The following is a 116,656-nucleotide window of genomic DNA, read 5'->3' on the forward strand; positions in this document are numbered from 1 at the left end:
ACAAATACACTATCAATACATCATTTCATTTGATATTCACAGGTATGTGATATACGACTTTTACTTTTTAACTAGTGCAAAATTAAGATAAGAACTGTCAAAAAAGATAGGTATATAAAGCAATACATTAAATACATTAATCAACATTTGGTATTTTTAAAAAATCATCGTTTAATTAGGCTGGGCGGTCAACAAATTAACCTTGATAATCACATTATCTTAAATGTGATATTTTTTGCCGTAAACTGTTATTAAGTATATAAAAAATATCCAAATATCAAAATTTTATAATTTGAATATGTTCCTATATATTTATACAAAGTTTTTCGTCTCAATTGAAATTGAGTTGGATAGAAATTGGGTAGGAAATATACAATACTTCTGTGTTAATTACTTTATATAAACATGAAGTTAATCAAAGAAAGATAAATAGTTGTATTTTGATTAATGTAATGCTATCTCATTTTGAAATATGCCTTGTATTATCATCATTTTAGAAATTCAACCTAAGTAACTCAAATTATTTTGGAATAAATTATCTAATTATATTCGAAATGAAGTTTGTATATCATAATTATAAACCTTAATTAACACTATTCTAGAATACGTGAGGATTCTAATTGAGCAACCTTTGATCCTTGATAAAATCGCTATCCTGAAGTAGAACGCAGAATGTTATTAATATCATAACCTTAAATTATTGGAATATGGGTCATGAACCGTTTACTTATTTTTTGAAATGATTGACATGCATTGGAATTGGAGACTCAAAAGTACTATCTCTGAAATCATAAGACATATTTTTCAACACTTCCTGATATTCAAAGTCTCGACATAATGATTTACTGTCAATGGTTTGAATTGGTTTTCAGAAAACAAATGTATAATATTTTGTAAACTAAGTAAACTTGTATTGGCATTTACCAAAGTTATCATTGCGATATATAAAGATATATTTTTTTAACCAACAGACACCTGTACACAACAGAAGCGAATCAATTCATATATGTATATTCAATACATTTAAATGATTTAGTTACTTACAGATTAATTTCTCATGTCGCGGTGTTTTTTATGTGTGAAATTGTGAAATTTCTTTTTTCGTAAGTAAAATATGTTTATCACAGATATAAGACACAAAGTAAAAATTTGGGTGGGATTTATTTTAATGTAATTGGCTTATTTGGTCGCGGTGACATAAGGAACAAAATTTGGGAGCGGCCGCAGGGTCGTCTCCCCAACAACAAACAATCAAGTGTGGCGACCCCAAAATGGGCTGAATTGTGCACTGGGTAGGTCACAAATGCACAACGCCACTCAAAATGCAATATGGTCAAAGTTCAATCAGAGTTCAAAGTTCAATCAGAGTTCAAAGTTCAATCAAAGCTGCATTAAAGTGCAATAAGGTTAAATGGGTCAATATCCCATTTAATACACAATTGTATAATTAAACATAATAATTTGCATGAATCAAAGTTGCAATGATGAAAAGCGCTATTTGCGCCACAAAAATGATACACGGTTTAGAAAACACTGTTCCATTTGAGGTGGGGTTTGACGAAAGCGCCACATGCATGAACATGCATCCGCCACCAAAGGTCCTACATATTGGTGACGGCGTCACGTCCCCACCTCAAATAGATACCGCCGACCAATGCCAATGAGGATGGGATGGTTTTACTTGGTTTTGACCCCCATTATGTGTTCGATAGCCCCTTGTTAATTGTTGAGAAAAAGGTCGTTCCCCAACTTGGATAGGTGGGTACCGTCACTATGAAAAAGTTGGGTATGACTGATTTTAATTTGAGGATGCTTGATGTAGGCCCCTCCCAGGCTCACCATGGTTTTAATTGCTTGGCGGTCAACTCGGGTTCGGGTTTGGTTCATGGCTTTTGTGTTTGTTGAATAGCGCCATGTTATCCTGGGGAGGGTAGAGGACCACACAAATTTGGTTTTTGGGAATAATGTTTTACATTGAGACAGAATGTCATGTACCATGGTCAACAGCCGGTCAAGACGAGTTTTGCCAACATTATTGGCTCCGCAATGAACGACAATAATGTGAGGAGGACTTTGCAATTTGAGGCCTTTGAGGTACTTGAGTTTAGGGACAAGGTCCAAAAGTTTCATGCCACTGTACCCCTGCCACCATATGTTGGCATTTGGAATGGATAGGTTGGTTCCTCCGATTCTTTGTGAGGCTGCTATTGTAGCATGTTTGATAATGGAAGATCCCAAAATCCACACATTAACTGGATCTGCAACCACTTGGATTAAATTGGTTAAGGAATGCAAATATTTTGTTAAAATAATGACAGATACAAATAGGGAATTAAAATGAAGATCCTAAGGGAGGGAACATGATAATTAATCGCCAACTGCCGGTGGTTAGTTGAGTGAAGGGGAATGCTGAATATGCATTACCTAATGTAAGACCTATAGGCTTGTGAATGCCATCGCCCAGAGGCTTGTATGGCTTGTTCTGATAGGCCCTGCTGTGCCAGCATGGTAGCTGCCCCTATCCTGAATGAATGAGATTTGTAATACTTGCTGTTGATTCCCAAAACTTGTAGGGCTTTTGCCAGTACTGATGAGAACTGATAGCGGGTTAGTGGTTGGCCGGAGTAGTGGCAAAACAGGGGGCCTGTAACATTTGGCCGAACTTGTAAATATTTGTTCATAATTTTGACCGGACAAAATTGGGTGTCAGTGGCATTGATGCGCAAGTGGGTTCCTTTGCCTAGTTGATCCGTCTTGGAGTATTTAATAAGGAGATTGATAATAGAGTGTTGAATTGAAATATGCTGAACCTGGATGATTCTATCGGGTGAGTTACCCTTAGATAATGCCAATTCCCCCACCCTTAATAATGCATAATATGCTAAGGTAAACGCAGCAGCAAACAGTGAAGTTTCATAGGTATCCTGGCATACCACAGGCAACTTATGAAGGATTTGATTCAAAATCTCTAGGGTTATGGGCATGCGCACATCCCTGTTGTTATTTTGCCTTTTCATGCCTTCTAACACTTTACCAACAAGGAAATGTTTTGTAGGGTCACCATTCCCTAATACTTTACATTTAAATGCAATTGCAGATGTATAGGCCCTAGCAGTGGTTTGTTTGCAGCCTTGTATGGACAGGTGAGCTATGAACATTAAAATGTGATTTGAAGGTGGTGGCCAAAGGATGGACAACTGTTGATTTAATCTAAACTGGTCGAAAGCTTGCAGACCCACAGCGTAAGCTTTGGTAGTGTTACTGGCTAGTGATGACATGAGAAGGCGGTTCATTTCATCTTCAAGAGCACGTTGTGGAAGGATGTTGGTATGGGTTGGGGTAGCTGGTCTGCTGCTGGAGCCAGTTCCCTGAATCTGCCCCACTGTTGACGAGATATTGCATCTGCTATACCATTTTGATTGCCAGGAATATGCTGGGCTTTGAACTGAATGTTGTTTTTTATAGTGACAAGCATGAGTGGCCTAATGAGAAACATGACTCTATCAGATGAGGATGATTGTTTGTTAATGATGTGTACAAGAGCTAGGTTGTCTATATGTAGGATTATTTTTTGTTTCGGAGTGCTTTAGCCCAAATGGTGAATGCCAAAACAATGGGGACTAATTCTAAAAATGTAATGTCATGAATGATTGGTTTGTTTGCCCATGACGATGGCCACTGGAGATAGGCCCACTGCCCTTGAAAATATGAACCGCATCCTAATGAAGCTGTCCCACAGCTATCTGTAAAAAGGTTAAGTGTTTCTTGAGAACTCCATTCGGAATCCAGGAAATATACAACCCCATTGAAATTGGTCAGGAGGTCGAGCCACATTTGCATGTCTAATTTCATTGCAGAGGTAATGTTAACATGGTGATAGGGTTGAACCTTACCAATCATAGCATTATAAAAACGTCTGTTGAATGCTCGACTACCTGGTATAGCCCTGGCAAAGAAATTAAGTTTACCTACAATGCTTTGCAGTGAATTTATGGTAATTGTTCTTTTCTGAATATGATGTGTGAGAATTGACAATATTTCTTGAATCTTTGGTGGTGGTATGCGAATTTGCATTTGAATTGTATCTATGACCAGACCCAAGAACACAAGTGATGTTGTAGGCCCCTGTGCTTTGTCCTTATTAAGTGGAATCCCCATATCTGTACATAGGCTATGAAAGGTGTCGACTAGCATACGACAATGGTTAGTATCAGACCGACCGGCAAAAATAAAATCATCTAGGTAATGGTGGGTGGTTTCTAAACCAGATTGCCTTCTGACCAACCATTCGATGAATGTAGAAAATGTTTCAAAAATTTTGCACGAAATTGAGCAGCCAAAGGGCAACATTTTATCGAAATAGTAAGCACCCCTAAAGAAAAGTCCTAGCAGTTCAAAGTCCCCAGGGTATACGGGTATTAGCCTAAAAGCACTTTTTATATCCTCTTTTGCCAACAAGGCCCCCCTTCCCAATTTGCTAATGGTATTTACGACTGTGTCGAAGGAAGTGTAGGTTACTGTTGTATCTTTAGGGTCTATGTATGTATTTATGCTGGACGACGGTGGGTAAGATAAATGTGTTATCATTCTCCAACCGCCGTCGCTTTTGGGAACTAAACCGATTGGTGAGACATGAATGTTGGGCATTGGTGGTTGTAGGAAGGGGCCAGCCATGCGTCCCTCATCCACCTCCTTAGAGATTTTTGTTTGCAAAATATCTGGGTATTGATTGGCTGATACTAAGTTGTGAGAAAAAATAGGAAGTCTAGGTCCTGCATACAACAATTTAAATCCTTCCTTAAAACCAGTATCTAAAGTTTTTGCGGCATGCCTATCTGGGTAATGTTGTAAATACTGTGAAATGGACTTAATAAGGATTGGGGTGCTTCCCAGGGACCAAAGGGTATTATTGTTTGGGGTGTCGAGGGAATTTGGCTGAGGGGTTGTTGTTGTATTGGTAGGGGGGGTGACCTTGGTTTGGTGTGTTGAAGCGAAATGGCCTGTTAACTTTGGTTGCTTGTGTAGGCGTAGCCAAAGAGCAGGTGTTAGAGGAGTGTGCATTATTGCACCTAAGGCATCTGTGTACATACTGGCAGTTTGGTCTGGTGCATGCACCTTTGAAGTTGTAGTCAAAGCATTTGTCGCTGTTTACCCTTTTGTTTGAGGTGTGAGTCTGGTTGTATGTGTGGGTCTGGGGTGCAGTGGGTGTCATGTAAATCATCCATAACTCAGGATCAACTACACCCCAATCTGTGTTTTGGTTAATGGAAGCCCTAAGGCGGTACTGTTCGTCATATGTGAGCCAGCCCTGTGATCTCTGGCTTCCTAGCCTAATGTCATGCATGTACTTTAAGAACTGTTGTATTTTTTCAGGATGTGCTGCTGTGTAAATGCTCATGAAGATAATGAATGCATCTGTCCAACGATCAATGTTTTGAATTTTGTGGTGAGATTTAGGTTGGGCAATTAATTGGCCGGTTGCATCTATTGCAAGAGTGGAGGAAACATGAGATTGGTTTGGGTCCCTAACGAGCAATGTCCCCAAGTTAATGTATTTACCAGATATGATCTTATCCCTAGTGCTAGGGTCAACATAGTATCCCAACGAAAATTGAGTAGACCCTACAGGTAAGGGCAGGATGGTGTGGTTGGAGTCAAGAGGAACAAGAGTTAAATTACCTGTGGGCACAGGTGGCTCAGTGACCGGTATTGTGCAAACGCTGGTTGTCGGCGCCTGTGGCGCTGACTGTTCAACTGGGCTTGAACGTGCCTGTGGGGTTGCCGCCTGCACTACTGACTGGGGCTCATCCCTAGCCGCGGCGTGGAGTCGAGGTCGCCTGGACGTCCGCTCCGTGGGGGCTGGCCTTGCTGGCCTTGACTTAGTCTTCGGCATAATTAGCGTTGGGTATTACCATAAAAATATAGAAACAATTGTTAAATTATTTAAAATGAAAAAAAAAAAAAAAAAAAAAAAAAAAAATGTCTAACTAAGCAACTAGAAAAAAAAAAAAAAAAAAAAAAAAAAAATAAACTAATGACACGTAATCAAAAAGAAGCGTGGCCCGATAGCCCACGTTGTACCAATGAATATGGCGTGTGTACAGGTCACAGTAAAATAAGTCTGGTGAAAGACTACAATCCGATAAAAATAACTGCCATCTGCAAATCCCAACAACGAATAATAGTGTAAAGTTAGCGTATACAAAGAGATGTAAAACTTTTGAATGTTATTTTTAAGAAATAGTTAGGCAAATAATGATAATTCAACAGAGAAAATTTTAACCTACCAGTTTGTATGACGTGAAGATTGAAAAGAAGGATATGACGTAATATAGAAAAGCACTTAGTAAAAAACTATTTTGGAACTCAGCATGCGCAACCCGGATAAATCCGGAATGAGCATGGAAAGTAAACTGAGATAAATGCGCATATTCTGAGACTGCGCTTTAATATGCGCTATTATTTTCCAAGATTACATTATTCTATTGTACTCGATTAATCATCCGAAAACCACTTGGATATAAACATGAGGACCTGTAATGTTCAATTATTTTATTTGTGACCCATGTCATATGCCATTTTTTTTTAAATATAGGTCTCCAAAAAGAAATAATAATCTTCCTGAAATTTGTGCTAAAAGTTGACGTAGAAATTGATAATTTGAAGAAATCAAACAAATATCTTTAGTTTGAACTATTATTTAATTATGATTTTAATACAGTATGAAATTGAACACATGTAGTTACATGTACTATTATAGTAAAAATGTAGGTCAAATTTTAAAAATTCTTGCTTTACTGGTAGCTTCAAAATTTTGGAGTAATCAAATTATAATGCATATCAATTTTTTTTTTATTAATATCATCTTTCCAAAACTTTGCATAAAAATAGACATACATTTAATGTCTCATTTAAAAGTAAAACAAGTAGGGGTCACATCTTAAAAATATGAGATAAAGCATGAAATCAGCTTATTTAAGGCCAAAATTGGAGTTATTTTTTTCTTAATTTCTATGAAATATAACCTAAATAGACCAAAATATATCAAAATAGTGTTTTAATTTGTATATAATCACGAAAATATCGTAATACACAAACTATCTAGAACTTTGTTCTGCACTGAAAATAAGGAAGCTAAAGTAACAGTACTCTAAAACTAGTGAGTTATAAAATTGTTAATTTCCTTCTTGAAAACCTTCGGCAACAAAATATAGTTCCTTACTAAACTCTGTAAAAATGTAATCCTTTAAGAATAATTTTATTCAAAATATTTTTTTTGGCATTGTAAAATATAAATATACTACTAGAATTAATGTGTGATTCAGAATTTTCAGACTATATGTGACCCAAAATGGCTACCCAAAACTTATGGAGCGAACGTCTTTAAAGAACAGTCGAATCAATCTTATCACAAAAAAGTAGCACTTTTAAAACGTAGTTACATTCAATATGCATTTCGTCTAAATTTGCGTAATTTGGACGTTAAGGATAAATGAATTTCTCCAGTGGTGCAATTTCTAACACATGTACATGATGTGGAAATCGTTGTAAATATTATAGATACCTCTTTCAAATTCAAAAGCATGTGCTATAATTCTTTTGGCGTGTATTATTGTACACAAGTGTAACCAAAATTAATTATCTACCAAATGTTTTACAAACCATCCTACAGTCTGTTTGAAAAATCCATTTTAATAGTACCAGCTGTTATAGTCCACCACTGCGGTTATATGGAGGAACAAACTTTTTCCATAATCTGTATATGTAGAATGGCGATAACAAATCACAAGTATCAATATTTTTTACCTCTAAAAATACTAACAGCGACACCCCATTGATTGATTGAATACGTCTTCTTTTTTTTTACTCACACAGTGTATTGAATGTTTTTACTGTGCAATATTTTAATATTTTGATTCAGAGATGGGTTAACGTTTCAATTCTTGTTAAGCAGAGGTAGCAATAATGATTATGTTGTTAGCTTATCCACAGGCGTTATTTATTCAATCTTTCAGATAAAATGTTGAATATGGAAGGTACCTAGATGTTTTCCCTATAAAAATACATGTAAATATTTGCACTTTTAATCACTATTTACCAGTTAAAATCATATTCATTTTCTGTACCTTTGACCTAATGCATATGTACATTGTAAATCTGCCCCGCATTGTAACATATATATAGCATATCTTTAAATGTTGTTAAAAGAGTAAATAAACTTGAACTTGTTTTTAAAAAAGCACACATTCTTTTATTGAATAAATCCATACAGACTTCATGCTTAAACTGGAGCTACCAAAAGTATCTCGTAGCTTATAATACTATTTCAGTTGTAATAAGTTGAATTAACTTACATTTATTTCCGATAGCAGAAAGAATGATAACATTTTTGTGATATTAATATGTGGTAGGATTTTGTTTGGTGGTTATTCCGTCTAAGATGCACCTTATTTCATTTACTAAATAGTTTTATTTGTCTGGAAATAATAATGATAAAATACAAATAAAGGAACATAAAAAGTGTTAAAACATTACATAAACTACATTCTTTTCACCTCATCATTTGGTGTGGTGGTATTTCCGTCTACGATGCATCTTATTTCATTTACTTAATAGTTTTTTATTCGTCTAGAAATGATGGTAAATACAAATAAAGGAACATAAAATGTGTTAAAGCATTACATAAACTTACACCAAAATGCCAGATCTTTTGAACTCATCATCATTTCATTACGTAATGCATTCAACAAACGAGAATTATATTTTAGCCCAATAGGGCTACATTAATATTAAATTATTTTTATTGTCTAGTGACACTTTTGTATTCATTCAGTACAACTTATAATTCTACATAAAGAAAAACATTCAAATATTTTGTGACAAAGTTGAGTGTAATCTTTTTTTATACAGGACACAGTTTCATCAATTATTGATATCAATTGCACGCAATTGGCATTTGATTACAAAAAATGCATAAATGTCATTTACATTTAAGACAAGTGTTGTCCTGGCGTCTTAAACACATATTTAGGAAATAGCTTTATACATTACGTCTCCAATGTTTGAATTTATAATGGGACATATGTAGAAGTTCTTTTCGGTCAAAAACAGAAAGGAAGTCCCTACAAAACACAATTTGCGGATACAGCCTTTTTTGGGGGCTCTAAAAATATTTGCACCATTAACATTAGATCGTAAAAGATGTGAAATTTGAAATTATGGTAATAAATTTAGGGCCTGGACAAAATGTCTTGTAACAGGGGTTACTGAGTAAAAGACTGACGAGAAATAGAAGTTAATAGTTACATCAGACAACTAGCTCTAGGCAATGACGACTGGATTCTTGGTGTTTGCAGAATACCGATTCCGTCAAGTCAGGGAATATTTGTACATGTGTGTTTAAAGATTGCATTAATCTCTTGCCCTTAACACCGACAACACTTCAAGATCCCATATCTTGTACTACTAAGAATTCTAGCAAAAATATATTTATGAAATTTTACAATCGTGAGAGGAACATCTCTAAAACCCCCAAAACACGTCTAGGCTGCGTTCAAGATCGTAGCAGCTAGTCTAGCTGCTAGGTCGTAAATATCTAGTCTATTGAAATTATTTAGATTTAGTTCTCTGATTTGAAGTTTGAATAATCAACTAAAGAGTTATTACATCGGCAAAATTGTTAATTTTAAGTGGAAATATACATGTTAAAATTCATAATAACTTATATGATGAATAAAATATCCCTAAATAAGATAAATTCCATGTTTGATAAAAAGTGGTAACTAAGGTAGTCATCTTGACGTTAATGTCTAGCACTAAAAATTTAGGCTACAAATATCTATGTATCGGTTAGGCTAGCTTACAGTTCAACAGCCGTAGGTAGCCCTACGAAGCAGCTATGATATTGAATGCATCCCTGTTGTCACTGATCTGTACGGTATAATATGTACGAGCAGTATGTATGACATAATTTATGCACCCAGGAGATTTCAAACTTTACTGCAGTATAGTATACTTATTAGGCCAAATTAACATGAGGATTTTGTATTTTCAGACTTAATCTTATTTTTCCGGTTTGGATTATTTTGAAATTTTGCTGTTAGGTCATATATCAGACTAATGATATATCGAGTATGCAAAAGCATAAGGGAGAAAACTCTAGCTTCTTTGAAAATGTTGATATCTTTGTAAATCTTTATTTTATTTCATTGGTACATGTAGTAAATATAATTCTCATATCGGTGTTTTAAAGGGACCTAGACACGATCAAAGATTAAAATTTATTTTCTTATTTTTTATGTATAAAATTTTTTTCTTATCCTATTTGAATGATTGACAGAAATTTGAATGTTAGAATTTTTAAAGTTATAAGAGAGATACAGATGTAAGAATTTATTGTTATGTAAACTAAGCTCGAGTCTGTTATTTGTTTACAAATAATGTAAAGTAAGGTATTACAATTTCTTTGACAAACTGACTCATGGCAAACAAAATTAACTGATTCAATGTGTTCTTAAATAATTAATATTATCAACAGAAAAAAACCCAACATCAATTCAAAATTATGGCAATAAGACACATATGTAAAAAATAAGAAAACTCGAGCTTTGTTTAAAAAAAGAAGAATTTCAAACTCAGTTTCTTGCTTGTTACTCAATATTTGACTTTCAAATTTTGACAAGGCATTCAAAATACCCATATCAACCATTCTAAACATTAAAAACAGAAAAAAAATAATAAATTTTGAACTCAAATCGTCTTAGTCCCTTTAAAGAATTTATTAGTCAAACTCTCTTCCTTGATCTATCTATGGGTCTATTGTTCACTTTTTTCAAGTAATTTTTTTTCATATGTCAATGTGCAAGCTGATTTTTAACTTGCTTACTAATCATAAATCAAAAATAGTTGAATTTTTAAAAAAGAAAGGTGGGTCATTTTCTTTTTGTTATTACTGCTCAGCTGGATGCGCAATTTATATAAAAAATTGTTTTACCTCAGTCAGAACGATTCCATCATCTGTTTCATTGTGTCACGTGACTGTAGGTTGTCATGACAACAGCAACATGTTTCTCGTGGAATTTCTATTTTTATATATAATGAAATACATAATGAACTGGGTTTGGACAAAGCCAAGGTTCTTACCTTAAAAAGTGGCCTTATATCACGTCTAGTTTTACCAAGTAAAGCTCATTATCACCTTTCAAATACTCTTTGAAAATCTTCGCTGCACCCTTACTCGCGCTTAATGTTTTGGTGCTATTTAAATTTTAACGTTTTCTCTCTTTTGTCTGCAGAGGTTTGAGCATATCTCGACGCTGCCATTTTTTCTGCGCAAGACACAAAAAAGTGACGTAACTTCAAAGGGCAACTACTCATTTCAAGAATAAAGGGAACTTATACGGAACGCGGTTTATGCGTAAATTTTTGTGAATTGTCGAGATAAGTAGGCGAAGCGTCGGCAATGTTGCCGAATACAAATCCCACCATTCGGACATAGAAACATATCAGGCTGTCACATGCCATGTTTAAGGCAGTAAAAGTGTGACATTTCAGACCGGATGCAAAGTTCTGCTACCACTTGTCAGATAACAATTTTGAATTGTGTATTTCTATAAAAATAAACGAGTCGAAGGATCAGATCTTTATCTCAACTTGTCAAATCTTTATGTTCACTTGTCAGATGATAGCCATCATACTAAGAAACTTTTAAATATTTTGTTAATAAAACGTGTTTTGCCACTTCCTGTCATCTGTCCTACTTTCTAGCATTAGTACCTGCAAGACAACGTAACGATGTTACGAGTCCACGTAAGTGTTCAACAAGTAAAATTAATAACTGACATATAAAATCGGACATAGCCATTTGGTAATTTGACTTGCATATTATTAAGGTCTTCCGTTTCCAACGGAAGACCTTTCTATTATTGTGCGGGAAAGATTATTTTTCTTTTTTTTTTTTTTCTTCCTAGACGCGAACTTTGATGCTTCATATCTTGCTTATTTCTGAACGGTTTTTGCTCAAATTTTCAGGGCTAATGTACTTTACAAAACACTATCTTAAGCAATTCATAAAATTTAGAATTCCCTTTCCGTTAAAGAGTTATTCCCCTTTTAAATTTTTTTAGGGCCTTTTGTTTCCAGACAAAGGCTCCGAGACTATGATAGCAGGGAATGGGAATCCAACGAATTTGAATAACAGAGACATTGTAGTTGTGCACATCTGTTTTTGTTTTTAGATTACGTTTTTTATTTAGGAAAAGGTAGGGGGTCAAAAAACAGGATTCAAAAAAGTGCGAAAATTTAGACATATTTTCCTTTATATCTTTTAAACGAAAAATATTTTGTTAAGACATGTAGAATAAAAGTTGTGCAAAATATCAAGGGCTTTCATTTGACACCAATAAAAAAGGGCTGGCCCCTTAAATTAAGGGCCAATGGCCCCTAAAAAAGTTTGCTTAATAACTCAAAAACGGTTAGGATTTTGATATGGCTGTTGCTGGAAAAGTTGTTTGTTGGGATCTCATAAAGGTCGCTACAATGTTATTTTGTATGTGATTTGTGTAGTATGAGTGTAAAAAGCTTTACATGTTAACATGTACCTGTTTTCATTTGACAAGTTAACGAAAGTCTTTGCGCGTACAACTGGCATAAAGTCACCGCAGAAAGTATGCTGGTTTATACAAACGGCATTAATTCATAAGAATTGTTTTTTTAGATTATACGTGCTTTTTTTAGGAGTTTAAGTCATTGTTGTTAAGTTCTTATAATGCTCAACCCTTAAAAACGGGATTTGGAAAACAAATCATTGTTTTTCTTTTCTAGTAAACCACAAAATATGGAATTAAAAAAAATCTATGCATTACATTTTAGTTATTAACTCCATACATTTAAAATCTACCTTGAATCAGAGCTGGTGTGTACCATTACGTAAGCTCTCCCTCGCCCGCGGCCGAGAAAATCGGTCACCATGCTCGCGGCTGGACTACCTAGCGGTCAGGGGTTATCTAATACACGAGAGTTGCGTCTCTCATATATGATTTTATTTATCCGCAAACCCAAGAATTGTTTTTGTTTTGATTACACATGTTTTTTTATGGATTAAACGATTGGGTGTCAATTAAGAAATCGTTCAGTTAATTAATAAAAGCAATGTCATTCTCAATCTAAAGCAATAATAGATATAGATAAATTGTGGGTTTTAAGTTTAAAATAAATAACTTCTATTTGATAGAGTAAGGTCATTATACTGCAATTTTCAAGGCTTACTGGGTTCTGAGCTGTGTGGGTCTGTGCGTTGTACCTTTACGTAATCTATCGTTCGCCCACGGCCGAGGATCTCAGCCACGGCTGCACTACATAGCGGTTATTTATACACAAGATTCGCACACCGAGACGCACACTTCCATGCATATGAACGTGTTTGAGTTAATATAGTCGTAAATACAAGAACTGTTTTAATTTTATGTTATAAAAGTTTGTCCATTTTGTATTTATTTAATTAAATTTGAGTGTAAATGAATATTAATGAACGATATTAACCCAAATCGGAAACATCGTCAGACATAAATTAATGGTTGGTTTGTTTATATAAAATATTTTATAAACTGTACAAATAATGTTTTAAATCAACAACAACAACCCCCCCTAAATATTAAACATTTAAATGATGATCATCCATCGCCCATGGCTGAGGAGATCCGGCACGATTGGACAAGTGATCCGCGGTCGGTTCGTGATCTTGTACCTTATCACGCGTTCATGTTTCATATTTTGGCATTTTGCACGGACACAACTATATTTTATTATGTTTTCAACTATTATTTTGGTTTAAGATGAAAAGATAAATTTATTTTACTTGTACAGTTGATTAAGCATTGGTGTATACGATAGCGTACAAGGTAGTTTAAAAATCAAATCAAATTATAATCAAAGTTCCATGTTACATGTTTGCGGTAGGTGCTAGCACGATAAAAGAATGTCCTGAGTTGAGGCATTCGATGATTATTTAAAAGAATATTCACATGAGTTTTAAACAACTTTAGATTAGATTCTGTCGGTCACATATTAATCACTTCTGTAGTTTTTCTACATGTTCGCTTCATTATGGAAGCGAACTCATTGCTGCCCCCCGCCCCCCTCCTCCCGCCCCGCTGACAGGAGCTCGCGCTGTATTTTTTTTGGGGGGGGGGGGCGAAACGATATCAGGATCTGTCGAAAATCATTTTTGGTGGCTTCTTCTTATGTGTAACATTTTGTTTCACTTTCCCAACCGTTTGTTTATTCGGTCAGTCTGTGTTAATTCAATCGCCACGTGCGACCGAGAATCTTGTGTCGCTTCAGCGCACACAGCTCAGAACATATATAGCCCCGGGTCATCAATTGTTATGTAATTGAGTAACAGTTGGAATGGTGCTTTTACTACATAAAATACAAATAAAAAAATCATCCAGAAAAAATGTTACCGTAACTCAATAGTCAATACCAAAAATAAAAATCCGTATGATTACAAACTGAAATCGGTTTTTCAGTATTCGGCGGGATTTGATTTTTTCTTCTAACATTAGTATTTTTATTGGTTTCAGAGAATACGATGTAAAAATACAAACAGGAAATAAATCTGATATTATTTACATTGATAATGTTGAAAAATATTTAAAATTAAATTAGTCACATTCGTTAGAAAACAATGTTATACAAACATCCGATAATTTTTTTCCTATGTCGTATCATTCGCGTAAATAAATATGTTCTGTACATATCCATGTACCTCAGAAAAAATTCAAATGATTAAACAAAAAAGAAAGTTGTAATTACTATTTCGGATTTTTTTCAAAGTAATTTAACATTGTATTGAAAAGAACAAGAAATAAAAATGATTTAAATTTTTGACTCAATCTTCGTATATATTACCGGCGCTCCTTACATGTATAACGGCGTACAGCGTATATAGATTATCATAATCTATTTGAATTAAGTTCCATTCGTAAAGATTCCCTTAATAATTTATTGCATGACTGTGTACATTGTAGGCAAATCCCTGTGCGTTAATTACGTCTTGTTTTCCGTTAACAGTGGTTTAAGTAATTAAAATATATCTATAATCGGGATTCCAAAGAACTTACTTCCCGCAATTCATAGAAATGATCAGTATGTTTTCTTTCTATGTTTACATTTAATTTTGTTCAAATAATTAATAAATTTTCTATCATTTAAATTGTGTGCTTCATCAAATACTGATTCCAATTACCTTGAAGTCATTAATTTTTCCATTGGCTATTGACAAAAAAAGAGATGCTTGACCATCCAATGAAAACAAATACACAGAGTTTGATTGACAGGTTCAGCCAGGTGCAGGTCTCACCCGATGTCCGAGGTTATGTGTGCCGCGAGTGGTCTCAATAAGAGTTATCGATGTAAATAAATTTAAAAAAGATACATGCTTATCAAAACATGCTCGTGTAAGTTAAAGTTGATTAAGGCTTGTTCCAACAGAAATCATGTTTTGCTAACTGTATTTAATATTTTTTATGTATAGCGAATTCTAATATTGTACAGTCATTTTACCGGTAACGAATCAGTATGCGGTTTCTCGTGCATGCAACTATTATTATCAAAATTCCAAATGTTTTTATTTTTTGTTTAAATCGCGTTTCTTTGTCCTTCTAAACTGTATCAAACTTCCGAAAATATAAAGGATTAATTACGGAGACAGTAATTTCAACACCCCCTCCAGTTTCCTAGTTTCGAATTCGTTTCCCAGTATCGAATTAAGCGCCCTTTATCACTTCTGACCGAATATTTTGAGGCGAATTAATTTCAAAAATATTCTAGAGGTACATGTTAATGGACTTATAAATGAACAAGGAAAAACGATTGTGGGAATATGTCATTTAAACAAATTATATGATCGTTATTTTTATCATACCGTTTTCCGGTCAAATTGAAACTGGACTTGAACAGTTTTCATTTCCGTTACTTTATAATATTGAATTTTCATAAAAACACTTTATAATAGTAATTGATGATAAGTAGTTGTCATTTTCCTTTGTTTTTCCCGTATATCTATCAATTTTTGCAGCCAAATAATACTGCTGTCGCAATGAACCGTAACTAGGAAAACTACACGTGGTTCTATTTGAAGTCGTAATTTCATTCAAAGCTCCATTATTATTTGATATGATGTATTATCTTTTTAAATGAATTATATTTACTAATTATTCACTAAATATGGATCAATAACAATCTTATTTTCATAGTTAGGCTTAATTGTTTTCACACTTTCGTTTTTTTCTGCTTTGAACATCCGGTAGCTCATATCTGGGGCACATTTTTAATTTGTAAACAATTCGGTAAATAATCGTGCAAATGGCAAACAACTTCACGTACTGATATAATATTTATTTCTGTGTTATAATCACCTAGCTAGAATTTTTTAAAACCTCAACTTTGTCTTCCACCAATAATTTTTCTAAAAATTTTTCGATACTGGCAAATATTCGTTACCGGTAAAACTGTACCAGTACTGAAACATCGTATAAAAACGTTATATATACATGTACTCTGTAACTAGTCGTCTTTTAATACATATACCTTTCTTTTGTTTGTTAAAAATAAATTCAATTTTGTTAAAAGATAAGTATATCATTTCTTCTAGATTTTTTTTTCATGAAAATACCTACAAGAGAGTTTTGCCAATCACAAACAGTTTAAAGTACATGTAATGTAAAACACGGGCTCCATTTTGAAACAAATTGTCAGAGAGTTCCGAATGAAATCTGATAAACGTTTCACATGGTTCTCGCACGCTTTGCTCGAAATGATTTAAACGCATTGTCCGAAATTCTGCACGCTTTGTCCGAAACGCTAAACGGTTTACACGAAACGCTTCACGATTCACACGAAACGCTAAACGGTTATTACGAAACGTTTTTCGCACGTAAGTCGCACGCTTTTTTGTTGTTGTATAGTAGTACGTTTCAGGGTCTGTAAATTTTGTCAGCACGCAACAATTCTAAATTGCACATTGTCTTCAAAAATTTACAAATATTTAAATAAAGAAGTTATCTTAGAGAAAAGGTTACGTGTTTTGTAAACGGGTTCGGTTTAAAAAAAAAAAACCCCACAATTCCTGACATGACACATGAGTACATACTGTTTATTACAATGCTTGCTACCCTCTGAAAATTTAACTCGCCATTAAATATCTAATTTTTTAAATAGTGTTTGTTACGATTACATAAACTGTGTGCGACAAATAGTTTTCCTAAAACATTTTCTTATTTTCTTTTTCAAAACACGTTTTATATGCAGGCTTTCAATCACAACACGTTTTTATAACAAAAGCAGAACTGAAAGTTTAGTAATTATAATCGTTTGACACCATATCACATATATTTTCAACTCGCAGCAACAACGGAAGACCTACTCGTGGCTTTGCCACGAGCTCTGCTCTAGTTTTGACGAAATTATCAAGAAAATAATATGATCAGATCTTCATGTTGCCTTGTAATCTTATCGACTTTGCAGGAAAAACTTATGATAACTGAGTGGCAAAAATTTATCATGTACAATTTACATTTTTTAAACTTGGATAAGTGACAGGTCGACATGGATATGACGATAATTTTTTTTACAAGTGATGACAGAATTGTGTCCCCATATACCTGTTTAAGCAAGAGGTTCCTAACTTTGAATGAGATTTTTAACACATGTACATCTGCTTATTTCCAGGAGACTTCAAACCACGAAGTTTTAACAGGAAAGAGACAATTTGATGAGCTTTCATTCAAGAGGTCCCTCGTTGCTGAACGAAAATTAGGGCCGGAGCTATGAACCATAACATTAACATTACCGCCTATGGAAAATGCATTAGTGGACTATACCCATCTGTATGGTATAAAAAGTCTATACGTCCGTCCGTCCGTCTGTCCGTCCGAGATTGCATATCCAGATTTTTAACACATGTACATCTGCTTATTTCCAGGAGACTTCAAACCACGAAGTTTTAACAGGAAAGAGACAATTTGATGAGCTTTCATTCAAGAGGTCCCTCGTTGCTGAACGAAAATTAAGGCCGTAGCTATGAACCATAACATTAACATTACCGCCTATGGAAAATGCATTAGTGGACTATACCCATCTGTATGGTATAAAAAGTCTATACGTCCGTCCGTCCGTCTGTCCGTCCGAGATTGCATATCCATAGCATATCTTCTTTCCACCTTAGCCAAATTTGGCTCATACATGTACTTCAAAGACACCCACAAGGTGTCTTTGAGAGAAATGCTCGCTGTAATCCTGAACCATGTTTCTAGGTCAAAGGTTAAGGTCACAGCAGAATTATATATTAAATTCTTGTTTCTCCCCTTGAACCAATCTGGCTCATCCTTCACTCTCAGAGTGTCTATGGTCGAAGGGTGTGCACAGAAATTTTGAATAACGTTTTTGTGTCGAGAGTCAAGGTTATATCGGACTATGCAAAATATTTTTTTCAGAACATATATACTTTCCAATTAGCCCTATTTTGGTCATATTTCATATAAACGGGGCTTTTAAAGAAAGGGTAGGTAGTGACCTTGAACCAAATTTCAAGGTCACATGTGAAGGTCATAGCAGAATTATATGACAGATAATTGTCCGAAGCAGGTATTCTCCAATCTGGCTCATACGTGCCTTTGATCAAAGGGTATACAATGACCTTGAATGATGTTTGTAGGTCAAGTGTCATGATCATATTGCATCACACAAAAATCATTTTTAAGAGCATGTGTATACATTCTACTTAGCCCTATATGGCTACTACTTTACTAAAACAGAGCTTTGCAATGACCTTTAACGAAGTCAATGTGAATGTTAAAGCGGATCTCTTTATAATACGTTGTGACTTGTATGCTTTTCACCATTTGCTTAATATTGTCCAGATTGAACAAAATACCTGTATGTAAGGGTCATGAGATTGAATTAGAAGCTATATGCTAGCTAGAAAATTTTTGAGTTATAAGTCAAGGTCAAAGCAAAATTCTTTTCATCTTTTTGTCAATTATTTAAGCGGGCCTTTTTAGATAGTCACATCTCAATGTTGTCTGGTATAAATACATGTATAAGTAATTGAAAATCATTCTTTGGGTATTATAAGGTAATCATTGGGACTTGAACATGTTTATAATAATGCATCATAAAGCACTTCGGACTTTATTGATTTGAGCTCGCCGTGATTATGGTGATCACCACATAAAAATCAAAGAATAATTCCTTATACAAAAAGAAATAACCTTGAAGTTTTTAATAACAAGCCTGTTTTATGGTAACAGTCTACAAGAAGATTTCGATTCAGCTTTGTTTTGCCACGACCATCAGCGGCCCACGTGAATGAATAACACGAACCCGTGCATTATCTGGGTTATTCTCTCCATTGCGTAAACAAAACGGACAAAAATCAAAATGTGTTAATTTATACACCAATTTGCATCTAAGCGTACTAGTTTCAGAATAAGTGTCAGGATCCTTGAAAAATGTATTTATTTTTCTAAGACAGTTTTTTTATTACGGTATTTCATGTCATCATGATAATTTGTATATCATTGTATCATGATCATAAAATCATCTTGAATTTCGAGTCATTTAAGATCAAATTCACGATTCGACATTCTATCGTTACGAGGATTCGCCATTTTATCGTTACGATGCGTTTATGAAAATCATCAATCGCAATCTATCAAATGAGCAAATTCACTCGATCAGATGACGTCTGTCTTTTCTTTCAAATCACAAAATCGCCACCCTTTTATTCTATGCATATACATTGTATCAAGTTCACCGTGTTAATACCAGCTTTCTTTCCAGTTTCACATCAACTTAACGAAAGCCGTCTTCTGCCACAAAAAAAAATCGCAGTTTTCGTTCTCTTACTACTTTATAATTAGTTTAATCATAATATTTTACAAACAGATTGTTGGAGATTATTTCTAAACTGTTTATTAAATAAGACTAGTACAGCATTGTGGAACTTTCTTTGTTATCAAATTTTCATCAAAATAATTTGTTTTTAAAAGATAATAATATTAAAACCCTTTACATATTGATTGGAACTGGTTCACCCATTTTACCAGTGGTTATGATAACAATGCTGAATAATATCAAGTAAATGTGTTAACTAAGGAATTATATTTCTACTTCCGAATTGAGTCGCTCTTTGAAGCCGTCAAACTTTCTGATAAAACAATATATCCATGCCTTTAGAATCCTTATTAATCCCAACTGACACAAATCTATATTCGTATTAAATACGGTAAGTCTTATTTCGGTCGGATTTCTTTTTTAAAAATTTGGGAGAAAGTACCTTTTAAGTGGTAATACATCCCGATAAACAACAAAAATATAACCTGCTATGTGTACCTGACTGAAGTACATAAGCTAAAGTTTCAAGTGAAGACGAATTGTTTATGTTTCTTTTAAATGTGTAAGAAGTATATACAAATCAAGGCAATTGAACCGGACTGAAAACTCCAAAACAACTTCTATGACATATCAACCTTGTCTAACTCTATGAAAAAAGGTCTTAAATGCCTATAATTCCTCTATAAAAACGGACACGTTAAAAGACAGATACTGAGGCCTTCAAAGCACAGCAACTTTGTCCCTATATTTAAAAATCGAAACAATATATTAAGCTGCAACTGAATTTTGTCAAACACTGATACAAAAACGATAGCAAACGGATTTTTGTAAAACTCTCAGCAGTAGAGGTAACATTCTTTGGATGAGAGGCTATGCACATGCGCCTCCAGAGACAATGTGTGTTGTGATAGTATTTCCCTACTACATGCAGGAAAACATTCACTCGTGTACTAGGCAGTACATAAATTGAGTTATCTCTCTTTCATTAAGATAATTATGCTACGGTAATAATTCTCAAGCTAATTGATAAAATACATAATGTTGTATATACAATTTTCATACCAAATAAAGTGCGACTGATTGAATGCATGAATAAATGAATAAAGATTTTTTTTGATATAAAGTTTTATATTCATATTGTATGTATTCATAACAATAAAAATAATAAAATATTTATGTATCACAGACACTTGTTTGGACTTAAATTCTCCTTATAAAAGAGAACTTTATAAATATGACGTTTTGATTGCATGTTTTCATACTGCAAAATTTGAACGACCCCCAACAAAAAAACCCCCAACTGATTATCATGTCTTGAAAACTTGCGTAAAATTAAAACGGAACAAATAAATAAATTTATAACAATGAACGAATAAATATAATACCCAACACAGACTTGACACACTTTTAACTGACTATAATATTGTTTTTCTGTACGGAATGGTAAGGGCAATTCTCAAAAGCACAGAGAGAGTCGTGGTCATGCTTTTTGCCGTGAAAGTCCCTTTCTATTGACATCATTGTTGGAACGTCATTTAAATGGTCCCTTACGCGCTTGTGGTCGGTGTCCGCGGCCGACCGGATGCGTTCTAACTTCCGTTTCTTTTTCCTTGTCACATCCGATTTTTTACTTCTGCGCACATTTGAATTTTTCATCGAAGAACCAGATGTCTGAGAGTTTGAAATTTGAGGTAATTTTCCTGTCTTTTTCACTTCGTTTTTCACAGACCCAGATCCAAATCGAGCAGTTTTTGATTCGTTGTCAATGTCGTTTATTTTTGGCAAAAATAAATGAAGCTGCGCATGCGCGTCATCACTCACCCGGAAGTCTACTTTGAAATAAGCTTCTGAACCATTGTCCTCGTCTGAATTATAATCCTCGTCCTCATCTTGCTCGTCTTCATCTTCTTCAACATCTGCCTCAACAGTGGCTTCCTTCGGAGGGTATTCCTGGGGAATTTGCAGTGATTTTGTTATCGGTTGAATCGGTTCTACTTTAGGTGGAGAAACTTCTATAACATTGTTTCTGGCTACATTTAGTTTACTAGTGCCATTTCTACGTATTTCCCGATTGTACGAATTTTCCAACTCTGTCGAGGTATAAACTGTATGAACTTTCTCAAGTTCAGCCTTTGCCCTCAGCTCTTCTACAAACTCCTCCTTCGCGATCACTTCCAGTTTCTCGGTAGCTTCTATCAACCGTTTGAAGGTTGGCGAATGCGAACGAGGATGATAACCGTATTTTGAGGGGAAAATCACTTTTTCTTTCCTCTTGTTTAACTTGAGTCTGTATTGCATAGGTTTGACCAACTCAGCAAAGAAACGAACATCACCGAGGTGTTCCGAGTTATGAGGTCCTAAAGAAGTCGTTGTTAGATTAGCAAAACTTGCTCGTAGCTTCTCGGCGTCGTCCGAGGACTCCAGAAGGGCTTTATCACTGGCACTTAGGTGTTTCCCGAGTTCTGATGTGGCACTACTTGACAGAGTCAACCCTTGTAGTCTACAAATAAAAAATGATTTGATCAGTTGTATCCAATTTTTATTTCTAAAAATCATTTAAACCTGTTAAACCTGTCATGACAAACCCTTCATTGTAAAATAAAAAAAAAACTACAACTGGTCTCACATGTAGTAAATAACTAAATTCCTTTAAATTAATACACTTCTGTGACACTTCGGTCATAAATTTCGTTAAATACTAGTACATACACAAACAACCTTTTACTTTACTGCATATGCATATGTACATGTACTTGATTTACAAGTTTGTTGACAATATCAAATGAAAAGTATAGGGCAAAAGACTGAAGAAATCTTTAGTATTTACCTGCAAAACATGTCATTGAATTTTAAACTTGTAATTTGCATTAGATATGATTCAAATCAAATTTATGTAAATTTCATTACGGAGTTCCATTTCTATATTTTGAAGACCCGCTGAAACGCTGCTAGGGAATATGCTGTTTAAAAAGAAGTTTAAATCCTTTTTTGTCGTTACCAGCTCGGTTTACAATTAGGTCATTTAATTAAATTGTTACTTTGAAAGTAGCACGCTAGAGAATAATACACTATACTTATACTAAGACTTACTGAAATTCTTTAGAGCTAGCGCATTACATTAGTATGTGAAACATTTTAACAATGATTCACTTCATGTTTTCTCTATTTTAAGTTGCGCTATCTTAATTTTATGTAAATAGAAAATAACCGTTTTGTTATTAGACATGGAATCAAATTTCCGGTGTTTAATATTTATACAGATTGGCACTGCGTGGGAAAAGTTAAAACGTAACATATCAATATTACGACTTCGGAATCTCTCTCTCTCTCTCTCTCTCTCTCTCTCTCTCTCTCTCTCTCTCTCTCTCTCTCTCTCTCTCTCTCTCTCTCTCTCTCTCTACTTGAGACCATTACACATATTATAGCAAATTTGCTATCGTAACTATCGATCTCATTCAAACAATGATTGTTTAAATGTATAAACTTTTAGGCAAAAAACATACCTTAGCATCATGAAAGATTAAAGAAGGAATGGTTTTCCTTGCAAAGGTACATCTGATAATTCCGGGATATGTTCAGGTATTATCCGAATTTTATATAAGAGCACTGACCGCGTCATCGCAGCCAAAGTTTCATTGAAAGATGACTTTTCATTAGTAAAATTAACAATTTTAACCTGGCATCTGATGAATATATAAATCAAATGTGAACGGCAACGTAAAGGGGAACAACAAATAAAATACGCCAAACAAAAGAGAGGGAGTGATATAGCTAAAACGAAAAGCCGGATCAGCCAACACCACTCCGATGGTTAAAGCCTCTTTGAATAACACTTTTGACAGTTGATATACAGAACGTAAAATACTTTTGATAAATTATATATTCAGAAAATATTGTTGCGCAGAGTCAAAAGCCCAAAATCAATTAGCTCTAATCGGATAGGATTTCCTTAATGTGATATTTAACTTGTATTACATCTTACGGTCTGTTTATGAGCTTTAATTGAAACACAGATTGAAACGATAGAGATGAAATCGCCATTGATGCTATGAAACCTATGGCCTCCTATTATACAGACAATCGACCTCTCGTAAATTTATAGTAATAACCCGAGTAAATAATTACATCGTACCACGTGACCTACGGTTCTAAGAGACCCCAAGTCTGTAAGATCATTGTAACTCTGTGTGTTTCTTTATGGAGTCGGAAACGCCCATATATAAAAACCTAAACAGAGTTGAATTCTCAATCTCGACATGAGAAACTATACATACTCTTTCGTATTTGCCATTTTTTTGGAGGCAGCTATTCAGTCATTTCCATATAGACCAAACACATGAGACATTCTTTTTTATTTTTTAACTCAATCTAGAGTAAGCAATTACCTAAGAAAAAACAAACTATTGTGTTTACGTACTCTTTGCACCTAAATGGATTAATGTTCAGTTTGGAAGAAAAGTAGCATGACTAAACGTTACTATTGAGTATATAATTGGATCCCCTTTTTGAATTGAAGATATCCCTCAGGCTCTTAAATTCTTAAAAAGGGTAAAAAGTTATAATTACAAAGTACCTCGGTAACGGTAAATGAAGTCCATGGAAACATTGAAGTTTCCTGAAACTAGAATCCAAGCTCTTCATTGATCTCCGATTATCTCCTATATTTTCCTATATAACAAAATATATATCTGCTCAGTTTATAGAGTCTAAATAGACTTTCATGCTCAGAAAAGCCTAGCAGCACACGTTGTGAAATAGCTCGGTTGAATCCTTAAGTCATTCTAAATCACACCATGGAGGAAATTCCTGCACCAGTAGGTATCAAAGGTTCATAGAGGTCTGTTTGTAAACAAAAAAGTGCCCGGAGAACAACACTGCGTGGTCTTGCTTTTTCTCTATTATAAAAAATCTTTAAAATCCAACAAAGGTCGCTCTATCAGCCTTACTTAGGAGATATGATAGATCTTATCTTGTGATCTTGATTTAATGCGAACAGGGACATTTCGATAGCCGTGATTCTAGCTTGTTGCTATAGCCCAAAACAATGGTGAATTCCAATCAATTTCGAGGACCGTCTTTTAACAATACGAAGATGTGATGAACAGTAGGTCTTGGTATTGTTTGACCGAGGAAAAATCTTTAGCTATTGTCACGCGGCCTGAATAATTTAGATTTTTGAAGTAATAATTTCGTAATCGTTCATGGTACGTTACAGCCCCTAAACAGCTTAGAAATTGTCTATACTTCGTCAACATATACTAATTACGACCTCAAGGATACTGAAATTTCAAAAACCGAATACAACTTGCATATAAATCCCATATTTTGGATGGAGTTTTAACAAATATGTATATATTTCAGAAACATTTTGTAAAGAATATACTTGGTTTTTTCTCACATGTCCAATAGAATAAGGTTACGTCTGAACAAGAAGACACATAACTTATTTAACATTTTGTGAAAAGCAAACACGAGCAGAAAGCGTAGTCCATTTCAAAATGAGATGCATTTTGAAAATGACTTTGAATTACTTATATTAAAACTTACTAGGGGACACTTATATAAAGAAAATACACACCGAGAGGTGGACAGGAGAATAAGATTGATATGGTGTGTATAAACATGCACGGTAGTGACTGTGCATCCCTATGGGTTCATCTTTAACCATACACAGACATTTAAAGCAAATCCATCGGCTAATTCGACAGGTCCCGCTGGTAAGCCCTTGATTAATTTCCCCACACTCAGCTAAGAACATGTATCCGCAATTATAGAACTTTATAAAAATCGTTGGACTTCGGCAGCACATGTCGAGAAAAAAGGAATGGTGTGGTTTTTTTGCACCTTTTTTTTCTTAGAGAGAGAGAGAGAGAGAGAGAGAGAGAGAGAGAGAGAGAGAGAGAGAGAGAAGTTTTCCGTTTTTATCGGGTCAGAATCTCAGTGCGTGATATAACCATCCTTATTACGTCGTTAAGTAAATCAGTGTTACAAAAAACATGAATTGTGTTTTAACCCACCTACATTATTTGTTGAGAAAATCATTGGTAAATAAAATTGATTTTTTAATCTCAGGTTTGAAGCAGAGTTTGTTATTTTTGTAAACAGTATAAATAAAATCTCTAGTACTTCAAAATATCACTTTACCAAATCAAAAGTTTGGTGTTAAATTAAAACAAGCATAATCTTGTTCACCACCAATTCGAATAGTCATCCATGAATTTTAATTTAAACTCGATATTTATCACAAGAACTCAATAGAAATCGAATTATGCTCTATCTAATAAAAGTCGGAATGGAGTTCAAATTTTGTGATAGCAATAAACTTTCTTTCATATTGAATATTTACATATATTTAGTAAACTGTTAAAAACGTGAGTTGACTGATAAATTATATCGTATGATTTACGTTAATTTCCCTCTAGCGAAATAAATAACGTTACCTCGCGTGCTTTCGTGGACGTTTTATAAAGTTTGGACCGGGTTTTCGGACAAACTGCCGGGATGTCTCCGGATGGACCATCAGGAGGGACATGGTGATTCAGAATTAAAACTGTCCGCAGCGGACGATTTACATTTGAGAAAAAAATAATAACACAATATCCACAAAAGGTTACACCATGGAGACTCAAAGGAACAATCTCACGGGAATATTAAAACTTTCCTTTGTTGAAATTAGTCTTTGTAAATATAAGTGCTGGTCTATGAACACAAAGAAAAGCTCGGAATAAATACAATTGGAATAGGTGGACGGCACCTGTCATAGTTAACAAAAGAAATATCAATTCTACATTGTTTGTAGAGCAAAGATGACCCTAGTTAAAGTCCCTGTCTTTGTTCATTTGCAGTAATCTGTATTCTGAATAAACTTGAATCTCGATAGGGTCCCTAATTCCTAGCCCCGGTGTAAATCATTACGTCGAATAACTTTTAAAATTCCTCAGCAATGTTTAAACCCCTTGTTATAATGAAGAACAAGGGTAATGTAGAAGTTTACAATTAATTTGAATTACAGAGCCTCGATTGTTTGATTCCCTGTGGACACGAGTCTTCGTAATTCTACAGATTTTGAAAACACGGCACTCTGTGGGTATTTCTAACTGAGGTCGTACTTCTTAAATTTTCACAACTAAAAGCTTTAAAACAAAAACTCTCCTAACGTAACAATAACAAACTTATTATACAATTCAAACAAATTAATAAGCGTGTACCAGAATACATCAGGGTTATTGTACATTTATCATCGGCGCAAACGAAATCAGAAATGTCAGTTTTACTGCGTACATTGTCGTCTGTCTATTATTTCAAAAATTTCAAAAGTAATTATGATCGAATTCGAACACTGAATAACTGTAAAGGTAATTGTTAATCACATTTTATTTTTTTGATTAATTTGAATTGATTGAAAAATTCAAGTTTTTTTTTTAAAGATATGTCCTATAATGACTAACATTAAATTTGATTAACAGTTAAATTGTTTCATATTGGAAATAAGGCAAGAGAAATGTTGGTGGCATTGTAGGAAGAATCAATGTCTTGGATTGCTTAGTCAACATACTGATGCTTCATATAATTGGGTTCCTTTTGTCAATATGACAAGCGCAATAAAAATTGTCAATAAATGATCTACTGTATAAATAGAACGGTCTATGATATCTTATACAGATTACACTGATCTTCACTCAAAATAAGTTAATCTGCAACCCCCCCCCCCCCCCCCCCCAAAAAAAAAAAAACAAAAAAACATACAAACAAAACCCTTATGATCCATCAGAATATAGTTCACTTGTTTTATATGGCCATACATCGGTGTACGTATTTAATTTAATATCTATATATCAGCCAAATTTGAAATTCAATAATCATGCGTCATAACAATGACTATCACCTCATAATATCGTCAGCTGTGGTAGCCACATGTATTGAGTTAAATCAAGAGGGGTGAGTTATTTGGTCTAATTTGGGTACTTGTAGTCCGTTGCACTTTTTTTTAACACACACACATATATATTTCTATACCCGGTTTTGCTTAACATTATTCAGCCATAAAACCCACAAAGCTTTTTAAATTTCATGTTTTTACAAGTGGTAGCAATCTTCTTTGAAGAGGTGGGAAAATATGCAATATAATGTATATTAAGAGTACGCCAATTAGTTAAATCACCTTCTTAATCCGCTCAATGTTGAAAACATGCTACTTTCTTTTTATATAGCAACCTTAAAACGACAGTCGTTGCCAAACAGTGACTGAGTATGTAGCCATTGTATGCCGGTTTTACCGTGCATGTTTTTGCGGTTTAGTGTTGTTTTCACTTCAAATAAATTTGTACAAAGGGCGGAAGGGGGTTAAGAAGGTCTTAAAACAGACGTGGATTATATAATTTGGTTTTACCGATATAACTATTGAATGACTAATTCATTCAAGAATGAAACTTCAAAAAAGGTTCATGTTACCCCCCCCCCCTCCCCTACCCCACTTACGGCGCTAAGTAGTGTCGTAATGAACAAAATAACATAATAAGCCATAATAAACAACAAGAACTTTGTAATTGGCAACATTCTGTCGACAATATATTTATGAAAGACTGGCTTTTAAAAAATTGTTGACACGACATGCCAGTAACCCGTACATGCTCCGAAGATTACGCCGACAAGTCGACCTGTTTACTGATAAATACAAGTACTTATCTACTGTGATCTAAGAAGGGTAGTAAGACGAAGTCCTAGATTCACGTCCTCGGGAAGACGAGGGGTGCTTCTGGTCAATGAATACCTGTATATAACAGTATATACCTGTATATTTAGTCGCGACCCTTGGCATACGCGGAGTGGTTTGTTTCGCGGGATAATAGCGCAAGAAGTGCGCCATATAATAGTTTATTGCAAAAACGAGTAGGACTTACTCGAGTTTCGTGTAGAAACTTCTGTCTTGTCAATATTTACTACATGTACAATGGGATTTTCTTGAAGGCGTTTCTCTTACGGAGATTTATTATCTAGGGTAAATGCTGGGGACGAATGTCTGAACTTCATGAAAACAGAATATTAAATCGCAACATTCAATGCGATTAAGACTTCGATAAACCGTCAATGTAATCCAAAACTAAATTTGTGCCCACATGGATATTTAAAACGCTTGCTTGAAATATTTGAAAGTTAATTAAAAAGTTTCTTTTGCGATTGAAACCTGGTTTAGACAGAAACAATTTTGTAAATGTGCCCTCGCGCATAAAATTTGTAATTACAGTTATTGCTAGAGGTTTGGGATTCCATTTGTTATATCCTTGTCTTCAGGTACTTCATGTATATTTTAACATAATATCAAGCGTCACTGCGATCAAAATCAAATAAGAGTTTACGGCAAAATACATGACAGTTCACTTATACAAAAATGTTAGTCTTTACACAAGTAAAATAAAATTTCGTATGCATGGTTCACAAAATATTCAAGTTGAGAATAGATGTGACAACTGAAATACTTGTACAAATGTATAAACAATAAAACTTACTGTTTTGATTTTTGTTTGAAATAAATCTCCGCTTGCTGTCTAGTAGGTCCCAGGATCGGAAACTTTCGCGGGGACTTATATTCCGTTTTCTCATCCTCCGACGTTTTAGACCCTGGTCGACTGTTCGAATCCGGAGAACACCTCAACGCCGGGGGTAGCTTTCTTCTCTCTACCCCCATGGCGTCCAGGAACGGGTGACTTGTTGGGATCTTGTGATTTTTGGATTCCTTGGTCAACTGTAGAAGATCTAAAGAAGAGTGATGACGTCTTAGGGGGTTCAAAGAAGACTTCCCCAACAGGTCTATTGTAGTCGCCTGCCGGTTCAGACGGCTAGTTGGCCCGGCAATATCAAAGGCCAAAGACATCTTGTTGACTCAAACTTAAATCAAGTCACAATCCTTTGATTAACATAGGTGCCAATTTTTTTTCAATCCCTTTTCGTGTTTTGTATTAAGTTAATGTATGTACCACCTTTATAATAAGCCTTGCGTCACATTGTTTGATATGAAGGTTCTCAAAAATCTTAATGTTCCCAAGAATTCAGTTGCACGTTTTTTTCTTATTGACTCGAAAAGGTCAACAAAAATTGTCATTTTAGTGTAACGAGAATTCAAATTCATTATATTTTACACCTTTGATATTGGCGAGGTGCACAAGATGTCACATTAATCATCAGCCAATCATTTCCCGGGATCATTGATCGACATTTGACAGAACACAGCTACAAGAAGAATGGTTTGGAATATACCTTTGGATCTAACAAGAATGGCCAACAAACGGTTGCATTGTAGACTTCTGAATGGCGCTGAGCGGATTCCATTGTCAGGCGGCCGAACGTTTCACCAGTGTTTAATACAGCTATAATATGGCACTCAAAAGGTTCTTCAGACTTTATTTATCACTTCGGGAAATCTGTCACACAATTCAAATCCCCGCAGGATGTCCACGGATAGTTTAAATATCAAATATATAAGTATATTTACAGTGCTAACACAATCTTCTTCTCACTTTAAAAATCTTAACAATGGAATTCACTTCCCTTCCGCTTAAAAAGACACACTAAAATATACATTTCTTTTTCTGCGCTTTGTAATCAGTTAAATGCATCTCTGATGAATGCGAGTCGTAAAATCACTGTCAGTAATAACAAAGCCTGGAGGCGGATTAGAATATGGAAGATCAAGTATCAGCGGAATGCGCCTATATAGCAGATTAATTGATTTTAAATGTTCAAAACCTGCCGTGAATTTCTTCCCGTGTCTCATTGATGTAAAAAAAGATATGCCAATTAAATAGGAAAATTCTAATAATCTGTCGGGTATAATCGCAGCTTTTGTTCAGTTATTGCTCCGGATTTATTGATTGGATCAGATAGCTTTGGAATACAAAGGACCTCAATATAAATCGTAAAATTTTATGACATGAATCTCTTGGTGAATTGCTTCAAATGGCAGAATTTAAGATATTACAACAGTAAAAACTTTCTAATAGCCGCTGATTATGACAGTGTTCTGTGTACACGTCAGGTGTTTTGTAAGATTTCTATGATGACTTGAAAAAGACGTTTCGCCTCTGCATTCATAATGTTACATTTAATTCTAAATAAATACCAGTATCACTTATGATTGATTTATTAAAGTGATAACGCTTGCCGATTTTACCTTTAAAAAAGTAACCTCCCTATTATAAATAGTAATGGATTAATTTATTTTGCACAATCTCAAAATGGAGCTGAGAAGATATTAGACTTTCAACCTTCTTGTATATCAATGTATCATTGAAATATTATTCCTATTGAATTATATTGCTAAGTTAAACTCAGACAAGTGTCACGTATAATGATGAAAGTCAGAAAGACGTTTGATTAGTTAATATTGACACAATTTGTTTAAACTATGGATGCTAACGTTTGAATAAGTGTTTCTTCGATATTCTAATGTTCACAAAACAACATGAAATCATTGTCAAAATACTTGGGTATATATTTACGCAAGATTTTGTTGTGAAATAAAATGTTTCAGAAGTACATAAAACCAATTGTATTGGTACGCTTTCGTGGAAAAGTTATCGACATATATTTACATTCTACTATGTTTTTTCCATTAAATTCAGTGATGTTTAAATGCCTCTAAATCCAACACCTATTCCCTACGTATGAATTTACAAGTAATTTACATAAGTAGTTCTCAAACAGTGATTTCTATGTTATCGGTGAAAAAATATATTCTAGAAATGTCAAAACACCGTGTTTTACAGTTATTGAATAAATAAGATGACTTAATTATGAAAAGCAAAATTTTAAGAGTAATTTCTAATGGATAATATTTTCATGCTCGTCGATTTGAACCTCAACAGTCTATTAGATAACCAGTTTAAATTAAACCGGTTTTATAAACAGCTGTTCTTGCCGTTTTACTCCCTCCGTTATCTGCAATATATATCGAATTATTTAAGTAAATAATTAATTTCATCAGTAGGGGAATGTAAATATAAGCATAAATGATTTATTTTTGACGCGCGTTATTCAATTTGTCTGCTCACCTGACGGCAGTTATTGACACGACGACGCCGTCGACGTCAAAAATAAATCATTCAATGCTATAGTGTAATGTTATCTTCCATCGTAAAAACTTCCAGACTGCAGATAGTAAGTTTATGATTTGTTCAAAGTTACAATTATGTTCAACATATGTTTTGCCTATATCTATGTTCAAAATAAATTTTAGATACATTGTATATATGTTCTGCATATATTTAAAAACAATGAAAGGGGCAAGGTTAACATATTAGTCATCAGGTCTACTTTAAATTTTTAGATATGATTTTTTTAGCTTTAATCTATTGCTTATAAGGAAGTATTTACAAGACATATTTTAGCTTTGAAATTTTATTATTTTCCCATATCTTTAAACAGAGCTGTGATCAATACCGTCTAAAAATGGTCAGAATCATATCATTCAAACATCTTAACACAATATTTGATTTGCATAAAGATTAATAAATACAAATTCAATCATATGTTGAACATTTGTTAATTTCACACGTGAACATTGGACTATAAAAACGGAGTCAGCAAAGGGCCAGTAATGGATACGTATGGATAACATTTATATATTATTCTATAACCACCATTTCTCCCATAGCTATGGCCATGGACTGTGTCACGTGATATAACAATGTACTATCTATGGCCATATTGATATGTAATCATTATGAATCTTTAGAGCTCAGTATACGTGGGCATTTCCCCATACTTCTTAGCATCTTGCCAGACTAGAACAATATGTATTTTATACGACTTTTGTCTTTGCTCGTTATATTGGTGCTCTTTAGTTTTGGCAGTGTCTCTTCTGATTTGTATTTATCAGTCCACAGGTTAGAACATCTAGCCAAACATGAGCCGTTTCTGCTTGCAGGGATCAAGAAATATGTTGATGCACAGCCACTGGGAGTTCCAGCAGAAATTGTTAGGTACGTTATAGTCCTGATAAACCGAATCATTACGTTGCAAAATTCTCTAATGGCATTACTTGTATAGAAACCATCGCTAGAAAAAGTACCTATATGCCAATAATTTACTAAAATATTGTACACTTATTTGTATCTCGTCGGGGGTTAATTCAGACAATTGTCAAGAGAACTAACTGTCAAAAACACAAATGTAAAACTATAAAGAAAATGCTATTATTCATTAGAAAGATTGTCACGAAGAAATCCATCTGATCGTCATAATTTTTTCAGATTCATTAACGAGACTGAGATAAGGCTATCAAACAAGTCGGGTCTATTGCATAATATTCATCATCCCATCAACGCTTTCCATTTAGTGGAGAGATTTGTCTTCAATTGGTTGTATCTCTTTGAGAAACTATGTTGCAAGAAATGTACCAAAGTGAAGGCGGTCCAAGGTTGGTAAATGACACACTGAAACAAACGAGAGAGAGAGAGAGAGAGAGAGAGAGAGAGAGAGAGAGAGAGAGAGAGAGAGAGAGAGAGAGAGAGAGAGTCTGGAATGATATATTCCATATTTTAATGAAATGTATTTGCACGTTGTTATGAGAATAGATAATACAGAATAATGTAGGCCTATATCAAAAAAATGCTTACACCAGGCAATCAGTACTAGAATTTCAATTTTCTGGAAATATGACTGTGAATTGATTAAAATGAAAAATGATAATGATTATGATAAATGATAAATATACATCCTTTTCACTCGTATTTACACAGATTTTAAAACAGCTACTGAATATGCCTTGAATAACGTTACGCGACTTCCGGTCTTGAAGGATATGAATGGCACTATGCGAGCTATTTTCCGACTCTGGAGAACCTACAAACTGGACATCAATAAACTTCTTCAGGGAGATATTCTCGGACATAAAGCGTGGCCGATGAATCAGAAACATTTGGTACGACTGATCCTCTTTGCTGCGGGGAATCCTGAATTTTATTATGAAGAACTTGTGCTCCGGACCAAGATGGCGGAGATAACGAAAGGAACGCAGTACCAATACGGCGTAGCCTACGACCTAGCTTTAGCATATTACAAGGCAACTCTCTCTCTCTCTCTCTCTCTCTCTCTCTCTCTCTCTCTCTCTCTCTCCATTATTGACAGTCTTGTCAAAAGAAATGCATAGTCAGTTTTCTGGATTTCGATTCTGTTTGCCCAGTTTTTAAATAGATAATTTCAATTATTTGATTTCTCCTTGAACAGATTTCGTTTATTTGCTTTCATTGATAACTAATGATATCAACTTCTTTTTGATTTTAAAAATTTCAGAGGGATTAATTCTAAGATATCTATTTACTGATTTTGACATTTTTCTCATTAAATGTGACAAGTCACTAAAACACGATTTCATTTTAGATCCAATTTTAAAGTCCAAAATTTATATCGGGATTCATATCGCATCTCTTGATCAATTTTGTTGCCTTTTGTGACAGTATGTTTGTTTGTATTGTATTTAACGACTTTAGCATGGATTTATCAGCACTGCAAAGACCATCTTGGAGTCACTTCTGCCCTTAGGTAATCCCCCTGTCTTATACCAGAGCCCAGTTTTAATGATATATCTTATGGTTTTATTACTGTTTCTATTTACTAAATTCAAGAATGATAAACTTTGGATGGATGCCTGTCACTTTTTGGGTATACGAATGATAATGAAGAATTTACAAAAGCAATATTCCTGATAAACGTCTCATAAGTTTTATTCATTATTAGATATTCCTTCAGAAAATCCCATAAATAACACAAATGAAACACACGTATAAGGATTGCATCTGTAAATTAGATTCTTTAAAAAATTTAGTGTAGAGTTTGTACAAGATAACGATATTGAATTTTAATTGTTTAGCCTTTATAATTAAAGTATGTCATTCCTGACGCCATGAAAAACCATTATTTTTTAAATTTTCTATTGGCGTTGCTATCATCGCTCACATCAGTATCAAATAATATGAACCGCTGTACTTACAAAATATTTCGATATCTAGGGAACAAGGCAATGGCACAGACTTACAATGATCTGCTCAAACATCCTCTGGTCAATGTAATCAAAGAACTGACGCTCCCAGAACCCGTCCACCCCGTGCATGATGAACTATGTCAAAGGGAGATTAAGGTGAAATACAAATCACGGCAGCTCCATGGCAACGCACTGTAAAAAAAAATAATGCATTTTAAAATTCTCAAAGTTTGATGTCAAAAGGCTTGAATCGTTCCAAGTTATTTGTGCTTCTATTACTGTCGACTTAATTATAAGGTTCTTGTTATAACTTAAATAGAATGTAGTAAATCTTATCAATATGTTAAAACAATCGATCACGAATTAATAATTCTAACATTTTTCTGTGGCATACTTTACTTGACAGACTCCAAAACAATTATCAAAACTTAGATGTAGATACAGAAGAACTCAGATACCCATTTATTGGTCCAAAGAGGAAATACTTCACTATGATCCATGGATAGCTTTGTATCATGACGTCATTTCCGATCAAGAGATTAATATTGTGCTAAATAATTCAATCACACAGGTACATGTAAACACAATTGAAAACTTCAATAAGTTATCATGATGAAAGGCGAATAAATACGTAAATATGACAGTAACTAAACATCTTAAAAGAATATGAAAATATTTGATGCAAGACATGACGTAAACAAGAACGAGAGGTTCTTTGAAGTACAAACAACTCTATTGTTTGAAATCTTCTTCAAACTTTAAATACATGTAACAACATTCCCAAAATCATCGAGAAACATGTTTACCAATGACACAATGTGAATAAAAACGAGATTTTATAAATTTTGCAACATTGTGATTATACGATTACAATATTTAAAGGTTTGAATATGAAAAAACACACACAACCAATACATAGACACATACAGTAGTTTTACATTTGGTGGTAAAGCTATCCAATTCTTAAAATTACAGAAATAAAGATGCTTTGTTTACTATTTGTAGATGGCAAGGTCAGACTTGACTGGTTCAACCAACGCGACGAATGAGGACGTGATGGCAACGCAAGTCTTCTATACTCTCCATTTCAAATAATGGTTTAACATTGTCTGTTTCGCAGCAATGATAACAAACTCGTAATCCTAGAAACTGTCTTTAAATAATCAACATGCAGGGGTTTTTTTTCTTTCAATTTTCGTAGGACGTTTATCTTTTAAAGCACTGCGTTCATGTTATCAACAGCTTATTTCCTGTGCAATTCCTTTAATAAATCTCTGCGAGTGAAATTGAAACACCAAAATCGCACTTCAGAAGTTGATTTCTGTACTTCTTTCTTTTTTATTATATATGCGGGTACGTACCAAATGATTTCAAGATTTACATTGTTTCAAAATTCATGCTTAGAAATAATGAACAACAGAATACATTTGATTAACATTTGCTGTATAGAAACAAAATATCAGAGCCTACTCTAATTCTGACCTTTGTATTAACATTTAATTAAGGTATTGGTTATCAGAGCTTAGGACAAAATCACTGTTTCCGTTGACGAAGAGAATTGAGATAATAACTGGACTGTCAACTTCTGTATCCAAGCTGTTCTCCGACTCGGAAAACTACGAGGTAGGAGTGAATGTTTAGTTCTCTGTTACGTTTGAAGGTCAAACTATTTGATTGCTTTACTGTCGTTTTTGTCGCCATAAAAATTAAATTGTGATAAATGATTTAATAAATTGTATCATTTCTGTAGGCCACAGCGATAAAACTATGATACAATTGCACCATTATTTTCTGCAACAAATGAATCAAAAGAAGAAAAATATTATAACCTTAACACATGAGAAATTAAAATGAATATTTTTACTTAATGATATAAGATAACTACATGTATGTAGTCATAATCATTTACTTTCCCCTAAAAAAATAATCAATTGTTTAAAATTTAATAATTCAGCATTTAAAAAAAGAATTATTATGTATCTACTTAGTACTCTCAAGAAATGATCGATTGATTTATCACTGACATGTAAATCTTGCTGTGTAAGAAATTACTTATACACCATAAAATATTTTGCTTTAAATACTTTTAGATTAATCATTTTGGTATCGGTGGGATGATGAAACAGCATTTTGACTTTTTGGTAAGTATGTTTAATTGTATACGTATCGCATGGTCTCTTCTGACTAATCACTGTTTGTACAACTGTTGATTAGTGTCCAATTTAGTTCTACAATACTTTGTCATTCACAAACAGGACCGTTTTCATTTAACATAGAAGGAATCGTATCCTGTTAGAATCTACAGAAGAGCTTAATTGTTTAAATTTTAATGATGATTATTTGTTGTTATACAAATCAGTAAAATTATATCAACAATATGTACAAGTTGCTCTGATTTAATTGCCATTGAAATGTGAAACAATAATGTACTAAAGCATGAATGAAGAAATGTTGATAGCAGTTAAATGCTGGCAATTTTGTTTGTACATTCAGAACATTTCATTGGGAGAGTACCAGAAGAACGTAGAGAGAAGCGTCCGAATGTCTGGTGATCGCGTGGCTACTTGGATGTTTTATGTAAGTTTTCAAAAAATTTTGTCTTTTTATTTTTACACCGCCTACTTCAGATTTCCTTCGCAAAACAAAAACTGTTTAAATTGTCCCTTAATCCAACCCATCTATGTAGATGCCTTCTCTGTATAATGCTTAATATTTTTTTTTACTAAAACCAATGATTTGACGAGCTTTATAAACTGTATCCTTTCAGTATATTAATATATTTTAAAAATTTATCTTTTTGCAGTTGACAGACGTAGAAAAAGGCGGGGCAACAGTGTTTCCGGAAGCAAAAGTCCGGGTTACAGTTACCAAGGTAGGATGAACATATTCTCATAAATCATTTTCGTTCGTCTATTAAATCCAGTACATGACATCACTTTTTCCTGTCTTCCATTCTGATACATGGTATTCTCTTTATATAAAATATAATTATAAAAGGCACGAGTTTTTAATATATTATATTAACTATATCGTCTTCAATATTGGTATCATGCAGACACTTAGGGTTTAGCATAATTCAGAAAATTTCGTCACAGAGCAAACTAAAATCCAGAAAGTTTAAATAAGAGGTTATTTTCTCTTTCAGGAACAGTGTCAATTTTCTTAGCTAATTGACAGATTAATCAGCTAATTTCACCACAAAGCACAAAAACATGATTGTACAGTCTGCAATTTTTTTTTCCGTTCTCTATTTCATTTATTTTAGGGTGCCGCCTTGTTTTGGTATAACATCAAGAGAAACAGTGAGAAAGACCAAAGAAGTTTGAATGCTGATTGTCCCGTCATAATCGGATCCAAGTTTGGTATGCACATATCATATTCAACAAAATCTTAGTACATGTACATTTATATATTTTTGAATATCATGCAGACATCATTTTAAAGCAATGTCAGCTGCATATTGTTCTTAACTACTAAAATGACAAAAAATGACCATAGTTTATAAACTTCCGTTAGTCATATTTTTGTGGACAAGGTTTCTAAATATTCCTTCCGATAAAATTTAATGACTTATTCAAGTCCTACAATCAAAACAGTTTAAATAACATGCAGAATCATCATTTTAGCGGGGGGTTTTTTTGCCAGCAAAATAAAATTCTAAAAAATACAGCTCTAGCTCATATTGCTTTAAAATCATTGAACTCGGAACCATATATTAACGACTATTTTTTCACTTTCACAGTGTGCAGAAAATGGATACTAGAAGCAGGTCAAGCATTCAGGAGAAAATGTGGATTATCTCCCTTTTCCACGGAATTAGCTGATAATTGAAAATGAGGAATACTTTTTTGTTTTAATGAATCTTTAATGAATAATTATACGCTTAATATAATTCTACATCTTCTTATGTTAGGTATAAAAAAAATTATTAGTATGATTTATTAATACATTACATAATGATGACATCATAGAGATCTGTGATATGTAATTAGTAAATATATGCGCAAAAGGCTAGTAAAACACAATATTTGAAAAGTGAATTTTTTCCAAACATAAAGCCATTTTGAAAAGAGAAATAAAGCCATTGTGAAAAAAAAATCAAATAAAAACATAACCATGGAATGTTTCACAACCTGTTTGATCCCCAAATTATGAAAAGTTAACAATAAAAAAAAATACTTTTACTGATATAGTAGAATCATGTATATAAAAATCTTTGGAAATATAGTATATATTAATCTTATATCATCTGTACAATAAAAACTCAATAGAATAAATTCCCTCCAACACTGTGTGGAATGTTACAAACCCTGGAATCACAATTCATTTATAACACTAAGTTTTGATAACAATACAAAAGATGGAATTATTATGAGAGAATCTTCCAATAACCAATGAATACTGTAGTTCGGTCAAATATACACCGATCGTCTTATTCAATCATTGAAATTATTGAAATGCATCCTAAATGGTCATTTATTTGGATATACACTTGTCATGTAAAAAAAAATTAAATAATTCCAAAACAAATTAACAATATAAAGGTCAGCTGTACATTTTTTCCGAGACTTTATACGTCACGTGTGTATTATGCAGAAATTAAAGAGACAAGTTTTTTTTCGTTTCCATAGGGATGAATTACAGATCAACAAGAAATTCAAAAAATGTATAGAAAAAATATCGTAATTTTGATTATGATTATGATTTTTATACAGGTTATAAAAAGATGACAAATTGCATGAAAATAGGTCCATTGGTTGATTAAAGACCCATTAAAATAAAGGTATTCTATAATATTGGTTGGAAAATAATTAACATAATTACAAAACATTCAGAAAAAAAAAATTGGTCCGATTAGTTAAATATAATACATGTGCAATCTAGCGTATAATCAACTACAACTTAACTCTAGTTGAAATAAATGTGTTAATAATGATTTGCATATGTTGCATAATAAGATAAAAAGCCTACCACTTTGGCTTAAGGTACATGTACATGTAAAACTTATTGAACTATTTCACAACATTGAATATCTGATAAAACGAAATGTAACTTTTTTTTTCAAATGTAAGGCACTGTTTTCTTCGATATAAAAATGACAACAATTTCTTCTAACCCCCTCCCCCATGTCTTCCCAAATGAAATCATGATAGGTAGAAAATGGTAAAAAAAAAGTATATTGATTCACAATCACAAGAGCAGTAAAATAATGTTAATCACAGACTACGACATCATTGTATGATTGTAACATATACATGTAGTTCAGTTCATGAACAGAAATTCTTCAAAAATATATTTCTTTTCGTTGTGTAAACTGAAGTTGAAAGCACCCACGCTGACACTCGCAAGAGTAACGTCCCTTGCCGGGATTCTTTACAGGTCGGTTCTTTGGTTGCTGTAGTTCTGGTACAAAGATTCCTCCACGGGCTCATCATCAGCAACTACAATTAAACCCAAAATTGATTAACAAGTATTATCACAACTAAATTAAACCAAGAAACAATCGACAAAATATTTACATATGTAAAATCTAAATGCAAAATGAGAGTATTAAAGTGCATTTAAAATTATCATTTGTAATGCATGACGCCGTACAAGTGTAAAGTCGAAATCATTAAAACCCTAAGAAAACTGTACACTAGGTATGCCCTTTTTCTCTATAAATATTTAATTCATTACAATTGTCAACGGCATAATCTTATGAATCGTGGTCTTTTAACCACGATGATATTACACACGACTTCAGAGATTTGTTTAAGAAGAAAAAGCAAGGACATTTAGGAAAACATGTAAACGAACATATAATATCAGACAATTCAATATCCTATAAATGGTATTGGTAAATATACTGGGGAAAAACGAAGCAATGCTTTCCTTACACATAATGTAATACATTTGTAATAATTTTACAAAAATGACTAATATATGTGATTAGGAATGACTGAAGCCTGTGCATCAATATAATTATACACATATTGATAAAATTTTCAAATCAATAAAAATATGTAATGTCAGACCAACAAAAATAAACGAAAAATGACGAGCACTATTTTTATTTTAAAAACTAAATGTTAAAGGTACGCATTTTAAACTAATGTATTTATATTTATCATGCATGTAACTAATCTATTTGAATAAAAAGATACCAAGCATAAAAGCTTTACTGAAATAAAGCAGGCTACATGTATTGCAAGCATGGTTAAAAGAAATGATGAAAAATTTTTAAATACATTGCTTATATGCTTGAACTTTCCAGCAAAATTCTGCTTTTTAAACTTGCAAAACTTAACTCTAATGTATAATACTCAATCAGATAGCGGAAGATAACTCATGTTAAACATGCATATTACAGTTGGAGATGTCAGATAATAAATATTTTGATTTTTTTCCATTCTGTCAAAACTAAAGAATCTAGAACATATTGTAAGCGCATTCCAAGAACATGTTAGCTTTAACCTTATACTTAAGTATGATTCTTCTTATTAAAATAGGATTCAATTTAAGTGGCAATATAGGTGTAAAATAAAAGGTATCTGTCTGCAGGATTCAAGGCATGCTTTCACTTTGAAATCTCACCGAATGCCTGGTTTTCATACAAACATTCATCTTTTGCTAGTTTTTTCTCAAGATAATCCTTCAGACAATCGTGGATGAAAATGTATTGTTGCTGTAAAAACACATGTACACACAATTAATACACACTGCTTACCAAAGCCTCTGTTAACATTTTCATACAGAAGATTTCCTTGTAATTCTTTTTTCTTTCTTTCCACGTAATCTCGAACACAATCATGGATAAAAACATATTGTTGCTGTCATGAAAAATAAATACACAAATGTAAAGAAACTAAAGATAAATTCATTGGTTTGAGAAATGTTTAACAGTAGAAAATAAATTATTAATATTAACATCAATGGTGGAATATCATAGCATTTATACTTCATGTAAACAAAAGACTTTATTTTAAAAAACGATACTGAAAAAATAAACGATTAAAATTAAGAATACATATCAAGCATATCCCATAAAATTGTTTCTGTCAATTACAGAATAAAAAAAATAATAAGAATTTATTATGGAGCTCACAGTTACAATCTTAAATGATCAGATATAGTGCAGATAACCTAAAATAACAAAAACTTTATACAATTATAATTATAATTTTTATGCTGTAAAGGTTATAGAAATAAAGAGATATAAAACATGCCTCGGTTTGGACCATGAACATGCGGCGTTCTCGAAGGTTCATAACCAGGTCAAATATGTCGATGGATTCATCCAGGTCATGTTCATCAACAAATTGGAACAGGTGATCCAAGGCACAATAGGTTCCCGTTCTTCCAACCCCAGCACTAGACAGAAAAAAAATTACTTAGAATATCGGAGAATATCGTTAATTTTTTTTAAATGAAACGTATACCTATATAGAATTGCTTAAGTATCTCATAGTATGTTGTTTTAATGTTTTAAACTTCCTTGCAAATTTTACTGTGGTGTCAGAAATTTTAATTCTGCTCTTTACAATACTTTAATGTGTTCAAAACTTTATATTTGGCATCAATTAAAGGAATGAAGAGAACAATGATATTGACTCATAGACAAGAGAATAAATCCAACCTGCAGTGAACGACAACTGGTCCGTTCATGTCTGGTGGCCTAATGTGGTTCCTGACATTCTTGATGAAATCAATCATGACGTCATTCTGAACATTGGCTGAGAAATCCTTCCACTGAAGGAAGTGGAAATGTTTCACAGAACGGGTAGTATCTCCCTTTTAAATAAATGATGATCATTAAAAAAATGTTAAGGCATACAAAATATTCTGATTACATGAGAACAAATAGTCTCACAAACATTGATTCAATTACATATGCTTTTACTATCCATATAGTATCATTAGTTACCACTTTTTCTATAAGATTAATGTTAAAAGACTCAAAATACAAGAACAAGTGATACAGTACTGACCAGTTTAATCTTAAAGATTCTAAATTCATAAAAGTTGACGGTGGAGTTGGAGACAGTCTCCACCACAAGATCTCCGTACTGTTTGGGTTCATGGATGTTTTCTGGCCAGTACATTTCACACTTCACCTGTAAAGAAAATAACTTTCGATGTAACATTACAAAAACCATGCTTATCTAATCTCTCATAACCTGTGATTGGATATCAGTTTTATTCACATATCACTCTATGCAGTGACTTTTGACAACTCTTCTTGTAAGACTAAAGTCTTGTAAAATAAACACATTTAACCAAAGTTAATTGTACACACCCGACCCTCTTCTTTGCACAGGGTTAGCATTACAATAATGGAGACATTCTGTTCCCAAATCATCCTCCAGAAGTCATCAATTGTTCCTGGAATAGGTCCTTGGGTAGCAATGTATTCCCTTTGTGATTTGTACCCCTACAAAAAAATAATACTAAAATTGTATTAATTTATAAATAAAATTTCATTGCTTTCCCGATTTTTTTCCTTTTGCTCGAAATATTTCAGTATAATTCTACGACAAGAACAACTGATGAAGAAAAGATTATGTATATAAGGTTGTTACATACAGGTAAGTAGTTAGCATTGATAAAGTCGGTAGAAGGATCATCATCCTCGGTCAGCATCAGTTTTACTCGGCTGTGGTCAACTATACAAAAGAAAATATATAGGGGTTTTTAAAACGGTATTGGCCAAACAATTCCACTTCAGACTGCATGCTATTTACAATGTAGTGGGTGTGCAGAAACTGGAATACAATTGAACTGTTGCCCATGCATAAACAAGATTATTAGAATGTACTATATATTATTCTATTGATGACAGGAAAACGCAGTTATAAAGAGAAAACTAAACTTTTTTCTTTAAATATAACTTTAATTGGAATATAAATTTGTTAGATTCGTGACAAAGTTACTTATTAAGAGAACATGTATCAACTGATGTACATGACAGTCCCCAATACATTATTTATGTTTAAATAATTTGCATAATTGTATGCACTTTGGTTGCTTTATATGCTTCAAATCTGATTCTTTTATTATTCTTTGGTTGATAATTATTTATAAATACAAACTCCTTTAAAATTATAATATAACGGCACCAGATAGTATATAGTTTACCTTTTCATAAGGAAAAAAACCCCTCCTAATTCATCAGGTAGAGTAATTTTTTTTTGTTTACATCAGGTGCATGTACATATCAAAATCAATTAATATTAATAAAAAATTGCAGAAAAAACATTTTCACAATCAGGTTCATGTAAAACAGTTATGTCAGCTTGAACATATTTACTGCTTGCATGTACACGTTTCATCAATGTTCTGAAATCTGCAACCAAACATTACAACTGAAAACTACATTGGCTTACATGGCAGGATGTTGACGTATCTATTTTTGAGCTTGTTATTGTCCAGTTCCGAGGTCTCTGCAGGGTGCTTTGGACTGAGGGCCTTCAGATCCTCATACTCCCGGGCAAAATGAAGGTTACTGTCTTTGTGTTTTTCTGCCACTTTGTCTGAAAGCTCCTTCAATTTTATTGGTCTAAATAGAATTAAAATAAACAATACTAAATAATCAAAAAATATGTTGACACTGATTATAAAATTATCATGGTGAGGATCTCAATTAACTTTTCGAAATGCTGTGATTTGTCTGCTGTTTAAGGATCACACTTCTTTAAATACATAATTGGACTCGAAACAATATGCTATTTGATGGATCTAAAGTATATTTGTATGACCATGATTTTAAAAAGAGAGCAAAACTAACTTTAATTATTTAATTCAAAGAATTTTTCGTATTCTTTTTCCAGAAAAAAAAACGTTTAATCATAAAACAAGAGGCCCAGGGGCCACATCGCTCACCTGAGCAACAATTGCCTTAATTCTGATCAAATTAGCATTACAGTTTCAAAATATCTTGACAACTAAGTACAGTAGATCTTGCTAAAAAAAATGAAAATCTGCCAATTTTTATCCACCTCTTTCTTTTGGTAAATACCAAGCCCCTTTTGTTGTTGTACCTGTAAGAAGATTTTTCTCTATTCCTATATACCCCCCCCCCATTTTGTGGCCCCACTTTTCTCTAGGGTATCATGGTTTCATCAAACTTATATCTGCATAACCTGTGCTTTCACACTAAGTACTGAGTTTTGGACCGAAAAACTTTCCCAGAATATTTTTTAAGATTTCTCTATATATTCCTATGTAAAAATTCAAACCGCCATCACGGACCCGCCCTACCACTAGGGACTGTGATTTTAAATTTACAATACCCGAGGATGCCTCTACACAAGTTAAAGCTTTTCTGGCCAAATGGTCTTTAAAAAGAAGACTTTTAAAGATTTTCTCTATATATTCCTATGTAAAAATGCATCCCCCACTGTGGCCTCACCATACCACTGGACTATTAATATTATTTTAACAAGAGGCCCATGGGCCACATCGCTCACCTGAGGAACAATAGGTATGATAAAATCAGCTTAATGGAGTCATAATACAAACTCTCTGGACAATGTACAATAATACATGTAGATCCTGTATAAATAAAATCCATTTTCCCCTGGATATTCTTATGTTTATAATCATTAGTCCCATTTCTGACAGGATGATTTTATAGTCATATCATATGATGATTATTGCAGTTCTCAAAAAGATCCTTAACAATAGTTTATATATCGGATATAAACGTACATCAAACTCTGAACCTTCTCGTGAGGCCAAAGAATTGTCCTGGGGCCAAAGTCTTAATAATTATAAAGAATCATCTGGCTGATTAGTTTCTGAGAAGATTTTTAAAGATTTACCCTATATATTCCTTTGTTAAACTTTGACCCCCCATTGTGGCCCCACCCTACCCCTGAGGATCATGATATTCACAACCTTGAATTTACACAACCTGAGGATGCTTTCACACAAGTTTCAGCTTTCCTGCCTGATTAGTTTTTGAGAAGAAGATTTTTAAAGATTTACTCTGTTTATTCCTATGTAAAACATCGACCTCCCATTGTGGCCCAAACCTATCCCCAGGGGTCATGATTTTCACAAATTTGAATCTACACTACTTGAGGATGCTTCCACACAAGTGCCAGCTTTCCTGGCTAATTAGTTTCTGAGAAGAAGATTTTTAAAGATTTACTCTATATAATCATATGTTAAACTTCGATCCCCCATTGTGGCCCCAACCTACCCCCAAGGGTTATTATTTTCACAACTTTGAATCTACACTACCTGAGGATGCTTCCACACAAGTTTCAGCTTTGCCGGCTGATTAGTTTCTGAGAAGAAGATTTTTAAAGATTTACTCTATATATTCATATGTTAAACTTCGATCCCCCATTGTGGCCCCACCCTACCCCCGGGGGTCATTATTTTCACAACTTTGAATTTACACTACCTGAGGATGCATCCACACAAGTGTCAGCTTTCCTGGCTGATTTGTTTCTGAGAAGCAGATTTTTAAAGATATACTGTATATATTCCTATGTAAAACTTCGATCCCCCATTGTGGCCCCACCCTACCCCAGGGGGTCATGATTTTCATAACTATGAATCTACACTACCTGAGGATGCATCCACACAAGTGTCAGCTTTCCTGGCTGATTAGTTTCTGAGAAGAAGATTTTTAAAGATATACTGTATATATTCCTATGTAAAACTTCGACCCCCCCCCATTGTGGCCCCACCCTCAGGTGAGCTAAAAAGATTAAGTTTACAATACAATAAGTTGTTAAAGTTGGTTTCTGGAAGAACAGACTTTGAACATTTTCTTAATAAATATTGACAAATTTTTTACTTTTTTAATCTTTAGTTTTTAAGATCTGTGTACAAACATAGAATTGTGAGCAAATCTTTGTATCTTGCTTATAATTCGAAGCTTAACACTCAAATATGGTTAGTAAATAGAAATTGTAAACAATTAAACACAAGAAACATGCACTATAACAAATAAAGAACACAATTTATTTTTTCGAAATGAATCATATATATATACATGTATATACCTACATATTTCCGTCAGCGATATCAAACTCTATTTAAACTGAATAAACTCGAGAAAATGTCGAGCATCTCAACAAAATCTATTGCATTAATCTACCATTACGCAAAAGAAAATGCCGAATTACCGATAGAAGGAATTGTATTTCAGTACCCCTACATCAGATTTTGCTTAATTTGCGCAGGTAAACAGTTAACTGTTTGATTTACCGAAGTATCTGTTTGAATTGATACGTAAAAGTCACGAAATACCTGTAGACGATAGTTTCCAGGTTTAAAAGCGTAAAAATTGAAAACGAAACGAAAATCCGAACAAGCTAACACCAACACACTTGTTTGATCCTTGTTGGAACAATTAGAAAATTAATTAATAAACAATAAAAACAGAGGGAAATGCACTTTAGTACGTTGTTAATGCATCAAATTTTATCATTTTCGCAGGTAAACAATTACCGAAGTCTATGTTCCAAATACAAGGCGATTGTTTCCCAAGTTAAAAAGCAAAATGAAACGAAAAAATGAAAACAAGCTAAAACCAACATCACAAGTGAAAATGACAACGCGTTAAAATATATAACCTCAATTTACTTCACAATAATCGGCACCAATGTTATTTCCATGTTTCATAGATTATATTCGCACGTGCACTGTTGCACAACAAACTGCCAGTTTCAAACAAAGAACCTCGTTTTCGAGATGCGGTAGACTGGCGATGCCTGTCATAAGACCAGTCTATCGCAATGAATTGCCAGTCTACGATATATGGAATAACGAGCCATTCTTTATAAGTATTTTCGCAATTATCTCAAATTTGGAACAGAAATCGCCTATAATTTTTGCAATTTATATTTTCCTTTCCCTAAGGATGATTTATGCTAAATTACGTTAAGATTAACTCGGTAGTTCTTGAGAAGAAGATTTTTAAAAATGTACCCCCCTTTTTCTACAGTTTCAAGGTTTTCTCCGCTTTGAATACAGATCGGACTTTTATTTCTGCAATTTATATTCGCCCTCCCATAAGGATGCTTTGTGCCAAATTTGGTTGAAATTGGATAAGCGGTTTTAGAGAAGAAGTTCAAAATGTAAAAAGTTTACAGACGGACAGACGGACAGACGGACGGACAGACGGACGACGGACAAAATGTGATCAGAATAGCTCACTTGAGCTTTCAGCTCAGGTGAGCTAAAAAAATTGAATCTATACAATTTGGAAATGCTTCCACTCAGATTTGGGCTTTCCTTGCCTAATATTTTTGAGAAGAAGATTTTTTAGAGATTTTCTCTATGTATAAAAATGTATCCCCCCATTGTGGCCCCACCCTACCCCCCGGGGACCATGATTTGAACGAGCTTGAATCTACACTACCTGAAGATGATTCCATTATAATTTGAGCTTTTCTGGCCTAATAGTTTTTGAGAAAAAGATTTTTAAAGATTTTCTCAATATTTTCCTATGTAAAACTTGATCCCCCATTGTGGCCCCACCCTACCCCCGGGGACCATGATTTGAACAAATTTAAATCTACACTACCTGTGGATGCTCCCATTTTAATTTGAGCTTTCCTGGCCTAATAGTTTTTGAGAAGAAGATTTTTAAAGATTTTCTCTATATATTCCTATGTAAAACTTGATCCCCTTCTTGTGACCCTTCCCTACCCCCGGGGCCATGATTTGAACAAACTTAAATCTACACTACCTGAGGATGCCTCCACAAAAGTTTTAGCTTTTCAGGCCGAATAGTTTTTGAGAAGAAGATTTTTGAAAAATACCAACAAATTTTCAATAATTCTCAATTATCTCCCCTTTAAAGAGGGCGTGGCCCTTCATTTGAACAAACTTGAATCCCCTTCACCTAGTGGTGCTTTGTGCCAAATTTGGTTGAAATCTGCCCAGTGGTTCTTGAGAAGAAGATGAAAATGTGAAAAGTTAACGACGACAACGACGACAACTACAATGACAGACAACGGACAAATTGTGATCAGAAAAGCTCACTTGAGCCTTTGGCTCAGGTGAGCTAAAAATAGGGAAGGCAATCGATTGCAGATTTGCTAATTGTTTAATCACAATTTGTTCTGAACGATTAACCGGTTAATATTATCAAACTTGCTAAATATAATAAGTGTTTGGTTCTAAACTAAAACACCAATTGTTGTAAAATGACAATAAAAACAGACATTGCATCATATGAAACAATATCATGATACAATATCATATCGTAAAATACAATATTACATCATAATACAATATCATAAAATTTTATTAAATACAATATGATATAATATAGTATCGGATAATTAAATGCAATACTGAATCATATCTTCATATCTTATCATATGATAAAATAGTATTTTTATGATTCAATATCATAGGATTGTAATGCTGTATTATAAATGAACAGTCATATCTATCAAGAAAGTTCGAGTGAGTTAGATCAAAGTTTTCTTACCATCCTTGATAATGGATGGTTCTGTATCTTAGCTACCTTTAAAACTTCTAATCCAAATTAAAGATACAAGAACCATAAAAATTGGTCAGGACATCATTTTTCCCAACATTTAAACTAGCGTTTACTTCATTCAGGCTCCAACACTTTTGGCTCAGATTCAACATCAAAGTCTGGCAAGTGCATCAGTATCACGATATGCTTCATATATCCAATAATTAAAATCATAATAACTAAGATTTTTATCAAAGTACACCTGCTCCAAAAACTTTAATCAGCTCCAAAAACCTATATCTGCTCCAGCAACCGAAACCTTTTGCTCAGATTCAGCATCCAAGCTGCCAAGTGCAGCCAGTATCAAAATATGTACCATCCATGCAAGTTGGGTGATGATTGGACCAGTAGTAACTAGCTATGGCCATCAAAGTGCCCTGCTCCAAAAACCTTCACCATCCATGCAAGTCTAGTGAAGTTAGGACCAGTAATAAGTAAGATATAATCATCAGAGGGCACCTGCTCTAAAAACTTTGACCAGCTCTAAAAACCATAACTTCCTCCAGCATCCGATACCTATGGCTCAGATTCAGCATTCAAGTCTGTAAGGTGCATCAGTATGATAAGACGCATCATCCATGCAAGCTTGGTTAAGTTAGGACCAAAAGTAACTTAGATATGGCTATCAAAGGGCACTTGCTCTAAAAACCTTAACCTTCTCCAGCATCTAAAATTAATAGCGCAGAATCAGCATCCAAGTCTTTTAAGTCCATAATTAGGTCAAGATGCACCATTCATGCAAGTTTGGTAAAGGTGGGACAAGTAATAACTTAGATACAGGACCTCGTCCAAAAACTTTAACCAGATCCGGGCGCAGACGCCGGGGTTATAGCATAAGCTCCCCAGACTTCGTCTCGGTGAGCTAAAAACTGACTAAAAAACTAATAAACCATTAAATTATTTTTGTCTAATAATGCCATAAATAAGTCATTTTAATGTCATAAATTGTGAGTTCAAATACATGAAAAGAATGGATTTTAAATCAACCCCCCTCCAAAATAATTAGGCAATCTAAATGGACTGTACCATTTTGAAATGTCGAATTACTCGGAATTTATCATAAATAATGGATTTTTTAAAGCAATTTTTAAACAATCTTTGTTTACTCTGATAAAGCTAATTTAAATAGTAAATATTTCTTTAGAATTGTTTTTTCTTTAGAAAAAAGCAACTTAATTGGCCGAATGAAAAGATTTGAAATTTTGCTTTACAGTAGACTTGCCATAATCCTTAATGCTATGCTTACAACTCAGTTTAAAGACCGGGGTTGACCTAGTAAAATATCCACACGGACGGCAATTAAGCATATAAGGAGGCAGGCCACACCTCCTCACTGATAACACTGCAGAGTGAAGTTATTTATAGATAGCTGCATACCACAAGCACGTGCTGATAAGAGAATTAAAAGATCACAAGAAACCTGATTAACTTTAATTCTTTCCTTCGTTTTGAAAACACAGATTTAATGTATCTTTTCCAAATGTTATTTCTGAACTGATATGTTTGTTTCTTGTAGTTCTTTTAACCCACTTTTCTTCTTGGGGCTTTAGGGTCAATTTTGTAAGAAACTGAAGTGAAATCCCTCCCAACATTTTCATTCCAGTGACATGTACCTAAAAATGCCCGCACTTTATACTGGTCACTACCGAAAGCAATCCTTTTGTCTTCATAAATATTTAAAGTGTTGTTAAAACTTTCAACATAGTAAGTGTCACGTCCTAATTTAAAATCTTCAAGGTATTTATAAATCAGTGAATTGATAATGACATTTCTCAATAATTTTTCAGCCACTGGGTTCTGTATAACAATTTTAGATGGTTCATAGTTAGGGTCCTTTTTACATCTTGATTCCGAATGACACTGCTTGTGATTCCCTTTGTAGTGTTCCACACAGTTTTCTAACATTGATCTTAAGTGCTGGAATCTCCATTGCAATTCTTTATCGCCCAATAAAAATGAGTTGCTACAGGTTCAGGTTTGTCATACAACTCCTCGGACCAGGTTTTCCCCTCTTTGTATCTAGGCCCGCTAGAAACTAATGACATTGCCTTTTTTACACTTTTAATCCCAGATATCATTTTGGTTTGTTGTACTCACTGCTTCCTTCACCATTTTATTGATGGAAAGGTTGCGGTCATGGGTGTGATTTTGAACAGTGACTTGTTCTGCTTCCTAATAGGGTAAATTTTTTCAGTCCCGATTTTTTCATGTCGCTGTGTTACAGGATCATCAGCAGTGGTAATGTGCACGCAATTTAAAATCTTGTGACTTTTTTCGCCAACTGCTACTACACTGGTATCCTTGGCATTTTTCCGCCACCCGTGCCGAGCATCTGTGATGATATCAATTCCATCTAAATCTTCGTACATACCGATTTCTTCCAACAGCGCAGTACTTATGGAATCCTCATACTCCTGTTGTACAAACGTTTTGTACATTTAAAAAAAAGAAGTTCTCTTTTCTTTCGACAGCACTCCAAGTCCTGCAGAAGTGCAAAATCGGGAGTAATGGGAAGGAAGCATGCCACTACACAGGAAAGCATGGTTTATTCTTTGGTTTATTAAATATTTTCCATTTGGCAGATAGGGAGATGATGCCCAAATGTACTTATGTGGAGCATGTCCTGGTTTTTGTACAGCATAACTTCAAAGAGACGACATGTCCACGTTTTGTCACTTTTCTAACTTCCAATTTTCCATGACAATACCTTCCATGAGTAGCAGTTATATCCATAAGCTTCTGGATAGAAGATAGTGATGTCACAAAAAAGTCTTGGTTAACCTGTCCTCTCTTTACATTGATAAAGGTTCCTGGTGTTTTAGGACTTTGTTCTTCATCTTCAGCAGATAACTTCCAAGAATTCAACAAAGCATCCATTATATCTGTATTGTTGACAGGTCTTCCCAATTTTCTTACAAGAACTTCTCTTACACTTTGGAGATTGTGCAACATTTCCTGCTTCTTTTCAGCACTTGCTGGAATTTCCAACTTAAAAGTTGGGGGACGTTTTCGTTTGCTTTCTTCCATGATTTAAATTAAAGACTCAGTATAATAACAGTATATATGTACTTTTTGCTATGGATGGCAACAAATGAAAATAGATATGTATATACATATATACTCTTAGTATCATATTTCACTGGGCTGTGCCATTATTAGAGTTGTGAAAGTCTTGATGTTAAAATGTACTTTCCACAATTAATGGTAAATCCAATAACTCTGAATATGCTTGTGAAAATTATTTAATAAATGTAGTTTTGAATAAAGACCAAAAGTCTCAATTCATGATACATGTAAAACTTTTTAAAAATGTGGTAAAAATAAAGATGATCCACCCCCATGGGCGCTCTGTTGGAAGAGTCTAATGCACATGAGTCCTGGCTCAGTGGGGAATCCCTCCCGCCAAATGTCAATAAATCAGCCTCCAAATCAGCAAACTTGTGTGAGGTTCCACAGAGGTGTTTTCATAATAATGAGATATTTACCATGAAATTATTGGCTGTAAACTTACTTCTGAACTATCTTTGTATTAGAAAAAAACATTTTTCCCAATACATTCAAATTTTGTTTTACAATATAACTGTGAATATTTGATGTGAAGTATTTTAAAATATACCAGTACTAAAATATCCTTTTGTTTTACCTCTGCCCTAATAAAATTCCCTCCAAAATACTCAGAAACAAAATAATGGCGGAAAAAGAAGACACAAGTGTAATTTCACTGAGGGTAAATTCAGAGCAAAGAGAAGCAATTATACAGTTTTTTAACTTCAATAATTGGGATTTGGAAGAAGCAACAGGTGAAGGAATTCAGAGCAATGCTGATGAGACAGATGAGAATGGTGAAGTGCTGGGAAATTTTGAACGGACATTTCACATTCCCCAGGACAACAATGTTGAGGAATGTCCCCATTGCTTATGCAGACCCTGTATAACCAATGAAAGAAACCATCAGATGTGGTGGAAATCGGAATGTGAACCACCAAGCAGACGGAATAGTTCTCTAAGAAAAGAAAAATATAAATTTTTCTGGACTATGCTGTTCCACAGAGGTGTATTTCAAGACCCAAGATACAAAAGCCGAAAACTTGAGATTATGCACCAAAATCCGAGGCTGCGTGGCGTAGTTTGTCATCGTAGGGATGTTTTACCTTCATGTGTTTTAGAGACAGTGAGAAGGTGGCTTCCAAATCTAAAAAATGTGCCATATATGGGACATCGCTGGGAGTAAAACCCTCATACATTTTTAATGATAATTTGTAATGTTTTCGATCAGTGTGCTGTATATCATTGATAACATTTTATAATCTCGAAGTCCGACTGTAATTAATCCGTCCACGAAGGCCCCATGCATTCATTGATAAGAAACTTGATACGGAGAGTAAAGCAGAAGGACGGACACTAGGCTGTAAACATGTGTGTTCTTTCTATTTGTAAATGATTAGCAAAGTGATAACGAAGTAATAAAACAATTACAGGGATTACTTTGTGTTATTCAGTTTTGAGGTAAGACACGCTGTCCGCCATTTATTGTGAGTGCGTCTATAGCAATAGGCATTTCCGGTAGAAATGTAAACAATAAGCAACTGTCAATCAAATCTGAGGAAATTTGAATTTCTGGTTCACTTCAAAACTTTAAATGAAAATTTCAAGAGAAATAAAGCATCTATAATTAATCTTTTATTATCTGAAAAAGCCTTTCAGTTGACTTGAGTTATGGAACAAAAATTATTTTAAAATTTTTGTTGATAAATGTTTAAATTCAGAAATTTCTTCTCTGAAGTGAAAGGTGGCAAGAAAATTGAAATTTCCTCCATTTTACTCATTGGCTGCTATTTATACCCCAACCCCGGTCTTTAATGTGATAGGAAAGATCAAGGATCTTTTGCCATAGTAAACAGCATAAATTTTACCAAATTATATTATTAAATGAAAATCAAATAAATACTTAATAAACTGGGTAGATTGGCTAACTCAGTGTCTGCTCATTTTACTTCTTTGTGAATAATCATTAAGATATTTTGAAACATTTAACACAAATATCAATTAACTTGTACCTTTTACGTGGAATGTTTTTAGCAACAGGTTCGTCTATGGTTATTTGATTATCTATTCCTTTTGTATATTTCTTTGTTTCACCTAATCTGTACCAGATAAAATCAAGAAAGACTGCATTAGTAGAATTTGACTGCAAAACATAGTATATCATTTAATCTAAAGAATTACATGACATGTATACATTGTCATTCTGAAAATTTCATTTAGCAATATAAAATAAGAACCATTAAAGGTAGTATGGGACTCTTCCATATTGTGACGTATTGTTTATCGGAATAAACAACAAAACCAAGTGTAATTATAGTTTCTGTCCCGTTATTGTCACCTAACAGCGTAGTGGGTAAGAGGGTTTACTACGAATCTGTAAGTCATGAGTTGGAATCCCGCTGGAAGTTTTACAATTTTTAACTCAAAATATTTTTAAAAGCTATTTTTTTCATAAATATTGAAAAATTTGAAAGTCTAAACCGATAAAAGAATTTTAATTATATTGTACAAGAACTTTAATTCACATTAATATCGACAGATGTCCCATACCACCTTAATGGCATAATGACAGCATGTTACTTAATACTTAAAAAAAACGCGTCTATCTTTTTTGCTTTCATTATTTTAAGAATATTTAAAACGCAACTCCTTTTCCAAATTAATATTATTATAGTAAATAATTAGTTCATAAGTATGTAAGCAAAAATTCTAATACCTGTTTCTCCTTCTTAAAATAACAACAACCACTCCAACAACAACTAGAAAAACAACAACTGCCACGCAAGCACCAATTATTATTGCTAATTTAGAATCTGGTTCCTCTGGAATCTCTGAAAGAAAATTTAAAAATTTTGTAAATCTATACAAACATTACGATTATAAAGTCTATCATACGAAGCGAGGCCATCATTTGGGGATAAGAATTACCATTCATCGTGTTCCTGGAGGGGTCATTTACTATATATCGGGTAAACCTAAATGATGCAAGGAACAATTATACATATTTATTGAGGGTGAGGCTCTCAAAGTTTTCAAGATATTTGGGCACTCCTTGTTGGAAAGGGTCAGAACCAACATCATGGCTCATGAACTACATACGTGTACCATTTGTTGATCTTGACACAAGAAACAAGAATATACATTGTATATGGTTTAGGATGGGAGCTCAGCCGTTTTAAGATATTTTGTCATTTCTTGTTCGGGGGGGAGGGGGGGGGGGAAGGGGGCGCAGACCATCCTGGGGCTCTTTACCTACATACCTTTTGATGTGTCTTGACACAAGGAATAAAAATATATATGGTTTAGGGTGGGATGTCAACCATTTCTTTATAGATATTTCGTCATTTTCAATCTTGTACATGTTAATGATTCACACACTAAACCACTACTTACTTGTAGTAGCATAAGGTCCCATTAGGTCTGTATGTGTACATCCTCCCCTAGTACATGCAAAGATGATAACCCTGAAAGAGCAAGATTAAACAATTCTTCATTTTTAAATTGGTTAGCAAATGATTAGTATCAGTTGTATAAAAATGTTGTCCTAAAAAATAATTAAGTTAAAAAATAAACTGTTCAAAAAGATTTCACATACAATACTGAACAATTGAACATATAATCATTAAGAAACTGTATATCAGTTTTTTCCGCGTGTATCCAATTTCCGCTTTGTTCGCGATGATTTCCAAATCACGGAAAATAAATATGAGTAGATTTAATACAAAGTTTTGTTCTTGCAATAGAGTTCTCTCTTTTTCTTATAAGGTAAACAGGTAAGTAAAAGTACGGTGAACTGTGTTCAGTTTGTTTAGTTAATTGCGAGCGGTGTTCAGCTTTAAGTAGATTAACAAAATAAAATACAATAAAAAGCAGAAGTAAAACTGTAAAGGATTTTTTTCATATTTCCAATATTGAATAAACGTAGATCTGATTAATATTTAAAAACGAAATCACATTCTGCATTTACTTTGATTTTTAATTGTTTCACTTTGATCCATTTGTGCACCTGCATTTAATTTCTTGTATCCTGTAAAAACTAGCTATTCATGGGGATTATTGGATTATCATTTTTATATGTTAAATGATCGCCTATATTTTGTTTGTGTGTAAGAATGCACTCAGATGCAACATGATCATTATATAAATATTTTAAATCATTAAAAAAAACTTTTTTCAAGAAACCTTCTTTCAAACATAATACGTAACTGCAGTTAACGAAATTAATCACATGATTACTTGTATTTGGCCCATTTTATTCTAGAACAGATAAAATTGAGAAAAGTTTAGCAAACAAACTGATGACAATGACTGCACACACAATTGACATGTTCATCAAAACTTCCACTTAAGCCATTTGTCTAGAGCAATATGGTTTATCTGTGCTTAGGAAGTTTTTAAGTTAAGTAAAAAAAATTTTTTTAGCATTTAATACTGATCTCAAATGCGAATAGCTCATTACATTACACAGACTAGGAAATTAAACCAACTCAGCTTATACATGCATGTGTTGTGAATTAATTTTACAATAAGTTTAGTTGTAATGAATTCATCATACTTGTATTGATTTCCTGGATTAAGTGGTCCATTACAATGTACATTCCTCTCCAATTGAGGACAGACTGAATCTTCTCCAATTTTGTATTCTAACAATGACGGATTAGTTGTTGACCGTTTCCTTCGAGTATCTACAATGTGGAAGCATGCCAAAAATCAAATTCGCAACTTTTTTCAGTTTCCAGACCGTAAGAAAATTGCTGTAAATATGGCAAACATTTTGACAAAAAAATACATAAAAAAGAAAACATAGGTAATCACAGATTACAAAGCTCACCGAGACGAGACATCACCCTTATGAGACTTCACCTTTATGAGACCACCTTTATCATATTAAATGAAAATCATACTTTATGATCTTGGATATTCATGGATTCTGTTTTGACACAATATCGTATATCATCTGTTTAAAAATTGTATGATAATCATGTTCATATGTTAATCAATACAATAATATAAAATCAAATATTGCACCCTATCATATTTACACCATATATCATATAATACAATAAAATACCATAATAAACAATGATGAGATATGATATTGTAATGTATGATATGACATTGTATTGTGTTATACGTTATTGTATTTGATCACATAATACAATATCATAATATATAAAACAATATAGTATTATATTATAATATCATTATACATAATACATCATAATATTGAAACATATGATATTATACATTGTGTATTGTATATAAAACAATATAATTTGATACAACATTGTATCATATCAAATGATACAATATTATGTGATAAAGTAAAATATATAATACAACATTATATTATACATATTGTATCATATGATACAATACTATATTTTAAAATATGATACAATACAATTTCATGTGATGTGATAATATATCATATTATAAACCAACATCATATTATACACTATCGTATGATACGATATTATATAATATTCGGTATCATATTATACAATTTCATGTGATATAATTCTATATAACAGAAACTAATATCATATTATACAATATCGTATGATACAATATTATAGAATATACAATATTGTTTCATAGGATATAATATTATATTTTGCATATCTTATGTAATAGTATCATATGATAAAATAATAAATTAATAATACAATATTATATTATACAATAATGTACAGACCCTGAAACGTACTACTACACCACACGCTCGCTGCACGCTCGCTACACGCTCGCTAGACGGTTCACACGAAACGCTGAACGGTTTACACGAAACGCTGCACGCTTTGCCCGAAACGCTAAACGATTTACACGAAACGCTGAACGGTTTACACGAAACGATTCTCGCACGAAACGATTTGCTCGCTTTTCACACGCTTTGGACACGCTTTTATCCTGATCGATTCAGGTCCTCTCGGATTTTACCCTTTCTCTTTCTTCTTACTCTGTTAGTAGGAATTAATTTTAAGAAAACACGAAATAATTGAAATACTGATATTAGAAACATATATGTACATAAGTATTGAATTGATTAATTAAATTAATTTGGTACTTATATTTAAAGCAAAAAATTATTTATTCACAGAACTAGTCAAAAATATTACTTCTATAAAAATATTTATTGCTCAAAAGAAATATCCATGATTCTTATTAGTCCGGTAAATAATAAAAATTCTAGAGAAAAAAGTTACCGTAACACAATATTCAATACCAAAAATAAAATCCGTATGATTACAAACTGAAATCGGTTTTTCAGTATTCGGCAGGATTTGTTTTTTCTTCTCACATTAATATTTTTCTTGGTTTCAGAGAATACGATGTAAAAATACTAACTGTAAATAAACCTGTAATTATTTACATTGATAATTTGGTTTTTCAGTATTCGGCGGGATTTGTTTTTTCTTCTCACATTAATATTCTTATTGGTTTCAGAGAATACGATGTAAAAAAAACTAACTGTAAATAAACCTGTAATTATTTACATTGATAATTTTGAAAGTTATGTAAAATTAAATTAGTCACATAAGTTAGAAAAATGCTATAAAACAACAAACTAATTTTTTTTATGTCGAATCATTCGCGTAAATAAATGTTCCGTACATAATATCACAGAGAAAAATCAATGGATTCAACAATAGAGAAAGTTGTCATTACTATTTTGGATTTCGGAAAGAACAAAAAATAAAAAATGATTTAGATTTTTGTCTCAATATTCGTATACATAACCGGCGCCCTGCATAACGGCGTACAATATATCTATCATAAATTAATCTATTTGAATTAAGTACCATGCATATAGATTCCCATAATAATTAATTGCATGTGTACATTGTAGGAAAATTTCAGTGTGTAAATTACTTGTTGTTTTCCGGTATCAGTGTTTAAATAATTAAAATAATAACTTGTAGAAATATTTTTAATCGGGATTCAGAAGAATTTACTTCCCGCATTTCATAGAAATGAACAGTATATTTTCTTTCTATGTTTACATTTAATTTTGTTTAAATTAATGTTAAATATTCTATCATTGAAATTGTGTGCATCATCAAATACTGATTCCGACTACCTTGAAGTCATTAAATTTCTATTGGCTATTGACAAAAAAAGAGACGCGTGACCATCCAATGAAAACGAATACACAGAGTTTGATTGACAGGTTCAGCCAGGTGCAGGTCTCACCCGATGTCCGAGGTTACATGTATGTGTACTGGTTGTACACAGCCTAATAGTCTCAGTAACTAGTCTTCTTTCAATACGCGTACTTTTCTTTTGTTTGTTAAAAATTAATTCAAGTTTGTAAAAAGATAAGTATATTATTTCTTATAGATTTATTTCACGAGAATATCTCTAAGGAGTTTTGCCAATCAGTTTAAAGTAATGTTTAACTCGAGCGCTATTTTGAAACAATTAAATTGTCAGAGAGTTCCGAATGAAATCTGATGAACGTTTCACACGGTTCTCGCACGCTTTGCTCGAAACGATTTACACGCTTTGCCCGAAACGCTGCACGCTTTGCCCGAAACGCTAAACGGTTTACACGAAACGCTTCACGATTCACACGAAACGCTAAACGGTTTACACGAAACGCTAAACGGTTTACACGAAACGTTTCTCGCACGAAAGTCGCACGCTTTTTTGGTGTAGTAGTACGTTTCAGGGTCTGTATCATTATATACAATACTATACATAACGATATCATGTTACAATATCATAACATAAAATCTCAAAAAAATTGATACAATATCATATTGTATTATATAACTTTTAATGATATTACATATAATATCATATTGTATCATATTAAACAATATTGTTTCATACCATACAATACTTTATCATAGGAATCATGTTATATCATTTATCAACAAACACATCTATCTATCGAGCAGGTTTGAGTGAGGTAGGAGATTTCTTTAGCATCCTTGATAATGGAGATCAGGCTCTGCATCTGAAGCAACCTCTGCGTTTCATTTATAATATAGTAAAATCAACTATGCAAGCTATCATCTATAAAACATGTGACCTGTTCCAAAAAAACTAAACCTCATCCAGCATCCGAAACCTATGGCTCAGATTCAGCATTCAAGCCTGTCAGGTGCATCAGTATACATAAGACGCATCTCCATGCAAGTTTGGTGAAGTTCAGACCAGTAATAACTAAGACATCATCATCAGAGGGCACTAGCAATTAAAACCTTAACCTGCTCCAGCATCCGCAACCTATGGCTCAGATTCATCATCCATGCCTGTCAGGTGCATCTGTATCATAAGACACACAATCCATTCAAGTTTGGTGAAGTTAGGACTTGTAATAACTAAGATATATTTTTTAGCATCCTTGATAATGGAGATCAAGCTCTGCATCTGAAGCTTCCTCTGTGATTCATTCATATTACAGTTTAATAAACTATGCAAGTTTGAAATAGTACTATTATATATTTAACATGTGACCTGTTCCAAAAAACTTAACCATATCCAGCATCTGAAACCTATGGCTCAGACTCAGCATTCAAGCCCGTCAGGCGCATCAGTATCATAAGACGCTCCATCCATGGAAGTCTGGTGTAGTTAGGACAAGTAATAACTAAGATAAAATCATCAGAGGGCACCTGTTTCAAAAACTTTAACCAGCTCTAAAAACCTTAACCTCCTTCAGCATCTGTAACCTATAGCTCAGATTCAGCATCCAAGCCTGCCTGGTGCAACAGTACCATAAGACACACCCTCAATGCAAGTTTGGTGAAGTACGGACCAGCAGTAACTTAGATATTGCTATCAAAGGGCACCTGCAACAAAAACTTTTACCTGCTCCAAAAACCTTAACCTCCTCCAGCATCCGAAACCTATAGCTCAGATTCAGCACTCAAGCCTGTATGGTGCATCAGTATCATAAGACACACCATCCATGCAAGTTTGGTGAAGTACGGACCTGCAGTAACTTAGATATTGCTATCAAAGGGCACCTGCAACAAAAACTTTAACCTGGTCCAACAACCTTAACCTCCTCCAGCATCTGAAATTTAGGACTCAGATTCAGCATCCAAGTCTTTTAAGTCAATTAGTAGGTCCAGATGCATCATCCATGCAAGTGTGGTGAAGATAGGACAAGAAATAGCTTAGATACAGGACCTGCAACAAAAACTTTAACCAGGTCCGGACGCCGACGCCGAGGGTATAGCATAAGCTCCCCCTGACTTCGTCTCGGTTAGCTAAAAACCAAAAAGGCTTCTGTTCCCCAATCTTAAAAGCATTACCATTGAATTTCTTGATCATTTCCATGTAACTTTCATTAGTGGCTCGATACAGTGGAAAACCTTTATCCTTTGCCTCATGCCAAGTCGGTAAGTTTTTCCAATCGTTGTCTCTTGTGTTTGGATCCATATCTTTTTATAAGAACAAATTTAATAATTAAAAGCATTCAATTGTTGCACATACATTGTATTAAGCAGATACAAAACTTGGTTTGACATGACTTTTTTAACAATGAAATTAATTTACTGTTTTATACCTCACCTTGACATTTGGATTCTGCACAAACAGCAATTCCAAAAAGAACTTGTTTCCCATTTAAATCATTCCTGAAGTATTCTTTATTAATTTCTAGAGTTATTGTGTTCTGTGTTTTAATATGTTCTCCAGGTTTGGTTGCTATGGGTTCTATGTTAGAAACATCTGGAGCTGCAAATTTGAAAATAGTCATATGATAATTGTTATCCATGCACATTTCAAATTGTTTCACATACTACGCAATAATATTTATATCAATTTATGAAAACCTTATAATGTAATACAGTTTACAGAGCTTTACAGGTACAGATACGTGCATAACCTTATCTACAATCTATAACTATAGCAGATAAATAAACATCTATTTGCATAGAATATATTTTTAGTTTTCAAAATTAATAATTGTTCTGGCATATCAATTTACTATTTACCATTGAGTAATCTTTATGTGAATTACTCTGACATCATTTTATCCAAATGCCTGATAAATGTTTGGTTTTAAGATATATGAATTGGAATTTTAAATACAGTTTCATTTTTAATTTCTCTGATTGTCTTAAATTTGCATCAATGTAAACATTCTTGTGTCTTAAATTAAAATGTGTATAATATACTCACGTCCAGGTGATGCTTGGTAAATATGTCTAGATGCAACACTTTCCATATTTTCAGTGTTTATTAATATTACCTAATGAAAAAGATATTTTTTCACTGCATTTGTCAGAATGTAAATCAAAAGTTTAACAGTTACTTTTAAAAATTGCCTTTTAATTTTTCAATTTATTATTGAACTACGGACTAGCTCACATATCATTTTATGTTATTGGATATATAAATATGATTCATCAAAATAATGTCTGTTTTGGAAAGAAATAATGAAACTGATAATTACCTCCACAGCATAAATGTTCTCTGGTTCTACAGGGAAACTTTTTTCAACAGTCAAAGATACATTTATTTCTTCTGTTTTCATTTCCTTTTAATAAAATTTGATAATGTCCTATAGTACATGCATACAATTACTGCTTAAAACATGTATATTATTCTTTTTTTAGGACCCTTTTTTCTACAAGGCTTAAAATTGTGAGTGCATGCTTATAAACTTTACATTACTGTATAAAAACACTTTATGTTCACTGAGCTTTGAAATTTACTCTGAAGGAGGCGTACCCCAGTATGATTGTTGGAGAATAAGTAGCTTTTGAGAACTCCATTACGGTCCATCAAAGCTGGAAGACTCCATGAAGCATAGGCTGTCCGGTAGTCTGTCTCTTTCCTCTGAACAGATAATCCAACAACCTGTCCAGGAGCTGTAAATGAAAATTAAAATGATACAAAATTAACTAGAAAATTTAGTTGATAAGTAAAAGGGTGTGTTAACATATCAAGTAGTTCTGTTTACTAATTAATTAGGTACTGTAAGCGACATAGCAAAATTTAAAATTTTTAAAATATATGTTTTGAGTTTTTAGTATACCGTGTCCAATTTTTTTTCCACAACTAAAAAAAAACAAACAATAAAATGCTTTGGAGCAGGCCATGTTCAGAGGGACAGGTATGATTAATTTTATGATTAAATCAATTTTTTACATTTCCCCCGATTACGACAAAGAGCACACGGCGGGTGTAACCGGTCAGCAGAGGACGTTCACTTCTCCTAGGCTTCTGATCCTTCCTCTATATTTTAAGGGGTCCGTGTTGCTCTGCTTTGAATTCTTTTTTTCTTTCGTTTAATGGATTTTTGAGATGGTTCACGGTTTGTCATTTTTTCATGTGACCTGACATGAGCAAGCTTTATGTCAAATTTTACCTTCTAATCATTACCATTAATACAAAAATTGACAGACAGGAATTAAGCATTTTTATAAACAATGACCTTGAACATGAACAATTTTTGTGTGAAAAAAGAACTTTTAATGTTTCCACATAAAAGTTTTAACCAGACAATTTTTTCACCTTTCCTGTCAGTTACCTTGACCATGCCCAAATGACTTTGGGTCGACGTCATAGCAAACCCTCCGGTCATAGGCAGTCTGTGTGTGAAGTAAGAACTTCCAATGTTTCTCCATTAAAAAGATATAGACCAGCCAAAAAGTTTGCATTTTACCAGCCAGTGACCTTGACTTGTCCCAAATAACCTTAAGTAAAGGTCATGGCACACCCTAAGGCCATAAGCAATCTTTGTGTGAATTAAGAACTTCCAATGGTTCTCCATTTAAAAAATTATGGACTGGATAGAAATTTGCACTTTTCCTGCCATTACCTTGACTAAGTCCGAATGACCATAAGTCAAAGTCATGAAACAACCTAAATTCATAAGCAATCTGTGTGAAGTAAGAACTTCCAATGTTTCTCCATTAAAAAGATACAGACCGAACATCAATTTTGCACTTTTTCTGCCAGTAACCTTGATATTGCCTGAATGACCTTGTATCAAGGTCAAGACACACTCTTTGGTCATAAGCAATCTTTGTGTGAAGTAAGAACTTCAAATGTTTCTCCTTAAGAATGATATGGACCGGACACAAATTTTGCACAAACAAGACGGACAGACAGACAGATGGACATACAGACAAGGTGACCCCTATATACCCTCCAAAACTTCGTTTGTGGGGGGGGGGGGGTTAAATAAAACATTAATTGAGGAGGGTGATGTTTTTTTCCTTTAAATTTCTATTTTGACACTATGAAATAAATAAAAATAACAACAAATAACCATTAAGTCTACATTATGTAATTTTTTTTCTTTTATCAAAACAAGTTTCCAGCCAATTTATTTTTACTATTTTTTGCAGTTTAAAGGGGCATGATCAAAACTTTTGTTAATTTTTTTTTTGTTTACACTGTTTAAGTAAGAATTTATAGCCATGAACTACAATTTAAATGTCAGTCATAAAGTTACTCGTAAGATACTGAGCTCACAAGTCTTAGGTATGTAAATAAGGCTAGTATACGGTAAACGTTCATTCAAAGTTATTTTTAGGGAATTGGTTTTTATCATCTCTCCTATGCGGTTAGTGCCGCAAACCAGAAGAGAAACAGTGATCAAACCTAAGCACAAGCAATCACAATTGGCATGACTTAAAGGGGCATGGTCACGATTTGGTCAAAAATTCTTTTTTCGATTTTAATGTTTACAATGCTTTAGTAAGGCATTTTTAATAAGCAACCAAAATTTTAATGTCATTTGTTCAGTTTTAAGCGAGTTAAAGAGCTTACAATTCTTCGCTATGTAAACAAAGCTTTTGTTTACATTTTGAGTGTTGAAGTAAAAATTCCAGTTTTAGGCCTAAAATGAATGAGTTAATCGTTAGGAACTGTTTTTTATGCTTAAAATAAACTAGAAGATAGACAAATTAGCTTGAAAAAGATTTTTTACTGGTATATTGAACCCATGTAAACAAAAACAGGGCACGAGCCTTGTTTACATGACGAAGAATTGTGAGTCCTGTATCTTGCTTAATACTTATCAATTGGCACCCAAATTTCATTTGATCATTAGAAATACATTGCTAAAGCATTGTAAATAATAAGAACAGAAAAATAAAATTTGACCAAAATCGTGACCATGCCCCTTTAATATTTGAAGATAATCGATTTTTTTCGATACAATATGTGCTCAGAAGCATTGTTTTGGAGGAAATTTGATTATTTATAAACTACTTGAAGATAGTCAGATTCTAAATGGTACAAACAATTAAGATATTTTTTGTAGTCATGTGTATTTTTAAACCTGAGTTTAATACTTAATAAAAATATTTCGATTACTGCGTTAACTCTTTTGCATAATCTTTTATATATATGTGTACATGCCTGAGAATTATAAATAATATTTAATTTGCTAAAAATGTAATACTAATATCATAAAATCTATAAAATGATTATGTGCTTAACCAGAAAATAAATGAAATTTACATTTTTTCCCCTACTTAAAGTATATACAAAACTATCAGTGATAATATAACTTGAGTAGGGACCTATCTTTTTATAACACTTTTTCCTTGAACATTAATGAAGAATAATTCACCTCCTTGTTTTGTTCTAATAGTACTAGAAATATTTGATGTTGCATTTCCTTTCACAGTGGAAGCATCAACTTTGAATCTGTATTGCCAATATTCCTCCAAGCCAATCACAGGTACAGACTGGTTTTCAAACCCTAGATAAGAAATAAAATGCTTTACTGAAATTATACATTCATTGTTGTGAAAGCAATATATTAACTTTAATTGCACCAATACTGTCATAAACCATATTTAACGTTTAAAAGCTCATATATGAAAAAAATGTTAATGTTTTATATTTGTGAAAATGATCTGAATAGTGCTTTTGATTCCATAGTCAAAGTTGAACGTCAATTATTCATTATGACAATTAAATCATGAATAATGCACAGATATCTCTAAGTATCTTTCAAAAATTTAGTTAAGGATGACGTTTACTCAGAATGAAAAAAAATTCCACTGATGATAATGAAAAACCAACTATTGTGTGTTATAGACCTTTTATTGTAGTGTTATTTTTCATTTTCAAAAAAGTAGGTCAATGACCTACTTTTTGAGTTAATGGCCATTGTATATTTTTGGAAAATTAAAGGAAAATCACTTAAAAGTTTACACTATGATTGAGATTTTCTTAATTGTGAAAATAATACAAATTGCTCAGCACTTTTGAAAATGTAATACAATTTATGAATGGCACTGACACTAAATACATACAAAGCATTAAGTTTTCCTTCACAATTTTTATAAATATTCCAGTCCGAATTTCCTCTATCACTTTTCAAATTCCTACCCATTTTTGATCCAATTTTACAAAAAATTGAATGATGATAATACAAAAACATTTATAATATTAAACTATTTATATTGATCTTATTATGTTGGCATATAATTCATATAAGGTCAATGATCAAAATTTTGAGATATGGTGTCTTTTCTCGTTTTTAAGCATATTTCAATATTTTTTTAATTCATGCCATACGGTTATTATAATGAATAAATGAGGAAACACTACCAGAAAACATGCAAAATTATATAGACTAAAAAATAAAATCTTAACTTTTAATATTAGAGTACTTCCAAAAATGTTTTAGCAGAAAACAAAATCTGCAAAGTTTAGTTCGAATTTCCTCTGTTTGGCTAAAAGTCTATTTTTGTTTTGGCATAATTCCATAATATAGTAGAAATATCGAATGTTATGTCAATAACAATTCATTTCACATATACTTTTTGTGTTTAGAACAAATTTTACTCATGACATTGAACTTTATAACAATCCGAATTCGAGAACTCAAACCCTGAGTAAACAACACCCTTAAGGGTAAAATTGATAGATAAAATGAATGAAATATAGCAAGAAAGGGAAAATCCCAGAAATTTGAAATATAACCCTGAATGAAAATGATATTGTAAATAGAATACAAGAATTTATTAATAAAATATATGTACATGTGTACTAGAAAAAAAGAAAACATATTGCTTTTAAATGAAATTAAAAGAAAATCATGCATACAGCTTAGAAAAATGCTATAAATTAATCACTAATCTTAACCATGATCAAGAAAATTTACTTTTATAATACAAAAACATCATACATATACATTTATATCTTAATACACACCATGATTTTTTAAGGTTTTTAAGAGAGTATAGTCTGTTCCCTTGTCATCGGTAGCTTCTTCCACATAAATAGTGTATGTTGTGTCACCAGGTGATGGTTTTGGTAAGTTCCAAGACAATGTCAAATTTTTGGAATTTATATTGCTTGCATTGATTTGTTCAGGTTGTGTTGGAACTAGAAAATATAAAATATCAAAAACTTTCACATAAAAACAATCCGAGTATTAAGTAAACACAGCGAATGCAATTTCCACAACTTCATGCTATTTTTTATAGTATGATACATATACTTTACAACATTCTTTTCATCAAGTGAAACAGAAAACGATTTTTGTATTTAAATATTTCAGCCTATAGAGACTTTCTGCTTGTACATGTATCATTAAACCCTCCGATTAGAGGTCCATCAGACTATATTGCTTTTAAGGTATCATCTGTAATTGAGCCAATCAATCAAATGGTACAATATGTCATGTCTCAAATGCCCAAAATAATTTCATGTATTTTGATTTATTCAAAATCAGACCAGATTGCCACAAAGAAATAATACATGTCTGTATCAGAAAACTAATGATAAAGTTTGGACATTTTAGGCTTTATGGTTCCTAATAAGAGGATTTTTAAACTAACCGCCCTAATTTTACATTTTCGAAAATATCAACCTATAAAAGGGAACTAGTGGTCCTTCATTTAATTAACATTAAGGTAGCTCGCGGGTTTACCTGCTTGTGAGAAAACCTACCTTGAAAATTTGTCCACGTGATCCAAAGGTTTTATAGTTTTATTTCTAAAATTTGTTTAAGATTCGTCTGCGCGGTAATAATTTTATCGTGTTTCAAATACAGTGCCATTAATAAAATCAAGCAACGCCATTTCAATGAAATATATAGTAAAATGCACATTTTAACCAAGAAATGCATTACAAAACTATGCTCCAAACTTTTAAACGATTCAGACGAAATTAATCATACTCAACACATAAACAGAGGAGATAATTATGAATCAATTCATAAAAAAATATCAGTATGTGTTCTCGGCCAATTTTTGGCAAAAAAACTTTAAAGATTTAAAAGATTTCTCAAAACCTTATATTTTCATTACGACGATAGCCTGACGTCATCATTTCCTTACTTCTTAGAACACCAAAATTGAAATGCATTTAATGACAAGACTAGCTGTTTAACACATTTTAGAACATGTTAATGCTTATTAGACATTATTGTGAATGTTATTAAATGCAATTAATGTAACGCTGTAAAGATACAGAAAATTGCTATTTTTATTTTTATGAAACTCTGAGTCAATCAACGCAAAAATAAAATGCCAGGCAACTACTGACATTATAAGTAAGTAATCGAATAAAACAGTTATCTCAAGCCAAAAGAAATTTAAGAATTTAATCGGAAGTACAGATTACGGAAGTTATAATTGTAAAAAAAAAAAAGCGAAATTAATGCATACATTCTATTTTAAAACATGACTTTAAATGGAAGAGTTCTTACGCAAACTCATTCTTTATCTATATAGAACAAAATGTGACAATGTATGTGACATCTTTAAATTTTCAGCACTTGATATTATAAATCTTTGTATAAACAGTCATAAACAGCATAACAACTTTTTAAGATATTTTCTTTTATACTTCTAAATATCTCATTTGTCATTCTAAAATAAAATTATGAGTTTACTATGACGGTCAACTCTTTACGTCGATTCCTATTGTGACGTCAGCAAACCCGCAAGCTACGTTAAATCTCTTCAATCAATGAGGCTTTGTGCCAAGATTCATTGAAATTGACCAAGTGGTCTTAGAGAAGATGAAAATGGTAAAAGTTTAAATGATGACGCCAACAATGACAAAAAAGACAATGAACAAATCTTGATCAGAATAGCTCACTCAGGCGATATAAAGAAGTTAGAAAATATCCAACATCTGTAATGAAACCATGAACACATGAATCTTCCGTGTTCATGCAGAAAATATTTAATATAGTACATGTAGATATTCCTTTACTTGATATAAAAAAAACTGTCGTATACCTTCCTGATCTGTCATTCTTGTTGCATTAACAGGATGACCTTCTCCAACTCCATTAATAGCTGTTACTCTGACGAAATATGTGGTGTATGGATTCAAGCCTGTAGCTGTATATGACACAGGCAAGGTTATATTGGCAACATTTTCATTGGTAAGATTGGTACAACCACTTGATGTGTTCTAAAAATAAATAAATATATATATTTTTAATTTGCTGTCTTAAAGTTTATAAAACGTTGTGCATTTGGAAAATATAAAAATTGGGCTATCACTAAAGGTAAATGAACAAATAATGAAATTCAAGAGATCTGGAAATGATATTTAAGCTCCCATTTACATTTTTATTAAATAGCATCTTTTTTAAAAATATTTTCTACTAAAATTAAAAACTCTTTTCCCTCTTTGTAGCCCCTTTCTGCTATCCAGGAATTATGAATTTTATAAATATCCTTCGTAAAAGGTTGCATCTATCTTGATTTTATAAACTAAACCCCCATTATTCAATAGATTCTTATCTGTCTTTATACTGGTATTTTAATTCTTTTAGAAATTCTACCCCATCAAGGTTCTCTCTCTCTCTCTCTCTCTCTCTCTCTCTCTCTCTCTCTCTCTCTCTTTCTCTCTATGGGATTATAATCCTAATCTAAAAATTCAAACACCTGTAAATTTCTTTTACCTGTCTGTATTCAAAACTAAAAAATAACAAGTGAAAAGCTGTCAATGTGACAGCAAACCGGGTTTTCTTTTATGTGAACTGTATCCATAATCCATGTCAACCCGTATCCAGTGAAATGGAGTACCCTATATGCAACATTTTGCCAAAAAATGACTAAGTTCAAAAGCTGGTATTTTTTCGATAAATTATCGGAAATCAAAATCCTAGCAATATGCACACCTCTGATATATGTACAGTTGATCTGCAAAAGAACAACTTCCTATCTTACACGCGTAAAATCCGGAGGTTTTTGAAGTAACTTCCCATTATTTTAAAGCCTCACAAAATTAAGTTTTAATATTTTTCTACTTAGCTTTTTCATGTATTAGAAAGATAAACCTCTTTGTTTTCCCTTGGACTGAAGTGTCACACTTTTATTGGTTTAAACATAGCACGTGACTGCCTCATATATCTCTAAATTTGTTCCGTGAGAAATAATATTTGGCAATATGGCCGTCATTTCGCTTACTCATTTCGACATTTCATAGTATTTAATACATAATCCGCATGCCGTAATTTCTTAAAGTATTTGGAGTAGTTGCCCTTTGAAATTCTTTAAAATTAGAGTAGTTGCCCTTAGAATATTAACGTCAAATTGTTTTGTCTGGAGCAGAACAAAATGGCAGCGTCGAAATTCGCTCAAATCTCTGCAGAGGAAAGGGAGAAAACATTTTTAATTGAATAGCAACAAAACATTGTAAGTAAACATGGGTGAAGCAAAGATTTTTAAAAAGTATTTGAAAGGTGAGATTAAAAATTTGAAGAGTTTCAATGAGTTAAAATGGACAAGATGTTAGGCATCTTATATATGGCTTTGCGTTAACCGTCGCTATTTGTGAATAAGTATGTCGCTTGATAGTCCTCGGGAAAACAAAACACTTATTAGGTTAGTTACTGACACACTACGAAAATATATTGGGTTGATCAATCTCATAGACGGCTCAGCTTCGCCTCGCCCTCTATGAGATTGATCAACCCAATATATTTCCGTAGTGAGTCAGTAACTAACCTAATAAGTTATACTATTATGCATTTGAGAAGTTACAAAATTAATTTTCATGTATACCGACTAAAATTAGCAGGAAAATCCCTACCCATCATGCTTTTTCCCGGAACCCCCCCCCCCCCCCCTGGATTTTATACGAAACTGTGTTAAGCTACCTTAAGCCTTTATTTTTCTTAAGAAGGATTCGTTTATATGTCAAAATTTACCTCTTCCCAGTCAGACTGTAGTGTCCATAAGTAGTAAAAGTAATTGGATACATACATTTGTAACATCCTCATAAACGTCCTTTTTAAAGGGTATAGCAGTTTGTCCAATTTTAAATAAAAATACATGTAGAAAGAAAACTGTTTAGTAAAAATTTCACTTGCATGTAGTATTTTAACACATGCAGACAGTAAATTGTTTAGTGAAAATCACCATAACGAATTATTTAACAAGAGGCCCATGGGCCACATGGGTCACCTGAGGAACAATCACAATACAAACTATCTGGACAATGTTGTATAATACATGTAGATCATGTATGAATGAAAAACCATTTTCCCCTTTGGATATTCTTATCGTAAATCCCTTTTGTAACACGATAATTCTAAAGTCATAACATTTGTTGAGCATTGCAGTTTTAAAAAAGATCCTGAACAACATTGTTTATGTATATGGGATATAAACCTACATCAAACTCTGAACCACTTTTCACGCCTAAGAATTGTCTAGGGGCCATAGTCTACACAGTTTAAAAGAATCACCCGGCTGATAAGTTTTTGAGAAGAAGGTTTTTAAAGATTTACTCCTCCTAAGATATAATCCTATGTAAAAATCGACTCCCATTGTTGCCCCACCCCACCCCCAGGGGTCATGATTTTCACAATTTTGAATGTACATTTCCTGAAGATGCTTCCAAACTAGTTTCAGCTTTCCTGGCTGATTAGTTTATGAGAAGAAGATTTTTTAAAGATTTACTCTATATATTCCTATGTAAAGCCTTGACCCCCAATCGTTGCCCCACTCTATCCCCGGGTTCATAATTTTCACAACTTTTATTCTACACTACCTGAGGATGCTTCCACACAGGTTTCAGATTTCCTGGCCAAATGGTTTGGGAGAAGATTTTTGAAAATTTCTCAAAATTTTACAATAATTTCTAATTATCTCCCCTTAAAAAAGGGGCTGGCACTTTAAATTTTCACAACTTTGAATTCCCTTTGTTTAAGGGTGATTTGTGTGAAGTTTGATTGAAATTGGCCCAGGAGTTCTTGAGAACATGTTGGAAATGTAAAAAGTTTACAGAGAGACAGACAGACAGAAGGACAGACGGACAACAGACAAAACGTGATCAAAAAAGCTCACTTGAGCTTTCAGCTCAGGTGAGCTTAAAACTAAAAACAATTGCTATCTTTTCCATCAAGTGGTATAAGAGAATCAATGCATATAACTACATGTATTGACAGCTTAAGATAAAAAGGTCAAGTAACATTATTATAACTTCTGCAGGCTATGAGTTGGAAAAAGTAAGAAAAAGTGAAATACCTGTGGCTCATGTAAGCTAAACTTCATGGTTAAGGTTAAAAAAAAACCCATAAAGAAGTATTACTAAGGATGAATTCTAATGGAAAGATCTTATTTCTATGTGAATTATAAACTTTTCATATTAAAATCATTTACCACACACAGGTCACATAATGGGGTTTCAAAGACCAGGATCTGTTGAATGCACTCTTGTCCTTGTAGAATAAGGATCTTGTATCCAGCTAAAACACCGTTTACATTGGAAGGATGACCAAATTTAATCATAAATTTACGACTTTCGACTTCATCAAGAACTAGGTTTGTTGGTGAACTAGAAACTGAAATACAAAGTAAATAAACTTAGTTGAATATTTTCGTCTATTTAGTATGTGTATACAGGTTTGAAAGTGATCTATTGAACTGCCGGTCAATAGACTGCGATCTATTAGACCGCCGGTCAATAGACTGTGATCTATTAGACCGCCGGTCAATAGACTGTGATCTATTGGACCGGCAACGTATTTTAGAAAAAAAAGTTTAATTGCTACAAAATTAAAAGATAATTTTATTATGCTTATTTTACTATTGTTCTTAAAATTTATCTTTTAGGTCATCTTAGTATTGATTAACAATGACCTGAATGCATACTGGTATGAAAGCCCGTAATTTATAAATGTGAGCACAAAATACTAAAAACGGAATTAGGTAATAAAACAATTATTTAATGCCTGAACAGTCAATAGACCCGATTTTTTTCCCTTGGTGCAGGGAACAGCTCAGTATGATCTATTGCCCTCGGCCGTTGGCCTCGGGCAATAGATCATACTGAGCTGTTCCCTGCACCTGGGGAAAAATATTCGGGTCTATTGACTGCTCAGGCATTGAATAATTGTATAATATATAAAGATAAAACAAAATATTTAAATATCAAAGCTTGAAGGGACTTGGACAGGATTTGACTTAAAATTTTGAAATTTTATTTTCCACTTTCAATTTCTGAAATAATAAATACAGAAGTTTATAATGCTATGTAAAAATTTGAAGGTCAAATATCAAGTTAAAAGCAAGATACAAAATTCATATTTCATTGTTTCGTAAACAAAGCTCGAATATTGCCATTTTTTAGCATTGGTGTAAGTTTCAATCAAATGTATCTGTTTTGATTGATAACAGTATTTATGAAAATATTGAATTAGTTTAAATTGTTTTTTTTGTCTAAGAAATGGTAATTATCTACATTACATTTTTTGTAAACAACAGACTTGAGTTTTGTTTACATAACAATCAATTATTACCTCTGTATCTCACTTGTAACCTGACTTTAACATTCAATATTTTGGTCAATCATTTAAAAAGCACCAGTTTACCATATAAGACATAAAAAATAAAAAAGAAATAATATTTAATCTCAAATCGTGTCTTAGTCCCTTTTTTCTTTTCTAAATGATAGTTTATAGCTTAACAACTCACATTTAAAAACTTAATGAAGATCTGATGGTTAATCTGTTGACCACCCAGCCTTCTTCAGCACATAGTTAGTCATTGCGTTTAATTCAACCTTATTGCAATCATAACCTTTTTTTATTACTTTTATTGGCCATGTAATAATTAATTATTTTAGAAATTTTGTTTAAAATATACTCTAAGTACTGATTTTTTGGTATTTAATCTACTTTTAAGCTAAACATGACTCGTAAAAGGTATTCATTTTCTTTGACTGTAAAACTTCTACCAACTTAAAACATGCTAATTTTACTAATCATTTGCCTTTATTTCTGAAACACCAAAAAACTGTGACAGATCGAGCAATGTCAATGATCCCATGGATTTTAGAAACGGAGCGTTTTTGCAGGAACGGATGTAACGTTGTTACTTTCTTGGATTTACTATCATTTAGCTACTGTGTTGGTTGTAGTGCCGCCGGGGTTATCAAGAAGATGTTATGCACTCTGTATGAACGACACACGTGTTCGATGTGCATGCGAAGTAAGGCAGCACTGTCAGTGCAAAACTAATATGGATACCTGCGAAATCCTTTCAAAGAATAAACAACTTTTGTATTTCATTGATTGTCGTTTTCTTTATTCTTTTATTACAAACATTTTACTACAATGTATAGTTCATGCATTTAGAAGTCCGTGCAACCTGAATGCCTTGAAGGGAGAGCAACTGACCGTAACTTTCTCAACCGGTATATATACCCCAGTGGCAGTAGAGGAGCGATCGAAAATAATATGGCGACCAATGCTTTTAAGAATTCATGTCAGCTTTAAGATGTCTTAAATGTGTTAACAATAACCTTGATAAGATTGTGCAGAGACGGGATGTTTAAAGACCCCACCCCCATACAAAAAGGAGATCACAAGTTGTTACAAGCTTGGATTTAGAATTGAATATCTATTCTTCATATAGCCCCTTGGTCTGCAGTATAGTGAAAACCTTCTGCACTCTGTGGGAATTGCATAAAATTGTTCAATGTGAATGTGAAATTTAGAGGAAGGCAGAGTACAGGTTCTGAGAAAGAAAATCAAAGGTGTGAAGGGCCAAAATGGCGTGGAGTTGAAGCTAATTTGAAAAGTAAAAACCTGAATAACATTTCTAATAAAAGTCTTATTAATCTCCAAAGCAAATATGCATTTTTTTTTATTCGTGTTATATATGGTTCTTCTTTATTGATCACACGTACATTTAGGTACTATAGATTAAGAAATTCTTAAAACAAATTATGTAACTATAAGTAATGCATGTACATAAACATTAGACCGACTTATCTTATTTTTTTTCTGGAGATTAATTGAGTAGGGCGTCAATATTACAATAATAAAAATTTAAAATTCATTAGGGATTTTATCCAGTCGACAATATTGAATTGAAGTGTGATTTTTTTTTGCTTTCAAAAATCATTCCAATCTGGATATTGACCATTCATCTAAAACTATCAATTATACTTACTTTTTAAAAACAAATTTAAAGATAAATATAATAGTTGACTGCTTTCAAATATATAAAAAAATGTTTTTATCACATAATTAATTAAATTACAATTCATTACAAATGAATTCACATAACTCTTAAAAAGTTTTCAATGTTAGTTACAAATCTAATTTTAAAATATCTTAGGAGTTAAAAAATTGTAGATATTTTTTCTCTATTCAAAAAGAATAAATTAGTATCAAAAGTATGTTTGTTATTCTATATACTGTATATTGCTGAAAAAACCCTCTTATTATCAATTGATTTAAAAATCACAAAGGATCAAATGACATGGACTGAAAAGATCAGGGGTAGATATAAGAAAGCACCTATTCACGTTGTTTACATTCACGAGTATAAAGTGAACGTAGTTGGTTTAAAAATATTTTTGGATGTAGATATAATCGCTCGATGTACGAAGTTTTGTTTCTAAAAGATCAAGCATTTGTGCATTGTCTACATTCGATATGGGTACAAAATAATCTGTTTTGCAGGCAGGTATATTTAAAAACAAATTGAGTATGTAGGCCTAACTATGGCATGTGTCTCGGTGCAAGTGTATTTATCCGCTGAAAACCAGACATATTTATTTTACAATATTTCAATCTTTAATCAACATTCAAAGACATCAACTAATTTTTATCTGCAAACTCCTTATATTGACGTATAGTTCTGCTCTAAATGGAAGTATGTCATCTTATTGTAAAAGTCAAAAACTTGGCACTCATTTGCGCTGATTTTTTTATTGTGTAGCATGAGTTGTTCAATTCCTTAAATTTGCAACTTCCGGTCATTCAATTCTCAGAATGATTTCAAGCTTCACACGACGTCATAAAAAAATCACATATGGTGGCAATTCTTAAATGATTTATTAAATATTTTATAGAGTGTGGAATGTTTATTTCCTTAAAAATTTTTTAAAACAAAATAATTACAAAGTTCATGTATTTAGAGGTCTCTGCAATTTGAATGTTCTATTGGAAAGAAACAAATCTCAATTCTCTTAACCAGAAATATAACCCATGTAGCAGTTGGGTGACAAAACTAATATGGCAAACAAATGCCTTTGATTATAACTACAAATCAACATTGAAATTAAATATCTAAAACCTGTAATATATGTACTTTTCATTTCAAATTCATTACCTCCAGCTCTTGTTTTACAGGAAACTTTCTGACTTGGCTCACTAATTCTGATGGATTCATCTGCATCGTTGACTGTGCGTACAGTAAATGTATATGTTTGTTCTGTAAAAATATAACATAAATTGACAGTATATAATAATATTAATCATTATCTTACTTTTTCTAAGACATTCAATGATTTCTGAATGAACAAAAACAATGCATAGGTAATCACAGGTTAAAAAGCTAACAAAGACGATACTTCACCTTTACGAGACCACCTTTATAATATTATATGAAAATCATTCTAAGTTACTGATATTTGATATTCATGGATACTCTTTTGTCACTATATCGTGTATCTTATGTTCAAAAAACTATTTGATAACCATATGTTCATTCATATATGGTTTTGCAAGATACAATGTACATTAATACAATAATATAAAATATAATATTGCATTATAGGATAAAATACAATATAAATTATATGATACAATAAAATACCGTAATATATATGGAAACAATATGACATTGTTACATATTATATGATATTTTATCAAGATATGATATTGGGTCACATAAAATAATACGATATTTTATTATATACTACATTTTTGTATTGTACCATCACGTTTTTTTCATTTTAAATCGAAATATATATATATATATATATATATATATATATATATATATATATATATATATATATATATATATATATATATATATATATTGTTTATAGAGGATATTTATATTGTGTGATTTTATATTTGCTTTATCCAACGAGTTGAAATGGTGTATATATTCGCGAGGCTTGCCGAGCGAATATAACCATTTAAAACTTTTAAAGGATATTACGGCAAGGAAATGTCTTTTCAAACGCCTAAAAGGGACGTCAGCTGACAACACGACACGGCGCGCCATCATAATATTGTGTCGGCTGAGGTAAAATACCAATAGAAACAAAACAAACGATGGAGGAAACAGGAAACAAAAATCAAAATTATCCACAAGAGGCACAAGCAATATTTTGATGAAGTATGGGATTATACCTTCTGACCAAACGGTGAATACGGCATATTACTTTCAGGTAAACCCAGGACTACGATGTTATAGAATCGTCATTATTAAAGTTCAACGCCAGACTAGACAGTGCAGCCTGTAAAGGCAATTTATATATAATAATAACTACAATACAATTAAAGGCCTGAAGGGCCATACTGGCTTACGGGTTTGATATGACTATATTTACATGTATCGAGTATGATTCCCTCTATTTCGTACGGAAACTTTAGTTTATTTATAGCTCTATAGAAAGTAACTAGTTAATTCATCGCTCAATAGAAACTAACAGCAAGCCCCATTAATTGATTGGTCAAACCTTGGTGACCGAAACAGACAGGATTGAAATCTAGACGCCTCTTTTATTAATTGGTTGAAACCACCATTGCTTTAAGGAAAATCATGGACTGCATGAAATAATTATGATGATGTCAGAGACGCAAACTCTTATATGAGACAATTGTTTCTTTATTTTATCCAACGAATGAAGTACATTAACAGTAAATTTATTTAACGATATAAGACACAAAAAAACACTTCAAACCAACATGCACTCAAATATCAGTATACCTTGCATTCCTATGCATTATTAACTGGCGCGAAAATGTCATGACGTTAGAATTTCTTGCCTTCTTTTCAGTGTTTTCCCCAGAAATTTTTTTTATAAATGGGGGGGGGGGGGGGGTTGGCAGAGTTGGTGAGCAGTGCGACGTAACAGCGCCACAGCCAGCACGAATTCACTGCGCGTAAAATAATATAACCATAATTATTATGATGAAATGTTCTGCATGTTATGTACTATAATTAATTCTCAGAAAATCTACATCAACATGTATTATTTCATTTTTTGGTATTTCATAAATGTATATTTATTCATATTTTTCTGGGTTTTTTCTAGCAAAACTAATACCACTTTTTTTTCAAAAACATTTTTTTAAGAGGCTGACCTTCACAAGCTTTCATAACAAATATAGATTCACAAGGCAGTTCTAACAGTTGCAGGCCTTTTAGGCCCAGAGATGTTTAGGCCCTTGATTGATTATATGTTTAGGCATGTGTTAAGATGTTTAGGACCCAAGATGTTAAGGCACCTATCTTAAGATGTTTAGGCATCAACCTCTTTTTTTAAAATTTGTTTAACATTATTGACTAATTAAATAGACTGAGATTGAGATGTATCTCTAACAATTTTTTTATTGTATATATGTGAATTAAAAAAAATTGCTCCCTATTTTTTGTAAAATAAAATAAATAAAGTCCGTATTATGTGTCTTATCTTTTTAATTGATTTTCTAATTATTTTCAAATTCAGTTTCTTAAGTTTATTTAATTCCACTCAAAGGGTATTTGAATTTTGAATATTGCATAATTTGTATCCAACAAAGATAAAATCATGATAATTTCTTTACCATTTGTTAAACCACCATTACTATTAATTAATAAAACAACATCCACCCTCCACCCCAATATCCTGATCCCTCTCTGGATAGGGGCTAATAAGGAGAGATAGTGAATAGATCCTGCAATACAATGGGGGTTTCAAACAACTCTTAAGAAGTAAATTATGAAGAGACTAGCTAGTCTTCTTTAATCAATGATTAATCTAAATCTGTTATAAATATCACATATTCTATACATGTATGGGTTTTTTCCATTGAAAATAATAAATTTACTCAAACATTTAATTAAATGTTAATTAAATTTCATTTAAAGAATATTCCAAAAATATCCCTTAGAAATATATTCATCCCCTGCATCTATAGTCAAGAATAAGCGTAATTATAACAGCCAAGTAGTACAATTGTCGAAATATCTTTCTACTGTAATGATTACAGAAATAACTTTGTTTGAGTAGAAACTTGCTTCAGGGATTTTATTCTCAGTTCTATATATCGGTAAATCTGCTGCCGTGTGAAGAATATCAATGATAAAAGATTGTTTTTTTTAAATATTCAAACTTTGTATTATTCCAATAATGATAGGCAACAAACCAAATTTTGAATTTGAATACTAGTATAATGCATACCCTCATATAACTTTAAATTTGTGTTCTAGTCATGAATCTCATAATGGCAGCTCTGACATCGCAATTTTTTTCTTCCAAAAACAAAAATGCATTTGTTTGCTTAAAACCGCTCAAGAGATACATAATTAGATAGTTTATTATAACAACAGGTGCCTTCACACCTAAACATCTTGGGGCCTTAACATCTTAGGTCCTAAACGTCTTTGCTTGGGCCTAAACATTTTGGGGCCTAAACGTCTGTAATTCGATTCGTTCAAATACCTTCAATTTTGCGCAAAGTTCATTTCCAAAATATCCTCGGCATCAAACGGTCACTGGTGATGTTCCGCCGACCGTAAGAATATTAACATACAGATGTTCTAATTGATTTTACTTCACAGTAATTCGCAAATCCTTATATCCGTTATGTTAGAAAACCGTTGCATTGCGCCTTTGTTAACTTACTGGCTGTCTATTATGACGTCACCTTGTTTTGTAGTCGTGAATAGTTATTTACGTCATCGTTTACGAATCAACAAATCAGAGGCGATTAATTGAAATATAGGGAATATTCTCTAGATATAACTCCTAGCCGGTATTGACCGGTCAATATTTTTCGGACGAGCTAATATTACAATAATATTACAATTATTGACTATTCGTCTATATAAAGTTATATAGGGAGAATATACTACTGAATATAACAATAAAACTAGACACGATTTCGTTGCGAGCAACGAGGAGGTCTTCCGTGCGATTTTTTAAAGGTAACATGACCTTGACTTTAATATTTGAATTTTTATCTTCTTATCGGGGCAACAACAACAAATTTTGATGGTTGAATATTGTTAGGAACATTATTCTCAGCATTTTTATTCTATATTGATTTTCAAAATGATGCTTTAAAAAATATCTGTTCTGTTTGAGATAGGTTATCAAAGTTTTGGACTTCTAGCCCCTTAAAACCTCTAAAAAAAAACCTAATTACGGAACACATGATAAAATAATTATAATTTATTGTTAAATAAATGTGAGATGAACATTATTGCTTCCTAAACATATAACAAAATATTTTTCAGTGAAGTGCTATAAAAGAAAGACCTTCAGAGCCTGTATGGCCCCTAAAAATAAAAAGATAGGTCTTTATAAAAATATTTTGTTCAACAAAAATTCTTAGCCGTTTTTGAGCTATTTTGTAAAGACCGTTTTAGGGGCTGACCCCTTATCCCCTTATTGGGGCCATATGACAAGATTTCGATTGTTGAATATTGACAAGCGCATCATTCTAAGCATTTATTATTCAATATTGCTTTTCAAAACATTTCTCAGTAAAGTGCTATTGAAGAAAGACTTGAGAGCCCTTTTGGCCCCTAAATTGAAGGGCCAGCCCCTTTTTCTTGGCATTATATGAAAGGTCTTTTGATATCAATCATATTTTGTTCAACAAGTGTTTAGAAATTCTTTGCCGTTTTTTAGCTATCTGGGATAGGACGTTTTAGGGGCCGACCCCTTATCTCCTTCTTGGGGCCAGATAACGAAACTTTTATGATTGAATATTGTTTAAAACATCATTCTAAGCATCTTCTATTCTATATTGCTTTTCAAAATAAGTGTCCTTTTTGAGATATAATTGATCGAAGTTTTGGACTTCTGGTCCCTTAAAACCCCTAATTACGTAACGCAAGATAACAATTTTATAATGTATAGTTTTATTAGTGAAAGATAAACATTTTTGCTTCTTAAACATATTACAAAATATTTCTCAGTAAAGTGCTATGGAAGAAAGACTTTAGAGCCCCTTTGACCCCTAATTTGAGGGACCAGGCCCATTTTCTATTTTATTTGCTCTATATGTTATGGTAAAATATTTTCAGGAAAGGAGAACAAGAGGCCCAGGGGCCACATCCCTCACCTGAGCAACAATTGCCTTAATTCTGATCAAATTAGCATTACAGTATCAAAATATCTGGTCAACTAAGTACAGTAGATCTTGCTAAAAAAAAATGTGAAAATCTGCCTCTTTTTTTGGTAAATACCAAGCCCCTTTTGTTGTTGTACCTGTAAGAAGATTTTTCTCTATTCCTATATACCCCCCCCCCCCCCCAACATTTCGTGGCCCCACTTTTCTCTAGGGAATCATGGTTTCATCAAACTTTAATCTGCATAACCTGTGCTTTCACACTATATACTGAGTTTTGGACCGAAAACTTTCCCAGAATATTTTTTAAAGATTTTTTCTATATATTCCTATGTAAAAATTCAAACCGCCATCACGGCCCCACCCTACCACTAGCGACTGTGATTTTGCAAACTTGAATTTACACTACCCGAGGATGCATCTACACAAGTTTAAGCTTTTCTGGCCAAATAGTCTTTAAAAAGAAGATTTTTAAAGACTTTCTCTATATATTCCTATGTAAAAATTCTTCCCCAATTGTGGCCTCACCTTACCCCTGGAGTATTATTTAAACAAATTTGAATCTATAAGATCTGGGGATGCTTCCACTCAAATTTGGGTTTTCCCTGGCCTAATAGTTTTGAGAAGAAGTTTAAACATTTTCTCTGTATATAAAAATTTATCCCCCATTGTGGCCCCGCCCTACCCCCAGGGACGATGATTTGAACAAACTTGAATCTACATTATCTGAGGATGGTTACACGCCAATTTGAGCTTTCTTGGCCAAATAGTTTTTAAAAGAATTTTTTTTTAAAAAAATTTTCTCTATATATTCCTGTATAAACATTTATCCCCAAATTGTGCCCCCCCCTACCCCCGGGGACCATGATTTGAACAAACTTGAATCTACACTATCTGAGGATGCTTCCACACAAATTTGAGCTTTCCTGGCCTAATAGTTTTTGAGAAGAAGATTTTTTAAAGATTTTCTCTATATATTCCTATGTAAAACTTTATTCCCCAATTGTGGCCCCACCCTACCCCCGGGGACTATGATTTGACCAAACTTGAATCTACAATACCTGAGGATGCTTCCACTTAAATTTGAGCTTTTCTGGCCTAATAATTTTTGAGAAGAAGATTTTTAAAAGATTTTCTCTAAATATTCCTATGTAAAACTTGATCCCCCTATTGTGGCCCCTCCCTACCCCTTGGGACCATGATTTGAACAAACTTGAATCTACACTACCTGAGGATGCCTCCACACAAGTGAAAGCTTTTCAGGCCAAATAAATTTTGAGAAGAAGATTTTTGAAAAATACCAACAAATTTTCAATAATTCTCAATTATCTCCCCTTTAAAGAGGGCGTGGCCCTTCATATGAACAAAGTTGAATCCCCTACACCTACTGGTGCTTTGTGCCAAATTTGGTTGAAATCTGCCCAGTGGTTCTTGAGAAGAAGATGAAAATGTGAAAAGTTTACGACGACGACAACGACGACAGACAACGGACAAATTGTGATCAGAAAAGCTCACTTGAGCCTTTGGCTCAGGTGAGCTAAAAAGAACGAAAACCATTCAAAATCACACCGTTTTTTTCAAACTCGATTTTCGGGTCCAGGCGAGCTTCGACGCCTTTGAAGCCAGATAACCAAAAATGCCTTTAAACACATCTACAATCTTTCGTCTACAATCCCTGAAAATCTAAATTCAATATCTTTTTTCGTTTAGGAGGAGATATCCGGACAATCTGACCCTCTAAAAATCGCTAATACGTCAATATCTTCCGAACGGAAATGACGTCATTAAAATAAAAAAATTATATAAGGTTTTAATCAATATCTACAAGATCTGAAATGTTCATGAAAATCGGTCGAGTCGTTTTCAAGAAATCGTTTGTACAAAAAAGCGTAGGAAAAAAAAATAACAATGAGGTCTTCCGTTGGAAACGGAAGACCTTAATAAACATCACAATATTGTGACATATATTTTGTTTTCCCTTGGACTGAAATGTCACAATTACATTTGATTAAACATGGCACGTGATTGACACATATCTCTATGTAGGTTCTTTGAGGATTAATATTATGCAATATGGCCGTCATTGGCCACCGCCGGATATTTCATATTATCTAACATAAAAATCGTGTTCAGTAAGTCCTTAAAATATTTAGAGTAGTTGCCCTTTGGAATCATTTTTAAATTAGAGTAGTTGCCCTTTGAATATTGACGCATAACAAAAATGGCAGCGTCGAAATTTGCTCAAATCTCTGCAGAGGTTTAAAATTGAATAGCAACAAAGCATTGTAAGTAATATGGGTTAAGAAAAGATTAGAAGATTATAATGCGTATTTGAAGGGGGTATTGATAATTTTGAAGAGTTTAAATGATTTTAATTGGACGAGATGTAAGGCATCTTAAAGCTTGTACATGGCTTTGCGTAGATCACTGCTATTTTTGAATGAATATATCGCTTGATAGTCCCCGGGAAAACAAAACACTTCTTAGGTTAGCTACTGACTCACTATGGAAATATATTGGGTTGATCAATGTCATAGACGGCTCGGCGAAGCCGAGCCATCTATGAGATTGATCAACGCAATATATTTCCGTAGTGAGTCAGTAACTAACCTAATAAGTAATAATAGTGTATGCTACCTAACAATACTGTATTGTATGATATTGTATCATTTATGATATATAGTATGATATAGAGTCATATGATACAATATAATTTGAACATCATTGTATAATATTTTATCTCATACGTGTGGTGTATATTTCCCGTGTGATAAACCTTTGCTTTATCAAACGGGTGATGCTTTATCAAATACTTCCGGTCAGAACTATTTTTGACACAGCCTCTCGCTTCAACGCTTCAGTAACCTATTTTCGATGATTTGCTAGTACTTTCATCCTAACTACATCTACTGCCAAAAATTGATATAAAAAAGATTTTGTCAAAGATTTTTAAAAATTACAAATATGTCGGAAAACACATAACTGTGTAGTATAGGCGTTGAGCCCCCCTCCCCCCCCCCCCCCCCATTTCTTTTTTGCAAAGTTATACATAACACTTACCAAAGACCTTTTTTTTGCTTGTCAAGATTTTAAATAAGTCTAGCACCCAAATCAATTTGCTTCCGACACCATTGTGTAGTTTATAAAACTGCAAATCACGTAAGCTATCAAGGAGTTCATCCTGACGATGCGATAGCAAGGGGAATTTTAAAAATAGAAGAAGAATCTATTTGGCTCTCTGAAATTTTTAAAGAATTTCAGCCATATATGTTCTAGCTTTGTGTGAGATTCAAACCTTTTGTTTGCAAAATATCTGTTTTAAATCATTTTTCTCATACCAAATACTTTTAGACCGAACTTTATAGCATGTGCAGTAAAACAATAAAGAGTAACTGTTGTGATTATTGCGGAATTTTTAAAAAAAATATAATCAATATGAATGTAAAATTTGTCAAAGTGTGTTAACTAAATAGTAAAGCCTCACTACTTGCTTCATATAAAAATCTTAACTGTCACTATAAACCTACTACTGGTAATATTAAAAAGCCCATATCATGAAAGTATAGTGAAAATAAGTAGACTGGTCTACATATTAACTATCTTATATACCTAAAGTTAAGAGATATTTTATAAAGCTAAATATTATTATTTAATCAAGAAAGAATTTATAATTATACATGTTGATTACCTTTTGAATTTCGGATTTTTTTATAATTATATAGAGCTCTTCTTCTAAAGAAGATCAATACAGTCAAAGACAGTCATAAACGGCCATGAACATCAAGCCCTCTAAAAACCACATAGTTATTTTCAAATCCACATGTGCACGGTCATACAAAGAGTATTCGTTAAAATGGCGTCCCTTTAGTTTTTTTGACAGTCATTGCGTATTTTAAAAGCAACTTTTACCTAGTTAAATTAGTTCATGTTGTTTTGTTTTTGCTATGAAAGTTGGCCATTTTTCAATTGTGACGTACTTTTCAGAACAATATGACGTTTGAATGTATTTCTGAAAATATGATGGCTTCAAAACAGTTTCAACGGTTCTACTTATTTCTTATTTTTTTACAGAATGATTACAGCATAGTTAATGAGTTATTACATTGTCGATGTTAAGCCCACTCTAGATTCACCATTTTGAATTGAGATCCCCCAACCCCCAACCTAAAACACAATTCAAGTGCACCACTGTACACTTCTATTTATAATTTTTCGATTCAGAAAATTAAACCAATGGTTTAGACATCTACTTTTATGTTTTTAGATGACTACAGCGCTAGCTTACCAGTCTTTTTTAAGAAATAAACTCAATGTCTACCCAAGTTATACAAGTGTAACCTGGGTTGGGGCAATTTACGCTGTATAATCTGCAAAGCGATTTATAAACAAGAAGCCCAGGGGCCACATCGCCCACCTGAGCAACAATTGCTTTAATTCTGATCAAATTAGCATTACAGTATCAAAATATCTTGACAACTAAGTACAGTAGATCTTGCTAAAAAAAATTGAAAATCTGCCAATTTTTGTTCACATCTTTTTTGGGGGTAAATACCAAGCCCCTTTTGTTGTTGTACCTGTAAGAAGATTTTTTCTATTCCTATATAACCCCCCCCCCCCCCCATTTCGTGGCCCCACTTTTCTCTAGATTTTCTCTATATATTCCTATGTAAAAATTCAAACCGCCATCACGGCCCCGCCCTACCAGTCCACTAGGGACTGTGATTTTGCAAACTTGAATTTACACTACCCGAGGTGCCTCTACACAAGTTTAAGCTTTTCTGGCCAAATAGTCTTTAAAAAGAAGATTTTTAAAGATTTTCTCTATATATTCCTATGTAGAAATTCATCCCCCATTGTGGCCTCACCCTACCCCTGGACAAATATTTAAACAAACATGAATCTATACGATCTGAGGTTGCTTCCACTCAAATTTGGGCTTTCCTGGCTGAATAGTTTTAAGAAGAAGATTTTTTAAGATTTTCTCTATATATAAAAATTTATCCCCCATTGTGGCCCCGCCCTGCCCCCAGGGACAATGATTTGAACAAACTTGAATCTACAGTATCTGAGGATAGTTACACGCCAATTTGAGCTTTCTTGGCAAAATAGTTTTTAAAAGAAATTTTTTAAAAGATTTTCTTTATATATTCCTGTATAAAAATTTATCCCCCAATTGTGGCCCCACCCTACCCTCGGGGACCATGATTTAAACAAACTTGAATCTACACCATCTGAGGATGCTACCACTCAAATTTGAGCATTCCTGGCCTAATAGTTTTTGAGAAGATGTTTAAAGATTTTCTCTATATATTCCAATGTAAAAATCCATTCCCCCATTGTGGCCCCACCATACCACCAGGGACTATGATTTGAACAAACTTGAATCTACACTACCTGAGGATGCTTCCATTTTAATTTGACCTTTTCTGGCCTAATAGTTTTTGAGAAGAAAATTTTTAAAGATTTTCTCTATATATTCCTATGTAAAACTTGATTCCCCAATTGTGGCCCCACCCTACCCCCGGGGACCATGATCTTAAGAAACTTGAATCTACACTATCTGAGGATGCTTCCATTTTAATTTGAGCATTTTGGGCCTAATAGTTTTTTAAGAAGATTATTTATGGATTTTCTCTATATATTCCAATGTAAAAATCCATTCCCCCATTGTGGCCCCACCATACCACCAGGGACTATGATTTGAACAAACTTGAATCTACACTACCTGAGGATGCTTCCATTTTAATTTGACCTTTTCTGGCCTAATAGTTTTTGAGAAGAAAATTTTTAAAGATTTTCTCTATATATTCCTATGTAAAACTTGATCCCCCAATTGTGGCCCCACCCTACCCCCGGGGACCATGATCTTAACAAACTTGAATCTACACTATCTGAGGATGCTTCCATTTTAATTTGAGCATTTCGGGCCTAATAGTTTTTTAAGAAGATTATTTATGGATTTTCTCTATATATTCCAATGTAAAAATCCATTCCCCCATTGTGGCCCCACCATACCACCAGGGACTATGATTTGAACAAACTTGAATCTACACTACCTGAGGATGCCTCCACACAAGTTTAAGCTTTTCAGGCCGAATAGTTTTTAAGAATAAGAATTTTTGAAAAATACCAACAAATTTTCAATAATTCTCAATTATATCCCCTTTAAAGAGGGCGTGAACCTTCATTTGAACAAACTTGAATCCCCTTCCTCTAGTGGTGCTTTGTGCCAACTTTGGTTAAAATATGCCCAGTGGTTCTTGAGAAGAAGATGAAAATGTGAAAAGTTTACAACAACGACGACGACAACGACGACAACGACAGACAACGGACAAATTGTGATCAGAAAAGCTCACTTGAGCCTTTGGCTCAGGTGAGCTAAAAAGCGTAAATTGCTCCAACCCAGGTTATACAAGTATAACTTGGGTAGATATTGAGTTCATTCCTCATAATTTAATTTTCTGTAATTTGCTGTATAAATAGAGTCCGTTTTACTTTTAAAAATTATATTAATCTGTTCGAAATTCAAACGTAATGTCAAGCTGATTAATACGTTTTTGACGTTGGTGCATTGTGACATGTCTTGTGATGTGCATACAAAAACTATTTTTTTCGATCCAATCAAATGCTGCGTTACAACCAGAATTTAATTATTAAAAGATAAGCTTGTTACAGAGATACCGTAGTTCTGTGAGTAGCTTTATTAAACGTTATTAATTGCGTGGTGAAATAGAAAATCGTCGCAGTAAAAAGGGAAAAGTTGATGATAAAAGACGTGTATTAAAAAACAGCTTTTGTGGAGTCGCTTAAAGCGGAAATGGTCTATTAAAAATATTTGGAGAAGAAGTATTTTTTCTGATGAAAGTAAGATAATGATTGGCCACGATGCAAGCAAGAGCGTACGCAAGGAGAAAAGCGGGCCAGATCTTGTTTCACAAAACCCGCGTTAGAATTTTGAAGTCATGATATGGGATGCTTTCTTGGTTCGGACCAGGCACATTTGCATCTGTGGAGGGAAATATTAATGCAAATAAATACCACAATATCTTTAAAAAAAATGTTTGGCCTTTCGCGCTAGTTCGACGGTCGAAATACAAAACTCAAAACCATATTCCGTCACTTTCCTGGCCTGCCCAGTCACCCGATCTCTACATAATAGAAAATTTATGGCTTTTAATTAAAAGAAATCTCCAGTCAAGAAAACACAACATAAATTCATCGGCAAAATTATTCCGGGAACATTTGGTTTGTTATACATGTAACCCTAAAATATCTTCAAAGTTTATACAACATTACTCCATTTCCAGATGAATTATGCAGGTCATCTTTCAGAGTATTAGGTGAGTTTATTTAAGTTTCCTTATTTTTTTTTAATGTTATTTTTAATTACATGGTTTGTCACAGCTTGAACGGAGTGACAATTTTTACGAGTTGATTTTACTGCGTTTCTCAAAACTAGACACAATTTAAATGAATACTATTTGCATGACTCTGTACAGTTAGTTGGGAATATTCAAAAGATACTCCATCATTAATGTAATTACATTAAATGTCAGACATACAATACCTGGCAGTAATCCATCAACAATTTTGTTTGTAATATTTGATGAAGTGTTTATATTGCTAGGTATTCTTGAAGATACAGCAATCAAATAACTTTGAATAACTCCATTGGGGTTGGTGGGAGCTCTCCATGTCATATGAAGTGAGACATCTAATGGGCTATCTGGACATCTAACATTGATTGGAGGACCTGGCTCTGTAATGATTGAAAAATATTATTTAAAAAATTAATGATCCACTAGAATAGACCAACTTATCACTGTGTAATGTTACCTACTGTATATGCCTACATATTTGCAAGAATCAATTTATCCCTACACTTTCTTGTAAAGATTTATAAAAAAAAAAACCAACAGATTAATATTTTGTGTCACTGCATTATAGAGAACCGGGCTGCTCTATACGTATTTAAGTTTAATTTTTGGTGTATGGGATTGAGGAGGGAGAAGTTACATGTATTCAGAATTGAAGGTTAACTATACATTAAATAGATTGTACATTAGAATGTTCTTTCCCTTTAAAAATAACGAGATATGAAATATATTTACATGCACTTCCATTAAGTACAGCTTTAAAGTTATAAATAAATTTTTCATAATTATGCAATATATTAAGTTTTCTTTCTTTGTTTTAGTGCACTTGTACATCTCATAAAAAGCCCAGTTACTAAAAGTATTTTTTCGTCCAGTAAATTGCATAACCTTGGTGTTGTATGAGAATTTGATACCCCAAAATATTGATTCCTGGTTCAAAATATTATGCGATAATCTGAACCCATGCTTAATATTTCGCCGTGAAATATTCAACCCGCCTCAATAATATTGAACTCAGTGTAACATTACAAAGTCACAAAATACTGTTTTTTTAATTATCCTCAATCTAATAATTACATGAACTCATACTATATTTAATTTAAAATAAAACGAAGTAAATGATTTCATATACTGTAAATTCCTAATTAAACGATAGGAAATAATATCCGCGTAAAATTTGCGAAAAGCCCTTCTCGCGAATTTTAAAATCTCGCTTTTAATTTTTGAACATATGTAAACTACATTAAACTATGATAAAATTTCGACATTCGCGATTTAATGTTCTTACGATTTGATCGAAAACCGTTGAATCGCGGAATTAAGTACTCGCGTAAAATAAGGAATTTACAGTATTATTAAAATCTTGTCGGATTAATTTTTGTCCCTATTTGAACTATTCATTTTATTTATTATGTTCAAAAACATTTTTTTCTTACGTGTTGGAATAATTCTAATCTCCTCGGCACGTGCAGGGCTTCTCTTGACAAGTGTCTCACCACTAACAGTAACAATCCTAACATTGTAGTATGCTCCAGGAGTGAAACTCTTTCCATTAAACTGTGCCAACGTAATACTATTACTACTTGTAACATATGTAGCATCATCTGATTCAATGGTTACTTCATATCTGGTCACAAACGTGTTGTCTGGTGCAGTCCAGATTATTCTAAGGGCAGTGTGAGTAAAGTTACTTTCATTCAAAATTGGGCCTGGAGACCGTGAATCTGAAATATAGAAACAAATCACCTACTATAATTATATATATAACTTACTTTAAAACATCAAACTTTTAATATAGAGTGTTTTAGGGGGCTTAACCCCTCAATAATACTTTTTGATGGATTTACAATTATTATTTATTTTAAATGATTTTACATATAAGAAACTAAAATCATTTTTTAACTATTTTTTACTGATGTCATATAATATTTTGATACTGCAAAATATTAATTAAATCCAGGTTTGAAATATGATGCGATAATATTCTGCAAATTGATTCAATATTTCGCTATTCCCGCTCTCCCTCTATAAAATATAGAACCCAGGGTTCAAAATAGCGTAAAATATTGAACTCCCCTCTGATTCTCCATTCCCATTAAAGAGGGGATTCAAAATATTATGACAGTGAAATACTGAACCCTTCCCCTTCATACCATATTTTCCTTTTGGGTCCAAAATACATTGGACACAAAATATTTAATATTTCCTTCTCTGATTTCAATTCCAATTTGCCACACATTGAACCCAACTTTTATTTTCAATTCCTTTTGGAAAGGGGCTTCAAAATATTATGGCTGCGAAATACTGAACCCCTTCTGATTATCCAATTCTAATGAGTAGGAGGTCAGAAATATTTATAGCCCAAAAATATTATAACCCTCCTTCTGATTTTCAATCCAATTGTATAGAGGGTTCAAAATATTATGGCCCTGAAAGTATGAACCCCCCCCCCTCCCTTTCCCATTTTCCATTCCCATTGAAGAGGGAAATATATATATATATATATATATATATATATATATATATATATATATATATATATATATATATATATATATATAACTTAAAAATATTTTTGCATGGAAATATTGAAAAAATATTGAACCCTTTTCTTACTTTCAATTCTGATTAAGAAAGGGGTTCGAAATATTTAAACCTATAAATAATATACCCTTCCACCACCTCAAAATTTTCTTCCAATTTTGAGACGGTTTAAAATATTTTTGCTGTGAAATGTTCAACCTTCCCTTCTATTTTTCATTACCATTAAAGAGGGTTTTCAAAAAAACAAAAAAAAAAAGATAACAAGAGGCCCAGGGGCCACATCGCTCACCTGAGCAATAATTGCCTTAATTCTGATCAAATTAGCATTACAGTTTCAAAATATCTTGACAACTAGGTACAGTAGATCTTGCTAAAAAAATTGAATATCTGCCAATTTTTATCCACCTCTTTCTTTTGGTAAATACCAAGCCCCTTTTGTTGTTGTACCTGTAAGAAGATTGTTCTCTATTCCTATATACCCCCCCCCCCCCCCATTTTGTGGCCCCACTTTTCTCTAGGGTATCATGGTTTCATCAAACTTATATCTGCATAACCTGTGCTTTCACACTAAGTACTAAGTTTTGGACCGAAAAACTTTCCCAGAATATTTTTAAAGATTTTCTCAATATATTCCTATGTAAAAATTCAAACCGCCATCACGGACCCGCCCTACCACTAGGGACTGTGATTTTAAATTTACAATACCCGAGGATGCCTCTACACAAGTTAAAGCTTTTCTGGCCAAATGGTCTTTAAAAAGAAGATTTTTAAAGATTTTCTCTATATATTCCTATGTAAAAATTCATCCCCCACTGTGGCCTCACCATACCACTGGACTATTATTTTAAAAAACTTGAATCTATACAATTTGGAAATGCTTCCACTCAGATTTGGGCTTTCCTGACCTAATAGTTTTGAGAAGAAGATTTTTTAGAGATTTTCTCTATGTATAAAAATGTATCCCCCATTGTGGCCCCGCCCTACCCCCAGGGACGATGATTTGAACAAACTTGAATCTACATTATCTGAGGATGGTTACCCGCCAATTTGAGCTTTCTTGGTCAAATAGTTTTTGAGAAGAAGATATTTAAAGATTTTCTCTATATATTCCTATGTAAAACTTGATCCCCCAATTGTTGCCCCACCCTATCCCCGGGGACCATGATTTGAACAAAATTGAATCTACATTATCTGAGGGTGCTTCCTGGCCTAATTGAGCTTTTCTGGCTTAATAGTTTTTGAGAAGAAGATTTTTAAAGATTTTCTCTTTATATAAAAATGTATCCCCCATTGTGGCCCCTCCCTACCCCCGGGGACCATGATTTGAACAAACTTGAATCTACATTATCTGAGGATGGTTACCTGCCAATTTGAGCTTTCTTGGTCAAATAGTTTTTGTGAAGAAGATTTTTAAAGATTTTCTCTATATATTCCTATGTAAAACTTGATCCCCCAATTGTGGCCCCACCCTACCCCCAGGGACCATGATTTGAACAAACTTGAATCTACAATACCTGAGGATGCTTCCATTCAAATTTGAGCTTTCCTGGCCTAATAGTTTTTGAGAAAAAGATTTTCTCTATATATTCCTATGTAAAAATTTATCCCCCTATTGTGGCCCCACCCTACCCCCGGGGATCATGATTTGAACGAGCTTGAATCTACACTACCTGAAGATGATTCCATTATAATTTGAGCTTTTCTGGCCGAATAGTTTTTGAGAAGAAGATTTTTTAAGATTTTCTCTATATATTCCTATGTAAAAATTTATCCCCCTATTGTGGCCCCACCCTACCCCTGGGGACCATGATTTGAACAAACTTGAATCTACACTATCTGAGGATGCTTCCACTCAAATTTGAGCTTTCCTGGCCCAACAGTTTTTGAGAGGAAGATTTTTTAAGATTTTCTCTATATATTCCTATGTAAAACTTGATCCCCCAATTGTGGCCCCACCCTACCCCTGGGGACCATGATTTGAACAAATTTGAAACTACACTACCTGTGGATGCTCCCATTTTAATTTGAGCTTTTCTGGCCCAATAGTTTATGAGAAGAAGATTTTTAAAGATTTTCTCTATATATTCCTATGTAAAACTTGATCCCCCAATTGTGGCCCCTCCCTACCCCCGGGGACCATGATTTGAACAAACTTAAATCTACACTACCTGAGAATGCCTCCACACAAGTTTTAGCTTTTCAGGCCGAATAGTTTTTCAGAAGAAGATTTTTGAAAAATACCAACAAATTTTCAATAATTCTCAATTATCTCCCCTTTAAAGAGGGCCTGGCCCTTCATTTGAACAAACTTGAATCCCCTTCACCTAGTGGTGCTTTGTACCAAATTTGGTTGAAATCTGCCCAGTGGTTCTTGGGTAGAAGATGAAAATGTGAAAAGTTAACAACGACAACGACGACGACAACGACGACGACAACGACAGACAACGGACAAATTGTGATCAGAAAAGCTCACTTGAGCCTTTGGCTCAGGTGAGCTAAAAAGGCAGCTAGAACATTGAATCACCATCTCATTATTTCTATTCCCCTGAAGAAGTGGTTAAAATATTATTCCTGTGAAATAGTAAACCCTCTCTTATTTTTCTTTCTCGCTGGAGAGGGGATTCAAAATATTTCAGCCATGAACTATTGTAACCGTTCTTCTCTCTCTAATTTCCATTACCAATGTAGAAAGGGTTCAAAATATGTTATGGTTGTGAAATATTGAATAAACCATCCCTTTCCCACTTGAGAAAGTTAAAAATATTTGGCAGTAACCATTGATCAGACTTTTCAAACTGGAATGAAACACAAAAATTTAATTATATGGATCGTTAGTGTATCATTTCGGAAACACTATTCTGTTGTTCAACAAGACATGTTTGTGAAACACGTATGCCCCCCTCCCTTGGAAACATCCACAAAGAAAATCAACGTAAATTGCAAATATTTAGAATTTTTCTAAGTCCATGGGCCATAACTCTGTCGAAAATTGCTCTATCAAACCCAATATTAAACTTGACCTAGATATTATTTAGATAAACCTGTATACAAAATTTTATATTAATATGTGCACCCTTTGCGAAGAAAATGAGCGGAAACTGCAACTGGAATTTCTCTACGTCCAAGGGTATAACTCGGTCGAAAATTGCTCCATCGTACCCAATATCGAACCTGACCAGATATTATCCTGATAAACCTGTATACCAAATTTCATTTCATTACGTTCATCCTCTGCGAAGAAAATGAGAGGAAACTGTAAAAAACTGGAATGTTTCTACATCCAAGGGCCATAACTCTGTCGAAAATTGCTCGATCGTACCCAATATTAAACTTGACCTATACTATCCTGATAAACCTGTATACCAAATTCAATTTAAATGCGTTTATCCTCTGCAAAGAAAATGAATGGAAACTGTTGGTGGACCGACTAACCGACCGACCGACAGACAGCAGCAAAGCAATAATCCCTCCCTTCTTCGAAGGGGAGCATAAAAAGGATATATGCTCTAAATTTTTTCAAACGAAATTATTTGGGTCTTCAATTTCTTTTCAGTTAAAAAGTTTGCATTACAATTTAACATAATACCGGTAGTTTGAAAGAATTTATTTTCGCAAAAACAGTTCAACTTACAATCCGATTTTTAAAGGTATCAAAAAGAATGTGTTTTTTTCATTCTTAGCCTCAGTTAGCAAAAACTGTACTCTTGTTAAAGAAAACATGTATATAGTGAATTCGCTTTAGTTAATATTACGAATTCGTTATCTGGATATAACAAATTACGATTATAACGAAGTAAATCCATTGGTCCCTAGGACTTCGCTGTAGTAGAGTTTTACTGTAATTAGGGTACATGTATATTGTACTTCTCTGGTAACTAAATCATTGTAAGAACCTCAAAAAACAGCAAGATTGTATTATATCACTACATCTAGTACATACTCATTTACTATCAAATTAATAATTTAAACATCATGATTTTATGCACAAAATCTAAAAATTGCTGGGTTTTTTATTCTAACTCAGATATACATATAATGTTGTTAAATCAAATAAATCTTAATAAGCAAATATATCAAAACTATTACTTATAATTCATAGATACAATACTATTCTAGTAATTGTTATAGTATCATATATCTTACCTAGTCTCACTTGAGAGTCATTAGAGGTTACAACGAAGACCTTTGCAGGGTTTGTGAGATCTCCATGAGAGATCACGTATACTGTATACAGCTGTCCAGACATCAGACCACTAGACACAGTAAGGCTGTTTACCGTCTTGTTTACTCGCCCTGATGACTCATCTGAAGAACCAGGTACTTTCCATTTCACTTCATACTCGGTGACAAGCTCTGAGTCAATGTTCGGAGGATTCCAGAAAACAGAAAAGGAAGATGTTGTGCTGGTTATACTAGTAATGGTCGGAGCCAGTCTAGATTCTAAAAATGTAAAAAAAAATATTCAATTATTAAAAAGTTTTTCTGTTCTAAAAACTGAATTATGAATTTCTTCATAAAATGGTATAAATATATTGGTCGTCTAGTTATATCACAAAATTAAAGAAATATAACACAAAAGAACTTTAAAAAATTACCGAGATTTTATGTTAACATTAATCCAAGCGACAAGCAATAATCACATGCTATGATCATTGTGACGTCACGAAAAAGTTCATACAGAAATAAACGTTTTCATCAGGGTGTCAAATTCAACTTTTACCCTCTCAAACAGGCACTATTTATATAATGTTAAAAAGTTTACTGGGATATGAAGTTGGTTGGTACGTGATCAAATCTACTCAGAAGCCTTTTGGGCCTCACAAGACTTGTACACGTGACCAACCAACTGCATACTGCGGTGAACTTTTTATAATTGCTGTTTATTTCTTAAATAACCCACATTGTTCAACCTGAGCAAATATGTCACTTTGATCGAAGCAGCCAACTAGAAAAGCTATACTGTCAAATCACTAGTTTTATGCAATACCATATAATTTGATAAACAGGTAATAACATAATAATACTAACCAGACATCATTGAGCATCTAAAAAATGCCCAACTTAAATAAAGGACACTAGAATATAAGCATTTGAGGACTTTGCTTAAACCCCCATCTTTGACATAGAATCAATTTTTACAAAGTCACTGTACATACTTTACCAAACAAGCAAGCTAGGGTGAATAATGCATACTGTGAAGGTTGAGGAGAGAAAAAAATACGGCATGGATATAGAGGTCTGCTATGACCTTGACATTTCACAAAAACTTTGACTATATCTTAAGTTACTATACATGCACATGTTCCTCTTTTCTACAAACAGGCTTTGGTAAAATCTGACCAATATTAGTCAAGGAGAGAACATTATTTCTTATTCTTGAATATAATCTGTTATGACCATGTCATCTGAACTTCAAACCTGGTTCAAAGTCACTGCACACCCTATCATCTGCAGGCATTTCTTTTAGTTCTTTAACAAGATTTGTGGGCCTAAGGTAGAACTTAATTATCCAAAACATGTCACTGCACACCCTCTTCTTAAAGGATTTGGGTGGATGACGTATGAGCTAGTCAGATTAGGACAATTCAAAAGTGTAGAGAAAATATGCAAGTGACATTGGAAGGCCAGATGGATGGATAATGTTCACTTTCAGAATGCCTGCAGCGCGGACATCTATATATATTAACACATATACAGGGGAGAAAGGTATCTAAACAAATTTTTTGTGATAGAAAACATTGATAGCAAACTTGTGGAAGATGTTTACCCAAGGTGTTATGGTCAGGTAAACTTGAATATACCTTATGTAAAAGTTTTGATACATCTGGTTATTAAATTTATCAAGATTTTTAAAACACCCCATCCTATTTCATTCACTTGAACAAACTTTTAAAGCCCTTCACTCAATATGTTTTAGTTGAATTTTGAAAAATGAATCTAAAGAATTTCCTTATCATGCCTTTATTTCTTTACTTGAACATACTAAAGCTGCTAAAGCTCGTCACTAATATGCTTTGGCTGAATTTTGACCAATGCTTCTGGAGAAGTTGAAAACACTTTTAACAAGCAAATTGATGACGAGCAATGGGTAATCAAAGAATTGAACCTTCAGTTTAGAAATTAAGCAGAAATATTAAAAAGATGTATACACATACTTGCATAACACACTTGCTCCTTATGGTAGTAATTGCTCACACAGAGACATTTATTGTTGCTACATTCAAGCTGTTTGGAGGAATCACACGAAACTGTGTTGATACAATTGTCATTATACTCTAGAGCTACAAAATACAAGTCATTATTTTTAATTTTGTCAACATATACACGAATATATAAATACATGTACACATATAAACTGTATAAAATTTTCATTTTTCAGAGAGTTGTTCCATTTACCTTTCACATTCAGTGACACCTGGTTACTAGTTTTGATGGTTCCTGCAGCATTGCTGACTTGGACTCTGTAATTACCAGAATCTGTGAAGACTACATTTTTTATCATTAATGTGACTGTACCAGAACCTGAATCTGTTTGTGTGTACTTATCCAGGTTTATATCTAAGTCTGATGTAGATCCCCCTGACACCTTCTGCCATTTGATATTAGTTACAGTTGCAGGTGATTCAATCGTTGCTGTTAAAGTTACATCTTCTCCATACTTCACACTGATTAATGGTGGTGTTAAGGTGACCAAGATAGAACCTGTTGAAATTGATCAAGTGTCCACACATATACAATCATTGACAGTAGAATATCAAATTAATAAATGTTTTTGTACTTTGTATGGATAAAAAGGTATCAGTGAAAATGATTTTTTTCTGAAATGACTTAGTCTACTATTTTCATAGTCCATATGCACAAGGCCCAATAGAAAGCATTTCACTCTTTAGGCATAATAATACATGTGACATATAACTTAAAAATATTTGTTGTGTAATTACATTGCCTTTACATCTTATTATAAAATCTTCAATATATATTAAATAATTAAAAAGTTAAATTTATTCACATTAGTCTATAACTGAGCAGCATATAATTCCTATGAAATTGTAACATGCACAATGAAATTAAAATAAACTTTAGATTAGATATTTTAATGATCTATTAAATAATAAATGTTGAAGTATTTCTCTTTCAAATCAAGTGCAATTTCAAATGCACTTTTTTTTTTATCCAAAACCCCTTTCATAAAAAAGATTAAAACTGAAAACTGAATATAACAATGTGTAATATTTTAACAATGAAAATATATCTTTTATCAACTTTCATATCTGCATTAAAATAAATATGTCAATTTAATTAAAACAAACTGAAAAGTCAATATTCCATACATGTATACCAAAGTAGAAAATTTCATACAAACCGTCTACCACATTTAATACGATGGGTTCACTTTGGTTGAAGCCAACTCTGTTGGTGACCACGAGTCTAAAAGATGTTCGACCAATGAAGTCTACTTTTGTAATCACAAGTTTAGGAGTGGGACTTGCAAGGGAGCTCCCTGCATATCGCCCATCTGTGATATCAATATCTGTGAACTCTGCTCCAATCTGTTTCTGCCACTTGTTTTCTGTACTTAGATTTGATGAGAAGGATCCAGTAATTGTAATGCTGCTTCCATTATATATTGGATCAACAGATTGTGAAGCTGATATATGCACATTAGATGGAGGAGCTTGATAGGACAAAAAAAAGTTATGGCACTATAACTTAAGTTACATGTATTCTAAATAACTTCTTGTTGTTTGTATTAAATATGACTGATTATCATATTAAGGAATATCATTTTCTATGCAAAGAGAAAAATATTTTAATGCAATAGAGGGAACAGACTCTTTTTTAGATTTGCTACTTATTGTGCTTAACAACAACTTGGCATAATTGGTTTATACTATAATGTTAACATCAAATCTACAAGTATTTTTTGGAACACAATAACTAGCTAAAATATAATCCTCTATGTCAGGATAGATGAATAATCTTTAAGATGATCTTACCCAGAGTTACAGATTGTGAACTTATGGAAGATCCAACAAGATTGGTTGCCCCACAATGATATTCACCAGCATCTGCAGATGCTATATTATTAATAGATAGTGATGGGTTGCTCACAGTTCCTCCAGAGTATTTGGCATAATTCGTGATATTAAGATTTGTTCCATTTAACAACCAATATACAGATGTAAGTGCAGGAGATTCCTGTGACAGACTAACAATGCAGTGGATGGTTACAGTTGTGTCTGTCTCTGCTATTGTCCTAGGTACTGTAACAGTTGGTTTCTCTAAAATGTTACATTAAAATATATTTTCAAAAAATTGCTTTCAAGCCCGAGTCAACCAAAATACATATCTTTACCATCATCTTGGTGTACAAATGTATTCATTTAACCCAACCCAAATTTCAACATTGACTATCGGGATATTGTATATTGTATACTGACAATACATGCATGGTCATCAATATAAATCAAATAATAGTATTCTACAGAATCAACAATATTGACTTCAATATCAATCAAACAAAAAAGTAAATCAAAACGTTATTTACTAGATATGGATATGACAATAACAATCAACGGTAATATTTATCAATACTGACTATCATTTATGCTATGTATCTTCATCAATATGATCATTATGGACCATTACTAAATTACAGGTATGAATGAAATATACATGTATATTATCCGTATTTACATTTATTTACAGCCCCTGAAATGTTCCATTTTCCTAATATTTTGTAAGTTCACCATGTGCTCATTGTGTGCTCCTCGTGCGTTCACTTGCGCTCTCCATTCCGTTCAGTACGCGCTCACCTTTCACACTATGCATTCATGCATTCACCTTGCGTCCACGCTTCATTCAGCATTCACTTTTCACTCCGCCCCTTTTCATTCATTTACATTCAGAACATCAACTCCAAAGTAAATGGATCGGTCTTTGCAAGTCACAACAAGGAAACTTAATTCATTTCACATCAGAAACATTACGTTGATCAGACTTAATTTGATTTGTAGAATTTGAAATACACATTATTGAGCAAATCCATGTAAGTTAACAGTGAATAACTAGGCACTGTATTTCTTGATTAATGCTAATTCATTATCAACATCAGTCTACATGTTTCTATAATTTTTTTCTCTCATAGTTCCCAGTTGTTGAGCATGCAGGAAATGAATTAAATGTTACAGTACTGTATAGTTCATATAAAATGCACATCAGTGGTACTATTCATATGTACACTGTTCAATCGGAGATGTATCCAGCCAAGTGAATAAAAAAATTTCCTTGTTCAAAGCGTCGCTCTTTATTTCCCATTTGTAAAAATTAAGATAAGAAAAATGTCAATTTTTGACTGATTTTGGTTGGATTGTAAAAATAGCATCACTTCTGATGTCATATACTGCCAGTGATTGCAAATAAATAAAAAAAAAATAGGTGAACAATATATTTTATAACAACTCTTCTAAAAATAACATAACAATTTAATTATTGTACCCAAACCACTTTAAAAAATGGCAAATTATGGGGGCCAAATTTGACTCATATCATATATAGTTCTTTTTAACGATATTACAGCTAGGATAACTTTATACATGTATTTCGACTGATAACAATACATACATGAAGTTCATTTGTAATTTTTTTGGATAACTGACAAAATACATTGTAAGAAAAACTCCTGAGGCACTCTGATTAAATCTTTCATCTTGCGCTCACAAGCCCTTCACATATTCTTAAATGTGCGTTTGCACTTTGCACCCATTCACCATTCACTGTTCATAAGCACTCACCAAATTACGTTCAGCATGAGCACACTGTTCACTCACCGTTCACTCACTGTTCAAGAGGGAAGTAGAACTGTTCAGGGACTGTAATGCATGGATTGATGACCAGATATGATGTTGAAATCAACAGCATCAAAAATCATATTAGTTTTAAAAAAACTATATATGAAAAAAAAATGATATATCATTCAAATCTATTTTTTTTCCTAACACTTTTTTCTGTGGCCGATAATTGACATATCTGCATATGTCAAAACTTTTCATCCGAGTTATTTGCATCTTCACAATGTCAAGGTTTTGTGATTACAGAACTTCACACAATTAAACCCTTGACATAAGTCGCTATTCAAAAGTCGGGCTCATATGGAGGGAAATCGTGTTCAAAAATCCAGACCTGTAAACTTGCAAATCTTATTATGCAATCGTGTTGGTGTGTGAGCCTGAGTAAGAATGAGTGTATTTTTTATTGTATAACCTATAAAACTCAGGCATAAACAATCTAGAGTTGACCCCACAGGTCTTCAATCTATTTTTTTCTACAGATGCACAATTGCAGCTGTAAAACGCTGTTTGTTATTTACATGTAACCTGCCACTATACTACACACTTTTCAACTGTAGTCTTTGCATAATTCTATCTCCTTTTTCTAAAATAGCACGGCTGACATGTTACAAATCAACAAATGTTAAGTCCACAAGTTTGTCGAATTTTGACATGACCAAATATGGACACAGTGAGGTCACCGATAGAAAAGGCTAGCTGCAGGTAAAGGCATGCCGTAATCGTCAGAATGGGAGCGGAATAAATAAAAAAAAATATATTAAGTAGGCCTACAATTATATTATCTCTGGATAACAAAATTTCTTAGGAAGTATGATTTCTCGAAAAAATAAGTAATGAGCTTGGTGTACATTTTATCAGAAGAATGTATAAAAGATGCGAGTGAAGAATTGGATTAGCTTCAGATATCTTCTTAGAACTGAAAAAAATTACTTTGTTTGAATAAACATGAATTAGATGTACACACATTAGAGTACATGCAAGAAATTGTTAACGTATACAGCTCGGCTGAATGAAGAAATTATCTCAAAAAGCATCTTTATCGCTACCACAAAGTTGGAACAATAACCCAAGGGGAATTAAATTACTGAGTTTCAAAGTTATCAATAAGAGAAACAAACTGGTATTGGTTTGGAGATTTTGATTAATATGAGAGATACGAAGCGACACCCCCCCCTTTAAAAAAAAATAAAGAAAAAATCCAAAGATAAGGTTAACTGTCGTGAAATTAAAATGTGTATAAATTATTTTTAAAAATGTTTCATTTTGCATTGTCGGAAATATATAGGGAAAAAAGCATGCAGGTGAAAACTTGCAAATTTTTTTAAAGGAATTATTAGGGAATAAGAGTATGACGTCCTGAATGTCAGTTCAATACAGAATCACTAAGTGAAGTTCACAGTTGATAAAAATTTTCCGGAGAGCTATTATAATACAGCTTTACAGCCACTTGTGAACATGTACTGTTTACCATATAGCAGCTACTTACTTTTGTAAAATTATCGTCATTACGTATATATTTTAAAATATTTCATAATTAAAACTCTACCAGTTCATATACGATCAAAATCATCTGCCAGACCTGGTTTCTTAATTTCAGAAATCCAATTTCCGAAGAAAAAACATAATTACAAAAACATAAACATACATGAACTAGTATATTACCCTTACTATATCTTCAAAACCTTAAAATTTTTAACAAATCTTTGTGCTTTAATTGATAATTATAAAACTTCTTTTTATAACAATTTTAGATTGTTTAATATTTATTTTGCACTTGCAAAACAAAATCATATTGATATTTTAAAAAAGTATAAATACAATGTACATGTATACATTTACATGTAGTTACATACATTTTTCCGCGAAAAATTACGAAATCTTTGCAAGTCGTTTAATTCTAACGAATTCAGAAAAATAAAAAAAAATATCAATTGAAAAGCTGTCAATGTGACAGAAAACCATGTTTTCTTTTACATGAATTGTATCCATAATCCATTTGTCAATCCTGAATTGATAATTACTACATATCCAGAGATATGCAGTACTCTATATGCAATATTTTTGCCAATATTGATTAAGTTCAACAGCTGGTATTTTTTCCCCATAAATTATCAGAAATCAAAATTTGCAATACCTCTGATATAATATGTATAATTGATCTGCAAAAGAACAACTACGTGTCTTGAAAACTGTACAAGGAGTTATCGGTACAATAATCATTTTCACTATTTCAATAACCAAAATTCAGAAGCAATGGAGCTCCATGGGACCTCATGGGGGTCTCCGAACCCCTACCACTCAAAATATATTCACCCCCTTATGAAATTTCTTATATGTCAAATTATTTTAGAGAAATAAGATATTAGGCATTTCTTTTTAACCCTTGTCGTATAATACCAATAGAATATAGCGCATTAATCACATCGGCAACGATTTTTATATATTTGTACCTCTTCCTGTTTGGTCCAGTTTCAATCATACCTCAATAATTTTTCTAAAAATAATACCAGTATTTTTAATAGAAATGCAAATGCAGAAACTACGGATTGAAAGTGTGCAAAGTTGAAGGTTTAATTAACTAATGAAAACAATAAAGCTGCAAAATGTACATCATACGAACTAACTGAGTCAAATCTTACATGTGTTTATGCTCAAGGGTTATAGGTTACACGATCAGAATTACACACTTTTATACTCAGGCTCACACACTAACACGATTGCATATTCGGATTTACAAGTTTAGATGTCTAGATTTTTTAACATGATTACCCTCCATAGGCTCAGGCCATCGTATTTCATTGGTTCCAAGTCTTAATTTGGAGCCAATCAGAATGCGGTTCTCATTCATATCAGAAACGATGTAAACTTATGTTGATCTAGGAATATAGCAAGTTCTCAATCTTCTTGTTCATTTGTATGGATAATAACTTATACAAATATCGCTGAATAATTTTTTTGAAATCATTCACTGTGTTAAAACTTTCTGAAGTTAAAAATATGTTGCATACCTATGGAAAATGATAGAAAGTCACCATATGTATGTCAAATGTGCTTAGTTCCAATTAATGCATCCCGATTATCTATTAAAGTAAAATATGATATTGCATGCTTTTGATTTTCAGTGAGACAATTAATATTGAATTTTTCACAAATTTTTTGTTTGAGATCTGCCATCCTTGTGTTCAACCCAAACTATGTTTCAAAAGAAGTAATTTTATTGGATATTCTATTTTTAGAATTATTACACATTGTTGAGCGTGAGCCCAACTTTTAAATAGTGACTTATGTCAAGGGTTTGTGTGGAGTTCCGTAATCACAAAACCTTGACATTGTGATGAGTTTTTTGGGGCAATATCACAAATGACACCATCTGTATTGTATTCATTTTGAAAGTATACAATGTCATGTACAATATAAAGGATGATAGCTTAATATTTATAATCATAAATATTCAAATGTACCTCCAGTCACAGTTAGTGACACCTGGTTACTATTGCTGGTGACTCCTGCAATGTTACCAACTTTCACCTGGTAGGTACGCGTATCATTAAAGTTAACACTTTGTATGGTCAGTGTGACTTGGCCTGGGCTTACATCATTCTGTGTGTACTTAGATGGAGTTAATTCAAACTCTGTAAGGCTTCCACCTGTTTGTCCTTTAAGCCATTTGATAGTGTTTGAAAGGTTTAAAGGTACTTCTGATGTGATTGAAGCTGTAAGTACCACTTCTGATCCATATACCACACTGGTAGATTGTGCTGAAAGGCTGACTGTTATGGAACCTGAACAATATATTTTAATTTAAAATACTATCAATCTATAATGATAAAATTAGAATAAAGGCAAGGCATCTAATACAATATGCCATTGTTGCTAAATCATATCCATGCACATGTATATACATGTATACATGTACATTATGTATCATACATTTTGCATGCAAAGAAACAAAGGAACTCTCATATGAATAAAAGTTATTTACCTTCTTATGTTGAGAAACAAATAATTATGAAGTTCTGAATAAATCAGTACATATCAATATCTTAAGGTAATATTCATTCTGATACATATAAAATTTCCCTTGTGGCAATCTGTTCTTATTCAAATTTTAAAATGAACTTCAATTTCCACAGATCACAAATGCCATCTCAATTCCTTTGTTCCAACAAGAGGCCCACGGGCCACATCACTCACCTGAGCAACAATAGACATGATAAAATCAGTTTCAAGGAGTCATAATACAAAATATCTGGACAATGTGGTATAATACATGTAGATCCTATACAAAAATATTCTGTTTCCCCCTGGATATTCTTATAATTATATTCCCTTTTCTAACAGGATGATTTTATAGTCATACCACATTCAGCATTGCAGTTCTCAAAAAGACCCTAAACAATTGTTTATATACAGGATATAAACCTACATCAAACACTGAACCTTGTGAGGCCCAATAATCGTCCAGGGGTCAAAGTTTAAACAACTTTAAAGAATCAGCAATATATAAAAATTCTTGCATAGAAGTAAAAGCATATATAACTAGATACGACCTCATTACGAGGAACGAGTAGGTCTTCTGTCCGATTTTTTTTATTATTAATATAAATGATACCATGAAATATCGATACAATTTCAAAATTAACATCCCCCCCCCTAATATTTTAAGATAATAAATAAAAATCCCTAATTACGTCAAACATGGGCCTGACGATGACTTCTTCAAACAGATATTGTAGCGATCAACAACTTTGATTCTATAATGCATAACAAAATATTTATCATTTTGAAGTTATTCGTAAAAGACTTTACGAGTCTCTTGGTCCCTAATTAAAGGGGCCAGCCCCTTTTTCTTGATTTTATTGGATAGAACGTTTTAATTCTCTACTACTTTTGTTTTATATGTCTTAACAAAATATCAACTGATAAAAAGATACTGATCAAAACATATGAACATTTTGATTCGAAATATGTACCCCATTTTCGTGCTTAAGCGAGCTCCAAGGAATAGCGTCACTGGCGCAAAACAACTAAATGGTGCACAACTTCAAACCATGCTCTACCTATCCTGAAAGTTTCAAAGTCATATCTCTTATAGTTTCTGAGATCAGCTCTGCACAAATGGTCGTTAAAAATTACAAAATTGACCATAAATCCGGACCAGAAGTGACGACGACAAAAATTCAAAAACATATAAAATTCAGATAATGTCCCATCATCTGTGAAAAAATTGTTGAGATCGGTTGAGTAGTTTTCGAGAAATCGCGTGCACAAAATTTAAAAAAAAAAAAAAAAAATAAACAGTACGAAAACAATAAGGTCTTCCGTTGGAAACGGAAGACCTTAACTAGATACGACCTCGTTACAAGTAACGAGTAGGCCTTCCGTCCGATTTGTTTTTTTATTTTAAATGATACCATGAAATATCGATACAATTTCAAAATTAACACCCCCCCCCCCAAAAATTTTTTTTTTTTAAGGCAATGAATACAAATCCCTAATTACGTCAAACATGGGTCTGACGATGACTTTTTCAAACCGATAATGTAGTGTTCAACAACTTTGATTCTATAGTGCATAACAAAATTTTTATCGTTTTCAAGTTATTCGTAATAGATTTTACGAGTCTCTTGGCCCCTAATTAAAGGGGTCAGCCCCTTTTTCTTGATTTTATTAGAAAGAACTTTTGATTCTCTACCACTTTTGTTATATATTGTTTAACAAAATATCAACTGATAAAAAGATACAGATCAAAACGTATCAAAATTTTGAATGAAAATTCGTACTCATTTTTCGTGCCTAGGCGAGCTCACAGAAATGGCGCCACTGGCGTAAAACAATATAATAGTGCACAACTTCAAATTATAGACTACCTATCCTGAAAATTTCGTATTCATATCTCTAATAGTTTCTGAGATCAGCTCTGCACAAAATAGGTCGTAAAAAAATAAGAAATCCGCCGTAACTCGGTACCAAAAGTGACGATTTCAAAATTTCAAAAAACGTCTAGAATTATGACCTCTGGCAATCATCTGTGAAAAAATGGTTAAAATCGGCCGAATAGTTTCTGAGAAATTGCGTGCACAAAATTTGTGGAAAAAAATAATAATAAGAAACAGTACGAAAACAATAAGGTCTTCCGTTGGAAACGGAAGACCTTAATAAACAGTACGAAAACAATAAGGTCTTCCGTTGGAAACGGAAGAACTTAATAACATTTCAGTTTTTGTGAATAATTTAAATGTTTTCCTTTGTACAACTGAATCCCCAATATGGCCCAAACTACTCCTAAAGATTGTGATTTGAACAAATTTGAATCTACACTATCTGAAGTTGTTTTGACTAAAGTTACAGCTTTTCTAGGCAAATGTTTTTTAAGGAAAAGATATAAAGATATTTTTCTATATATTCCAATGTAAAATTTTGTCTCCCCCCCCCCCCCCCACCCGACCCCTTGTGATCCCATCCTAAACTTGAAATCTCACTACCTGATGATGCTTCCAAACAAGTTTAAGCTTTCCTGCCCAAATGGTTCTTGAGAAGATTTTTAAAGATTTACTCTATATATTCCAATGTAAAAAGTCAACCCTCCCCCCATTGTGGCCCCACCGAACTAGAGCTTTCAGCTCAGGTGAGCTAAAAATGTAGAATGAGTTGTTCAAAGGTATGTAAGTGTATTGAATGAAACTTACTTGATTTGCATACATCACTGACATTAAAATATCCACTATTACATTCACAATTGCCATCAGTACAGATTTCAACAGTCGCTGTACAATTTTCTGTCACAATGCAGCTTTCCCCTAAAGTAGCTCCACTTACTGAGAAAATGCACAACCAGGACACAATCTACAAAATAATAAATGATTGAAAAAAAATTCTAGTTTACATTGTAACATACATTCATTATATATATATATATATTTGTATATGCAAGTAGATTATTAGATTATATTATAAATAGATCATATCTATTAATGAATTGTTTCAGTAATCATTTTATTACCAATAGGAGTGTGCCTACAACATGATTATAAATGTAAATGTCACCTATTGAAATATCTAAATTTCCCTTAACCTGAATCTCAAAGGTGAAAAAGCTTAGTGCTATTCAAGCATAATGATAACTGAGGACAAATTTCATCTTATATTGTAACCGTTCATCCAGCTTAAATCAATATCATAAAGTGTTAATAAATTGACTTTAACTTAAAATAATCCCTAACTTCTGACAGGATTTCTCAGCTTGCCCATCTTACATGAAGATGTATTCCTGCATACACCTTTATCAAAAATTTCACATCCAAATATCATTACAGAACTTATAGTACAATGTATCACAATAGTGGTAAAAGAATTTAAAATTCCAAAATAAGTTACTAGTAACACTCACATATTCCATCAGACCATCACCAATAAATAAGCCTCCATTTTCCTTATCAGATTTTTTTTATAGTATTTCTATGTAAATTTGAAACTTACCCCATGCTAGTTAATATGGTCTTTTTATGCTTCATTCTTAATTTTAAAAAATCATAGCCTCCTTTTTCTGCATAATTCTTAGTTAACATACCAAAGATAAGGAAGTGTAGAAGGAAGGAAAGGAAGAATAAGCAAATACACATTATGAAGATATATGGCTTAGACCATGAATCAAACCCATCCAACTCAAGTCAGCTCTACTCCAGAGATGTATGTATATGTATACTCATTATGGGAAATATCAATCTTCTATATAGTCAAAATAACTACATTCCTCCCCCTTGAATTGTCTACGCCCTTGAAGACACATATTTATCACAAGTTTACCTTGCCATGAATGCACGACTTAATTTTTTATAATATTAAAATAGCCTAAACATGGAAACCCATATCACAATTTGTAATTATAGTAAAGAAAAGACGAATGGGCAAATATACAGTAAAATTTCATATTGGTTGACATCTTCGCTAGCCAAGGTTTTCGGATCTGCACAGCTTCTCACAAACCCTTGGCATATTGTGCTATCAAAAGTCAGGGATTTTTTCCCTGAAATTTTGATTGGGTTTACTGAAACTGTTCAACCAATCAAAAAATGCAAAGCATATCTGATTTAGTGAACAATGTTTTCCTACTCTTTATTCACAAGTGTCTCTAAAAAGAATAGCTCAAAACCCTTATTTTTCTAGTCTTTCTGTTTAAGCCTTCATGATGCATGTATCATTCAATGGTGCAGTAACAAGTACACCAAATTGTTTATTAACAGACGCATGTACTCATAGATTTAAGATTTACCAACTGTTTACTGCTCCAAGTCTTTCACCTTTCAAATGAATTTGATCTATATGTGACATTTCAATTCATTCTTATTTATTGAATACACCAGGCATTAATTAAAGCCTTCTTCCAACTTGTCAATTTCTGCACCAGGTACGTATAAAGTATGGCATCTTTCATCATTTAGCTGATTTAAAAAAAGGATAGAAAATCATGTGACGAAAAAAATCCTGACTTTTGATAGCATGATATGCCAAGGGTTTGTGAGAAGTGGTGCGGATCAGAAAACCTTTGCTAGCAAAGATGATCGGTGGACCAAGAATCAAACTCTAGACCCAGCAACTCTATAGTCAGGAGCTCTAATACTGAGCTACTACATGTTCCAAAATGGACCTGTACATAGTGCACAAATCATATAACCTCAAGCGTATGTAAAAGTTTCGATCTTTCAGATTATTTGGTTCCTAAAAAAAGTAAACAGACATGATGTCATTGGTCTTGAATTAATTTCATGTCCATGGGCTAAAGTGTTGTTGGGCTGATGTGTCTTAAAAATTCTCACAACTCATCCTACAGTACTTTCATTCTTTCTGAATCAATCCCTGCTTTGATAGGGGACTGGTCCTTCAAGAAAGTTCTTAACTAAAATGCTACTTGGTTGAAATTGGTTACTGAGAAAACAAGTAATGTGAAAATTGATGACGTCAAAATCAAAGATAAGTACAGACAAAAGACACATTCTTAAAACAAACCCTCAGTTCAGATTTTTCTTATGTGGTCATAAAAAGTGAGAAACAGTCATTTTTCCTTACTTCCAGGCATGTTCAAGGATGAGGACAGAATTAAAAGTTATAAAGAAGGAGATTACATAGGAAAAAGATAAACGTATCTGATAAAGAGAGAAGGGGCCATGGGGTGTCATGTCTACATCAAGAGTTGTCAAAAATTTTAAACTGCATTTCTACTTTAAGAAGTTGGAAAATGTCCAAGTCAATTCTCAAATAACGTTTGCTCAAGAACCAGGAAGCAGATTAAGATTCCTTCTCCCCACCCCCACCCAAAGATTTGTCAACATGTGAAATAAAAGTTATAATGGCCATTTTTAGTTTTTAACCCACCTTGTTTGCCCTTAATTAATATTGGTCCGTTATATTTCTAGTAAATGTCTTATTTTGCTTAATACAGTAATAAAAAAAAAGTTGACAACAGGTCTTACCAAAATCCCCACTGTCCAAGACATGTTTACTTTTTGTCCACACCCTCCTATTTTCGTTTTCTTTCAGCCGAACCCTGCCAATCGTTATCACAATGGAGAAAATATCAATCGGATTCCATTTTCGATGTTTAACTTCCTAATCTAACAAACCAGGAAGTTCTATTCTTGAACTATTTACAAGTTAAAGACTTTATTTTCGGCAGACCTGTTTTGTTGTGACCTATGACATAAAGCGGTATCCCGATCCCGATCTTAATCTGCAAAATACGGAAGTGCCACATTAGAGCTTAATTAGTTTTTATCAGCCAGACTTTGATGAGTAAAATTAATATTAATATTATTAATATATTAATATGTTATTTTTGCACATTAATCAGCAAATTTCACACCAATTTCAGTGTGTAAAATTTACACTTTTTTAATAGTATAAAATACGTGCACATGTAAGATTCTTTCTTTACTTTACTTTTAAAAATTAACATGGCATGATTTTCTTTTAAGGCAATCTGATGCAATAAATAGACCTTTTAATACATGTACTTCTTTCACCAAAAAAACCCATAATACATGCACGTGAAGCAAGCTTCTGTGCCATCTTTTTGAAATTATAATAGTAAACATATACAACACTTAATTCATTAATTTTCTTATTTTTAAAGACATGTTGGGGGTACACAGAAAGGCATCAAATCTTGCTGTTTTATGTGAATTAGGACAATTTCCTCTGTATTATCTATGTGTTGAGAATATGTTCAAATTTTATAAGAGACTGGAAGATATGGAATACAAAAATGACTATAATAATTACTTAGTAACATCTGCATTCAAAGAAGACCAAAAAATTGTCTTCTAGGGTATCTTGGCAGTCTGACTAAAGCCAGCCCCTACTAATTCACTTCGTTCATTTTAAAAAACAATGAAATGTCTTCACAACCAGAACATTGTTGGTATCTTTGCATGTTACTTTGGGAAATGTAAAATGGAGCCTGAACTAAATTTATGTTTATATTGTCACAACGAAGTGAATTAGTAGGGGCTGGCTTTAGTCAGACTGGGTATCTTGGCAAAGAAAACTGTCTTCATTGCTACAAAAATTAAATATCAATTCTTTGAATATCTGTCACAAAATTTTAAAGAACAAGTTAAAAGAACATATAAACAAAATACATGAACAACTAAACAATATATGTAAAGCTGACTCTGGAAAATTGTTTTTTTTTATAGCAAAATTGTAAACCAAAATGAATATGAACTACAACAATACTTAAAACTACCTTTAAAAAAATGTGACAAGACAGGTCAGATCGTCCTATAACAAAACTAAGAATCAGTACTCATTCATTATTTATTGAAACTGGTAGATATTCTAAACCTCCTATTCCAAGAGAAAAACGTCTTTAATTTTTGGAAATTGTTTATTGAAGATGAGAAACACTTTGTATTGTATTATTCAAAATATGACCAATGTAGATTGAATTATAATGAGATATTCAATGTGAACACATATACAAATGTCAATCCCATGAAGGAACTTGTCAATCCTAAAAACATTACAGCTGCTAGAAGGATATATGTTGTTTTCTAAAAAAAAAAACTGTTTCAATGCTAGAAAGGAAAGTCAACAATGAACACTTATACAATTTTATGAATACCAATAATAGTCTTCACACAAGCCTAGTTTTGTTCACCCAATGTTTTGTCCATTGTAGATGTGTAGTGTAGATTTATTAGTTAATGTTTAACTTTTGCATGCTATGTTTTATGTTTTGTTTTATGTAACTCATATTCATGACTGTATGCCGACATGGTAATTGTCAATAAATGAATTGAATTTTAATTCCATTGTCATATTATCTTTACTGAAGTTTATGAACTGCTGTGCAATTTGATTAGGGAAAGCTTGTTCAAGTCCTCTTTAAACAATGCTAGTAGTTTAAATGGTTAACTTTTTGATGATTTTATTCGTGAAAATTCAATCTGTGAAAATTGTGTGTATCATACTGAAAATGCATATCATTTTTTTCTTTGACTGTCCTAAATATAACGAAGAGAATTTCAGTCTCTTTTATCAAATATCAATGTTAGACTTACAAAAACCATGCAGTAACTTCAGATTTGTTGTTATTTGGAGATGATGACACTCCTAAGATGAGTTCTTAGATTGTTCCTTGAATTAGACTCGTAGGAAGAAGGTAAATAGGAAATCCTAATTAATTTAGTTCGACTTAGGAAACATCTTAATTAAGACGTATAGATATACGGTATTTTAGGAACATCAGTGAGCTTTAACAGGCACGTAGCATCGTTCTTGAAAGTGGGGGGGGGGGGGGGGCCAGACCCATCCAAAAAATCTTGACAAGCAAAAGAAAAAATAAAGGGAAATTTAAAGTTTCCAAAAATCTTCAAAATCCTAATCCATGGGGGGGGGGGGGGGGGGGGGGGGGGGGGGGGGAGGCTATACTTCCAAACAAAAATCTTCCCTACCCAAATTTTTTCCCCTCCAAATCATGAAATTCCTAATCCGTAGGGGGGGGGGGGGGGTAATATTCAATTTGACTACTCATTTCCATATTTTCATATCAATTCTTTACTTACTTAAAAAAAAGTGGGGGAGCCAACTCCATTATAATTCATTTTTTTATATGTAAATTTTAAAAAAATTGTTGCTGCGATCAAAAGTGAGGGGGGGGGGCAGCCCCCCCCCCCTGGCCCCCCCTGATGCTACGTGCCTGTTTAATTATGTACATAGAATATATCTTAAAATCTCAGGCACCTGTCGTTAAAAATGTATCTTTTTATAGTTAATAATTTCCTCAAATAGAGGACATTTTTTACTATTTTAACGCCAGGTCCCTGAGCTAAAAATACTCAAGTTATTAATAAGAACATTCCAAAACACGTTTCTTCACATCGATCTATATATACATGTGTTTTTTACTGATTACATGTAATAATGTTTAATTGTCAATGAGTCCAGACACATGTATATTATGGGAGACATTTGCAGTTTAAAAGCAATCAATTCAATTTTATACATGAAGAAATAATTAACTTGTAATTATGATGTCTTCAGTTCTGATAATATACACACTGTATTCTATACATTGATTAATACGTGGATACATGTAAAATGCATTGGAATCTTATAATATATGGAATATTAGTTGGAAGATCATATCGAGTGCATGTTTCCACATTGCGTGATTAGAGTTTTTATAATCGGTACGCTTGGAAAGGAAATAATTCCGACGAGAATGATCGATAAAATCGTAAAATATCCTTCCCGTTTATGCAATTTAGCGTCTGTTTTCTGTAATTTATCTCCAAGCTTTGAATTTCTCCACCCTTCTCTAATTGCACTGTATGCTATGGGCAATAGCGAAAAACTAGCTGTTAATATTGTGATATAGTGAGTAATTCTTCCCCGTATGTTCTATATTTTCTAACGGTATTGAAAAAAAAGACGAGTTAAAAAAAATTAATACATGCATACATGCAAATTTGAAGCCCCTTCAGCCTACTTTATACGGATGTTTTTAGTTCATTTTTTAGTTTGTACAAGCTCAATAGCGAATATTGTAGATTGCGATACAGTCAAATCTTTTATAAATAAATTTTCATGTAGCTACCACTAGGGTTGGGATCGATTACTTTCAAAAGCATTTTGAGTAATTACATTTACCTTGGATTTTAAAATCAAACAGTTATACAAGCTGATTACGTCCAATTATAGAAGTATTAGATTACATTTCCTTCTTGTAATCACGATAGCTTGTGATTACTTTAGATTACATTACGATTATTTGGGGGGGGGGGTTCTTTGTTTAAATGTTAAGGAGAGAAAAAATAATACATTTTTTACAGGAGCATTAATTCGGATATCAGGTTATCAATTTTTACAAGCTTTTTTCATTAGATTTTATCATCAACATTTTGGTGAAGATTAAATTGTATTTGTGTGACATTAGGCATTTGAGATTTTGGCGTTCTTTTTATCTATTGTAGATATTTCTGTGTATGTTCTAAAAAGAAAGGACAATAATTTATCCATCAAATAAGACACATTTTTACTTATATGGATTAAACAGAAAACCACTTACATAAGATTGACTGTGTTGACGTGTTGAACTTACATCAAATTGTTATTTGTTTTTACTACATTTAATTACAACACAATGGTAGACAATATGGACATGCTTTGATATATCATTAAACAAACCTGTATCACTTTAGCTGCTAAATCACCTGCTTCATACCAATTTCTTACTACATGTACCATAATTATCTAAGGTTGAAACTCTTTCATATAGTATCTTTGATGAATTATGATTTCAAGCATTATAATCTTACTATTGTAATCATAAAAAGTATTTTTTTAAAAATATTATCATTATTACAGGCTTTTTTTTTTAAAGAGTAATCGATTAAATTATACACATACGATTACTTATAATCAGAAAAACAAATGATTACTGATTTCTCAGCAACCTGTAATTTATTACCACTGCTTACGGTTACTAATTACAATTACCCCATCCCGCCCCGGAAAACTATACATGTACGTCCCTGTGTGTAACAACCCAACACTGTAATAAGAAGTTGCATGCATTTAAAAATAAAATGTCAACTACACGTAGTCTCTCCAGATCCGTTTCCCAGTTACTTTACACTGTCTGGATTTAATTCGTTTTTCTGCAACCCTGCACACACATGTACAGTATAATGCAACGTGCTTTTCTTTCCTTTAGTTCAGTTTCATGTGGACCTATTGAATCAAATGTAAGATAGTATACCATGTAATACGTAAATAAAAAAATACAATTAATTCGATTTTTTTCCCCTTGACATTATTTTTTTAATACCCAAGAGTTTATTTTGATGTGTTTTTAATAGGTGAAGAATTAAGATAATGTAAATTTTCATTCTAAAACCAAAAGCACTTTTATATGTTTTTATACATGTGGATTTATATTAATTTAGCTATGTTTAATCGGCTAGCAATTGTAAATTTGCAAATATATTTTATGATGGCCACATTCGTTTATGTGAAGAACCGTCATAAAACTTTAAAACACCTCGCACGGCTGTTAAAGTGACATTGAGTATATAATTTACAACCAAAAGTAACTTCCTTAGTTTCTAATATTACGGCTATATATCGAATTACACGTTCTTTACTCTTATATTCCGGGTTTTTAAAATATTTAAAGTTTTTATATCATTTACGTTGCCCGGATGACCACGGATGACGCTCCTATGCTAGCTCCTATTGGAGCGAACAGTAAGAAGTCAAGGATGACAACTTGAAAAATTGTGTTACACGTGAACTCCCTGCCGATGAATTAAACCATATCAGATTTCCCAATGATTATAAATCCAAATAAGAGATAATTTCTTCTTTTTTCAGAGTAAAACAGAGGGAACATAGGAAAATCGAAGTACTGAAAGCCGGGCTCTTTTGGTGTGTCTTTATGCATATTGTGTAGTAAAGACTGAAAATCTCTCTCTCTCT

At 33.0% G+C, this 116,656-nt stretch overlaps 4 protein-coding genes across 6 annotated transcripts; 1 reads left to right on the forward strand and 3 right to left on the reverse strand.

Annotated features, from left to right (window-relative positions):
* Positions 1-1,142: 1,142 nt before the first annotated feature.
* Positions 1,143-5,957, reverse strand: LOC128186121 (uncharacterized). Its single transcript, XM_052855853.1, has 2 exons — positions 5,680-5,957; positions 1,143-3,382 (listed from the first exon to the last, which is right to left on the reverse strand). Exons 1-2 carry the CDS (start codon positions 5,891-5,893, stop codon positions 2,421-2,423), a joined length of 1,176 nt encoding a protein of 391 aa, XP_052711813.1. The 5' UTR covers positions 5,894-5,957; the 3' UTR covers positions 1,143-2,420.
* Positions 5,958-20,975: 15,018 nt separating this feature from the next.
* On the reverse strand, positions 20,976-30,555 carry LOC128185776 (uncharacterized). 2 transcript variants are annotated; one of them, XM_052855437.1, is made up of 2 exons: positions 29,403-30,555; positions 20,976-22,396 (listed from the first exon to the last, which is right to left on the reverse strand). In XM_052855437.1, exons 1-2 carry the CDS (start codon positions 29,765-29,767, stop codon positions 21,304-21,306), a joined length of 1,458 nt encoding a protein of 485 aa, XP_052711397.1. In that variant the 5' UTR covers positions 29,768-30,555; the 3' UTR covers positions 20,976-21,303. The 2 variants fall into 2 exon arrangements, with proteins under 2 accessions (XP_052711397.1, XP_052711398.1); XM_052855438.1 differs by lacking the exon at positions 29,403-30,555 and adding an exon at positions 26,337-26,735 and having other exon boundaries at positions 20,983-22,396.
* A 2,177-nt stretch (positions 30,556-32,732) lies between these two features.
* LOC128186325 (prolyl 4-hydroxylase subunit alpha-1-like) lies at positions 32,733-38,754 on the forward strand. The gene is made up of 13 exons (XM_052856125.1): positions 32,733-32,873; positions 33,144-33,310; positions 33,633-33,955; positions 34,383-34,434; positions 34,902-35,029; positions 35,280-35,444; positions 35,879-35,937; positions 36,379-36,496; positions 36,964-37,014; positions 37,367-37,450; positions 37,677-37,745; positions 38,139-38,235; positions 38,616-38,754. Exons 3-13 carry the CDS (start codon positions 33,695-33,697, stop codon positions 38,702-38,704), a joined length of 1,173 nt encoding a protein of 390 aa, XP_052712085.1. The 5' UTR covers positions 32,733-32,873; positions 33,144-33,310; positions 33,633-33,694; the 3' UTR covers positions 38,705-38,754.
* A 1,237-nt stretch (positions 38,755-39,991) lies between these two features.
* On the reverse strand, positions 39,992-111,370 carry LOC128186323 (receptor-type tyrosine-protein phosphatase eta-like). Of its 2 annotated transcripts, none has more exons than XM_052856122.1 (32): positions 111,145-111,370; positions 108,364-108,520; positions 105,136-105,456; positions 99,821-100,105; positions 99,187-99,498; positions 98,220-98,525; positions 97,979-98,104; positions 95,967-96,263; positions 90,716-91,003; positions 89,471-89,662; positions 76,937-77,038; positions 72,974-73,155; positions 69,593-69,770; positions 67,554-67,727; positions 65,959-66,090; positions 63,102-63,241; positions 62,824-62,907; positions 62,550-62,619; positions 61,938-62,102; positions 61,679-61,807; positions 56,965-57,094; positions 55,803-55,873; positions 55,126-55,240; positions 54,422-54,508; positions 44,239-44,411; positions 43,439-43,518; positions 43,152-43,286; positions 42,844-42,969; positions 42,492-42,646; positions 42,082-42,226; positions 41,450-41,540; positions 39,992-40,314 (listed from the first exon to the last, which is right to left on the reverse strand). In XM_052856122.1, exons 1-32 carry the CDS (start codon positions 111,166-111,168, stop codon positions 40,247-40,249), a joined length of 5,040 nt encoding a protein of 1,679 aa, XP_052712082.1. In that variant the 5' UTR covers positions 111,169-111,370; the 3' UTR covers positions 39,992-40,246. The 2 variants fall into 2 exon arrangements, with proteins under 2 accessions (XP_052712082.1, XP_052712081.1); XM_052856121.1 differs by lacking the exon at positions 41,450-41,540 and adding an exon at positions 41,583-41,685.
* Positions 111,371-116,656: the final 5,286 nt, after the last annotated feature.

Source organism: Crassostrea angulata, chromosome 5 (assembly GCF_025612915.1).
Source record: "Crassostrea angulata isolate pt1a10 chromosome 5, ASM2561291v2, whole genome shotgun sequence".
In the NCBI taxonomy this organism is placed as follows: Eukaryota; Metazoa; Mollusca; class Bivalvia; order Ostreida; family Ostreidae; genus Magallana; species Magallana angulata.

What these genes read in the sequence shown, in the direction of transcription:
- LOC128186121 (XM_052855853.1), bottom strand. Translation starts at nt 5,893, where the DNA reads ATGCCGAAGACTAAGTCAAGGCCAGCAAGGCCAGCCCCCACGGAGCGG. An exon ending in TGAGCCACCTGTGCCCACAG is followed by an intron (nt 3,383 to 5,679) that starts GTAATTTAACTC and finishes TCTCGTCAACAG; the next exon opens with TGGGGCAGATTCAGGGAACT.
- LOC128185776 (XM_052855437.1), bottom strand. Translation starts at nt 29,767, where the DNA reads ATGTCTTTGGCCTTTGATATTGCCGGGCCAACTAGCCGTCTGAACCGG. An exon ending in TTCAAACAAAAATCAAAACA is followed by an intron (nt 22,397 to 29,402) that starts GTAAGTTTTATT and finishes TTTTATTTGTAG; the next exon opens with ACTACAAGGGTTGACTCTGT.
- LOC128186325 (XM_052856125.1), top strand. Translation starts at nt 33,695, where the DNA reads ATGAATGGCACTATGCGAGCTATTTTCCGACTCTGGAGAACCTACAAA. An exon ending in CCGACTCGGAAAACTACGAG is followed by an intron (nt 36,497 to 36,963) that starts GTAGGAGTGAAT and finishes AAATACTTTTAG; the next exon opens with ATTAATCATTTTGGTATCGG. An exon ending in TGGCTACTTGGATGTTTTAT is followed by an intron (nt 37,451 to 37,676) that starts GTAAGTTTTCAA and finishes ATCTTTTTGCAG; the next exon opens with TTGACAGACGTAGAAAAAGG.
- LOC128186323 (XM_052856121.1), bottom strand. Translation starts at nt 111,168, where the DNA reads ATGTCTTGGACAGTGGGGATTTTG. An exon ending in CAGTGATGTATGCAAATCAA is followed by an intron (nt 105,457 to 108,363) that starts GTAAGTTTCATT and finishes TATATTGTTCAG; the next exon opens with GTTCCATAACAGTCAGCCTT. An exon ending in ATACGTCAACATCCTGCCAT is followed by an intron (nt 43,519 to 44,238) that starts GTAAGCCAATGT and finishes TCTTTTGTATAG; the next exon opens with TTGACCACAGCCGAGTAAAA.